The sequence below is a fragment of the Cynocephalus volans genome, chromosome 7 (assembly GCF_027409185.1).
Source record: "Cynocephalus volans isolate mCynVol1 chromosome 7, mCynVol1.pri, whole genome shotgun sequence".
Classification (NCBI taxonomy): domain Eukaryota; kingdom Metazoa; phylum Chordata; class Mammalia; order Dermoptera; family Cynocephalidae; genus Cynocephalus; species Cynocephalus volans.
In genome coordinates this window covers 124733802-124877980 of record NC_084466.1, presented here as the reverse complement: position 1 = coordinate 124877980, position 144179 = coordinate 124733802, and the positions used below count along the sequence as shown (strand labels likewise).

General features: G+C 38.8%; 1 protein-coding gene and 4 pseudogenes across 2 annotated transcripts; 3 read left to right on the top strand and 2 right to left on the bottom strand.

Annotated features, from left to right (window-relative positions):
- LOC134381763 (cytochrome P450 2C9-like) overlaps positions 1–8340 on the top strand; it is a 15619-nt pseudogene extending 7279 nt beyond the window's left edge.
- Positions 8341–39893: 31553 nt separating this feature from the next.
- On the bottom strand, positions 39894–73964 carry LOC134382672 (cytochrome P450 2C20-like). 2 transcript variants are annotated; one of them, XM_063103404.1, is made up of 9 exons: positions 73797–73964; positions 72457–72619; positions 72139–72288; positions 70787–70947; positions 69081–69257; positions 51570–51711; positions 48362–48549; positions 42174–42315; positions 39894–40075 (listed from the first exon to the last, which is right to left on the bottom strand). In XM_063103404.1, exons 1-9 carry the CDS (start codon positions 73962–73964, stop codon positions 39894–39896), a joined length of 1473 nt encoding a protein of 490 aa, XP_062959474.1. The 2 variants fall into 2 exon arrangements, with proteins under 2 accessions (XP_062959474.1, XP_062959475.1); XM_063103405.1 differs by lacking the exon at positions 69081–69257.
- Positions 73965–103521: 29557 nt separating this feature from the next.
- On the top strand, positions 103522–104267 carry LOC134382683 (large ribosomal subunit protein uL30-like; annotated as a pseudogene).
- Positions 104268–105176: 909 nt separating this feature from the next.
- LOC134381558 (dnaJ homolog subfamily B member 1-like) lies at positions 105177–106197 on the top strand (annotated as a pseudogene).
- A 951-nt stretch (positions 106198–107148) lies between these two features.
- On the bottom strand, positions 107149–141296 carry LOC134381762 (cytochrome P450 2C18-like; annotated as a pseudogene).
- Positions 141297–144179: the final 2883 nt, after the last annotated feature.

Sequence of the window (144179 nt, the reverse complement as noted above, 5' to 3'; positions counted from 1 at the left end):
TTCCATTGTGTATATATGCCACATTTTCCATATCCAGTCACCTGTCAATGGATGTTTAGGTTGGTTCCATATTTTGTCTATTGTAAATAGAGCTGCAATGAACATGCAAGTGCAGGTATCCCTTCAACATGAAAATTTCTATTCCTTTGGATACATGCCTAGTAGTGGGATTGCTGGATCATATGGCAGTTCTCTCTGTAATTGTTGGAGGAACCTCCATTCTGTTTTCCATAATGGTTGTACTAATTTACAGTCCCACCAACAGTGTAAAAGAGTTTCCCTTTCCCCACTTCCTTGCCAGTATTTGTTGTTCTTGTTCTTTTTAATAAAGGCCATTCCAAATGGGGTGAGATGATATTTCAATGTGGTTTTCATTTGCAAATCTGTAATACCTAGTGATGTTGAGCATTTTTTCATATACCAGTGGGCCATTTGTATGTCTTCCTTTGAAAAGTATCTATTCCTCACCTTTGCCCATTTTTAATTGGATTATTTATTTTTTCTGTATTGTTGTTTGAGTTCTTTATATATTCTGGATATTAATCCCTTGTCGGAAGTATAGTTTGCAAATGTTTTCTCCCATTCCACAGGCTGTCTTTCTGCTCTGTTGATTTTTTTTTTACTTTCCTAAAGATTTTTAATTTGGTATAGTCTCATTTGTTTATTTTTTCTTTTGTTGCTTGTGCTTTTGGGGGTCTTATTCATAAAGTCTTAGCCCAGTCCAACTTCCTGGAGTGTTTCCACTGTGTTTTTTTAAGTAATTTTATGGTTTCAGGTCTTATATTTAAGCCTTTAATCCATTATGAGTGATTTTGGTATATGGTGAGAGGCTCAGGTCCAGTTTCATTCTTCTACACATAGAACTCCAATTTTCCCAGGACCGTTTATTGAATAGGCAATATTTAACAAATTTCCCCAATGTAGGTTCTTGCTGCCTTTATCAAAGATCAGTTGGCTGTGAGTCTGTGTGTTGATTCCTGGGTTTTCTATTCTCTTCCACTGATCTGATTGTCTGTTTTTATGCCAGTATGATGCTATTTTGGTTATTATGGCTTTGTAATATAATTTGAATTGGGTAGTGTTGTGCCTCCATCTTTTTTTATTTTTTCTCAAGGTTGCTTTGGCTATTCAGGGTCTTTTGAAGTTCTATATGAATGTTAGAATTGCTTTTTCTATTTCTGTGAAGAATGACATTGGTATTTTGATGGGAATTTCAGTGAATCTGTAGATTGCTTTGGGTAGAATAGACATTTTCATAATGTTAATTTTTCCCATCCAAGAGCACGGTATGTCTTTCCATCTATTTGTGTCCTCTTTAATTTCTTTCAGTAGTGATTTATAGTTCTCATTGTAACGATCTTTCACCTCCTTGGTTAAATTGATTCCTTGGTATTTTATTTTTTTGGTGACTATTGTAAATGAGTTCATTTTCTTGATTTCTTTTTCTGCTAGTTTGTTACTGGAATATAAGAATGCTACTGATTTGGGGGTGTTAATTTTGTACCCAGCGATATAACTGAAATTGTTGATCAGTTCTAAGAGTTTTTTAGTAGAGTTTATAGGTTTTTACATGTATAAGATCATGTCATCTGCAAACAGGGGTAGTTTGATTTCTTATTTTGTTGTTTTTGTTTGGTTTGTTTGTTTTAGAGTATCCATCACTGTGTCAAACAAATACTGCTATAATTTCTTAGCATTACTTGAACAGATGACTTGGGTTTTGATTTTATATCTCCACCTAATTAAAGCTTTAAGTTGTAATATCAAAAAATAAATAAACAAAATGAAAGAGAAGTCACATGATTATGTTAATATGTATAGAAAAAGCATCTGACAAAACCCAGCACACATACACATACATACTTTGTTTGTTCTCAACAAGCTAAGAATAGAAGAGAAAATTTTGTGATTGGATAAATAACATTTACAAAAAAAACAAAAGCTGACCTCTTCATCAATGGTGAAAAACTTGACACCTTTTGGATGAGATCAAGAGCAAGGCAAGATGTCCCCTCTCACCACTCCTATTCAACACTGTACTGGAAATTCTCACTAATATAATAACAAGAAAAGGAAATAAAATGTACACTGATTGGGAAGGAAGAAATAAAAGTGTTGCTGTTTGCAGATTACGTGATTGTCTATGTAGAAAATCCCAAGAAGAAACAAAAGCAAAACAAAAAACCAAAGCACAAACAAAACAACAAAAGACTCCTGGAACTAACAAGCAGTTATAGTAAGGTTGCAGGATAGAAAGTTAACATATAGAAGTTCAATTACTATTCTAGCAATACTTATGTATAAGTCTGAAAACAAGTAAAATATCATTTGAGGAAAACTAAAACTCTGATGAAATGAAAATAAACTTGTACATCCATACAATGGAATATTATCTAGTGTTAAAAAGAAATGAGCTATCAAGCCATGAAAAGACATGGAGGAATCTTGTGGATATTACTAAGTAAAAGACACTGATCGTGAGGAAAATGGAGTCAGTATAGTCAGGCCCCCTTGCCTCAGATCTGGCTGGATATGATTCAGCACATTCATTTTAAACAAGTTATATAAGAGTGCTGTAACTGTGCATGCACACCCATATACTCCTTGGTTCATTGCCTTTGCTTTGTACCTTTGGTATAAGAGACAATGGCTGTGAACCACTGCCAGGCAGAGCTTGTGTCAGAATAAAGCTTGTCCATTATCATCTGCCAGAATCTTTCTTCAACTACCCGACTCATGACCTGCATAGGATGGGGCAGAGGGGTCTGTGATCCCACCTAACACAGATCTAAAAAGGCTTCATATTGTATGATTCCAACTGTATGACTTCGTAGAAAAGGCAAGACAATGGGGACACTAAAAAGATATTTGTTGCCAGGGCTTGGGGGAAGGGAGGAATGAATTGTCAGAGCATACATGATTTTTAGGGCAGTGAAACTATTCTGTGTAATACTACGGGGCGGACACTTGTCATTATATATTAGTCAAAATCTATAGAATGTACAACACAAAATGTTAATCCTCTGTAAACTTAAACATTGATTGATGAGGTGGCAATGTTGGTTCATCACATGTAACTAATGAACCACACTGGTGAGAGTTGTTGATTTTGGAAGAGGCTGTGTGGGTGTGAGGAGAGGTTATGTAGGAACTATGTACTTTCCAATTAGTTTTGCTGTGAACCTCAAACTGTTCTAAAAATGAATTATATTAATGATAAAAAAAAAAAAAACCTGTTCAAAGTCACAACTCTAGCCAAGCTGAAATATGCATTACTCTGTAACTGTGGAGGGCTTAATGCTGTTACCTTCCTGATCATCTGAACCAAGATGGGAATTCTATGGGATGGGATGTGAGATGTCACTGAACTGAAAGTTCTGAGAAAGTTGGAAAACCAGGATTCTAAAACAACTGAGGCATTGGTAACACTATATCTCACCAAGTCTCCAACTCCTCATTCTTAAAAAACAAAGCCAAATTTAGACTAGTTGATCTCAGAGATCTCCTCCCTATTTAAATTATTTACAGTTCTCTCATTCTGTTAAAATAAAAGTCCAAGCAAGACTCTCAGTTCAGCAGAAGGGACGAGGAGCAGAGCAGGGACATCTATCTCTCAAGGAATGAAATGATCACTCTAAAGAGAACAGCAGAGCGTATTTTATCCAAAATAAGATGGTACATTTTCTTTAGAATTTAGAGCTATGTGTGTCAGTCAGCAATTACTGTTTCCCTTTGCCCTGAACAAAAGTTCACCAAGACCTGGACTCACTCAAGTTCTAAAGGTTATAAAACCAAACTTTACTGACTCTCATTTTAGTCAAGTAGTGCTGTAATTATTAACTAAATTAATACTTACTTTGAAAGTTGCTGATTATTTTGAAAGTTGCCTGAGATATTAGATTATAGCACATAATCAATAAATGTTGGTGAACCCAGTTGAACTGAATGTGTTCCCTGGAGGGGAGGGTACAAGAGGAGTGGACATGGGTTCTTTCCTCAGCTCTATAACCTGCAATCTGTGTGCTGTTGGCCAAGGCACTGAATCTCCGAGGCCCAGCTTCCTCATCCATAAAATGGGAATCATTTTACCTTAGACAAAGGTAAGTCAGAAACTCAAAAGTGATATGATGGATGTGAAAATTCTGTGTAAATTGTCAGAATCCCTGTAAAAACGACCAATAAAAAAGACATGGTGTAACTGGGTCTTGACATAACATAATTCTTTTACTAAAAGAGGTTAATAATATTTGTACTAATCAACTTACAACAAAATGAAATTCTTACTAAAAACATCTTTGAACAAGCATTGCCATTAGTCATCTTGTGATGTATATCATTCAAGTCGTATTTAGACACTCATGACCACTAAATGTCATCGCCAGCTCAGGTCTGCACGTTATGGTGGTTCTGTGCTATGGGTTCATTAAATAATTTCCCTACCTCCCCTCCTCTGTTGAATCCACAACTGTTGTTCTGTCTATAACTTCCCTTCCTTTATGTGCATTATCACTTTCTATTATTTCTGACAATGACAGATCAAGAACACAGAAGCAGTTATGTTTTGAGGCAACTGGGAGGTAGAAGATGACAGTTTCTCAAACCTTTCTTATGAAATTCGTTGAGACTGGCTCTTCTCACAGATGCACCGAGCAAGTGTCATCTCCACGGTGATGAAGATGAAGGACCATATCTTTTGTTTCTTCCCTTGAGTACATCTGGTCCTGTTATATTTGGAGTGAAATAAGGGGCTTCTATTAAATATGGAGCATGTTGCTTTATGAACTGAGTCAATGGGGGGCATATTTAGAGTAACTAGTGTTTGGGGATTAGTTTGGTTTTGCTAAAATTGTTCTCGAGGCAGCGGTGGTGTAAGCCATAGTGCACCACAATGGGCAGCCGAAGATCTTGGTTCAAATCCCAGTTCTTTCACCTGTGATCTGTGTGACTCTGACAGGTCTCCCTTCCCACATTTGGAAAATAAAAACAATAATCTCTGCCATCCAATATTTTTATTTTGAATTTAATGGTGAAATGATGTAAATTTATAAGCTAATAACTTGATATGTGTCTGGTCACTTTAGATGTATAGTTATGTTAGCTATTTCATGTTTAGGCAGCTACAGTGTTAGTAGAATATATTAAATATTTGTAAAGCTTTCAGTATAGAGGACAAAGTCTCCTAGTGTGTGATATAACATTATAGCATGCATTTTTTATTTATGAGGCATAGAATATAATAATAATCTGTATTAGCCTCAAAGTCATAAATTCCCAACTGGGAATTAATCTGAGAAACACCAATGCCTGGACTCTAGACAAGTACAATTAAACCAGAATCTCCAGGGTAAGCACTGGAAAAGAAGAAAACAAGATGTTAAAACATGCTATTTTTATCTCTCATTGGACCAAAGCCCACTGAACAGAGTATAAGTATATCTAGCTTATTGATCACTTTATTCATCAAAGAGACACATACTGATTTAGCAGGAGGTGGTATAAAAAGCTTTGGATTGCAAGATCACAGTTGTCTTGTAAGAAGAGAAGGCATCAGTGGGTCCAATGGTGGTCCTGGTGCTCTGTCTCTCCTGTTTGCTTCTCCTTTCACTCTGGAGACAGAGTTCTGGGAGAGGGAAGCTTCTGCCTGGCCCCACTCCTCTCCCAATTATTTAAAATATCCTGTAGATAGATGTTAACAACATCAGCAAATCCTTAAGAAATGTAAGTATGCTTTATGCTCCTTCAGTGCTTTGCAAAGAATAAGTATATTGACCCCTGTTTTTAAATAAACATATTTTTGGAGGCACGGTATGTGACAATAGATCATTGTAGTACAGAGTTGCAGATAGGAGGAATGCCTGATTCTTTTTTAGATCAATTGTACAATATGCTGGAGTTAACTAAAAATTTAGTACTGTACATTTCAATATCATTAAGGGAGTAAATATCTAATGTTCTCATCACAAAAAAGTTAAATATTAAACACAATGGATGTGTTGATTAGCTTAATTTTATGTTAAAAATCAACACACTTTGTACCTCATAAATATCTACTATAATTTTTCAATACCGTATATAATAAAAATAAATAATTGATCTTCAGAAAGCAAAGTATTCCCTGTAAACATTCATGCTTCTGTTGCCTATTTCAGCCTGTCTTCGTCAGAAATAGTTGAAGGAAGTAATGAATTTTGTGAGTAGAGAAACATTTAGGCTCTTGTATGGTAGAATTAAAATAATAAATTGGCAAACATTAGGAATGCTGCTTCCCTTCTTTGTTTTATAGCCATTTTCCATGATTTCCTGATGAAGGTAAATGGTAAGGGAAGTGTGTGTTTGTGATTAGAGATTTCATTAAAAAGACATCTGTTATAATTGCCTGTGTTTCATTAAGAATAGCCATGAAAATTGAACTTCCCTGAAGAGTCAATTTATTTTCTCTGATATCAAGGAAACAACTATGGGCTCAGGAGCAGCTTAACTGAATGATTTGTTGGTATCAGGATTCTTTTGGTTTCTGCTGTCTGTGTCCAAAATTGCTTGATGATGTTAGAAATTGTTCTTCCAGGAGAAACAGCATGTTCAGGCACTGCCGGTGTGGTGCTCACTCTTTCTGTGCTTGCAATACGAGCAGGTCCCAAAAGGGCTAGGCATTAAAATCACATAGGGTGACTTTATACATATAGATTTCTAGTGTTTATCACAGGGCTACTGAGTCAGGATCCTTACAGAAAAAGCTTTACAGGGGATTCTGAAGCAATCAGCTGGCTAGTGGTCTCGAGGTGAGCACACAGGGCTGATTAATTGCTCAAGCATCAGAGATCAAATTCGGAGAGGATCAAATTTGGGTCTTCTGTGCATTAGCTGTGGGGCACTAAAAAATGAATTTGAAATTCTCTAACCTAAACTTTTTGTTTTATGACAAGATACAAATACCTACTGAATGTGTTGATGTGAGGATTAATTATAACCTGTCTATCAATAGACTGGGCATTGCATGGCACATCGTAGGTCATCAGTAAGTAGCAACTATAACAATCATAATCATATTTATGAATAAAATTCAGAAACATTTGAAGCTGTGTGTAGCTTCAAAAGTCTATGGCCCTGTGCTCACTGTGTATTTTGGCCTGAAGCCTGTCGTGGTGTTGCATGGATATGAAGCAGTGAAGGAAGCCCTGATTAATATGGAAGAGAAGTTTTCTGGAAGAAAAATTTTCCCAGTGATAGACAAATGTAATAAAGGATATGGTGGGTATGTGCGTGCCTGTGTCAGCATTAGAAATTGGGTAAGAGGACTGAAAACAAAAATGTGAAGAAATCCTCAGGCAGAGCTAGGCCCAGCCATGTGGCTTCCAAGTGTCAGTTCACTCTTCCTTGTAGAGGATTCATAAAGCAAATGTACTTCACAGGGCCTGGTTTTCCAAAGCCTTGCAGTTTCAAATGTTGACCTTGCAAAGGACAAGAAATTTTCCTCAGGCTATAAAGTCTCTGGTGTAAGATAAAGATTTGTAACACAGCAAGGTTGCTGGCTCAAAGATAGACCGGTTACTGATTGATATGTAAAGTTACTGGGAAGCTGCTGGAGGGAGAAAGAATGTTTGCAGAGGTCAAGTTTTTGTTGGTGGATCACTTAATTGTCTAAGAAAATGTCATTTGACTTGTTTTTGCTGAATATTACCATCTTCTATTGTTAAACTTGTTAAACAGTACTTAGCAAAAACCCCACCTATGTCTCTTCCTGTAACTTCTTAGTCTGGAGAATAAATGCAGGAAGAAAACCCCAATTCGGGGTTAATTTCCCAAGGAAGAAATGCCTCTCACTTGAGGGTTAAAGGTAAGTTAACCACTTTGGGGCTTCTTTTTTTTTTTTTTTTTTTTTTTTTCCGGTGACCGGCGCTCAGCCAGGGAGTGCACCAATCATCCTTATATAGGATCTGAACCCGCGGCGGCGGGAGCGTCGCCGCGCTGCTAGCGCAGCACGCTACCGAGTGCGCCACGGGCTCAGCCCAACCACTTTGGGGCTTCTCACTGCTCAGAAGAGATGGGCTTTGAGTAATCCTTTGTGGCTCTGTCACCCAGTGGAAGTGGGGTGACAAATCCATGGGGGGCAAAGCAACACTTCCTTGTCTGGGATCTTCCTCCTACTTTCTGTTCCGTGTCTGTTAGGAATCATTTTCAGCAATGGAAAGAGATGGAAGGAGACTCGGCACTTTTCGCTCATGGCCCTGCAGAATTTTGGGAATGGGGAAGGGAAGCATTGAGGACCGTGTTCAAGAGGAAGACTGCCGCCTTGTGGAGGAGCTGAGAAAAACCAATGGTGGGTGCCTCTTTACTCTGTAGCACTTACCTAAACAGACTGCTCTGTCCTATAATGACATTTCAGGGACAAACACTTCAGGGACAGCTAGATCTTTCATTACAGTAGTGGCTGTCAGCCCTTCTGTGGAGGAGGGATGGTTTGAAGCAGAGAGCCAAGAGAGCTTTTGCATATATGTGCTGTGTGTGTGCAGGTAAGACTGTGCATACAGTGTGTGTAAAAGGCCATTTGATCCTATTTTCTCCTGAACTTTATTTCTTTGTTTTCAAATTAGAAATCATGAAAATAGGTTTTGAGTGCATTTTCTGAGAAACATAAAGAGAGAAACCCCAGGGGTTTCAAGATGACAGTGGCTGCGGCGGTTGGCGCGGAGTAGCTGAGGTGGAAAAGGTGGCCACTAGGCCTCAGGCAGCTGGGAAACTTGTGGACCTTCCTCTCGCCATCTCTTAAGGGAGGACCACTGCTGCTGGCCGGTCGTGGGGGCTGACCACCACTTTGCCCCCGGCAGGAGAGGCTGCCTCATTTACAGGCAACAGCTTTGAAGTGTGGAGCAGGAAAAGAACCCTTTCTTAGCTGCAAAAGCAAGTCTCGAAACAGGGAACACGGCACCAGGGCTGCTGTGGATGCAGACAGGATACTGGAGGCCGGGGCCGTGCTGAAGGCGGCCAGCTGCCCTATTCAGGATTCGAGGTTTCAGGCCGGCATTAAAGAAGATTCCTGGGAGCACCCGAGCCGCAACGTGACTGAACAGCCCGAGGCGGCAACGGCCGAGAACGGGAAAGGCGGCAAACCAGAGGCAGAGAGTGAGCACCCGACCTGGCACAACCCTGTGAGTGACCCCTGAACCAGCCCTGTTTGGGGGGCTGACGCCCACCCGGCTCCCACCTGCATCACCAGGCCACTCACCACCCTGGGGCTGCCTCAATTTTCCCAGGTCCTGGCAGCTCCGCCCGGCTCGGCCACCACAGAGCCTTCGCACTTGCTTGGCCTGGCGCGGGGCCTTCCGGAGCCTGTGGGCTGGCCTCCCCTCCCACTCCCACCGTGGTTCTCTGGTGGGTTGGTGGTGTGGGGCATCCCCGGCCAGTGTCAGGAGGGCAAGGAAGTATGGGCAGGCCGACTGTGATTCCACCACACCCTGGACTCCGGCCCCTGGTAAACTTCCTGTTACTGGGAGGCAGATACCATCTCTGCGGCCACGAGTTCAGAAAAAAGCCTAACCAATATCTGGTTGGGAATAGTGTGGTAGGAGAGTTCCCAGGTCCGCTTGAACCTGCTGGAGAGCTGGCTGCAGGCGGGCGCAAGACTTGGTTAATACCGGGGGGATACAAAGGTGATCAAGTCCTGAGAAAGATCTACACAGTGCTACAAAGGCACTCAGAGCGACCACTCATCTGTGCCTAGCAGAAACCTGGTAGACTTCCTGGGCGAGGTGGTGCCGAGCAGGGTCTTGAAGGCCCAGCCGATAGAGGTGGGTTGCAGAAGACATGCCCCAGCCCAGCAAAGTGCACACAGAGTGGGGAGATGTGTGGCCAGGGAGGCAGAAACTCGACAGAAACCACACACCCTGTGGGGTCACCACTTCACGATACAACAGCCTGGGCCAGAGCACACGGAACAGGGAGAAGTACTGCACAGGAAGTGAAAGCTCAACAGCAATCACACACCCTGTGGTACGTGACCCATCAGCCCAGCACAGTCCAAGCTGACCAGAAAGGTGGCTCCCCGGAGAAGACCAAGACCTGAGGCAACCACACACACAAGGCACTAGAGGCCAACTGAGCAGCCACGGAGGTAGCCATATGAAATTGGCAACCACAGCAACATCCTAGTTAGTCATTAGTCTCAAACCGGTGGACTGTGAAACCCCCTGCCACAAAGAATAAACAACAGAAAAAAGATACCAGAAATACAAAAAATCAAGAAAGTACACCACCAAAAGTTAATAAATCTCAAACTCTAGATCCTATAGAACAAGAAGCCCTTGAAATGACTGACAAGGAATTTCGAGTGATAATTCTAAGGAAACTGAATGAGATACAATAAAACACAGCTAGACATCATGATGAAATGAGGAAAAGTATACAGGATCTGAAAGAGGAAATGTACAAAGAAATCAATGTCCTGAAAAAAAATGTAGCAGAACTTGCTGAACTGAAGAAGTTATTCAGCAAAATAAAAAACACAACGGAGAGTTAAACCAGCAGGCTTGTCGAAGTTGAAGAGAGAAGCTCTGAACTTGAAGATGGGCTGTTTGAAATAACACAAGCAGAAAAAAAGAAAGAAAAAAGAATCAAACACGTGGAAGAAAATCTGAGAGAGATATCAGACAACCTTAAGCGCTCAAATATCCGAGTCAAGGGTATTCCAGAAGGGGAGGAAAATGGAGATTCCATTGAAAACATATTCAAAAAAATAGTGGCAGAAAACTTCCCAGGTATAGGAAAAATCACAGATCTTCAGATCCAGGAAGCTCAACAATCTCCAAACATATTCAACCCAAAAAGGCCTTCTCCAAGACATGTTATAGTCAAATTAGCAAAACTCAGAGACAAAGACAGAATCTTAAAAGCTGCAAGAGAGAAGCGTCAAATCACCTATAAGGGAGCCCCAATCAGGCTAACATAAGACTTTTCATCACAAACCCTAAAAGCTAGAAAGGAATGGGATGATATTTTCAAAATACTAAATGACAAAGATTGCCAGCCAAGAATACTTTACCCTGCAAGGCTATCCTTCCAAAATGAAGGGCAAATAGTATATTTCTCAGACAAACAAAAACTGCGGGAGTTCACTACCACACGACCACCTTTACAACAAATCCTCAAGGGAGTACTGGGTTTGGATCCTGAAAAATAACTACCACTGCCATAAAAACCCAAGAAAAATCAATACCCACTTGTATGATAAAAATGGCATTCATGAAGAGAAAACAAGCAAAAAAAAAACGCTATCTACAACCTAAGGAACCAACAAACACAGAAACCAAACAGTAAATCAGAAAGCAAGGAACAAAAGACACCTAAGACAACCAAACAACCAATAAAATGCTACGAATAAATCAACACCTTTCAATAACAACTCTTAATGTAAAAGGCTTAAATTCCCCAATCAAAAGACACAGACTGGCTGACTGGATCAAAAAGGAGGACCCAACTATATGCTGCCTACAAGAGACCCACCTCACGCGTAAAGATTCACACAGACTAAGAATGAAAGGATGGAAAAAGGTTTACCATGCAAACAAAAAAGAAAAACGAGCTGGAGTAGCTATTCTTATATCTGACAAAATAGACTTTAAACTAAAAACCATAAAAAGAGACAATGAGGGACACTACTTAATGATAAAAGGACTGATCCATCAAGAAGACATAACAATCATAAATATGTATGCACCCAATGTTGGAGCAGCCAGATTTATAAAACAAACTCTATTAGAACTAAAGAAGGAAATAGACACTATTGCCATAATAGGAGGGGACCTGAACACCCCACTGTCAATATTAGGCAGATCATCTAGGCAAAGAATCAGTAGAGAAACACAAGATCTAAACAAGACTCTAGACCAATTGGAATTGGCAGATATCTACAGAACATTCAACCCAACAACCTCAGAATATTAATTCTACTTATCAGCACATGGATCATTCTCCAGGATAGATCACATACTAGGTCACAAATCAAATCTCAATAAATTCAAAAAAATTGGAATTATCCCCCATGTATCTTCTCAGACCACAATGGATTAAAACTAGAAATTAATAACAAACGAAACTCTGGAAACTATACAAACACATGGACATAACACAGCATTCTACTTAATGACATATGGGTCCAAGAAGAAATTAAGAAGGAAATCAAAAAATTTATTGAAACCAATGAAAACAATGATACATCATACCAAAACCTGTGGGATACTGTAAAAGCAGTATTGAGGGGGAAATTTATTGCATTAAATGCTCACTTCAGAAGAATGGAAAGATGGCAAGTGAACAACCTAACACTTCACCTTAAAGAACTAGAAAAACAAGAACAATCCAAACCTAAAGTTAGCAGACGGAAAGAAATCATTAAGATCAGAGCAGAACTGAATGAAATTGACAACCAAAAAACAATTCAAAAGATCAATGAATCAAAAAGTTGGTTTTTTGAAAAGATAAATAAAATTGACAAACCATCAGCATGGCTAACAAAAAAAAGAAGAGAGAAGACTCAAATAACAAAAATTGGAAATAAAAAAGGTGATATTACAATTGATTCATCTGAAGTACAAGGAATCATTCGAGACTACTATAAACAACTATACGCCAATAAATTTGAAAATCTGGAGGAAATGGATAAATTTCTGGACACACAAAATCAACACACAAATATCAGTAGCATTTCTTTTCTCCAATAGTGAACATGCAGAACGAGAAATCAAGAAAGCCTGCCCATTTACAATAGCCACTAAAAAAATAAAATACTTAGGAATTGAGTTAACCAAGGAGGTGAAAAGTCTCTATCATGAGAAGTACAAACCACTGCTGAGAGAAATTAGAGAGGATACAAGAAGATGGAAAGATATCCCATGCTCTTGGATTGGAAGAATCAACACTGTGAAAATGTCCATATAACCCAAAGTGATATACAAATTCAATGCAATCCCCATCAAAATTCCAAGGACATTTTTCTCAGAAATGGAAAAAACTATCCAGTCATTTATATGGAACAATAAAAGACCACGCATAGCCAAACCAATGCTGAGCAAAAGAAATAAAGCTGGAGGCATAACACTACCTGACTTTAAGCTACACTACAAAGCTATAATAACCAAAACATTATGGTACTGGCATACAAACAGACACACTGACCAATGGAATAGAATAGAGAATCCAGAAATCAACCCACACACTTACTGCCATCCGATCTTTGACAAAGGCACCAAGCCTATTCACTGGGGAAGGGACTGCCTCTTCAGCAAATGGTGCTGGGATAACTGGATATCCATATGCAGGAGAATGAAAATAGATCCATACCTCTCACCATATACTAAAATCAACTCAAAATGGATTAAGGATTTAAATATACACCCTGAAACAATAAAACTTCTTAAAGAAAACATAGGAGAAACACTTCAGGAAATAGGACTGGACACAGACTTCATGAACACGACTCCAAAAGCATGGGCAACCAAAGGAAAAATAAACAAATGGGATTATATCAAACTAAAAAGCTTCTGCACAGCAAAAGAAACAATTAACAGAGTTAAAAGACAACCAACAGAGTGGGAGAAAATATTTGCAAAATATACATCTGACAAAGGATTAATATCCAGAATATACTAGGAACTCAAACAACTTTACAAGAAGAAAACAAGCAACCCAATTAAAAAATGGGCAAAAGAGCTAAGCAGGCATTTCTCCAAGGAAGATATACAAATGGCCAACAGACATATGAAAAAATGCTCAACATCACTCAGCATCTGGGAAATGCAAATCAAAACCACACTGAGATACCACCTAACCACAGTTAGGGTGGCTAAAATCCAAAAGACTCTGAACAATAAATGCTGGTGAGGTTGCGGAGAAAAAGGGACTCTCATACATTGTTGGTGGGACTGCAAAATGGTGCAGCCTCTATGGAAAATGGAATGGAGATTACTCAAACAACTGCAGATAGATCTACCATACGACCCAGCTATCCCACTGTTGGGAATATACCCAGAGGAATGGAAATCATCAAGTCGAAGGTATACCTGTTCCCCAATGTTCATCGCAGCACTCTTTACAATAGCCAAGAGTTGGAACCAGCCCAAGTATCCATCATCAGATGAGTGGATATGGAAAATGTGGTACATCTACACAATGGAATACTACTCAGCTATAAAAACGAATGAAATACTGCCATTTGCAACAACATGGATGGACCTTGAGAGAATTATATTAAGTGAAATAAGTCAGGTACAGAAAGAGAAATACCACATGTTCTCACTTATGGGTGGGAGCTAAAAATTAATATATAAATTCACACACACACACACACACACACACACACACACACACACACACACAAAACCAGAGGGGGGAAGAAGATATAACAACCACAATTACTTGAAGTTGATACGACAAACAAACAGAAAGGACATTGTTGGGGGGGTGGGAGAAGGGAGGGAGGTTTTGGTGATGGGGAGCAATAATCAGCCACAATGTATATCGACAAAATAAAACTTAAAAAAAATAATAATAATAAAATTTTAAAAAATAAAATAAATAAAATTTCAAAAAAAAATTTAGAGTCAGAAGTTCAACAATTAGAAAAACAAATATTTTTAGAGGAAAAGCTCCAGGTCTTAACAACCAAACTGCAAGAATTACAAACAAAACGTAAGAATACAACATGTCAAACTAAAGCGACTGGCTATTGCCCTCCATTAAACAACAAGTTAGCCCCCACCACAGAAAGAGCTCCCATTCATGTAGATCAAAGTCTTTTTGACCAATTTGAGGCCTTCCCAGTATCCAAATCTGTGAATAACATGGGACAAATTACCCACAAACATGACAGGTTAGGATTTAATGTTATCAAAGAGCTAAAAGGCGCCATTTCCCAATATGGGCCCACAGCGCCTTATACCCTTGCTATATTAGAATCTGTGGCTGAAAGCTGGCTCACTCCTATAGATTGGAACACCCTTGTCAGAGCCACACTCTCGGGGCTGATTACTTACTCTGGAAGTCCGAATTTTTTGAAAACTGCAAAGACATTGCTAGAAAAAACCTTCAGGCTGATAAAGATTGGGGTCTTGATATGTTGACCAGCTCCGGTGACTATTCTAGTATTGAGGAACAAAAAAACTATGACCCAGGTCTATTTTCCCAAATTCAAACAGCCGCTTTAAAGGCTTGGAGAAGGCTCCCAGCTAAGGGGGATTCAAGCGCTTCGCTTACAGTAGTAAAACAAGGGCCTGAAGAGCCTTTTTTGGATTTTGTTAACCGGACAATGATAACAGCAGATAGGTTGTTAGGCAATGCGGATGCGAATCTTGATTATATAAAACAATTGGCTTTTGAAAACGCTAATCCTGCATGCCAGGCGGCCATTAGGCCCCGCAAAAATAAAACTGACCTTCAAGGATATATTCGTCTTTGCTCGGACATTGGCTCCTCTTATCAACAAGGTCTAGCCATGGCCGCAGCCCTCAGTGGACAAACAGTAAAGGATTTTTTAGCTAATAAAAGCCAAAATAATAAAGGTTGCTTTAAATGTGGCAAGCCTGGCCATTTTGCTAAAAACTGTCAGGAATACCAGACAAAAGCCGTAGTCACCAAGCCTCCTGGACTTTGCCCACGATGTAAAAGAGGAAAACATTGGGCAAATGAATGTAGATCCAAACTGATGCTCAGGGAAATCCCTTACCACCCCCTCAGGGAAACGGGAAAAGGAGCCAGCCCTAGGCCCTGAACCAAAGTGGGGCTATCAAGTTTGTCCCAGCCAACAACAATCCATTTCAAACCTCACTAGAGCAACCCCAGAGAGTGCTGGACAAGACCTCTGTTCCACATCCCACACAGTATTAACTTCTGAAATGGGACCTCAAATTTTAAATACAGGGGTCTTTGGTCCATTGCCCCCTGCTACTTTTGGACTTGTCCTTGGTCGCGGCTGTTCAATATTCAAAGGGCTACAGATTTTTCCCTTAGTAATTGATAATGATTTTACTGGAGAAATTAAGCTTCTGGCCAAAGCAACTACTGACATTGTCATGATTCCACAAGGAGAAAGAGTAGCCCAGCTTATCCTACTTCCTCTAGTTAAAACAAATAATAAAGCCCATAATATTGTGAGAGGTGCAGGCAATTTTGGATCCTCAGATGCTTACTGGGTCCAACAGATTTCCCGTCAAAATCCCTCTCTCACCTTATGGTTGGATGGTAAACAATTCACTGGCCTAATAGATACTGGGGCTGATGTTACAATCATTAGACAAGAGGACTGGCCCGCCACTTGGCCCCTTTGTGATACCTTAACCAATCTTAAGGGAATTGGACAAAGCCGCAATCCTAAACAGAGTTCTAAATTTCTTACATGGACAGATAAGGAAAATAATTCAGGTCTTACTCAACCGTATGTCATCCCTTACTTGCCTGTCAATCTTTGGGGCAGGGATCTGCTCTCACAAATGAAAATAATAATGTGCAGCCCTAATGAAATAGTTACAGCACAAATGCTGGCTCAAGGATATAGTCCAGGCAAAGGTTTAGGAAAACAGGAACAAGGTATTTTACACCCCATTCAGGCAACAGGCCAACTTAATAAACAGGGCTTTGGAAATTTTTGATTTCGGCCATTGACAAGCCTGTACCCCAAAGGCATGCTGACCCCATAACTTGGAAGTCAAGCGAGCCCATTTGGGTTGATCAGTGGCCATTAACCTCGGAGAAATTATGTGTCGCCCAACAGTTAGTACAGGAACAGTTACTGGCAGGACACATTGTTGAGAGTAACTCCCCCTGGAATACTCCTATATTTGTTATTAGAAAAAAACCTGGAAAATGGAGACTGCTTCAGGACCTAAGAGCTGTTCATGCCACAATGGTGGTTATGGGCACCTTACAGCCTGGCTTACCATCCCCCGTCGCAATCCCCTTAGGTTATTTTAAAATTGTTATAGATCTCAAAGATTGCTTTTTCACAATTCCCCTACATGCTAGTGACCAAAAACGTTTTGCTTTTAGTCTCCCCTCCATAAATTTTAAGGAACCCATGAAATGATACCAATGGTGGGTCCTGCCCCAGGGAATGGCCAATAGTACTACCTTATGCCAAAAATTTGTGGCTGCAGTCATCCAACCAATCAGAGATCTGTGGAAAGATATGTACATTATACACTATATGGATGACATTTTACTTGCTGGCGATTCAAAAGACAGGGTTTTACAATGTTTTATCGAGCTTGAAAAGCAGCTAGCTTTAGCAGGATTACAAATCGCTCCAGAAAAGATACAGTTTCATGATCCCTACACTTTTTTGGGTTTTCATATGATGGGACGCAAAATTACTAACCAGAAGGCTTCCATCCGCACAGATCAATTACAAACACTTAATGATTTTCAAAAATTTTTAGGCAATATAAATTGGCTCCGTCCATATTTAAAACTTACTACTGGAGACCTGAAGCCCTTATTTGATATTTTAAAAGGAAATCCTGAAACTAAATCTTCCAGATCTCTCTCTCCAGAAGCACTGACTACATTACAAAAAGTAGAAAATGCTATTGCAGCTCAATTTGTCTCTTACTTGGATTATACCCAACCCTTAACGTTTATTATATTCAATATGGCTCTTGTCCCTACTGGGCTATTTTGGCAGAACAACCCTATTATGTGGGTTCATTTACCTTCATCACCAAAAAAACCCTTGCTTTCTTACTTTGATGCTGTTGCAGATTTAATTATATTAGGTCGAGAAAATAGTAGAAAGTACTTTGGGCTTGAACCACACAAATTAATCCAGCCCTACACCCAACAACAGGCCCACTGGCTTTTACAAAATTCTGATACTTGGGTAGTGGCTTGTGCCTCTTATGAAGGCACAATAGACAATCATTATCCATCCAATAAACTTATTCAGTTTTGTAACTTACACACTTTTGTTTTTCCCCGAGTTACTCGTAACTCACCGGTAACTAATGCCCTTTTGGTTTTTACTGATGGTTCACCCACAGGGACTGCAGCTTATACCATTAATAATCACACAGTCCGCTTTCCTACTTGTTATACTTCTGCCCAACTTGTGGAGTTACAAGCTGTTATTCAGGTTTTTTGAACCTTCCCAAATCAAGCCCTCAATCTTTATACTGATAGTGCCTATTTAGCCAATTCTATCCCCCTTTTAGAAACAGTTCCCCAAATCAGACATACCTCCACTGCCACTGAGCTTTTTTTGCAATGCCAAAAACTGATTCAACAAAGACGTTTGCCCTTTTTTATAGGTCATGTTAGAGCACATTCCGACCTCCCAGGCCCTCTCGCCATGGGAAACAAATTGGCTGATGCGGCCACTAAAACAGTGGCCACCATTACCGCTGATCCTGTTACACAGGCACAAACTACTCACTCCCTTCATCATATTAATGCTCACACACTTAGGTTAATGTTTCAGATCACTAGAGAACAAGCTAGACAGATAGTTAAACAGTGTCCTTCCTGTGTTACACTCTTGCCTGTTCCCCATTTGGGAGTTAATCCTCGAGGACTTGTCCCAAATATGCTTTGGAAAATGGATGTTACTCATTTATCAGAATTTGGTAATCTCAAATATGTTCACGTGTTCATCGACAAATACAGTGGGTTTTTGCTCACCACTTTACAGACAGAAGCAACCAAACATGTTATTGCTCATTTGCTACATTGTTTTTCAATCCTGGGAATCCCAAAACAGATTAAAATGGACAATGGCCCCGGTTATACCTCCAAGGCTTTCCAAGATTTTTGTGCTAGATTACAAATTCAACATATTACAGGCATTCCCTATAACCCTCAAGGCCAAGGAATTGTCGAAAGAGCCCACTTATCTCTAAAAACTTGCCGTGAAAAAATAAAAAAGGGGGAATGGTACCCCACAAGAGGCTCCCCCAGGAATTTACTAAGTCATGCCCTTTTCATCCTTAATTTTTTAAATCTTGATGTCAATGGCAAATCAGCAGCTGACCGTTTTTGGCATTCCGAGTCCCAATCACAATTTGCCTTGGTCAAATGGAAGGACCCCCTAGATAACTCCTGGAATGGCCCAGATCCACTTTTGATCTGGGGTAGAGGTTCAGTCTGTGTTTTTTCTCACACTCATAACTCGGTCAGATGGCTTCCAGAACGGCTTGTTAAACAAGTTGATCATAACCTCTCAGCCAGGGATTCAGTAGATCCCTGAGAATGACTTTTTCTTTTCTTTTCCACAGGGGTCATGGCAACCAGCATTTTCTTCCTGATTCTTAGTTTGTCTGATCAACTGCCCAAGGTCCAGTCTGGCTTTGGAGATCCTGGACTCGCTTGCCAATTGGTGAACAAACAGTATGGAAAACCATGTGATTGCAAGGTGGGACCATTTCTAGTCCTCCTACATCATACATATCTGTTGTAGATTGTGACACCCATTCAGCTTATTTGTCCTCATCATCTCCCGCTTATAGTTGTGTTGAAAAACCTAAGTTCATAGCCAGCAGTGCCTTAAGCCTTGTCCTTGCAGCACGTTTGCTGAATCTATGCATAGCACTTGTTATTCTTCATACCAATTGTGCACTTCTGGAAACCAAACATACTTCACAGCCACCCTGATTAAAAATTATGTGGGGACTTTTGGAGGGGATCTTGCAGGTCCTCCTTCTGCTGTTGGGCTTGCCTCAAATAAGTATGCCCAAGCCTCTTGTACAGGTTCAGTAGGTCAACCTGTTTGTTGGTCCACCACTCCCCTCGTTCACATATCTGATGGAGGAGGCCCTCAAGACCAAACTAGAATTCTAAAAGTGGAAACAAAAATTCAAGAAATGCATGACATTTTGTTTCCTCAACTTACCTATCACCCCCTGGCCCTGCCCAAGAACAGGGGTGATTTAGGGCTTGATCCTCAGACCTCCAACATTCTTTATGCAACTCATAAGTTGCTTAATGCCACCAATCCTGATCTTGCTCAAAATTGTTGGCTCTGTCTAATAGTAAGACAGCCTGTCCCTGTTGCTTTTCCCGCTTTGTCTTTTAATTATTCTGATGGTCATCAGTGTTCATTAACTTTCCCTTTGCAGGTACAACCTTTACAGTTTTATAATGCTACTTGTTTCATTTCCCCCTCAGTTAATAATAGTTTTGAGGTCGACGTTGGGTTTGCTACATTTGCAAATTGTCAGTCGTTTATCAACATTTCTACTTCCTTGTGTTCCCATAACAGTTCAGTCTTTGTGGTAGCAATAAAGCTTATACCCAATTACCCACTAACTGGACAGGGTTATGTGTTTGGCTCTCCTTCTGCCTGATGTAGATGTTATATCTGGGAGCGAACCCGTCCCTGTCCCTACTTTTGAGCATATAGCTGGAAGACCTAAAAGGGCTGTACAGTTTATTCCTTTACTTGCTGGTTTGGGAATTTCTGTAGCAGTTGCTACTGGAACTGCCGGTCTCACCCATTCTCTATCTCAATATACAAAATTGTCTACCCAGCTGATTTCGGATGTACAAGCCCTTTCCCAAACTATACAGGACCTCCAAGACCAATTAGATTCCCTGGCAGAAGTAGTCTTACAAAACAGAAGAGGTCTCAATTTACTAACTGCAGAACAAGGAGGTGTTTGTTTAGCCCTACAGGAAAGATGCTGCTTCTACCAACAAATCCGGGATAGTTCGAGACCGTATCAAACAACTGCAAGACGACTTAGAAAAGAGAAGAAAACAACTGGCAGAAAACCCCCTTTGGACTGGGCTTAATGGATTCCTGCCTTATCTCTTACCCTTTTTAGGGCCTCTTGTGGGCTTGCTTCTTTTGCTTTCTTTGGGGCCCTTTTTACTTTATAAAGTCACAGCCCTTGTTAAACAACAAATTGAGGCTATTCAGGCAAGGCCTATACAGGTCCATTATCAACGCCTTGAGATGCAAGAACAAAGTGGTGCCTATATACCACCACATTCACCTTATCAAATGCTGCCTCTGTGAGCTGAACTGGATAGCCAAAGACGGGTAAGAGGGTAAGTCCCCTGCACCACCCTAAACAAAAGGCTGCCATTAATGGCAGCCCATTTCTATGATGGGTACCGTGCTCGGGATGGTTTACCCCAACCTAAGACAGGCACAGTTCCCGAGAGGTTCTCTTGGCTTGAAAAAATAAAAAAAGGGGAACTGTCCGGAGCCAAAGAGCCCGGTCATAGCCTGCCCAGGGTCATGAAGCCCTGCCAATAGCCCTCTGACACTAAAGATATAAATGCTGTGACCTTTCCTCCTTTTTTCTCCTTCTTACTGCTTGCACAGCCCTAGGCGTAGATCACCGCTGCTTTGCTTTAGATAGCTGAGAAATGTTCCATTTCCTGGAAAGGTTTGCCCTGTGATTTCTCCCAGAATACATCTGCATACTTCCTTGTCTGCTGATTCCCTCCTGCTGTCTACATAAGCTGTGACCTTCTGGCTAATAAACAAGACTTGATCAGAATACTGTCTTGTCTCCATTTCTCGGGTCTCTTGTCCCATCCAATGCCCACTCCCCCCTCCAGGGTCTGCGTTGAATATCCCGCGGGTCGGGACATTATGTCTCTGAATTTTCTTCCTTTTTAACTTATTTTTTCTTCATCAACCCATGATAATAGTATAATTTATGGCGTACAGTATATTTGTGTGCATTTACACTGTGTGCAATGTTCATATCAGGGTGTTCAGCATGTCCATTACCTCAAACATTTCTCACCTCTTTGTGTGTGGAACATTCAACATCCTCAAAACTAGCTACTTGAAGTTATGCTGTAATCTCCCTTTATTGTTATAGAACACTAGATGTTATTCTTCCTCTCTCTCTACAATTTTGTATCCTTTGACCACCTTCTCACCACACCTCCTTCCTCTCCCCTTACCAGTCTCTAGCAGCCACTATTCTACTCTCTACTTCTATGAGATCAACTTTTTCAGCTTCCAGATGTGAGTGAGAACATGTGGTATTTGTCTTTCTGTGCCTGTTTTATTTCACCTAAAATAATTTTCTACAAGCTCATCCATGTTGCTCTAAATGGCAGAATTTCATTCTTTTCTATGGCTGAGTAGTATTCCATTGTGTATATTTACCATATTTTCTTTATCCAGTCATCCATTGATGAAGATTAACTTTGTTTCCAACTCTTTGCTATTGTGATATAGAGCCACAATAAACTTGGGAGTGCAGTTATCATTTCAACACCATTCCTTTGGATATATGCCCAGTACTGTGATTGCTGGATCATATGGCATTAATCTCCGTAGTTCTTTGAGAAACCTCCATACTGTTTTCCATGATGGCTGTACTAATTTACATTCCCAAAATATACAAGAGTTCTGTTTTCTCCACATCTTCTACAACATCTGTTATTTTTTGTCTTTTTCATAACAGCAGTTCTAACTGGGGTGAGATGACATCTCATTGTGGTTTTGATCTGCACTTCTCTGATGATTGGTGATGTTGAGCATTTTTATCACATACCTGTTGACCATTTGTATGTCTTTTTTTGAGAAATTTTTATTCAGCTCTTCTGCCTATTTTTAATTCAGTTTATTTATTTATTACTATTGAGTTATTAGAGTACTTTGTATATTCTGGGTATTAATCCTCTTTCAACTGTGTAGTTTGCAAATATTTTCTTCCATTCTTCAGGCTGTCTTTTCACTCTGTTCATTGTTTCTTTTGCTATGCAGACATTTCTAGTATGACATAATCCTGTTTGTTATTATTTGCTTTTGTTCCCTGTGTTTTGGAAGTCTTATGTATAAAATCTTTGCCCAGTCCTATGTCCTGAAGTGTTTCCCCTGTGTTTTTTTCTAAAAGTTTTATAGTTTCAGGTACTACATTTAAGTCTTTAATCCATTTTGAATAAGAGTATAGTTTCATTCTTCTGCATATGAATATCCATTTCTTTTAGCACCATTTATTTAAAAGATCATCCCTTCCCCAATGTATGTTCTTCACTCCTTTGTTGAAAATAAGTTGGCTGTAGGTACAAGGGTGTATTTCTACATTCTCTGTCCTGTTGCATTGGTTTACATGTCTATTTTTGTGCCAGTACCATGCAGTTCTGATTACTATAGCTTTGTAGTATATTTTGAAGTCAAGGAGTATGAAGCCCCCAGCTTTGTTCTTTTTGCTCGGGATTGCTTTAGCTATTCTGGGTCTCTTGTTCTTCCATATAAATTTTTGAATTATTTCTTCTATATCTGCAAAGTGTGTAATTGGTAGTTTGATGGGGATTGCATTGATTCTGTAGATCACTTTGGGTAGTAAGTTCATTTTGACAATATTGATTCTTCCAATCCATGTGATCAAGATATCTTTCCATTTTTTGTGTGTTTCTTTTTTAATTTCTTTGCTCAGTGTTTTATATGTTTTTAGAGATCTTTCACCTCTTGGGTTAAATTTGTTCCTAGGTATTTTATTTTTGTTGTTATTGCTATTGTAAATGGTATGGCTTTCTTGACTTCTTTTTCTGCAGGCTTGTTGGTATACAGAAATGCAACTGATTTTTGCATTTTGATATTGAACTCTGCAACTTTACTGAATTTATTTATCAGGTCGAGTGGTCTGGGGGTAGAGTCTTTAGGTTTCTCTCTATATGAAATCATGTTACCTGCAAACAGGGACAATTTAACTTTCTCCTTTCCAATTAGATGCCCTTTATTTCTTTCTCTTGCCTAATTGCTCTGGCTAGGACATCCAGTACTATGTGCAATAAAAGTGGTGAGAGTGGGCATCCTTGTTGTATTGGTCCATTTCTGTTGCTTATAACAAAATACTTGGAACTTGATAATTTGTAAGAAAATGAAATTTGTTGCTTACATTTCAGAGGCTGGGAAGTCCAAAGTCATGGGAATACATCTGCTGAGGATCTTCTCTGGTGAAGGCTTGACAGCAATGCAGAGGTCTCACATGGCAGAAAATGGTGGAGCACAGAGAGAGAGAGAGAGAGATACCCTCACATCCTCTCCTTTTAAAGCCCTCAGAACCACACCCATGAACTAGGGCACATTCCTTACAGTCTAATCACCTCTGAAAGGCTCTATCTTCCAATTATGGTAATAGGACTTCCCACCTTCAACAGTTACAGCAAGGATTAAGCTTCAATGATTTGGGGGAGAGCACTCAATCTACTGCACTTGTCTCCTTTCAGTTCATAGGGAAAAAGGTGAAATATTTTTAATAAGATGTTTGCTGTGGGCTTTTCATACATATCCTTTATTGTATTAAGATACTTTCCTTTTATACCTAATTTGTTGAGAGTTTTTGCCATGAAGGGTGTTGAATTTTATGTAATGCTTTTTCTGAATCTATTGAGATCATATATTTTCTTTCATTCTATTTGTGTAATGTATTATGTTTATTGATTTGCATAGGATGAACCATCCTTGCTTCCCTGGAATAAATCCCACTTGATCATGGTATATAATCTTTTGACATGATGTTGGATTCAATTTGCAAGTATTTTATTGAGGATTTTTGCATCTATGTTTATTATGGATATTGATCTGTAGTTTTATTTTCTTGGTTGTGTTCATACCTAGTTTTGGTATCAGGGTAATGCTGGTCTCATAATATGAGTTTGGAAGAATTTCACCCATTTCAATTCTTCAAAATAATCTAAGAAGTATTGATATTTTTTCTTTTTTAAATGTTTGGTGGAATTCAGCAGCAAAGCCATCTGATCTTGGGGTTTTTCTTTGTTTGGAGACTTTTTATTACTGATTCAATCCCATTACTAGTTATTGGTCTAGTTATGTTTTCCATTTCTTCTTGGTCCAGTCTGGGTAGGTCATATGTGTGCAGAAATTTATCCATTTCCTCTTGGTTTTTATATTTATTGGCATATAGTTGTTCATAATAGTCTTTAATGATCTTTTGTATTTCAGTGGTATCACTTGTAATGTCTTCTTTTTCATTTCTGATTTCATTTATTTGGGTCTTTTTTTTCTTGGCTAGTCTGGCTAATGGTTTGTCACTTTTGTTTATCCTTTCAGAAAAACAAATTTCCATTTGATTCATCTTTAGCATTGTACATTTAGTCTCAATTTCATTTATTTCTTCTCTGATTTCTATTATTTATTTTCTTCTGCTTATTTTGGGTTTAGATTGTTCTTGTTTTTTCTGTTCCTTGAGGTGCATTGTTAGATTGTTTCTTTGAAATCTTTCCTTTTTATGTAGGAATTTATTGCTGTAAACTTTTCTCTTAATACTGCTGTGGCTGTATCTCATAAGTTTTGGTATGTTGTGTTTCTGCTCTCTTTTGTTTCAATAAAGTTTTTTAATTTTCTTTTTAATCTCTTTGACCCATTGGCCATTTGCAAGCATGTTGTTTAATTTCCATTATTTGTGTAGTTTCAAAAGTTTTTCTTGTTATTGATTTCTAATTTTATTCCATTATGGTCAGAAAAGATGCTTGATATGATTTCCATTTTTTTTTAACTTGATGCAAGACTAGTTTTGTGGCCCAGCATATGGACAGTTCCAAAGAATGTTCCATGTGCTGATACAAAGAATGTTTGTTCTGCAACTGTTGGGTGTAACGTTCTGTAAATGTCTGTTAGATTTGTTTGGTCTATAGAGCCATTTAAATCTGATATTTCTTTGTTGATATTGTGTCTTGATGATCTGACCAATGCTGAGAGTGGGGTGGTAAGGTCCCCAACTATTGTTGTGTGGGTGTCTGTCTCTCCCTTTAGATCTGGTAATATTTGCTCTATATATCAGATTACTCCAGTGCTGGGTGAATATATACTTATAATCCTCTTTCTATATCAATCTTTTTATCATTATGTAATGCCTTTCCTCATTTCTTTGTACAGATTTCAATTTAAAGTCTGCATTATCTGATACAAGTATAGCTCCTCCTGCTCACTTTTGTTTTTCCATTTGCATGGAATATATTTTTTCATCCCTTCATTTTCAGTCTATGTGTGTCTTTGTAAGTAAGGTGTGTTTCTTGTAGGCAGCATACATATTGCTCATTTTTTTTAATCCACTCAGACAGTCTATGTCTTTTAATGGGGACATATTTAATCTCTTACATTCAAGGTTATAATTGGTACATGAGGTCTTCCTCCTGTCATTTTGTTAGTTGTTTTCTCATTATTTTGTGTATAATTCCTTTCCTTCTCTCTTATTTTTTACCCTTGTGGATTGGTGGTTTTCTGTACTGATGAGGTTTGATTCCTTTCTCTTTATAATTTGTGTATCAATAGAACCAGTAAGTTTTATATTTTCAGGCATTTTTATGATGGCTGTTACTGTTCTTCTCCTTCTATATATGGGACTCACATAAGCATTTCTCATAAGGCTGGACTGATGGTGATGAATTACCTTAGTTTTTGTTTTTTGGAGGAAGAATTTGTTTCTCCTTCAACCACAAGGGATAGCTTTGTTGAGCATAAAATTCTTTGCTGGCATTTTTTTCTTTCACTACTTTGAACATATCAGCCCATTCTCTTTTGGCCTGTAGGGTTTCTGATGAGAAGTCTGCTGTTAGACTAATGGGGATTCTCTTGTAAGTTGCTGGGTGCCTTTCTCTTGCTGTTTTTAGAATTCTTCCTTTAACTTTTGATGGTTTGACTACAATGTGTCTTAGACAGGGCCTTTTTTGGCTTAATCTATTTGTGGACCTTTGAGCTGTCTGAATTTGGTTGTTCATATCTCTCCTGAGGTTAGGGGAGTTTTCCACTATTATTTCATTAAACACATTTTCAAAAAAATTTATTTTCTTTTCCTTTTAGAATGCACATAATTCAAATATTCATTTGTTTGATCACATCCATAAATCCTGTCGGCTTTGTTCATTTTTCAAAGTTCTTTTTTCATTCTTCTCCATATGGATGTCCAATTTTCCCAGTACCATTTATTGAAAAGGCAGTTTTTCCTTCAATGTATGTTCTTGGTGCCTTTGTCAAATATCAGTTGGCTGTAAGAATGTGGGTTGATTTCTGACCCACGCATCTCACTATATACCGAAATCAACTCAAAATGAATTAAAGACTTAAATAAAAGACATGAAACTATAAACCTACTGACAGAAACATAGAAGAAACACTACAGGAAGTAGGACTGTGCACTGACTTTATGAATAAGACCCCCAAAGCACAAGCAACAAAAGAAAAAATAAACAGATGAGATTATATCAAACTAAAAGGTTTTGACTTCTTGTCAAGATGACAGAATAGACAGTCCCCAGTGACACTCTCTCCCAAATCCACTAATTTAAAACAACAGCCAAACTGGGGCCGCTAGAGCTCAGGGGAAGAGGAGGAGAGACCTACGGAGTTCATGAAGGCAGGAGAAGCCACGATGAGAGAAAGAAAAAACTGTTCCGACCATTTAAAATCCTGGCTGTGTCCAGACTGGAGCTGCTGAGCTCACAGAGCAGGAGCTGGCAAAATCCACAGCTGTGCCCTTCACATGAAGTTGCTTGGAGACAGAAGGGGAGAAGAGGGCCTTGCTGGCCCCCAGGCCAGCAACACCTCTAACAGGGTTCCCATGGACCCACATAGGACTGAGGAGCCACAACAACTAAAAATATGGAGCCACTCAGAGGCCGGCGAGTCATTGCAAGGGACCAGCACATGACCCGTCCTATCAGAAATGTTTGCAGCACCAGCAGTGGGGGAGATGGGACCACCAGGAGAACACTGGGACACAGCAAGGACTGCACCCCAATCAGCACTGGACCACTCAGTGGAGACTGGTCAGGAATACAGAACTGCAGGGGGGTGCAGTTTCATGAAAAGACTCAGGCCCAGACCAGAGTTTCTACACAACCCAAGTATACCAGATCTCACTAAACCCAGAAGAACCTATAAGGTCAACCATTAAAAGCTCAGCTTCGCAAAAAGCCTTCCCCAAGGAATCATCAGCAAAGCAGCAATTTAGCTCAACCATGGAGCTCAAGCACTGGTCCCCACAGGAAATTCCCTCACTTTAAAAGTAAGCAAAGGACAACAAATTAGTTCCAGTGCAGAGTTTAATGGTAGGAATAGTAAATCGTCCAACACAGAACTGAAAGAAAAAACAGAGTACTCACTGGGACCTGCCCAGGTCCTGAGGTATGGATTTTGGGACCAGACCCTCCACCCACAACCAGGCACACCGCCAGTGTCACACGGCCCACGCAGGGTCCAAGGATATGGAGCCAGGGACCAGATCCTCTGCCCACAACCAGGCACACTGCTAGCACCACAGGGTCTGCCCAGGGTCCTGAGGTATGGAGCCAGGAGCTACCGGCAACTAGGTAAGGAGCATGCCAAAAACATTACCTTCATGTGGGTGGCCCACCACAGCCTCCACAATAACCATGGCTGTCACAAAAGCAGCTAGATGCCACAACCACTGTGCAGATGGTCTGCCAGCCACTGGAGTGCATTGACACAAGGAGAGTCACCAGCAGAGATCAAAGAAAAGAAGAGATGTCTCTCTCCACAAAGCCAATTTCAGAGAGACAGAAGAAGTATCTGCTCTACAATAATATTGGGGGTATTGGGAGAGGCTGGGTGGGGATCTGGGGAATAATTGCAATTTGAGGTGGTGGGCATGCTGATAGTATAGATCTGATCATTACATCTTGGGTACAGGTGCTGACAGCTCTATGCCCCATGAATATGCATAATCAATAAAGTTTTTTTTAAGTTTCTTTTATATTTTTTTCTTTTTTTCTTGTCTTCCTAGGATATTTCAAAATGGTTGGCTTCAAGATCAGAAATTTTTTCTTCTGCCTGAATTAGTCTGTTGTTGAGACTTTTGGATGTGTTTATTATCTCATTTAATGTATTCATCAATTCCAAGATTCATGTTTGTTTTTTTATATATCTATCTCTTTGTCAAATTTCTTACTCACATCATGAATTGATTCTCTGATTTCACTGAAGTTTTTGCTTGTGCTCTCTTGTATCTCAATGAATTTCCTTAAGATTATTAATCTGGCCGAGCTTGTGGCGCACTTGGGAGGGTGCCGCGCTGGGAGCACAGCGACGCTCCCGCCGCAGGTTCGGATCCTATATAGGAATGGCCGGTGCGCTCACTGGCTGAGTGCCGGTCACAAAAAAAAAAGAAAAAAATTATTAATCTGAATTCCTTTTGCAGCAAGTTGGAAATTTCTAATTCCTTTGGGATCAGTTGTTGGTGCATTACTTTGTTTCTTTGGTGGTGTCATGTTTCCTTGTTTTTCCATGTTTCTTATTTTCCTGCATCTTTATCTGAGTATCTGCTGGAAAAGTCACCTCTTTGAGTATGGTAGAGGACCTGCGTGGGGCAGGACTTTAATTTGCAAATATGTCTTTGGGTTTTGATTGGGTAGTGTGAGGCCACTAGGTGGCACTGCAGAAATGGGGTACTGCCAGCTGCCTCTCAGGTAGTGGGCAAGGCCACAGAGCAGGCCAGCTGATAGGAGGCCCTGCCAGCCACTTCTTAGACAGTGGGGGATGCCCCTAGATGGCGCTACAGAGGAGGCCTCACCAGCTGCTTCTTGAGTGGTGGATGAGGCCACTAGGTAGGACTGTTGAGGGCAAGACCACCCGGCTGCTTCTCTGAGAGCATGCTATATGCACTTTACTTCCACTGACCTGAAGGTGTGTTCATCAGGGTGATCTGTTTTTATGGATTTAAAGCTTGGGTACACAGGACTCAGCCCACTGGTGGGGGGAATGGTTGAGAACGGAGATATCTGCCTATCTGATCTCTGGCTGGTGATGTGGGGGTGCATCAGCTTTGCAGGCCTGGGGTTGGTTTCCGAGATATGCAGGAGTAAGGTCTCAGCCACCCTTGAGTCCAGGACTGGCTCTAGGGAAGGGTGTGCTCTCACAAAGTCTCTGGTTTGAAGATGGTGCCTTACTGCATGGGCTTGGGTAATGAGGGTGGATGTTGGGAGGGCACTGTATGTGCTCCTGTTCTGGAATAATGCAGTGCATGTATTTTAGGTAGCTCCCCACACTTGACTCTGGGCTTTCAGGGGCTATGGAATCCACCAGCCATAGGAACTACAGGCCTCTGTGGTGAGGATGGGGGTTGGTGTGGGCTCCCTGCCTACCTTTTCCCTTGGCAAGAGAAAATTCCTCCTGTGGTGGTGGAGACCTGGTGGCTGAGGCTGTGTGCTTCTCTCTCCTCTCTATGCTGCCATTCTGGTCTTTTGTGCTCCACAGGGATCTCACTAATCTTCTGCTGCATTCCTGCACTCTCTTACAGACACTTCCATTTAGCTGTCTATTGGTTGTTTATTTAGTTGTCTGCTGGTTGTTCTGGTCCTTTTTCTGTGAGAAGAACGTGCCCTGGGCACCTCTAGTCTACCATCTTACCGCCTACCCCTGCTGCTCATTTGTTAAAAAAGTATTGGTGAAGTTATAACAGACAATGAATATCTGCTACTTTTCCTGACTTCTGTATCATTTGTAAATAGTTGGAATGAAAATGCTTTAGTTAAATTGTCAAATTCTGTCGCATATGGTGGTAATTTGTCAGACGGTTGGATCTGTCATGACATATATGGATCTCTATCATCCCTTTAGGACCAATGGATAATCATTGTTGCAAACTACTCGAGGATTCCTAATGCCACAGTACAGCTACTGTATGCTGATTTTACTGTTCATTGGTGCATATAAAGGAAAACTATTACCTAAGTTTACCCCACTTCAACTTAACATTGTCACCTTTAGAGTGGATACAAACAAACCACTTGTTGCTGTGGTGAGACTACTAAATGCCTGTTTTACTGACCAAAAGAACAAGTTTATTTGTAATCTTGGTTTTGAAAATGATAATCAAGGCAGTTCTTGTGTAACTCCCATCATATTGAAGAATAGGTAATTGCAGCAAATCAGACTACATGCCAGAATGATTCTTACAAAGATACTGCATGCCTATGTGTTCCACCACGATATATTTTTGTCTGTGGTTAGGGACCAAATCCCACTATAAAATGGGGAAGATAACACCTTGACTCTTGGTCGCTAGCAAGTCAATGCACTCTGAATACTCATATTACTATGAATCTATCCATATCCTTAATAATATCCTCTCCTGGTCAGGAGTTTTACATTTTTCTTAGCTTAAGAAAGATACCCCTAGAGGATCCAGAAACATAGTATGTCCCATTTTGCTCAATCTATTAGTATTTTTCTCCCCTGGAGCAGAGAATAGAGAACTATGATTATGATCACTAATCTTCTCAAACCCTGGGTAACCTAGCTGATTCAACTTCTAAAACGATTGCCACTCATCAATAATCTTTAAATTCATTAGCAGAAATTGTATTAGATAACAGAATTATTCTCAATTGTCTGTTGACAGAACAGGTTGGTGTTTGTATGATAAGTAACACATCATGTTTTACTTGTATTAATAACACTGGAGTAGTTGAAACTGAGCTTGATAAAACTAAAGTTCAGGCACATTGGATATAACAAGTGCTATCTATGAAAAAGCCATCCTTTGACTTTTTTACTTCATTACCAAAAGTGATAAGTTCCTGGATCAGATTTCTATTACAAGTTGGTATTGTTTTATTATCATTCCTGATAATTTTGTTGATCTATAAATATTTGTCTCAGTGCTTACTATGAGTGCTAACACTGCCCACTTGCCTGATTTTGGCCCAGATTCCTCTAGCCTGTTCTGAACTTAAAAAAAAAAAAAAGCTATGGTACCTGGAACTATAAGCTTTACTGTGAGCCCATGAAATGGCTCATAATTTTCCACCTTTGTGGGCCATGAAGGACCCAGGGCATAAGTCCTCACTTCACCCTGGACTCACTTGACAGGATGGAACCTATGACAAAATAAGTAAACATGGGTGCAGAAGGGGCCTATGGTGATCACAAATATTCTCTCCTGGGAGAAACACTTTGATCAAAAGGGAGAAATGTGAGCTTAGCAATGATCTTGGCTTGACATCAGTGGCTCCATCTTGGGCTACTGACTTCATGTTGAACGGCTAATGAACTTTGAGACCCACTAAAGAACTGTGAAAACCAAGTTCCATTGCAAATATCTGTGCTCTCAACAATACACAATACAAAAAAATTGATCATAATCTCTAAGGAACCCCACATGTGCAACTGGGCAATGTCCACAGGCTGCGGGGTCCCACACACCCCTCCCATCCTGGGTCCAGCTTCCCCACAGTGAGCCATCAGACCCCTTACACTGGCACAGATGGAGGCACATCCCACAGAAAGTCTTCTACTTCCTGGCACTCAGGACCACAGCGATGGGAGGTGGCACATCAACATTCCCAGGTCACTAGCTTTTCATGCCCACTAGCAGGAGACATGACTGAGCTGGTCACTGGTGCCCAGACAGCAAAAAGGCAGAGCAGCACCATGAAGGGTGTGTCCTGTTTACATCCATGTTCTTCCTGGGTCTGTTCATCTCCAGGACCTCTGCAGCCTCATGTCCACTTGGTTCCTAGTTTGAATGTGAGCTCTGCAGAGGCCACAGCCCCATCAGTAAGATATCAGCTCTGGAGGTTCAACTGTCCCTGTGCCTGGCTCATCACTGAGCCTCTAGGTCTCCAAGACCCTGTACCTGGAACCTACATGGGTTCAGGGGAGGAGAGGGACAGGAATAGTAAGGTGCAGGCTTAAGGTGGTGGGACCCATATGTGGGAGGTCTCTGAGAGCTGTATGAGATTATAGGGAAACTTTGAAGGAACACAATTGCCATTTGTCAATTTTATTCATCGGGATAAGGTTCTCCTGATACTATAAAAAGAAAAAAACAACTAGATGGAGATGAATTGAATGTTCCGGCTGATATGAGTGTGAAAGTTGTCAGAATCAAACTGGAGTTTGTGTCATAGCCTAACAAAAATAAATAAAGCTGGTAGGCTGAGAAGGAAGGGCCTTCACACACACATGCACATGATATTACAAAGACTCTCTTAAGTGCTCAGACATGCCTGTAAACTTTTCAAACTGCAGCTTACTACATGAGTCACAAGAACAGCAAGTCAGATGTACAAGAACCTTTCCAGAAGAAAGGAGGAGCAGGGCAGAGACACTATGTGTTTGGGAATAAACTTATTGCTCTAAAAAGAGCGACTGAAGTTATTTTATCCAGTGTTAAGCTAGCATGCGTCTTTCAGATTTTAATGCTATGTGAGCCAAGCAGGAAGTTAATGCTTTTGTTTGTCCTGGGCAAAATATTCACTGAGACCTGGACTAACTCAAGTTCCAAAGGTTACAAAATGAATTTATTCTGACCCCGATTTTAAATACCTGGTGCTGCAATCATTAACTCAATGTTTATCTTGAAAGTACTGATTAGGTTAAATCTCAAAATACTGAATCACAGTACACACCCAGTAAATGTTGTTGATCCCAAGAAACAAAACTTTTCACACAGAAGAAAGTGCAGAAGAGTCAAATGATATGTGTTGCTGTCTCAGCTCCACCACCTGTGCTCCATGTGTACATGGCCAAGATACTGAAATCTTAAGCCCAGTTGCTTCATCCCTAAAATGGGAATAATTTTACCTTAGGCAACTGTAATTGAGAGAATCAAAAGAAATAGGATGGATGTTAAAATTTGGTATAAGTTGTCAGTCTCCCTGTAATATGAGGGACTAGCGTTTTGTAACAGGGGTCTTAAAAACAACAAAAGTTCCCTCAATAAAATACCGTAAAAATAAATGCACCAATGAATTTAAAACAAATATGATATCTTTGCAGAAAACTTTTTTGTACAAGTATTGCCAATAGAGATACAGTAATGTATGTGACTCCAGTGATGTATACATCCTCATGACCACTAAGTGTTGTTTCCTGTTCAGATCTGCATACTGTGGTCCTTCTGGGCTGTGAGTGTGTTGAATGAAGTTTCTACTTCCCATTCACCAACGAAGTACACATTTGCTGTTCTTTCTGTAATCTCCCTTCTTTGCTGTGTATTACTTTATTCCATTACATCTGACAGTGGTAGGCTGAAAAGGCAGCAGTAGCAGCTGACTCTTAACTTTCTGGGGTCCAATTAATTTGAGAATCTGGTTAAAACTATGGATCCTTTCAGAATAATGCACCAAAATGAGTGTTCAGTATTTTGCACATATTTTGAGTGCTTTCCTTAATCCTATGGAGGCTCTCCATTAATCCCAAGTTAAGGAGGGCCCTAAGGTCTGGTATTTCGAATACCAGTAGCTATTTTTCAATAGTATATTTACAAATTACATTGTTCATTGGGCCTTACTCTAGTATTCAGAGTCTAGCTTTTTCTTAGGAGGTGAGGAATAACACCTTTATTGAGTATAATTCACAGACTATATCCTTCATACATAAGAGGTACAATTCAATAGTTTTGGTAATTTCACAGTTGTGCACCACCAACGCAACCAATTTCAGAACATTTTTTATCACGCCAAAAAGTAAACCCATTGCTTTAGCAACTATACTACATGCATCATTTATTTCTGCCTTCTCTAACTTAGCATAATGTTTTCAAGGTTCATTGATGTCATAGCATGTGTCAGTGTCTCATTAATTTATGTGCTTGAATAATATCCCAGAGAGTATAGATCACATTTTATATTTCCATTCATCAGGTGATAGACATTTTGGTTGTTTTAATCAATTGACTGTCATAAATAATGCTGCTATAGACATTTGTCTTCAACTTTTTGCATATATTTATGTTTTTATTTTTCTTGGGTATATACCTGGGACTAAATTTCTGGGCCATATGGTAACTCTATATTGAGCCTTTGGAAGAGCTGTGGCTGAATGAAAGACCTAAATGTAAAAGATAAAAATATAAAACCCTTAGAAGAAAACCTAGGCATGAAATTGGCTGCACCATTTTATATTCTTACTGCAGGTATGAGGGTTCCAATTTCACCATGTCCTTGCCAATGCCTCTTATCTGTTTCTTTGATTCTAACCATTCTAGTGGGTGTGAAGTGGTCTATCATTGTGGTTTTGATTAGCATTTCCCAGCTGACTAATGATGTTGAGTATATTTTCATGTGCTTATTTGCTATTTGTATATCTCTTTGGAGAATTGTCCATTCACATTCTTTTCTCAGTTTTAAATTGGGTTAGTATAATTTTTAAAATCATCAAGACTGAAAAGTTCTTATATATTCTGGATATAAATTCCTTATCAGATATGATTAGAAGATATTTTTTCCCATTTCATAGATTGTCTTTTCACTTTCTTGACAGTGTCTTTTGAAATACAAAAGCTTTTAATTTTATGAAATCCAATTTGTTTATTTTCTGGTTGCTTGTGATTTTGGTGTTATATCTCAGAAATGATGACCTAATCCAAGATCACAAAGATTAGACGTAAGTTTTTTTTTTAAGAGTTTTATAATTTAATCCCTCACATTTAGGCTTATGATCCATTTTGAGCCAATTTTTGTTTATAGTGTGACATATGCATCCACCTTCAATCTTCGGATGTGGATATCCAGTTGTCCCAGCAGCATTTGTTTAAAAAAAACTATTCCTTCCCTATTTAGGGTGTTAATACATTTGTTAAAAATCAATTGACCTTAAATGTGAGGGTTTACTTTTAAATTTTCAGTTATATTTCATTGATCTATAGATCTTTTTCTACATGCTAATACCACACATTCTTGATTACCATAGCTCTGCTATAAGTTTTAAAACTGGGAAGTGTGTGTCCTCCAATTTTATTCTTTTCCAAGATTGTTTTTGTTCTTAAAAACCTTGGTCATTTAAATTTCCATAGGAATTTTAGGATAGCCTTATCAATTTCTGCAAAGAAGCTAACAGGGATTTTGATATGGATTGCATTGAATCTGTAGGTCAATTTGGGGAGTAATGCCGTGTTAACAATATTAAATATTCTATTAGATAAACATGGAATGTCTTCCCATTTATCCCATTTATTTAGGTATTCTATAACTTCAACAATGTTTTGTATAAGCTAGCTTAAATTTTGGTCGGCTATATGTATGTAAACACTGATTCTTCAACTGCACTGTAGCATATGGAAGTATTAGTATTGGTCTGTAAGTTCTCTGCTCTTCTTTGGCCTTTGAGTAATTTCAAGTTGACAAATTTAGAAAACTGTGAAGTTCATGTTATCATTGTGGCTGGTTACTTTGCCTAGCACCTACAGCTGTTGAGAACAATAAGTTTGTTTTAGTGGGGTTGATTATGCAATATTAGGTGTGCCACAGGTCACTTGAAGGTTATAAGAAACTTAAAAAATTAATACTGGCCTAGAGGACTGGATAGAACAAAAGTATTTTTTTGGTATGTTGATGAGTCCCTGTAGTGAATATTTCAAACTGTCCCATGTTATTGTCTTCATAGCTGGCAACATGTGTCTTCCAAATTGGTTCTGTTGCTTTAATAATTTTGTGGCTACTTCTAGGTGTTTACATTTCCAAATAAATGTGGAAAGTGTCAGTCTGTCAATTTCCCAAAACGTTCTGCTGGGATTTTTATCAGGGTGACATAAATAAATAGATCAATTCAGAAAGAATTGATGTCTTGACGTGTAGAATCTTTCAATTCATGGATATGGATATGCTCCCAGTTTATTTGGGCTTTATTTATTTTCTCAGTTATGTTTTTGTTTTTTTTTTTTCAGTGAAGTGGCTTCATTAGGTATTTTCCTAAAATAAATGATATTTTTTCCCACCTTTCTTTTTTCTTTTCTTCTTCTTTTTTTTGTTTGTTTGTTTGTTTGTTTTTGGCAGCTGTCCAGTAAGGGAATCCAAGCTCTTGACCCTTTAGCTGTTTGAGAAACTTCCGCACTGTTTTCCATAACGGCTGTACTACTTTACAGTCCCACCAACAGTGTAGTAGGGTTCCCCTTTCTCCACATCCTCACCAGCATTTGTTATTTTGGTCTTTTTGATACTGGCCAGTCTAATTGGAGTGAAATGATTTGCATTTCCCTGATGATTAGTGATGCTGAGCATTTTTTCATGTATTTGTTGGCCATTTGTGTGTCTTCTTTTGAAAAATGTCTACTCAACGCCTTTGCACATATTTTAATCGGATTCTTTTTTTTTTTTTTTTTTTTACTGTGATGTTGTCTGAGTTCCTTATATATTCTGGATATTAATCTTTTGTCAGATGTATAGTTTGCAAATATTTTCTCCCAGTCCATAGGTTTCTTTCCACTTTATTGATTGTTACCTTTGCTGTGCAGAAGCTTTTTAGTTTGATATGATCCCTTTTTTTGTTTTTGTTTCTTGTGCTTTTATGGTCTTATTCATAAAGTCTTTGCACAGTCCTACTTTCTGGAGCATTTCCCCTATATTTTATTTTAGTAGTTTTATGTTTAATACTTATACTTGGACCACAGCTTCCAGCAAGATGGCAGAATAGACAGTCCCCAGTGTCACTATCTCCCATAGTCAACCAAGTTACAACTATTAAAAAGCAACAACAATCAAGCTGGGTGGGGCTACTAGAGACAGGGGAAGAGGTGGAGAGACCTATGGAGTTCATGAAGGGGGACGAAGCTGTGATGAGAGAAAGGACAGACCACTCTGACCATTTCAAGCCCCAGCCATTTCAAGCCTGGCCCTGGTGAGCACATGGAGCAAGAGCTGGCAAAAGCCACAGCTGTGCCCTTTGTATGAAGTTGCTTGGAGGCCACAGGAGAGAAGAGGGCCTTGGTGGACCCCAGGCCAGCTAAACCATTAACAGCTTTCCCGTGGACACACACAGGAGCAAGGGGCCACAGACAACTGGAAAAAGGAGTCACTCAGAGGCCAGTGAGTCATCACAAGGGACCAGCACATGGCCCATCCCATGGGAAGTGTTTAGAGTGCCGGCAGTGGGGGACGCAGGCCCACCAGGGAAACATTGAGGCACAGCATGGACAGCTGATCTGCCCTGAAATCAGCATAGTCCCACTCAGAGGAGACTGGTCAGGAATATAGAACTGCGGTGGGGGGGGCAGTTTGCTGAAAAGACTCAGGCCCAGACCAGAGTTTCCACAAAACCCAGATGTACCAGACCTCACATGACCCAGAAGTGCTTATAAGGTCAACAATTAAAACTTGAGCTTCACAAAAAGCCTTCCCCAGAGAATCAGCAATAAAGCAGCAATTTGGCTCAACCACAGGGCCCAATTGCTGCTTCCCACAGGAAGTTCCCCCATTTTTAAGTAAGCAAAGAAGTTAGTTCCAGTGCAGAGTTTAATTGGTGGGGGTAGCTAATAGTCCAACACAGAACTGAAAGAAAAAACAAAAACCCACAGATCACACACAAAATTTTGATATTAATCCATAAAGATCTAACTCTACCAAAGAACACCTATAAAATCTAGAAGGACCAGAAGCCACCTGGGGTCCCAAGCCAGGGAAGGGTGAGGGCCATGGGCCTTAGCCATACCCCCCAACATCCACATCCAGCCCAGTGACAACCACCAGGCCACTGCCAGAAGTGCCCTGGGTTCCCAAGCCAGGGTAGTGGGGGTCCGAGGGCCTCATCAATGCTGCCACTACATCCACACCTGTTATTTTGCTTTTTTTTATTATTAGCATATTTACTTTTAGAAATGTAATTTTTCTTAATGCCCATTACCTGACATATCATATTCCAACCCCTCTCCCTCCCTCCACCCCCTCTCTAGACTTTGTGTTCAATTTTTATGTTTATGCTTTGCCTAAAATTGCTCTAAGAAATATAGTCCACACATTTTTTTTAAAACTCCTGAAATTTAAATATGACACCAAATATGGAAAATAAAACACTCAGGATATAGATCAAATATAACTTTGACAAAATTTATGATTTATATAGATGTATATAGACTTATATATTAAATTTATCATACATATAGATGTCATATTAAGTAGAATAGAAAAGGTAAAAATTTTGAAGACCAGTCCAGATGTTTTGAGTGTCAATAATAACACCTACAGATAGAAGAAATCAGAGAGAAGGAATCTAGTCCCACAAAAAAAAAAATCAAGAAAATTTCCAGATTAAAGGGGCTCAGCATGATGGATGAGGCATTTCATGGTGAAAGTTTTAATACTAGGTGGACAGAGAAGATATTTAGGATTTCATGGGGAAGAATAGGCTTCACACAAAAGATCGATATTAGAAGGGAATGCAGTTTTTCAAAAGGAACACAGTAAACTAGAATCCATTATATAAATCCCTTAAAAATTCCAAGAGAAATTCTTTACAATCTAGAAACCTATGCCTAGCCAACTTTTAACTAAATAACAAGCAAAGTATCAGAAAAATTATAAGCTTCAGTAAGATAGGACAGTTCTCATTTAGAAGCTATTTTAAGTGTGCAAGATGCCTGTTTGCCACACCTTTGTCAATGCTTACATTAATACATTTTCATTTTCCAATTAAGAAGTTTCAAAACATATGTATTATAGTTTTAATTGGTACTTTTAAAACTATTTCATGTTTAATAACCATTTATATTTCCCATTTGTTCCTCTCTGGGCTTATCATTATGAAGACCAGCATGGATTCTTGAGATACTTCTTTTGTTTCTTACCTACATGATGCACAAAAGAAAAGGCTGAAAACTAATCCAGCAATTAATAATGCTTTATATTCAGAGCATGCAGGGGAAACATGGCTCTGAATTGTGATTTGAATTTGTGATCATTTTTCTGTGTTTTATATGACAATATATTAATACTTCCACACTAGATAAGTATTAGCATATGTGGTGATCAATACAAGTGTTAGAGAGTAGAGGAATTAGCAGATATATTTGTGCAGTGAAATACAAAACACTCTTCTTGGTGGAGGTTGGATGTTCACTAGATCTTGAGGGAATGGGGAAATGTGAGAAGAGAGGTCGGAAGGGCATCCCTGATAGTGGGAAGGAGGTGGACGATGCCTCAGAAGAGGGGAGCTGCAGACCACAGCACAGCAGCGGCAGGCGGCCTGCCTTTCTTCACACAGGAATGAAGCAGACCTGGTACGAGGGTGGCAAACACATTAACCCACTGACATCTGCAGTGATATTGAGGTCCTTTGGGTCAACCAGAGATTTCAGGTTAAAGTTCTGTAAAATGGTGGTCAGGAACAAAAACAGCTCCATGCGGGCCAGGCCTTCTCCCAAACAAATTCGTTTTCCTGAAAATAACAAGCACAGAGGGTCGTAACTCCATGTGTGTAACTGTGACTCTGACAAACACTGTGTTTGTGACAGACACAAATGGAATACTCAGTAACTGTTTGATGAAGGATTCAATGGATTGGATGGATGGCTAGAAGGATGGTGGAATAGAATGATGGATGGAAGGATGGACACACTTGCTAGCTGCCTAACATCTGAGCTTAGCAGGCACTCTTCATTCAACAAATATTTATTGAGTATCATCTCGATGCCCTTCATTAAGTATTCCCACATTATAACTGCTCTTTTGACATTTCAAGTTTCCATCTATATTTTTCTTTTTTTTTTTATTTTTTTATTTTTGTCATTATACAATGTGGTTGATTATTGTGGCCCATTACCAAAACCTCCCTCCCTCCTCCCCAACAACCTCCTATCTGCTCGCTTGTCCTATCAACTTCAAGGAATTGTGGTTGTTGTGTCTTCTTCCCTCCCCCCCTAGTTTGTGTATTTATTTATTTATTTTTAGCTCCCACCAATAAGTGAGAACATGTGATATTTCTCTTTCTGTGCCTGACTCGTTTCACTTAATATAATTCTTTCTAGGTCCATCCATGTCGTTCCAAATGGCAGTATTTCATTCTTTTTAAAGTTTCCATCTATATTTTTCAGGAAACACACCCACATTCTTGTGTTTCCTGTTCCCTGTCTAATGTTCCATGATCTTTCCTCCATTCCTCATACCCTGTACTTTCAGCTCTGGCTGTGCACAGTCTTCATCAATCTCCAATATACCATACAATTTCAAGTTTTACATCATAGAGTTCCTTTTGATTAAGATGCACTTTTCTTATACTACATTCAGGACCTAAGTCCGCTTTATACTCTTTGTGATCCCCTCAAGCAGTAAAACCTTGCCTTCTCTGGATTTCCTCAACATTATATTCATGCTTCCATTGAAGCATGGCTCACCTGAAATCATAATTCTCTACCCATTTATTTTTCTATTGTGCTAAAATGTGAATTATTGAAGGGAAATATCTGTCCTTGTCATCTTGGTATCTACAGTACCATTTACAAAGCAGACATCAAAAGGGTATAAAGAAAATTATGATTTGTAATATGAATATGCTAATAATAAAAATTAAAACAATTAAACTAATTATGTACATGGTGGGGGGGAGCCACAGAGATTCCATGGACAGAGACTCAGCACAAACACTGCAAGAGCTGAGATCCAGTATCCAAGATATATGATCATGACTGAAGGAAAAGCAGGCTTTTCCAGAATTATTGCAGAGGATTCTTCCACATTCCCAATATTTCTCTGACCCTGTCATTATTCGGAAGAGGTTCTGACATCCTTGATCTAGAGAAAATGTCCTGCTCCTGTGTTTCATTGCCTCTTTAGAACTGTCCTGCCTCCTCTTTTTCCATTCTCTCTGTCCCCTTTGAGGCAGCCCAAATGTCATTTCTGCTATTAGAATGTTTCTTACTCCACCTTATGCCTTACTGTGGGGTATGAGAGAGCAGGAAGCAGGCAGCTTCTTCCCAGCCCCTTGCCCACCAGCAGCCTGTGCGTTCCCCTCTCACAGCACCAGTCCTACTGGATTGCAATGGTCTATTTACTCATCTGCTTCCCTATGTGTGAAGCCCTTTGGTGCCTATTCTGTGCTTGTGGATACTTGTAGCCCCAGAGCTCAGTCTGAAGATGGGGGCAGGGGGCAGTGAGGGACACCACATAGAAGACACTCAAAGTTGTGGAGTCAGGAACGTTTCTCATGGTAGATGTGGGGAGTCTAAATGAGATTCACCTTCTAAGAGGAGCTCTTAGATAGCTCAGTAATGTATCTACAGTCAAAATTTAATCAACCTATACTATAGCTTTCTCACTTTGGAAGAACTGGGTCAACTTCCCGAATCCCCTGTAATATTGCCCAACAATGAGGATGTATGATGAGCAGGGAAAGCATGTGGGTGGGTATTGGGAATGGTGCTTCTGATCAGGTACAAACAGCAGTTCTACCAGCCCAGAGGAGGCACCCTGTAAGTTCCAAGTGATGTCAAAAAGTGATCTTGCCTCCTGATGCACAAATGATAGTGAATTTCTGTTACCTGCTGAGAAAGGCATGAAGTAGTCACTTTTCTTAAAGTTGCCGTTCTCATCCAGAAAGTGTCCAGGGTCAAATGTCTTTGGGTTTGGGAATTCTTTGTCATCGTGTAGCACCGAGGTCAGTGATGTTAATACAGTCATGCCCTGGAGTAAACAGACAAAGATAAACTGAGTTATAAGAATTCATGGAGCTGGAAGAAAGAATTATTATCACTTACTTGAGTCTCTTTTAACTGTAGATGAAGAAACTCAGTTCCAAAGAATGGTGACATTTCCTATCAGAGAGACCAATTCATCAACAGGCATGAGTTTAGGCCAGTGGCAATGCTCTTGCTAATGTGGCCTCCAATAACATTTGAGTATAGAGATACTTGGGTGCCAAACCTTCTAAATCTGTTCTTATCAAGTTTGGACATTGTTGTCTGTCCTTACTGCTCTATTTCATCACTTCAGTTTTCACACATCTCATATGTAGATTATGGTTTTAAGTGGAAGTCTCTGTTGGCAATTGAAAAGTTCAGAGTATCTGTTTACAGGGCTGTTTTTGTATTGTTGTTTTTTTGTTTTATTTATTTTTTATTTTTTTATGCTGGCCCTTGTATGCTTTTTTTTTTTTTTAATTTATTTTATTTATTGAATCAAAATTGATTATACTTATTTTGGTGGTTGAACATTGAGATATGTTGATCAAATCAATATTACTAGCATATGTATTGTTACAAATCGTAATTATTCTTTATGCCCCTTGTCCAATCTCTCCCCTTCCCCTGTTCCCACCCCCTCCCCCCTCTAATTACCCTAGACTTCTTCTCTCCTTCTGAAAGAATAATGGTTACTCTGTTAATTTGTTGCCTAGATGATCTGTCTAATGCTGAGAGATGTGATCAGGTCCCCCAATATTATCATAGGGCAGATGCTGCTTCTGTCACTCTGAAATGGGCTTTGTGGAAAGAGACATCCTCTTCTTTTCTTTGACTCTGCTGGTGACTCTCCTTGTGTGAATGCACTCCGGTGATTGGTGGACCATTTGCGTGGTGCTTGTGGTGTCTAGTCGCTTTCGTGGCAGCCATGGTTATTGTGGAGGCTGCAGTGGGCCACCTACATGGAGGTGCTGTTTCCGGTATGCTCCTTGGCACTGGCGGTATGCCTGGTTGTGGTGTGTGTCTGGTCCCCTTCTCCATGTCGCTGGTCCCTGGGCAGGCCCCAAGTCACTGGTGCCATGTGCCAGGTTGTGGGAGATGTGTCCAGTCCCCTTCTCCATGCCTTGGGTCACCAGGTGAGACCCAAGGAGCTGGCTTGGTGTGCCTGGTTGAGGGACGGTGCTCTGGTCCCCTTCTCCATTCCCCGGGTCTCTGAGTGGGCCCTGAAGCACTGGTGTGGCATGCCTGGTTGTGGGAGGAGGGTCCAGTCCCCATCTCCATGCCCCAGGTGGGCCCCGAGACACTGGCATGGTGTGCCTGGTTGAGGGAGGGCAGCTCGGTCCCCTTATCCATGCCCCAGGTCCCTGGGTGGGCCCTGAGGTGCTGGTACAGTGTGCCTGGTTGTGAGAGAGAGGCCTGGTCCCCTTCTCCATGCCTTGTGTCCCTGGGCAGGCCCTGAGGCACTGGCGAGTTGTGCCTGGCTGTGGGAGAGAGGTCCAGTCCCCTTCTCCATGCCCTGGGTGCCCAGGTGGGCCCCGAGGCACTGTCCTGGTGTGCCTGATTGTGGGAGAGAGGTCCAGTCCCCTTCTCCATTTCCTGGGTCCCTGGGTGTACTCCAAGGTGCTGGCATGGTGTGCCTGGTTGTGGGAGAGAGGTCCAGTCCCCTTCTCCTTGCCTCAGGTCATTGGGCAGGCCCTGAGGTGCTGGCACAATGTGCCTGGTTGTGGGAAAGAGGTCCAGTCCCCTTCTCCATGCTTCAGGACCCTGGGCGGGCCCCAAGGCGCTGGCATGGTGTGCCTGGTTGTGGGAAAGAGGTCCGGTCCCCTTCTTCATGCTTCGGGACCCTGGGCGGGCCCCGAGGCGCTGGCATGGTGTGCCTGGTTGTGGGAGAAAGGTCTGGTCACCAGCTCCATACCTCGGGTCCCCAGGCAGGCTCCAAAGTGTGGGCATGGTGTGCCTGGTTGTGGGAGAGAGGTCCGGTCCCCTTCTCCATGCCTTGGGTCCCTAGGCAGGCCTCAAGATGCGGGCATGGTGTGTCTGGTTGTGGGAGAGAGGTCTGGTCTCCTTCTCCTTGCCTTGGGTCACTGGGCAGGCCCCGAGGTGCTGGTGTGGTGTGCCTGGTTGCGGGAGGAGGGTCCAGTCCCCTTCTCCATGCCTCGGGTCCCCATGCTGGTCCTGAGGCACTGGCACAGTTTGCCTGGAAGTGGGAGTGGGGTCCGGTCCCCGGATCCAAGCCTCTGGTTCCCAGGAAGGCCCCAATGTGCTGGTGGTGTGCCTGTGCCAGAACTAATTTTTTGTCCTTTGCTTCTAACATGGGGAAACTTCCTGCAGGAACCAGTACTTGAGCTGTGTACTTGTTTAAATTGCTACTTTGCTGCTGTTTCCCTAGAGAAGGCTTTTTGTGCAGCTCAGGGTTTAATGGTTGATCTTATACGTACTTCCAGCTCTCCAGAGACCCTCTGCACCTGGATTGTGTAGAATCTCTGATCTGGGCCTGAGTTTTTTTCATCAAACTGCACCCCATGCAATTCTGCATTCCTGACCAGTCTCCTCTGAGTGGTTCTGTGCTGACTGCGGAGCAGGTTGTCTGTCCTTGCTGTGTCCCAGTGCTCTCCTGGTGTTCCCATCTCGCCCACTGCCCACAGTCCAAACACTTTCCATGAGACCAGCCCAGTGCCATCCTTTGCGATGACTTACTGGCCTCTGAGTTGCTCCTTTTTCAGCTGTTCTTGCTCCTCGCTCCTGCGTGGGTCCATTGGAACCCTATTAGTGGTCTTGCTGTCCTGGGGGCCACCAAAGCCCTTTTCTCCCCTTCCGCCTCCAAGTAACTCCATCTGAAGGGCTCTGCTGCAGCTTCTGCCGGTTTCTGCTCCATGCGCTCAGCAGCTCGAGCCTTAAAGCAGCCGTGGCCCAAAACGCTCAGAGCAGCTTTTTCTTTCTCTCATTGTAGTTTCTCCCGCCTTCATGAACTCCGTAGGTCTCTCCTCCTCTTCCCCTGAGCTCCAGCGGCCCCAGTTTGGCTGATGTTACATTTTTATAGTTGTAAATTGGTTGATTTGTGGGAGAGAGTGACGCTGGGAACCGTTTATTCTGATATCTTGACTAGAATCTTTTTACCTGATCTCCCTCCTATGCTCTTAAACAAGTAATACATAAATTTTTTTCTTTAAGATGCAAAAGCAGGTATATTTTAAACAAAGGTTATTCAAACAATTGGAAATCCATAAAGGAGAAAAATGAAGCATGACCATTACTCAACACCATAAATAAAAATTAACTAAAAATGGATCACTGATCTAAACGTAAGAGCTAGGGCTGGCTGGTTAGCTCAGTTGGTTAGATCATGGCGTCATAACACCAAAGTCAGGGGTTCAGATCCCCGTACCGGCCAGCCACCAAAAGATAAATGTAAGACCCAAACCAATAAAACTTTAAAAAAAAAGAAAAAAAAAAGATAAGAGTAGATCTTAGGGATCTTGTATTGGCAATATTCTTTAGGTAGGACCCAAAAGCATAAATCAACCTCACATCATTGCAGAAGTTCTACTGGACTTATACCTGGCAATAACAAACAGCCTGTGTGCAAATCCAGCCTGCCACCAGGTTTGGTATAACCCACAAGCTAAGGATGTTTAATTTTTTTAAAAAAAGAAGAAGAAGAAGAAGAAGAAGGAAAGCAAATTTCTTGAAACATAGAAATAATATGAAAATTTAAATTACAGTTTCCATAAAAATTGGGACATAGCCATCCTCATTTGTTTACACACTATGACTGCTTCTATGCTACAATGACAGAGTTCACTAAGGCAACAGAAACCCCATGGCCTGCCTGCAAAGTCTAAAATATTTACTATCTGGCTCATTGAAGAAAAAGTTTGCCAATTTTTTAGACCATTATCTCCACCTAGATCAGTGCTTCAGTTCATGGTAGAAAAAAATCATTTATTTGATTAGTAAGAGGGTAGAATCAGTCATGCAGTGCTGCATATTTCTATAATGGGCTGTCCCATGCAGAAGAGAATCATTAGGTCATTCCTTTGGGGCTCTAGGCTCTTCAGGCTCAGACACTGAGCCACCAGATACTGGGAGAGCTGCCATGCAGAGGGGTGAATAGGTGAGCTCAGCAGCTGTAATGCTCCCCTGAAGCAGGAACCAAACTAATGCAGTGGATGGGGCAGAGTGGCAATCCCTGCCTGATTCTTTAGTCTATTTCCTATTTAGTTACTAAAAGGAGAAAGAAGTTTCATTAATATCACCCTCAGACCTCAACACTAACGGGAAAAAAAGGCTTCTCCTGGTTTTGTCCTTTGGTGAAAACAGAGTAGAATAAAGTCCTAACCCTTACACCAAATCTGTGATCAACAAAACAAGCCCCATTACCTCTTGGTAAAGTAATCAATTCTCTCTTCTCCATTGGATGACATTAGTAATTGCAACCTTCCCAATTTCACTACTTTTTCCCCATGAAAATACAATGTTTAGTCGGATCATTTTTAATTTTAATAATAATATGTCCTAGCTTCAAGTGGAATAGAGAAGCTTGAAGCATAGCAACTAGAATGTCTGGATAAGTACAGAACCAAGTGTTAGAAGGCATTGTAAAGCTGCTGAGACAAAACTTGGTTTCAAGATTCCAGAGATGAGAGAACCTCAGAGAGATAAGCTGACACCTATAATCAATTTTTGACTGTGTTGATATCATGTCCAATGCTGAATCGGGGCAGGAGGTATTATATCATTATTACTGCCCATGGAAAAGGAATAAACTCTTTCTGGAAGAAGATAAACATATGAAACTCTGCATTGTTTCATATATAATATCTGATATTTAATGAAAAGTTATGCATTTCAAAGATGCAACTAAGTATCCACAACAGAAGAGTGGGGGAAGGGGAGGCAATGGAAACAGACCCACGTAAGAGAACATTTCTCACCTAACATTATGAGGCCAGCATTACCTTGGCATCAGAAATCTGACGAGAAAATTTTGAAGGAGAAAAATCACAGACCAAACTCTCTTATAAATATAAATAAAGAAGCCCTGAACAATATGGAGCAAATTAAATCCAGCTGTGTGTATACTTACAATACGTATATTTATTTAGGAAATTGAGCCCAATATATACAGTCATCCAATAGATGCAGGGAATCAATCTGATAAAATTAGACACCTTCATGACAAAAATTTGGGTAAAAATAAGAGAAGAGGGTAAACTTCCATTACCTGATAAGGCTCATCTGTCAAAATGTACTTAAAATATCGTTCTCAATAGTTAGATTTTTTTATTAATTTATTTATTTTAAAAAATAAACTAAAAAAATTAACAATAGTGAGATATTAAACCTTCATTCCTTCCTGCAGATCAAGAAGAAAACAAAGACACCCACTATCACCAATTCTATTCAAGGCTATCCTGGAAATTTTGCCAGTGCAATAGTGCGCTAAAGAGAAATTAAGGACACAAGAACTGGAAAATAATAAATAAAACAAATGTTGGCTCAGACAGTAGGAGAATGTACATAGAAATTCCAAAGGAATCTACGGACAACTCATTATCAATGAGAGTAAATTTAGCAAGGTTGCTAGATATAAGTTCATCAGAATAATAAAACCAATTATATTTCCATATTCCAGGTACAAAAAGTGGAAAAGACATTTTATAAATTTATAGCACCAAGAAAAATACTAATTATCTAGGAACAACCTAACAAAATTTGAAGCCCTTTCATTGAAAACACCACATTACATCCCAGTGTTTTGGGAAATTGACAAAATGATACTTTTAATATTTATTTGTAAACATAAAAACCTAACAATAGCCAAAACAATCTTGAAAAAGCAGAACAAATTTGGAAGACTTACACTGCCAAATACGAAGACCTGTTATGAAGCTTTATATCCCCAAATGTAAACAGCACCAAGTCCATTAAGCTGTCACACATGTAAATTTTGCTCTCCTTTCATCTCCTATCAGTAGAGGACTGGAACCATACTGTGAATCTGGGAACTTCAAGAGCACTGAGGTGCAATGTGGAAGAAACAATCCTACCTTTGGGATGAGGTAGTTTCTGAATTTAATGTCACATGTCACCACATGGGGCAGGACATTAGGGGTGAGGTCAATGTATCTCTGGATCTCATGTATCACGGCATCAGTGTAGGGCATGTGGTTCCTGTCCTGCATGCAGGGTCTCCGGTGTCTGCCAATCACACGTTCAATCTCTTCCTGGACTTTAGCTGATAAAACACAAGTAAGAAATAATGGAAAAGGAGAAAAATGGAACATTTGTGGTATTAATTCAGGTTTACAAGAAGCATTCTGAAGGTGTCCCAACAGCATTATAAACATAAATTATAGGGCCAGATTTTGATAATACAATGATAATATAATTATTTTTGTGCCCTAAGTCTGTACGTACATATATAAGCATATACGTTAAGTAATAGAAATAGAAATGATAAAATGTTAGAAAATATAAAGTTTGCATATACTTAAATAAAGAAATTACTGTCTTGCAGAAGAAAAACACAAATCAAATATTAATTTCATATCAAAACAATATATGGTGCTTATAAAATTAAATTCGAGGCTGGCTGGTTAGCTCTGTTGGTTAGAGCATGGTGCTGATAATACCAATATCCAGAGTTCAATCCCTGTACCAGCCAGCCACCAAAAAAAGAAAAAAAAAGTGAAAAAAGAATTATATTCTACTGTAGTATCTATGTGTATGTTTGTATGTGTTTAAGGTTTGTGTGTGCAGTTTACAGTGGTACTGTGTTCATTCTCCAACTTCCCAAATGTGGCCACTTTGATCATTCTAGTAGCTTCTTTTGAAGTTAGATTCATATTTCTAAATAACAATCATCTGTTTCTATTTCTCACTTATCCATTTTTTATTTTTTTTTTTACCAGTAAGAGGATCACAGCCCTCAGCACGGTGTTGTCCGCACCACGCTCAGCCAGTGAGCGCACCAGCCATCCCTATATAGAATCCGAACCCGCAGCCTCAGTGCTACCAGCACCGCACTCTCCCGAGTGAACCACGGGGCCGGCCCTCGCTTATCAATTTTTGACAATATTTAATGATGTCCTGGTATGCGAGATGAGTATTCTAATCTCCATCGCCATCCCATACTTGGACTCACACCCACAAACAGATACACACACACAGAGGTTTCCTCACTCCATTTCCAGAATATATTTAGCCCACAATTTTTGCTATTCCAATATTTATCATTTACATCATTCTGACTACATAAATATGGATCCCTAGTAAGACAGCCATAATTTCAGATTTGGTACTTTCTTGGACTAAACCATGTCTCTTTGTTTCAATTCATAATTTTATATTTCCCAAGTTAAAATTATTTCCAAGTGTTCACATAGATGTTTGAAACTCCTAGTAACAATTTCCTAATTACTGAGAAACCTCATAAAATCCATCACTTCTCTTCTGTTCTTGGGGTCTGCCCTCACACCTGCATTGTCCACCTGGTCCTTTCTGCGGTGGGTGTTTTCTAGGCCTGGTGTCCAGCAGCCTCCCTGACATTCTCATTCTCCTACGTGAGGCCTGCTGATCCCTGGAGCCCATGACTTCCTCTGACTTGGTTTCAGACATTTGGATGGAGCACATCCTCCAGTATTCTTCTGAAAAAGGAAAACTAGGAGGTAATGTTTTTGGCAAATGTGCAGGTCTGAAGATACCCTTTGTCTATGAATAAATGAGCTAATAGTTACTCTTAAGAATTCTGATGCTGATATATATTTTAATCGTTTATATATGATCTGGTAGCTCACTGAAAGTTTTTATGAATTTCTTTTTAATTCCTGGTGTTCCAAAATTTTATAACCCTGTATCTTGGGTAGGATATTTTTATTTCATTCACTGTGCTGAATAGTTGGAGAGAAGTTTCTATTTAGATTTTTTTTTAAACGCAAAGGTCTTTTCTCTAGATCTGTTCACTCTCTAGAGGATGTATCTGGTTGCTGTATTTCAGGAAGCAAGTTGGAGGAAAGAGCTAAGAGTTTCTGAATTCAAGGACTAGATTCTTCCCAAACCTTCTTTTCCAGCCCCACACCTCACTCTTTTCTCTGTCACTGCCCCTGTCCCTGAGTATAGGGATTCTTAGGCTCAGTTTCTCTAGAAAGTGAGGCTCCTTTTTCCTTGAGGGGAAATCATTTACCTGATAAAAGGAGGCGTGCAGGGAACATGGGAAGGGAGAGCCTCCTTTTACAGCCTCATTTTCTACCTTCTCTGACACTTGCTACTTCCAAATAGGGAGGCTTATGGAATTGTAGGGACACAGACTGGTTTTCTTCCTTGATAAATCTTCCTATTCTTACAATTAGGTTACAACTTCATCCTCTCTGCTGAGTTAATTATCACCCTTCAATCTGCTCTCTGTGCTTCAGAAACTTGCTGAAGACTTCTTGGCTGTTTCCTGCACTCTTGTCCTCCTACTTTCAAAGGACTAATCCTCATTTGTAATTCGGTTATTGCCATTTCAGTGAGATCCTGACATGGGACAGGGGAAAATAGTATATTTTTTTAGCTGCTGAATAACTAGAAATCTTTAAAGGTAAATTTCTAAAGTAAAACTGTTTGTTTTAAATTATAGATAAAATTATAGACAGCAAATCACCACCACCACCACCCCCCAAAAAATTCTTATTTTGACAAACACCAGTCTTGGAAAACAGACTTCTGGAATATTAAAATTCCTTTAAGTATATCTTCTGCCTAAACAGAAACACCTTTCTTATGAACTAAATTTTAGATTACTTCCCAGGCTGGAGATTGTCTTAGGTGGCATCACTGAATTTCTACGATTGCCACTTTTGCTTCAATAAGGACAGTTTCCATTTTTCCCACCCCAGCATTAGAAAACTGAATTTTCAGATGAGGAAAGGTATTTGCAATATACCTACTGTTCAAAGTGTCCTTTTCATAACAAAACCAATATGCAATCCCAGGCCAATTGATGCTGCCACAAATCACCTCCCATGAAATCCAGGCGCAGCACCAGAGTTTTATTGCTTTTCCTACTGCCATGCTGTCTTCACTTCTCTCAGTCACCCTCCCGTATTCTGTAAAGATGTCCTACTTTAGTCATATCATTAAATCTGGACCAATTATAGTTGCTGGCACAGAAGCTAAATAGTGAGGTTTCTCTAAAAGAAACAGGATGGAGGACACTACCAGCGTCTTCCCAACATCTTTGCTGAAATTCACTCTGCTCATCACCTGTGGTCATACCTGTGACCTCCGGGTACTTCAGTAGGAGCAAGAGTCCATATCTCATGGTGGTGCTTGTTGTCTCCGTCCCAGCTGCAAACAAATCAGTTGCAATGCCTAGCAATTCTTCCATGGTAAATTCAGAGTGTTGATTGTGCTTTTCCTAGGAATGATTTGATCCAATTATCTGACTAATTATTTGCAAACACAGTTAGTTCCAGAGAATCCCAAATAACTCACATTGTTATAAAATTAGCTAAAACAAAAACTAGACAGTGCAGTATTAGAAAAACTACTGTTTGGTATGGAAGAGACTGTACATCAGTTAACCTGAACTTTATTTCCTACCCCTTCATTCCTTGTTTTCCTAAAAATTCCATTCATGAGACTCTTTGAAGCTAGGAGAGCCATACAGCACATTACTTTCCCAAAAATATATAAGCAGAAGCCTATTGGTGCCTCTTCTTCTATTTTCCCATTCTCACTTAAAACACAGTTATGAATAAGGAGTTATGATAGACATCATCTTGGAACATGAAGATTTAAACATCAAAATGAAGGACTACTCTCTAAATGTGGTGTAGTAAAGTAGAAGGCACTGGACTGTCTCATGCTTCTTAACTATTGTATTATCCCTAGACTGACCCACCATGAAATCCTTACATTTGAAAATAAATAAACCCACTATTTGTTTAAGCCATTATTAACTTGATTTTTATCTTATTTGTAAACAAACACAATCTAAATTAGTAGACATAGGTAAATTAGGGCTATATCATAAAATATGTTATAAACCTCAGTTAAGAGTTTGCAAATTTCTTCTTCTGTCAAAAATTTACATGGACTCCTCCCCCATGGCCCCACCAGGGCCCTGAGATCTGGAGCTGGGGGAAGCCAGACTTAGCCGCAACCAGGCAAGGAGCACACCAAAAACACCATTTTCACACAGGTAGCCCTCCATAGCCACTGCCATTGCCATGGCTGCCGCAAAAGTGGCTAGTCTGTATAGCAGCAGTCATAGCCATCGTGCAGATGGCACGCCAGACTCTCAACTGCACTGACACAAGGAGAGGAACCAGCAGAGACCACAAAAAAAAAGAAAAGAAAAGGTCTTCTCTCCCCACAAAGCACACTCCAGAGTAATAGGAGAAGTATCTGATTTATGGTAACAGGGGAGGACTTGATCACACCTGTCTCAGTACTGGACAGATCATCTAGGCAACAAACCAATTAATATATCAGATGGAGAGGACAAATCTATGATTATTAGAGGGGTGAGCGGGAGGGGAGGGAGAAGGGAAAAGATTGGAGGATAAGGGACATAAAGAGTAAGTGTGATTTGTAACAATGAATATGCCAATAAAAAATAAAATAAAATAAAATTTATATAAACTCAATATTGCCTGCAAACTCATTAAGTTCAAATTGTGCAAAAGCTAGTATGACAGAAAAATCTAGAATGAATTATAGGAAAAGAGATTGCGTTCACAAAGACAAGACGGGGCCACCATTACTGTAGTCCAGATGGGAAAAAACAGGCAACTTGGTCTAGAGAACAAGTGCAGGAATGAATAGGAATATACAAGTTGAAGAGACACTACAGCCATGAAGACAGAGATTTTTCAGGCACTAATTGCCCATAAGGGATAAAGGAAATTGTAGGGGTAATGCAGGTGCCAAGGCTGAGCAACTACTTGAATGGAGTTTCCATGAATTGAAATTTGAGCAAGAGAAAGCAATTGACAATGATAAATAAGTTTGGTTTAGAACTGAAAAGATGGTATGACACAGAAGTGACAACAAGGTGGCAATTTTGAATATAAACTATAGAGGATAATTAATATACAAAAAAAAAATTCTAACCAGTCCCTAGGCCAGCATTAAATTAATAATGCTTTTATAATCTACAGGTGACCTATGGCATGCCTAATATCATTTAATCAGCACCATGAAAATTAACTAAACCCTCTTGACACATTCACTTGCAAGACAAATACAGTCATCTCCCATAGTAATATCAGCTTCACATGGTTTTCAAAGCTCATCAAGTTCAAATTACTCTTAAGTCAGAAGAGAAGTAGTGTACTCATAAACCAATAATAATATTTCCATCTGTTGAAGTGAATTTGGAGATTTAGTGGTTACATGCACATAACCTATCATAATTTAAAAAGACTACCTACAATAATGTTGAAAGATATCAGAGAAAACTTGAATAAATGGAAAGACATTCCACATCACAAATAAAAATACTAATGTTGTTATGATGACTTTATGAGAGTAACGTTACAAAGATGGTAAATTGGGAAGCTCAGCAATCGTTTCCTCCACAAAAACAACCAGTGACCTTGCACAATCTGTATGAAGAAATTATGTGGGGACTCTGGAGTCTAGTCAAACACTTGCAACATCTGAGGAATATTTGATGATAAAAGTGGTAAATTTTAGTAAATTAGACATCTTGCATAGAGGCTAACATTCCTCATAACTTAGCTCTGTGGTGGGTAGTTTGGGGGACAGTGTAGTGTGTTGCTGAGCAGCTGGCCAGTGCTAGGCTGGGCATTAGAAACCTTTTCCTTCAAAAATCAGCATTGTGTCTTTTGACTGCTGATGGACTGGCACAGAGGCTGGCCATTGTCTTAACCTCCATAGGCTAAAGTAACTTCCACAGTGTCAATGGATTTGTGGATTTAAAGAGAGAGAAAGACTTCTGTTCTTTTCTTATCAGATCCGGGAACATAAGGAAATTTCTGTCAGGTCACTGACTGACTACAAAGATAACAGAAAAGAGATTCAAGTGATCATACATAACAAGAGATATAGTCTTTGCAAAAATAGTTTGGAAAAGTCACTAAATAAATGGATGACTGGAGCCTTCATCAAGTAACAGCAGCAATTGTTGAAAGTGAAAAAAATCTCATTTGCAGAGTTGACACATTACAATATATTAAATTTCAATTTCTTAATAAAAACTTACTCAGAATACTGAAAAACAAGTAATATGACCCATTAATAACTAGGAAAAAAAAGAATTTCACAGAAACTAGCTCTGAGGAAGCCTAGAAATTGGATTTAAGGGATAAAACCTTTAAGTTAAATGTCTTTGATATCCTCAGAGAGTTGAAGGAAACCATGTATAAAGAACTAAAGAAAATTGAGAGAACAATGTATTAAAAAGTCAAGAATACCAATAATGAGAAATAAATTATTAAAAGAAACAAAATAAAAATTTTGGAGCTAGAAATACAATAGCTGAAAGGAAAAAAAATTCACCAAAGGGGTTAATAGCAGACTGGAGCAAGCAGAAGAAATAAATAGCAAACATGAAGATAGGACAACAGAAACTACCCAGTCTCAATAGCAGAAAGAAAAAAAATGAACAAAGCTTATGGGACCTATGAAATTCCACCAGGTGTACCAACATACACATTATGGAAGTTCTAAAGAGAGTAGAAAGAGAAAAAAGGCAGAAAAAATATCTGAAGAAATAATGCTGAAAGTTTTCCAAATTTGATGAAAGACATGAATGCATACTTCCAGGAAGCTTAATAAACTCCAAAAAGGATAAAACCAGAAACTTGTACCGAAGCATATTTTAACAAAACTGCTGAAAATCAAAGACAAACAGAGAATGTTGAAAGCACCAAGAGAGAAGAGACTCATTACGTACAAAGGATCCTCAATAAGAGTAACAGCTGATTTTCCATCAGAAATCATGGAGACCAGAAATCAGTGCTGAAAAAAAAAAACAACTGAGAACTACAAATTCTATATCTGGAGTCCTGACATCATCAAGATGGTGGAATATGGAAAATGTGGTACATCTACACAATGGAATACTACTCAGCTATAAAAACAAATGAAATACTGCCATTTGCAACAACATGGATGGACCTTGAGAGAATTATATTAAGTGAAACAAGTCAGGCACAGAAAGAGAAATACCACATGTTCTCACTTATTGGTGGGAGCTAAAAATTAATATATAAATTCACACACACACACACACACACACACACACACACACACACACACACACACACAAACCGGGAGGGGGGGAAGAAGATATAACAACCACAACTACTTGAAGTTGATACGACAAACAAACAGAAAGGACATTGTTGCGGGGGAGGGGGGAGGGAGAAGGGAGGGAGGTTTTGGTGATGGGGAGCAATAATCAGCCACAATGTATATCGACAAAATAAAACTCAAATAAATAAATAAATAAATAATAAAATAAATAAATAATAAAATAAAATATATATCCACTGGGGAAAAAAAAAAAAAAAAAGATGGTGGAATAGATAGTCCCCAGCATCACTCTCTGCCAAAACTGATCAATTTACAACTATTAAAAAGTATAGACTGCCAATCTGGGACCATTAAAGCTCAGGGGAAGAGTAAAAGAGATCTGAGGGATTTGTCAAGGTGAGAGAAGCCACAGCAAGTGAAAGAAGGAACTACTCCAACTATTTCAAGTCCCAGCTACTTAAGAGATAGCTCTGGTGAAGGGCTGGGAAGAAATTGTAGAACACGAAGCAGAAGCTGACAAAAGCCACTGTTGTGCCTTTTGCATGAAGTTGCTTGGAGTCTATATGGGATGGGAGGGCCTCAGAGCGCACCATAACAGCCCCCATGCCAGCAAGACCGCTGACAGGGTTTCCATACACCCACATAGCAAGGGCCAGAGCCAACCAAGGAAAAAAACCATGCAGAGGCCAATGAGTCATCATGAGGGACCAGCACATGGCCCTCCCCACAGGAAGCATTTGGAGTGTGGTGGGAGGCTGGCCAGCCAGGAGAACTTTGGGGCAGAGCATGGGCAGCTGATCTACCATCTGATCAACAGAGGCCCACTGAGTGGAGACTGATAAGAATGGTAGAACTACAGGGGACAGTTGGCTGGAAAGACTCAGTCCCAGGCCAAATTTCTAAACAGCCCAGATGTATCTGACCTCACAAGACCCAGAAGTGATTACAAGGACAACAATTAATATCCAATCTGCACAAAAAAACCTTCCCCAGAGGAGCAGCAGCAAAGCAGCAATTTAGTGTGATCACAGAGCTCAAGTCCATCCCCACAGGAAATTACCCCAATTTTGGAATTACCCAAAACCACAGGCCAGAGACAAAGCTCTGATATTAACCAGTAAAAGTCTAACACTACCAAAGAACACCTGTAAAACCTAGAAGAGGTAGCAGTCTCCTCACATGCCTAGGCATCAATGGAAAGACACAAAGATTGAGAAAGAACAGAGAAATATAGTCCCATCAAAGGAAACAAACCAAGCACCAGCACTGGACCTGGAGGAACAGTGGATATATGAAATGTGTGACATAGAATTCAGAATAATCCTCTTAAGGGTATTCAGGAAGTCACGAGAAAATACAGATAGAAAATTAAATGATGTCTGGAAAACAATTCAGGAGTAAAATGAGAAACTTGACAAAGAAATTGAATCAACTTTAAAAAACAAATAGGAATTCAAGAAATAAAATATATGTTATGTGAACTGAAAAACTCAATAGAAAGCTCCAACAGCAGACTTAGTCAAACTGAGGAAAGAATCAATGAGCTCAAAATTTTAAAAACACATGAAATTATTCAATCAGAGGAGAAAAAAAAGAGAAGAATAAGAAAAAATAAAACAGAAATACAGCAAATATGGAACTTCCTTAAGTAAAATAACCTCCACATAATTAGCTTATCCAAAGGAGAGGAAAAAGGAAGAGACACAGAAAGCATATTGAAGAATATAATATTTGAAAAATTCCCAAGTATGGAGAAAGATGACAGCATCCAGGTACAGGAAGCTCAAAGGTTGCCAATCAAAATCAATCCAAGGAGGATTCAAGGATGGTTCAACACATGCAAATCAATAAATGTGAAATACTACATCAAAGAAATTAAGGACAAAAACCATATGCTCATCTCAATAGTTGCAGAAAAAGCATTTGACAAAATTCAACATCCCTTCATGATAAAGGCTCTCATAAATAAGGTATAGAAGGAAAGTATCTCAACACAATAAAAGCCAGTATGACAAACCCACTGCCAACATCATTTTGAATGATGCCCACTCTCAACACTCCTTTTCAACATAGTGTTGGAAGTACTAGCTAGAGAAATCAGGCAAGGGAAATAAATAAAGGGCATCCAAATAGGAAATGATGAAGTCAAATTGGATCTGTTCTCAGATGACATGTTTGTACATATCTATAGAAAAACCTAAAAACTCTACCAAAAAAAATCTAGAGCTGATAAAGAAATTCAGTAAAGTTGCAGGGTACAAAACCAGTACACATAAATCAGTATCATTTTTATACACCAATAAAAAACTAGCAGAAAAAGAAATCGAGAAAGCAAGCCCATTTACAATAGCAACCAAAAGAATAAAATATCTAGGAATAAATTTAACCAAGGAGGTGAAAGATCTCTACAATGAGAACTACAAATCACTGCTGAAAGAAATTATAGAGGACACAAAAAGATGGCAAGACATCCCAAGCTCATGGATTGGAAGAACTAACATTGTGAATATGTCCATACTATCCAAAGTGATCTACAGATTCAATGCAATCCCCATCAAAATACCAATTATATTCTTTACAGAAATAAAAAAAACAATCATAACATTCATATGCAAAAACAAAAGATCCCATATATCCAAGCAATCCTGAGCAAAAAAAATAAAGCCAGAGGCATTGCACTACCTAACTTCTAATCATACTGCAAAGTTATAGCAACCAAAACAGCATGGTACTGGCATTGAAACAGAAACACAGATCAATGGAACAGAATAGAGAAGCCTGAAACCAATCCACATACTTACAGCCAACTTATCTTTCACAAAGGCATCAAGAATATGCATTGCAGAAAAGAGTGCCTCTTGAGCAGTGGTGCAGAGAAAACTGGATATCCATATGTAGAAGAATGAAACTGGACCTGTACCTCTTGTCATATACCAAAATCAACTCAAAGTGTATTAAAGACTTTTAAAAAATACGTGAAACTATAAAACTCCTAAGAGAAAACATAGGGGAAACATTTCAGGATGTAGGACTAGGCGAGCACTTTCCCCAAAAGCATAGAAAACAAAAGAAAAAAAATAGGACTTTGTCAAACTAAAAAGCTTCTGCACAGTAAAGGAAACAATCAACAGAGTGAAAAGACAATCTATGGAAAGGGAGAAAATATTTGCAAAGTGTGCATCCAACAAGGCATTAATATCCAGAATATACAAGGAACTCAAACAACTTAACAGAAAAAAATAATAATCCTATTTAAAAATGGGCAAATGAGATGAATAGACATTTCTCAAGAAGACATACACATGGTCAACAGGGATATGAAAAAATGCTCGGCATCACCAATCATCTGGGAAACGCAAATCAAAACCACACTGAGATATCATCTCACCCCAGTTAGACTGGCTATCATCAAAAACACAGAGAATAACAAATGCTGGTGAGGAGGTGGAGGAACAGGAAACTTCTACCCTGTTGGTGGGACTGTAAGTTAGTAAAGCCATTATGGAAAACAGGATGGATGTTTCTCAAACAACTACAGATCGAATCACCATAAAATCCAGCAATCCCTCTACTGGGTATATACCCAAAGAAATAGAAATCATAATGTCAAAGGGAGTGCATACCTGCACTCCCATGTTTATTGCACCTTCATTTACAATAGCCAAGGCATAGAATCAACCTAAATGTCCATTGATGGATGACTGGGTAAGGAAAATGTGATATGTATACACAATGGAATACTACTAAGCCCCCAAAAAAGAATGAAATTCTGCCATTTGCAGCAACATGGATGAGCTTTCAGAAAGTTATGTTAAGTGGAAAAGCCAGGCACAAAAATAGAAATACCACATGTCCTCATTCCTAAGTGGGAGGAAGGGAGACAGGGAGGGAGGGACGGAGGGAGGGATGGAGGGAGGGAGGAAAGGAAGAAAGAAAATCATAATAATACATTGCACTTTCAGAAGGAGAGAACAGAACTGTGGCTCCTAGAGGTGTGAAAGGGGGAGGGAGAGGGGAGGTTAGCAAGCAATTGGTTAATGGATACAAGGAATGATTAAGTTTTGTAGGGATGAACATGCTAATTATCCTCATTTGGGCATCACATATTGTACATAGGTATTAATATTCAACTCTATACACCACATATATGTATAATCATGTTCCAATAAATAAATACATAAATAACAATTTTTTTAAAAGATACACTTCGTGTTGACTAGAATGGCTTTAATATACACAAAAATTACAAAATTACAATATTGACAATAACATGGCAAAGTAAGAACCCTCATACTTTGCTTATGGGAATGTAAAATGGAAAGGTTAGCTGTTTCTCAAAAACATAAGCATGAAATTACCATATGACCCAGAAATTCCACTCCTAGTACTATACCCAAGAAAAATGAAAACACTTCCATGAAGAAACCTGTACACAAATGTTCACAGCAGCATTATTTATGAGTCAAAAGGTAGAAATAATACAAATGTCCATCAGTGAATGAATGATAAACAAATTGTGGTACATGTGCATGTTAAATGGAAAATTATTCAGCCATAAAAAGAACAGAATACTGGTTACATGCTACAAAATTAGGTGAGCCTCCAAAACATTAGGTTAAATGAAAGAAGTCACAAACACAAGGTCACATGAGTCCTTTTACATGATATATCCATAATAGGCAAATCCATAGAGACAGAATTCAGACTTCATTTTACTACACAATGGGCTTGGGGAAAGGGTAGTGATCATTTATTGCATATGCTATGCTTTTGTGAAGTAATGAAAAACTTTTTACATTAGAGAGAGCTGGTGGTTGCACAACATTGTGAATACTCTACCACTGAACTGTACACTTCAAAATGGTTAATTGTGTAGTATGTGAATTTTACCTCGATTTTTGAAATGGTATCACTCCCTGAATGGATCTACAAATTAAATGCAAGTTCATTTTAGGTTATACTGAATTCAGATTTCTCTTCCATCCACCCACTCTTTCCCACTACACACTTATACACCACTCAACCCATCTGAAAATCCCTCCCCTGATCCTCACTGCAAATGTTTTATGATCTATTTCAATTATCTGACACACAGGAAGACCGCCTATGTTGTCATTCTTTTCCATTTGCCCTTACACTGTGTGCATTGATCACGTCTATTGTCATATTGTAGCAATATATTTTGCATTTTCTAACTTGTTTGTAACTATTTCCATTTCACCTACAGTGTGCATTCAATTAATCTTTAAGTAAATTATTTTTATCTAAAGAATAGAATTGAGGATTGTGGGAAGATGTCAGATTAGAGAAACCTACAACATGTTTCTCTTACAGAAGAAGACCAGAACAGGACCTTAACTACCAACACTACACTTGCCTGTGACATCATCAGTACCCAGGACCATCACCCACCTTCCCACTGTGAGTTTTACCCCATCCCATGAGGCTGTTGCCTGCAGTGTGGCTCCAGCTGCTGATGTTGCCAGAAGCCACCCAAACCAGTGCTACAGCTCTGACCAGGCCAGACATGCACAGGATCCCTTCCCACACTGTTACACCAGTCAGACTGACTGCCTGCAGTTCCCCTGCTGCAGCTGCCTGCAGTGCAGCAGCCTTTGCTAGTGGCTGTCTACACCCCCACATGAGCCAGACCAACCACATGTGGGACTCCCACCCAAGCAACCCCAACAGCCATCTAGCTTCTTGCAGGTCCCCCTGCCACATTTGTATGCAGTGTGGCTGCTGCTGCCATAGCCATCACACTAGCAGGACAGCTGGGGCTAAGGGAGTGAGCAAGGAAGTGGCGACCCCAGCACTGATGATCTTGCCTTGAATTAACCCTGCAGCTGCCAAAGCTCCAGAGGGAGTGAGTGAGACAGCTGCAAACGCCAGAGCCACTGCTCCTGCAGTGAATTAACACTTTAGCCTCCAGAGCCACTGAGGGAGTGAATAAGGAAGCAGCAGACCCTAGCACTGCTGCTTCTGCAGCAAATTGACCCTACAGCTGCCAGGGCCACTGCAGATGAGAGTGGGACAGTTGCAGCCATCACTGCTGCTGTTGTCACCACAAGGTAACTCTGCTGCCACCTAGGACAACACCAAGGACACCACAGATGAGAGTGAGGCAGTTCCAACCATTGGCAATGCTGCTGCCCTCACAAGGTAACCCCACTGCCACTGCAGACACAGCAAACTCAAGGTAGGCAGTTACAGCTGTCAGTCCTGTTTCCACCCTCACTTCCACTGTGGACACTGTAAATGCAAGGGAGGCAATTACAGCCACCAGTGTGGCTGCTGCATCTGTGAGTTATCCCAGCTGCTACTTCAGTCACTGTAACTGCACAGGCAGCTGCAGAGGTCACTACAGCCAAATGTGCAGCTATTGCAACCACCACTGCTGCAGTCACTGCCACCAAAAGCACTATCAGATAGCCACCATCATTGTTCAAGCAGCCTGCCACTGCTGCCATGCAGGCAAACCACCAAAGCCATTGCCACAACCACCACTACTACAAGGGTGTCCTGCTACTGCAGCAGCAGCCATAGCAGCCACTGCAGCTATGCAGGCAGACAGACAACCACATTCTGAACTGACACAGAAGGCCACCAGTGGAGTCCAGGGAAAGAGATTTCTAAAAGAAGCCACTGCTCTTTCAGATGACTAAACATCAATGTAAAGATACTAAAAATATGAAAAAACAAGAAAACGTGAGTCCACCAAAGAAATATAATGACTCTCAAGAGCCAGACCGCATAGAACAGGAAAAACTTGAAATGACTAAAAAGGAATTCTGAGTAAAAATCTTAAGGAAAGTCAATGAGATACAAGAAGACACAGTTATATGACACAATGAGCTGAGCAAAACTATCCAGGATATGAAGGAGGAAATCTACAAAGAGAATAATACTTTTTAAAAGAATGTATCAGAATTTAACAAAAAGAATTTCTGTTCTTGAAGATAATCTCTTAGAAATAACTCAGGCAGAAAAAACAATTTTTAAAAAATGAAGACAGTCTAAGAGAGATAGCAGATAACCTTAAGTATACAAACATCCAAATCATGGGTATCCCTGAAGGGGGGGAGGAAGGAAAAGGCATTGAGAATATATTCAAGGAAATAATAGCAGAAAACTTTGCAGGTATAGGGACAGACATGGACCTTCAGATTCAAAAGGCTCAAAGATCCCCAAACAATTTCAATACAAAAAGTCCTTTCTAGACATATCATACTCAAATTGTCCAAAGTCAAAGACAAAGAGAGAATCCTAAAACAGTAAGAGAAAAGCATCAAGTCACATACAAAGAAGTCCCCATCAGACTAACAGCAGATTCCTCAGCAGAAACTCTACAAGCAAGAAGAAAATTGGATGATATATTTAAAATACTAAAAGAAAAAAACTGTCAGCCAAGAATACCATATCCAGTTAAGCTATCATTCAGAAATGAATAAAAAATTGTGTATTTTCCAGACAATCAAAAATTATGGGAGTTCACCACCACATTTCCAGCCCTACAAGAACTCCTCAAGGGAGTCCTACATCTGGAATCCACAAAATGATAATCATTCCATGAATACAGAAAAGAACAAAACCCACTAACAGAACAAAAATGCAAATGAGAGACAGAATGAAACTGTATCTTACCACCTCAAGAACCAAAAATGCCAAAGAAAAACAATAAAAGGGGAAGAAAGAAACATGAGATCTTCAAAATATCCAAATGAAAATTGGCAAAATGCCAGAGGTGACACAATACTTTTCAGTAACAACCCTAAATGTAAATGCATCAAATTCCCCATTCAAATTACACAGACTGGCTGATTGTTTTAAAAAGCTAGACTCTACTATGTACTGCTTATAAGAGATGCACCTCACCAGCAAAGACACACACAGACTAAGAGTGAGAGATGGAAAAAGATATACCACACTAATGGAAATCAAAAATGAGCAGGAGTAGCTATTATTATATTGGATAAAAGAGACTTTATACTGAAAACTGTAAAAAGAGACAAAGAAGTCCACTATATAATGATAAAAAGACCTACCCAGTAAGAAGACATGCCAATCATAAATATATATATATGCACCCAACACTGGAGCACTCAGATACATAAAGCAAACTTAGGGACTTAAGTAAAGAGACAGACCCCAATACAATGATAGTAGGGGAACTAAACACCCCTCTCTCAAGTTTGTACAGATCATCTAGGCAACAAATCAATAGAGAAACAAAGGATTTAAGCCACACTTTAGACTAATAAGACTTGGCAGATATCTACAGAACATTTCACCTAACAACTACAGAATATACATACTTCTCACCAGTTCATGGAACATTCTCCAGGATAGAACACATGCTAGATCATAACTCAAGACTCAAAAAATTTGAAAAAATTGAAATCATTTCAAGTATCTTTTCAGACCACAATGGACTAAAACTGGAAATCAACAACAAGCAAAACTCTGTAAACTATACAAACACATGGAAATTAAACAACATGCTCCTGAATAACATGTGGGTCCAGAAGAAATTAAACAGGAAATCAAAAAATTTCTCAAAACTAATGAAAATAATGAAACTTCATAAACATCATGGTACTGGCATAAAAACAGATACATGGATCAATGGAGTAGAATAGAGAACCCAGAAATCAACCCATACACCTATGGTCACCTGATCTTTGACAAAGTCACCAAGCCTACACACTGGGGAAGAGACTGCCTCTTCAGCAAATGGCGCTGGGAAAACTGGATACTCACATGTAGAAGAATGAAACTAGACCAATACCTCTCACCATATGCCAAAATCAACTCAAAATGGATTAAAGAATTTAATATACATCCTGAAACAATAAAACTCCTTAAAGAATACATAGAGGAAACACTCCAGGAAGTAGGAGTGGGTACAGACTTCATGAACATGACCACAAAAGCACAGGCAACCAAAGGAAAAATAAACAAATGAGATTATATCAAACTATGAAGCTTCTACACAGCAAACAAAATAATCAACATAGTGAAAAGACAACCAAGAGAATGGGAGAAAATATTTGCAAAATATACATTTGAAAAAGGATTACTATCCAGAACATACAAGGAACTCAAATGACTTTACAGCAAAAAAAAAAAAAAACAAATAACCCAATTAAAAAATGGGCAAAGGAGCTGAACAGGCATTTCTCAAAGGAAGATATACGAATGGCCAACAGACATATAAAAAAATGCTCAACATCGCTCAGCATTTGGGAAATGCAAATCAAAATCACTTTGAGATACCATCTTACTCCACTTAGGATGGCTAATATCCAAAAGACTCAGAATGATAAATGCTGACGAGGTTGTGGAGAAAAAGGAACTCTCATACACTATTGGCAGGACTGCAAGATGGTGCAGTCTCTATGGAAAATGACATGGAGGTTCCTCAAACAATTACATATAGATCTACCATATGACACAGCTGTTCCACTGCTGGGAATATACCAGAGGAATGGAAACCATCATGCTGAAGGGATACTTGTACTCCGATGTTTATTGCAGCACTATTTACAACAGCCAAGAGTTGGAACCAGCCCAATGTCCATCACCACATTAGTGGATAAGGAAAATGTGGTATATTTTCACAATGGAATACTACTCTGCTATAAAAAAGAATGTGAGACTGCCATTTGCAACAACATGGATGGACTTAGAGAAAATTATATTAGGTGAAACAAGTCAGGCACAGAAAGAGAAATACCACATGTTCTCACTTATTTGTGGGAGCTAAAAATAAATAAATAAATAAACAAACAAACAAACAAACAAAGAGTGGGGAGAAGACAACAATCACAACAATTCCTTGAACTTGTTAAGACAAGTGAACAGATATGATGCAGTGCGGGGGAGAGAGTGGGTAAAGAGGAATGGGTAAAGGGATACAAAAATCAACTACAATGTACACTAAGAAGTTAAAATAAAAATAAATTAATTAATTAAATAAAATTTAAAAAACATGTGGGATGCTGCAAAAGCAGTTCTAAGAGGGAAGTTTGTTGCATTAAATGCTTACATCAAAAGAATAGAAAGTTTTCAAATTAACAACCTAACACTACACTTCAAAAAATTAGAAAAACAAGAACAATCCAATCCCAAATATAGGAGACGGAAAGAATAATTAAGATCAGAGCAGAACTAAATGAAATAGAAACCTAGAAGGATCAATCAAACAAAAGGTTGGTTTTTCAAGAAGATAAATAAAATAGACAAACCATTAGCTAGTCTAACTAAAAAAAGAAAAGAGAAGACCCAAATAACAAAAATTAGAGATGAAAAAGAAGACATACCAACCAAAACCACAAAAATACAAAGAATCACTAGAGACTATTATGAACAACTATATGCCAACATATTTGAAAACCTGGAGGAAATGGATAAATTTCTGGACACATAAAAACTACCAAGACTAAATAAGAACAAACAGAAAACCTGAACAGACCAATAACAAGCAAAGAGATTGAAGCAGTCAGTAATCAGCAGTCTTCCAACAAAGAAAAGCCCAGGACCATATGGTCTTACTGCTGAATTCTACCAAACATTCAAAGAAGAATTAATACTAAATCTTTTCAAACTATTCCAAAAAACTGAAACAGAGATCATTCTCCCAGACTCATTCTATGAAGCTGGTATCACCCTGATAAAAAAGCCAGACAAAAATTCAACAAAAAAAAAGAAAACTACAAGCCAATATCCTTGATAAACATAGATGCAAAAATCCTCAACAAAATATTAGCAAACAGAATACAGCAACACATCAAAAAAAGTATACACAGTGATCAAGTGGGATTCATCCCAGGGATGTCAGGATGGTTCAACATATGTAAGTCAATAAATGCAATACACCACATCAGCAAAATCAAGGACAAAAATCATGTGATTGTCTCAATAGATGTAGAAAAAGGATTTGACCAAATTCAACATCGCTTCCTGACAAAGAATATCAGCAAATTAGGTATAGAAGGAAAGTATCTCAACATAATAAAAGCCATATATGATAAATCTTCTGCCAATATCATCCCGAATGGGGAAAAGTTGAAAGCTTTTCCCTTGAGAATGGGAATGAGACAAGAAGACCCACTCTCACTACTCTTATTCAAAACAGTACTGGAAGTATGAGCCAGAGCAATCAGGCAAGACAAAGAAATAAAGGGCATCCAGATTGGAAAAGAGGAAGTCAAATTGTCCCAGTTTACAGATGACATGATCCTACACATAGAACAGCCTAAAATCTCTATAAAAAAAAACTCCTAGAGTTGATAAACGACTTGAGTAAAGTTGCAGGATACAAAATCAACATGCAAAAATCAGTAGTGTTTTTATACTCCAACAATGAACTAGCAGAAAAAGAAATCAAGGAAGCAAGCCCATTTACAATAGTCACACAAACACACACACACACACACACACACACACACACACACACACACAAACCTAGGAATCAATTTAACCAAAGAGGTGAAAGATCTCTACAACAAATCTACAAATCACTGTTGAAAGAAATTAAAGAGGAAACGAAAAGATGGAAAGATGTTCCTTGCTCTTGGATTGGAAGAATTAATATTGTGAAAATGTCCATACTTCCCAAAGCAACCTACAGATTCATAGCAATCCCCATCAAAGTACCAATGACATTCTTCACAGAAAAAGAAAAAATAATCCTAACGTTCATATGGCACAACATACAACCCCAAATATCCAAAGCAATCTTGAGCAAAACTAATATAGCTGGAGGCATAACACGACATGATTTCAAACTGTACTGCAAAGTTATAGTAACCAAAACAGCATTGTACTGGCATAAAAACAGACACTTGCACCAATGGAACAAAATAGAGAACCCAGTAATCAACCCAGAAATCTACAGCCAACTGATCTTCAACAAACGCAATAAGAATATACAATGGGGAAAAGACTGCCTCTTCAATAAATGGTGCTTGGAAAACTGGACACCCATATACAGAAGAATGAAACTAGACCTGTTTCTCTCACCATATACCAAAATCAACTCAAAATGGATTAAAGACTTAAATATACGACCTAAAACCATAAATCTCCTATAAGAAAATGCAGGGGAAACACTTTGGGAAATAGGACTGGGAAAAGACTATATGAATATGACCTGCAAAGCACAGACAACAGAAGGAAAAAATAAACAAATGAGATTATATCTAACTATGAAGCTTCTGCATAGTAACAGAAACAGAAGCAATTAACAGAATAAAAAGACAACCTACAGAGTGGGAGAAAATATTTGCAAACTATGCATCTGACAAAGGATTAATATCCAGAAAATACAAGAAACTCAAACAACTTAACAGTAAAAAAACAAATAACCCAATTAAAAAAATGGGCAAAGGAACTGAATAGGCATCTTTCAAAGGAGGATATACAAATGGCCAACAGACACATGAAAAAATGCTCAACATCACTGAGCATCAGGGCAATGCAAATCAAAACACATCAAGATACCATCTCACCCCTGTTAGACTGGCTATCATCAAAAAGACAAAGAACAACAAATGCTGGTGAAGTTGTGGAGAAAAGAGAACCCTTCTACACAGTTGGTGGAACTGTAAAATAGTGCAGCTATTATGGAAAATGGTATGGAGACTCCTTAACCAACTTCAGATAGATCTGCCATATGATCCAGCAATTCCACTGCTGGGAATATCCCAATGGAATGGAAAACATCATGTCGAAGAGATACCTGCACTCCCATGTTTAGTGCAGCTCTATTTACAATAGCCAAGAGTTGGAACCAACCTAAATGTCCATCATCAGATGACTGGATAAGGAAAATGTGGCATATATATACAATGGAATATTACTCTGCCATAAAAAAAAGAATGAAATATTGCCATTCGCAGCAACATGGATGAACTTAGAGAAAATCATACTAAGTGAAATAAACCAGGCACAGAAAGAGAAATATCATATGTTCTCACGCATAAGTGGGAGCTAAAATAATAAACATATAAATAAAAGAAAGAAAGAAAGATACAACATTCACAATAATACATCAAACTTTCAAAAGGACAACTGAGGTTACCAGAAGCGGGAAGGAAAAGGGGAGAGAGGAATGTGTAAATGGCCATGAAAAGCAATATAGTGTATATTATTGAATATAATAATTATTCTCATGTAAGCACACATATTGCACACAAGTATTGATGCTCAACTCTGCACCCCACAGATATGTACAATTAACTTTGTTACAATAATTTAAAAAGTTTTAAAAAAAGGTTAATGAAAAAAAGAATAGAGTCAATGTATTCTAATTATTTAACAATTTAATTTCATATTTTTCATGATGCTTAGTGCAGAGTCACGCATAAAATAGGCATTGAAAATGCTTGTCAAGGATTATTGGCCTGACCATTTAAACATCCCTACTAAATATAGAACTATTATGGAACCACAAAATGCACAAGCAATCAAATAACTTAGGTACTGTTTACATTTTACCTGCTCCATTTTGATCAGGAAGAAATCAATGAAGTCCTGAGGGTTGTTAGTGTCCAGTGATTCTTGGTGTTCTTTTGCTTTCTCCAAAATATAATTTTTTATATGATTAGTATTTTTGATGACTTTGTTAAAAAGCCCCGGGAAACAATGAATGAGAAGAGGGAAATTATTGCAGAGCTAAAAAAGAAATAAATAATTTTATAAATACATAATCAATAAAGACACATACACCATATACAAGTCCATGGATAGAAATAATTGCTATAAATATGAATAATATATGGTGTCAATCTTCAGAAAGAAATTTTTATTGTACATGTACATGTTGAACATTCTCAATATGAAAATTCAAAATCTGAAATGCTACAAAATCAAAAACTTTTTGAGTGACAACACAATGCCACAAGTGGAAAATTTCCCATCTGACCTCATGTGACAGTTGACAGTCAAAACTTTTTTTCATACACAAAATCATTGAAAATATTGTCCGTAATTAACTTCAGCCCATGTTTATGGGATGTATATGAAACATAACTTAATTTTGTGTTTAGATTTGGGTCCCATCTCCAAGATATTTTATTATGCATATGCAAATATTCCAAAATCTGAAAAACATCAAAATCTGAAAATTTTTTGGTCCCAAGATTTCAGATGGGGGATATTAAATCTGTATAGTAATTTTCTAAGTTCACAGAAAGATATAAGGGGGAAAATTCCAACAGAGGATCAAACATGATAATCATTTCCTAGACTCAGACATCATTTTTATAATATAAAATCCTCTTTGTACCAATTCTCTTATTTTTTACATCAATTCTTCCATATAACCTTGAAATGTAAGAGGGCATGAATTACTGTAATTTACATTTTGTACATTATAACAGAGGTTAAAGGAGTTTAGGCAACCTGATTTACAGCATAAAGTGAGTTCCTGCTGTTTTTATTTCTATCTAGCAGCCTCAGAAATGGAATTAGTATTTTAGAAATGGGAGAAGCTCAAAGATACTTTGAAACGCAACTGTGCACCAGAGCAATTAAGTGATTTTTTATGACCAGACAGTTATTATTGAGGCAGAGCAAAAGGCATTCCAATTCAGCACAGGGTAAAAGTGATGTTTGTTTATGGCTCATACACCATAAAATCAAACTTTTTGTCATTCCCTACTCAGTTACCTTGTGCACTAGGATCTCAGATGAAGCATCAAACACTCCTACCCTACTCAGTGTTTCCCGGAAGTTTCTATGGTCCCAAATAGTCTCCCTCCTTGAAGGAGATATTCTCTTCCTAAATCAGGATTTTTCTGCCAAGTAATAAGACAAAGAGGTATCCAAGAGTTGACTGGAGGACAAGGCTTCAGGATATTTTGGATAATGGAAGTCTTCAAAAAGGGCCTAGATGTCCACTGAGTGAATGGTATCCTTTGGGCAGTCACCAAAGTGCTTTATAGAAATGGCTTTGGTGTTTGGTAGAAAAAAGCACTGGTTGGGGAGCTAGCTGGCTTGAAAGCCACCCCTATATTTGTGCATTTCTTTTCCTGTGTGTAAATAAAGGACTGGGCCATCACTTCCAGATGTGCACTACATGACGCTCAGGCAGGACTGTGGTGTGCAAACATTCACTTCACAGTGTGGGGCGTATAGAATCCTGGACTTGTCAGAAAAAAGAGCACTAGTTGTCTCTCAGGAAGACAGGGTCTTTGTCTCACCTGTGCGCATGGGGAGTTCAACATCCTGAGGTTTTCATTGAATTTTTCCATCAAGGTAAGAAAATTCTGATCTTTATAATCAAAACGATTCCGGAAAATAATGGAGCAGATCACATTACAGGGAGCACAGCCCAGGATAAAAGTGGGATCACACGGTGAAGCTAAAAAATTGGAAAAATATTTAAAGATGCATGTAAAGCACTTTGTCTTTTTAACAGGTAAAGGTAATTTCGAAATTTTAAACAATATCTTACCTAAATTTCCCCTAACAGCAAAAAAAGAACTCAGTGTGCATAAAATCAGCACATCACTTTCACCTTAAAACTGAGCTGACCATTACAACCTACCTAATTAAATAACAGTATTTCTAATATTCAATTCGCATCCACTCTCTTCATTTACACCCTTTTTACCCACGGTGTTTGCTATTTTGGAAGGAAAAATAAGTCTTTTTTAAAAACCTAATATTCAAGTTTTTAAAGCAGAATCTCATCTGTCTGCAAAGCCTGTAGACCATAAATCACTGAGATAGAAAGGGAGTGAACAGATGGGGACCTGGAACTTTATACACCCAAAGAATGTGAAAGAATAGTGTGTTGAACTAGTAGGGAAGAACTAAAGAGAGATACATTGTGGATGAATTCATGAATTTGAAGGAACAAATATGAAAAGCAGAATGTGTCCATGTTTTGTGAGAAGAAAAACTAGTGTAAATGAACAGTAAGTATGAAATGGATTAGTTTATCTAAGAAAAAAAATGAGAACTTTTTATTTCAAATATGCATGACAGGTAAGGCAAACAAAAAAGTAAGTTATTATCTTTTATTTCTTATTTCAACACTTAAATAAACTAATTTGCTTCCTTAGTAAGTATGTGCCTATTATCTCCAATCATACTCCAAATTTAATTTATTAGGGCAAAGTCACCCTCTTGAGGATTCTGGGATATGGGATACTGTTTCTTACAGCCTTCAAAACAATAGTACATTTAACAAATTTTAAAATTTGGCCATCAGTTAGGGCAAGTCCATCATTTTACAGGTAAAGAAATTAAACTGTAGAAACCTATATTCGTGATTTCTGACTTGAATACAAAGAAACAAAGTTTGGAAGAAAATAGGAATAAATGAACTTTTACACCTACATCATATGCACAATTATGCCTATACACACACATAGCATAGATACACAAAAACTCCCTCGGCTCTCGCTGCAAACCATCCCTCCTCCACATGAGGGCTGACAGCCACTGCCTATAATGAAAGATCTGGCTGTCCCTGAAGTGCTTCCAAGGACATCACCAGAGAGAGAGCAGTCTGTTAACGTCAGCACTAGAGCAAAGAGGCACCCACCGTTGGTTTTTCTCAATTCCTCCACAAGGCACTGGGCTTCCTCTTGAATGCGGTCCTCAATGCTCCTGTTATTCTTGCCAAAACTCCGCAGGGTCGTGACAGAGAAGCGGCGTATCTCTTTCCATCTCTTTCCATTGCTGAAAACGATTCCTTACAGAAGAAGAGCAGAAACTAGAAGGGAGATCCCAGGCAAAGAATAGAGAGTTGACACTTCACAGCCAGTTGGATGTGTCAAACTCTGTCTGAAGAGCTCTACAAGTCTGTTTTCCATCCTCCCTCCCTCATTACTAATGCTGACACAGGCACATGAACACATACCATGCCCTTCAGTAATTCTTCCAACCACTGGTGAAAGGCCTCTTCCAGAAAACTCCTCTCCCATATCAATCAGGGCTTCCTTCACTGCTTTATATCCATAAAGCACCAGGACGGGCTTCATGCCAAAATACATAGTGAACACAGGACCATAGATTTTTGAGAACTGAGAAAGGAGATGCATATAATAGCAAAAGAAGTCAATATTTTATCTCTATATTGTGCCTGAACCAGATTAACATTATTATTGTATTTTGTTATATTTTTAATCTGTCACACAGCCCCAATTATTTCTCAATTTTATTCATAAATGTGACAATGATTGTTATAGCCGACACTTATGGATGGCCTACGTTGTGCCAAGCAATGCCCAGGCAATTGGTACACAGGTTACAATTAATCCTCACACCAACACATTCTCCAGGTTTATTTCCCCTATTTTACAAAGAAACTTAGATCAGGGAATTTGCTATTTACTTTTAGTGTCCCACAGCTAAGACACAGAACACCCAAATTTGATCCTCTGCTTATTCAACCTTTGATGCTTGAGCAATTTTATCAGACACTGTGCCCACCTTGAATTCAATATCTGGCTGATGGCTTCAGGATCTCCCGTAAAGCCCTTCCCATGGTGATTCTGACTCAGTATCCCTGTGATGAACACTAGAAATTTGTACTTATAAAGTCACTCCAGGTGATTCTAATTCCCAGCCCACTCAGGGACCTGCTGGTATTACTAGCACAGAAGGAGTGAGCCCCACACAGGCAGCACCAGGACGTGCAGCATCTCCTGGAAGAACAATTTCTAACATCCTCCAACATTCTTAGCCTCAGACGGCAGCTTTGTGCAGAATTGAAAAGAATTCTAATACCATCAATTCATTCACTTATGCTGGTTCTGAACCGATGGCTATTTCCTTGACATCAGGCATAAATTGGTTCTTCAGAGTTCAATGTTTGTGCTATTCTGAATAAAACTCATGGCAAATATAGTAGATAACTTCTTGAATGAAATCTGTAATCACAAACATTTCCCTTATTTACGTTCAGCAAAAAAAACATACCAAATGGCTCTAAAACAAACAAGGGATTAGCACTCTCAAATATTGCCTCTTTATTATTTGTTTTTAACATACGAGGATATAAATGTTTCTCTACTCACAAAATGCATTACTTTATTATACGTTATACTACTCTAACAATGATAGACTGGAAAAGTCAACAAGAAACATCAAAGTATTTTGCTTTATGATGATCTATTATAGTAATGTGCCCCCTAATAAAAATAGGGGTTTATTTACTCACCGTTTGCAAGCCACTGAAGGAGCATAAAACATACTTACATGACTGAAGGATTTCCTGATGTCCTTAACATCTAACTGCAGGGTATTTCCAATAATTGGGAGAGGAGTAGGGCCAGGTGGGAGCTTCCCTCTCACAGAGCTCTGTCTCCAGAGTGAAAGCAGAAGCAAACAGGAGAGACAGAGCACCAGGACCACAACTGGATCCATTGACGCCTCCTCTTATTACTAAGACAACTGTGGCTTGCAATCCAAAGCTTTTATATCACTCCCTCCTAACTCAGAATTTGACTCTTTGAACCTTAAAATAGCCAATCACCTAGATCCAATTATACTCTCTTCTGAGTGGACTTTGGCCCACTGGTAAATATAAAAATAAAATGTTCTTTAGTCTTGTTCCCTTTTTTCCAGTGCCCACCTAGAAATTCTTGTTTAATACACTGTATAAGAACCCAAGTATTGGTTATTAAAAATTAAAGATAAAACAAGTGATTCCAATGTGAAGGCATGTTTGAGAAACGCTACAGTAAATTATTCGATGCAAGAAAATTACTCAAAATTCCAGATTCTTAGATAAATGAGCAGATGGGAATTTGTGACTTTGCGAGAAATCAGTGTATTCTATGCAATGTATATTTAAAATGCTATATAAAACATTAGGAGACTTTGTCCTCAATAATGGGAGCTTTTCAAATATTTAATATACTCTACTAACATTCCAGCTACCTAAATACAAAGTAACTAATATAACTCATGCATCTTAAATAACAAACATATACCAAGTTAGTAGCTAATAAATTTACATGCCTTTCACTATTAAATCCAAAATTAAAATGCTTGAAGGTGGAGATGATTATTTTTTATTTTGCAAATGGGAAAAGGGAATCTCTAAGAGAACAGGAGACCTGTCAGAGTTGCACAGCTCACAGATGGCATAATGGGGATTTGAACTGAGATCTTCTGATGCCCACTGTGGTACACTATGGCTTACACAAGGCTACTGCAAAAACAATTTTAGCAAAATGAAACAAACCCCCAAACATTAGTTAATCTAAATGTACTCCCTACTGTCTCAGTTTATAAAGCCGCAAGCTTCACATTAACAAAAGCCCTTTATTTGACTCCAAGAAAAGCAGGGCCAGAGGTGCTCAAGAGAAGAAATAAAGGACAGGGTTTCTCCTCTCTCCATCACTGCAGAGGTGAAACTTGCTAAGTGTAACTAAGGGAAGAGCAAATCTCAGTGAATTTAGTGGGGCAGCCTTGAGAAACTATGGTGTCTCCCACTTCCCAGTCACCTCCAGACACAGTTGTTTCTGTTGTTCTTAGTCTGTCATTATCAGAAGTAATACAGCGTAATTAATGCACAGCAAGGAAGGGAAATTAAAGACAGAACAATGGTTGGGGATTCAATTGAGCATGGGAGGTAAGGAAATCATTAAATGGATCCACAGTACAAAACTACCGCAATGTGCAGACATGAACAGGAGATGACATGTAGTGGTCATGAGGATCTAAATGCAACTGGAATGATAAATATATTACAAGATAACTAATGACAATGCTTATGCAAAGGCATGTTCTGTAAAGATTATCACACTTGTTCTAAATTGATCAGTGCAGTTATTTCTAACCTCTTATAGTAAAAAAAATTGAGTTACGTGAAAACCCGGTTACACAATGCTTATTAGTCATGTTAACAGAGAATATGATCATTTACAAAGAATTTTCACACCAGGCCGAGCCTGTGGCGCACTCGGAAGAGTGCGGCCCTGGGAGCGCAGCGACACTCCCACCGCGGGTGCGGATCCTATATAGGAATGGCCGGTGCGCTCACTGGCTGAGTGCCGGTCACGAAAAAGACAAAAAAAAAAAAATTTTCACACCCATCATATCCCTTTTGATTCTCTCAATCTACCTTTATCTGAAGTAAAATTATTCCCATTTTGTGAATGAGAAAGCCTTGGCCAAGGACACCCAGACTGCAGGTAAGAGGGATGAGGCTAGAACCCATGTCCCCTGCCTCACCCTTCCCTCCAAGAAAAACATTCAGTTCAGCCAGTTTCACCAGCATTTACTGATTGTGTGCTATGATTCAATATTTCAGGATTAAGTCTAATCAATCACTCTCAAAATAACTATTAACTTAGTTACTAATTACAACATCAGTTGACAAAAATAAGTGTCAGAAATGTTTGGTTTTATAACCTTTAGAACTTGGGCGAGTCCAGGTCTTGGTAAACCTTTATCCAGGGCAAAGAAAAGCAGTAATTGCTGACTGACTCACATAGCTCTAAACTCTAAAGGAACCACACCACCTAATTTTGGATAAAATAAGCTCAGTTGTTCTCTCTAGAGCAATGATTTCATTCCTTGAGAGAGAGGTGTCTCTGTTCTACTTCTCCTCCCTTCTGTTGAGCTGAGGCTCCTGCCTAGACATTTCTTTTTATAGGACATACCATAGAAATTTAAAATTAGAATGGATCTCTGAGATCAATTAGTCTAAATTTTGTTTTATATTTTAGGAGTGAGCAATTGAAGACTCAAAGTGTCACCAGTGCATCAGTACAAGACCTTGTCTTAGAATCCTGGTTTTCCATCTCCCAATTCAGTGACATCTCACATCCCATCCCATAGAATTCCCATCTTGGTCCAAATGTTCAGAAGGGTATCAGCTTTAAGCTCTCCACAGTCAAAGAATAATACAAATCTCAGTTTGGCTAGAGTTGTAGATTTAAGTAAGTTCATTTATCACTGAGCTGGCAGCAGGTATCAGGGGGCATGGCCGAGGCCTGAGGCCCCCCATTGCCCCATCTTGGGAGAGCCAGGGTGCTTCCTGCAGCAGGTCAGTTGTCGCTGCCAGGTTGGCTATGCTTGTCAGAGGGGTACGGCCAAGGTCCTCATCCCCCACCCTCAGGATTGGTTGTGGGTGTCAGGGGGCACTGCTGAGGCCCCCAGTCCTTCCCCCTTTCTGGCTTGGTATCCCAGGGGACTTCCAGTCCTTCTATGTGTGACAGGTGTTCTTTGGTAAAATGAGACCTTTACTAGTTAATAAGAAACTTTGTATCTAGTCTGTGGGTATTTTGTTTTTTCTTTCAGTTCTGTGTTGGATTATTTATTATTCCCACCATTTAATCTCTGTGCTAGAACTAATTTGTTGTCCTTTGCTTCCTTCTAAAATGGGGGAACTTCCTGTGGGGACCAGTACTTGAGCTGTGTGGTTGAGCTAGATTGCTGCTTTGCTGCTCATTCCCTAGGGAAGGCTTTTTGTGCAGCTCAGGTTTTAATGGTTGACTTTATAGGTACATCCAGCTCTCCAGAGTTCTGAAACTCTGGCCTGGGCCTGAGTCTTTTCATAAAACTGCGCCCCATGCAATTCTATATTCCTGACCAGTCTCCTCTGAGTGACCCTTTGCTGATGGGGTGCAGATCAGCTATCCTTGCTGTGCCCCAGGGTTCTCCTGGTGGGCCCATCTCCCCCACTGCCCATGCTGCAAATACGTCCCATGCGATGGGCTATGCACTGGTCCCTTGCAATGACTCACCAGCCTCTGAGTGGCTCCTTTTTTTCAATTGCTGTAGCTCCTCAGTCCTATGTGGGTCTACGGGAACCCTATTAGTAGTCTTACTGGCCTGGGAGCCACCAAGGCCCTCTTCTCCCCTGCTGCCTCCAAGCAACTTCATGCAGAGGTCCCAGCTGTGGCTTTTGACAGGTCCTACTTCATGCATTCAGCAGCTCCAGCCTGGACATGGCCAGGGCTCAAAATGGTCTGAGTGGTTTTTTTCTTTCTCTCATCATGGCTTCTCTTGCCTTCATGCACTCCGTAGGTCTCTCCTCCTCTTCCCCTGAGCTCTAGCAGCCCCAGCTTGGCTGTTCTTGCTTTGTGGGAGAGAGCGAGCTGGGGACCATCTATTCAGCCATCTTCACTGGAAGTCCTCGTTCAAAATATTTTTAAATTTTTTTTGAGATTTCTTCTTTGACCCATTTGTTAATTAGAAGTGTGTTGTTGGGGCCAGCCCCATGGCTCACTCCAGTGAGTGCAGCACTGGTGGCACCAAGGTCGCAGGTTCAGATACTGTATAGGGATGGCTGGTGCGCTCACTGGCTGAGCATGGTGCGAACCACACCGAGCCAAGCATTGTGATCCCCTTACCGGTCAAAAAAAAAAAAAAGAAATGTGTTGTTGAATCTCTAAGTATTTGGGGATATTTCTGCTCTTTATCTACTATTTGTTTCTAGTTAAATTCCATTATAGTCTGACAGCAGACATTGTATGATTCATATTTTTTTTTAATTTGTTAAGAGATGTTTTATGGCCTAGAATGTGATTTATATTAGTGAATGTTTTATGTGAACATGAGAAGAATGTTCTTTGCTTTCTTTGAGTTAAGTATTCTGCAAATGTCCGTTAGATCCAGTTGATTTGACGGTGCTGTTCAGTTCAACTGTGTCCTTACTGATTTTCTGTCTGCTGCATCTCTGTATTTCTGATAGAGGGATGTTGAATTCTCCAACTGTAATAGTGGATTCATCTATTTCTTCTTGCAGTTCTACTAATTTTTGCCTCATGCATCTTGACATCCTCTTGTTTGGTGCATATACTTCTTATGTCTTCTTGGAGAATTGAACTCTTTATGATTATGTAATAATCCTCTTAATCTCTAATAATTTTCCTTGCTCTGAAGATTGCTTTGTCTGAAATCAATACAGCTACTTAGCATTCTTTTGGTTAATGTTATTGCTATATATCTTTCTCCAATCCTTTACTTTCAATCTTTATGTTTCTTTGTATTTCAAGTGAGTTTCTTATAGACAACATACAAATAGCTGGGTCTTATTTGTCTGTCTACTCTAACAGTCTCTGCCTTTTCATTGGTATATTTATTGATGTTTAAAGTGATTTGATATAGTTGGATTAATATCTACCACATATTATTTGCTGTTTTCTACTTGTGACCCTGTTCTTCTTTTCTACATTTTTTAACTCTTTTTCTATCATCTATGGTTTTAATTTACATGATTCCAGTTTCTTGTCTTCCTTATTTTTTTGTGGGGGGGAAGAGGGGAGACTGGTTGGTGCAGAGATCTGAACACTTGACCTTGGTGTTATAACACTGCACACTAACCAACTGAGCTAACCAGCCAACCCCCTTAACATATTTTTTTATATGATTTCTTTAGAAGTTTCCCTGGAGTTTGACATACATATTCACAATTAATTCAAGTCTACTTTCAAATAACACTATAGTGCTTCATGGGTAGTGCACCTACCTGCAAACAAAAATTCCTAGTTTCTCCCTCCAATTCTTTGCATCATTACTGTCATTCATTTCACTTATTTCATAAGCTATAATTACCAAATATATGGTTCCTATTATTTTTTACAAACTATTATCTGTTAGATAAATTAAGAATAAGAAATATAAAAGTTCTACGTCACTTCAATTATTTCTTCCCTGACACTCTTCCTTTCTCTATGTAGACCAGTATTTGATCTATATCATTTTCTTTTTTCTGAAGAACTTCATTTAACATTTATAGCAAGGCAGAAACTAAAGACAATTTTTTTCAATTTTCTTTGTGTGAGAGTTCTTATTTCTCCTTCACTTATGAAGAAAAACTTTATGGATACAGACAGCAGTCGGGGGGAAGGAGATTAATACTTTAATTGTTTTGCTCCACTCTTTTCTTCTTTACATGGATTATGAGGAGAAATCTAATGTGATTCTTATTCTTGTACCTCAACAAGTAAGGTGTTTTCTTCCCTTGGCTTCTTTCAAGTTTTTGCTTTTTGGGGTTTTTTTTGGGGGGGGGTCTTCATTTTCTGCATTTCAATATGATATGCCCAGGTGTAGAGTTTGAGGAATTTAACCTTCTAGGTGTTCTCTGAGATTCATGAATCTTGGTTTCATTTCAGACATTAATTTTGAGAAATTCTCAGTCATTATTTCTTCAAATATTTCTTCTGTAGAGATGTTTGTTTGCAAATAAGTTTTTTCATTGAACCATCATATAAATACAGAAAAGGTACATGTTTTAAGTGTACAGTTCAGTGCATTAATATAAAGTGAACATATCTGTATAATGTAGATAAGGGTCATGAAAAAGAGTTTTACTAGGACAATGACCACACCCTCCCCTAATGTATCCACTACCTTGTCCCAGGATAATTTTGTTAGTTTGCAAACTATGAAAATAAAATCATCCATTTTATTTATTTGTTTATTTATTTACTTGTTTAATTATCTGTATTTATTTATTGTCCAGGTTGGGTTTTTTTACTTAATATATGTTTTTGACATTCACTTGTGTTATTGCAAATAACAGTAAAGTTATGCTTTTCTTGTAGTGTTTCATGTTATAGCTATTTCACAACTTATTTTTCCTTTCTATTGCTATGGACATTTGGATTGCTTTTAATGTGGGGCTGTGCTGTTATGTGCATTCCTATACCTGTCTTTTTGGTATCCCAATGTATTGCATTCGTTTAGTATGTACCTATAAGTGGAATTGCTGAATATGCATGTTGTTAACTTTAAATGAATTCTACCAAAGAATTGTCCAAATGGTTGAAATTATTGAAAATTTCACTAGGTGAATGGCACTTGATTCATTTTCTTGTCAATGCATAGTGTAATCTGTCTTTTATATTTTTAATTTTAACCATTCTGGTAGATTATGTAATAATATCTCATTGAAGTTTTAACTTGATTTTCTATACAAATCAATGATGCTTTGCACTTTTTCAGATGCCCACAAATGGCTTATTTTTTATTTAACAATCACAGGTGTATAGAAAAGATGCTAGTATGTGCAAAGAATTGTTTTACTTTGAACCATTTGAATGTAAATTGTTGACCTAATTCCAAGGACCAAAAAATTTCTTTATGTATGAGCATTTGCTAAAAACAAGGTAATTCTCTTACAGTAACACCATCAAAATCAAGAAATTAATGTTGATGCATTGGGACTTTCTAATCCTCATTCCCTTTGCTGTTCATCAATAATTCCCAAAAATGCCCTTTATATCCCATTCAGAATTCACTTAAAAATCCAGAATCACATGTCCCAATTAATTGTTATGTCTCTTTAGTCAACTTCAGTCTGGAACAGTTCTTCACTCATTACTTGCCTTCCATGACATTTCCATTCTTTAATAGTATAGGTCTAATATTATAAGATGCTGCTTATTTTGAGCTTGTCTTATGTTTCCTAAAGATTAAATTCAGTGTATGAATTTCTGGCAGAAATATCACAGAATTCCACTTCTTTCATTTTGGGGTGACAAACAATTTTAATCTATTTTATTACAAATGATGTTAACTTCATTACTAGGCCAGTATCATGCTGTTTTGGTTGCTATAGCTTGGTAAGTAGAGTAGATAGTGCATGGCAGTCTTCCCCACTGTAAAATTATTCTCCTCAGCTTTGTAATTTAGAGTATGTGATGGGTAGATTCTTTGAAATTCTGCAACTGTCTATTCCTGATCAAAATTTCAAGGTATTAATTTATTTATATCAGTAAGAAATCATGGATTAAGTTGTATTTAGTGCTAAAAACTAACTTTTTAAAAAATTGATACATAATTGATTACACATATTTGTGGATTTCAGAGTTGACTATCAATACTTGTGTACAATATGTGATGATCAATCAGAATAATTAGCATATTCATAATTATGATCCATAACCATTCTTTGTGTCCATTAACCACATTCTCATTGATCCCTGTCTCCCTCCACATTTCCCACCTCTAGTAACCACAGTTCTGTTCTCTCTTTCTGAAAGCTCAACATATTGTTGTCATTCTTGTTTCTTTTTCTTCCTCTCTTTCTTTCCATCATTCTTTCTCTCTTTCACATTTCTTTCTTATTTTTAGCTTCCGCTATTGAGTGAGAACATGCAGTATTTCTCTTGTGCCTGGCTTATCTCACTTAACAAAATTTTCTCCAAGCTCATCCAAGTTGCAGCAAATGGCAGAATTCATTCTTTTTATGGCTGCATAGTATTCCATTGTGTGTATATACCACATTTTCCTTATCTAGTCATCCATCGATGAACACTTAGGTTGGTTCCATATTTGGGGCATCATAAATAGAGCTGCAATGAACACAGGAGTGCAGGTATCCCTTCAATATGATGATTTCATTCTTTGGGGTATATGACCAGCAGTGGGATTGCTGCATCCTAATACTAGTTCTATCTGTAGTTGAGAAGCCTTCATCCGTTTTCCATAATGGGCTTTACTAATTTACAGTCCCACCAACAGGATAGAAGGGCTCCCCTTTCTCTGTAACCTCACCATTTGTCATTCTCTGTCTTTTTGACAATAGCAGGTGTAACTGTGCTGAGATCACATCACAATGTGGTTTCGATTTGCGTTTCCCTGATGATTAGTGATGTTGAGCATTTTTTCATGTGTCTGTTGGCTATTTGCATGTTTTCCTTTAAGAAATGTCTATTCAGCTCCTTTGCCCATTTTTTAATCAGATTTTTTTTTTACTGTTAAGTGGTTTGGGTTCCTTGTATATCCTTGATATAAATTTCTTGCCAGATGCATAGTTTGCAAATATTCTCTCCAAATCTGTAGGTTGTCTTTTCACTCTGTTGATTGTTTCCTTTGCTATGAAGAAGATTTTTAGCTTGATATAATCCCATTTGTTTATTTTTTCTTTTGTTGCATGTACTTTTGGTGTCTTATTCATAAAGTCTTTGCCCAGTTCTCCATCCTATGTTTCCTTCTAGGAGTTTTATAGTTTCAGGTCTTGTAACTAAGTCTTTAATCCATTGTGAGTTGATTTAGGTACAGGTCTAAGTTCACTCACCTACACATTGATATACAGTTTTCCCATCATCATTTATTGAAGAGGCAGTCTTTTCCATGGTGTATATTCTTAGTGACATTGTCAAAGATAAGTTAGCTGTAAGTATGTGGGTTGACTTCTGGATTCTCGATTCTGTTCCATTATTCTGAATGTCTGCTTTTATGCCAATACCATGCTGTTCTGGTTACCATAGCTTTGTAGCATAGAGTCAAGTAGTGTAATTCTTCTGGCTTTATTTTTTCTTGCTCAAGATTGCTTTAGCTATTTAGGGCCTTTCATTGCTCCATATGAATGTTAGGATTGTTTTTTTCTATTTCTGTGAAGACATTCATTGGTATTTTTATGTGGATTGTATTGAATCCAGAGATCACTTTGGGTAGTATGGACATTTTCACTATGTTAATTCTTGCAATCCATGAACATGGAATGTCTTTCCATCTTACTGTGTCCTCTTTAATTACTTTCAGCAGTGATTAGTAGTTCTATTCATAGATATCTTTTACCTCTATGGTTAGATTTACTCCTACCTTTTTTTTTTTCCTTTGGTAGTTATTGTAAATGGACTTGCTTTCTTGATTTCTTTTTCTGCTAACTCGTTGTTGAAGCATAAAAGCACTACTGATTTTTGTGTATTGATTTTGTACCCTGAATCTTTACTGAACCTGTCAGCTCTAAAAGTAAATTTTTGGTAGAGTATTTAGATTTTTCTGTATATTAGATCATGTCAGCTACAAACAGGGACAAAGTGACTTCTTGTTTTCCAATTCAAATGGATTTTACTTATTTCTCTTGCCTGATTGTTCTGGCTAGTAATTCCAATACAATGTGAAAAAGAAATGGTGACAGTGGGCATCCTTGCCTTGTTCCTATTCTTAAAGCGAAAGCTTTCCGCTTTTTTCCATTCAGGATGATATTGGTGGTAGGTTAGTAATATATGGCTTGTATCATGTTGAGATACATTCCTTCCATACATAGTATGTTGAGAGTCCTTGTCATGAAGAGATGTTGAATTTTGTCAAAAGCTTTTTTCATATATTGAGATTATTATATGGTTTTTGTCTTTGATTTTGTTTACGAGGCATATCACATTGATTTATTTTTGAATTTGAACCACCTTTGCATCTCTGGGATGAATCCCACTTGATCATGATGTTTTATATTGTTTTCTATGTGCTGCTGTATTCTGTCTGCTCATATTTTCTTGTGGATTTTTACATCTATGTTCATCAAGGATATTCGTTGTATTTTCATTTTTTGTTTCATCTTTTTCTGGTTTTAGTACCAGAATAATGCTGGTTCATAGAATGAGTTTGGGAGAATGTACTCAGTTTTCAATCTTTTGGCATAGTTTTTGAAAAACTGGTGTTAACTCCTCTTTAAAGGTTTGGTAGAATTCAGCAGTGACACTTTCCAGTACTGGGATTTTCTTTGTTGGAAGACTGCTGATTACTGCTTCGATCTCATTGCTTTTTATTGGTCTGTTCAGATTTTCTACTATTTCCTTATTAAGCCTTGGGCACTTGTATATATCCAGAAATTTATCCATTTCCTCCAGGTTTTCAAATTTCTTGGCACATACTTGTTCATAATAGTCTCTAAAGATTCTTTGTATTACTGTGGTATCACTTGTAATGTCTCCTTTTTCATTTCTGATTTTTGTTATTTTGAACCTTCTCTCCTTTTTTTAGTCTGGCTAATCATTTGTCTGTTTATCTTCTCAAAAAACCAACTTTTAGTCTCACTGTTCTTTTGTATTAGATTTTGGTCTCTATTTCATTTAGTTCTGCTGTAATCTTAATCATTTCTTTCTGTCTATTAATTTTGGGTTTGGATTGCTCCTGTTTTTCTAGTTCTTTATGTGTAGCATTATGTTATTTATTTGAAATCTTTCTATTCTTTTTATATATGCATTTATTGCAATAAAATTCCCTCTTAATACTGCTTTTGCAGTATCTCACAGGTTTGGGTATGACGTGTCTTTATTATCATGGGTTTCAAGAAATTTTTTCATTTCCTGTTTAGTTTCTTCTTTGACCCATAGGTCATTCAGAAGCAATTTTTTTTTTTTTTTTACTCCTGAACTATTTAATTTCCATGTATTTCTATGATTTCTGAACTTCACTTATTACTGATTTCTAGTTTTAACCCAATGTGTCCTGAAAATATATTCTAAATGATTTTAATTTTAAAAAATATGTTCAACTTGATTTGTGACCAAGCATGTGGTCTATCCTGAAGAATATTCCATGTACTAATGAGAAAAATGTATATTCTGTAGTTGGTGGATGAAATGTTCTGTAGATATCTGCAAGTCAAATGGTCTAAATTATACTTTAAATCCTGTTTTCTCCATTGATTTTTTCCCTAGATGATCTGTCAAGTGTTGACAGTGGGGTATTAAGGTCCCTAACTATTATTGTATTGGGATCTATCTCTTTCTTTGGGTCTAATAGTGTTTGCTTTATATATCTGGGTACTCTGATATTGAAGGCATAAATACTTATGATTGTTATGTCTTCTTTCTGGGTAGATTCCTTTTTTATTATCATATAATGCTCTTGTCTCTTTTTACAGTTTTTCTTTTAATGTCTGTTTTATTCGATATAAGAATAGCTAATCCTGCACATTTTTGGTTTACATTGCTGTGGTATATCTTTTTCCATCCCCTTACTATTGTCTCTGTAGTCCTTAAAGGTGATGAGGTTTTCAAGTAGACAACATATAGTTGGGTCTAGTTTTTAATGCATTTGGATGTCTGCCTTTTGAGTGGGGAATTCATCTATTTACATTTAGGATTGTTATTGAAAGGTATTGTCTGACTCCTGGCATTTAATTGATTTTTGCACAGTTGTTTTAAGCATTATTTTGTTTTCTTACACTTTTATTCTTTGTCTTCAAAATTCATTGGTTTTTTGAGGTGGTAAAATATGGTTTCTTTCTTTTTCTCATTTGTGTGTCTGCTCTACCAGTGGGATTTGTTCTTTCTCATGTATTCATGGTTATCATTTTCTAGATTCAATTGGAAGACTCCTTTGAAGATTTCTTGTAGGGTTGGTAATGTGATGGTGAACACCTGCAAATTTTGCTTGTCTGGGAAATACACTATTTCTCCTTCATTTCTCAATGATAGCCTTCCTGGGCATAGTCTTCTTGGCTAGCAGTTTGTTTGGGTTTTTTTTCTTTTAGTACTTTGACTATATCATCCCATTCTCTTCTGGCCTGTAGTATTTCTGCTAAGTCTGCTGTTAGTCTGACAGGGACACCCTTATAGGGTATTGACACTTTTTTCTTGTTGATTTTAGAATTCTCTCTTTGTCTTTAACTTTGACTTTTGACACTTTGTCTAAAATGTGTCTTCAAGAGGACCACTTTGTATTGAATCTGTTTGGGGATCTTCGAGCCTCTTGGATTTGGAATTCGGTATCTCTCCCTATTCCTGGGATGTTTTCCACTATTATTCCATCGAGTAGGTTTTCAATGCTTTTTCCTTTCTTATCCCCTTCAGAAGCACCCATGATTTGAAAATTTGTGCACTTGAGGTTGTGATAGCTCTTGCAGGTTTTTCATTTTTTAAATTCTCTCTCTCTCTCTCTCTCTCTCTCTCTCACACACACACACACACACACACACACACACACACACACAGACACACAGACACACACAGGGTTATTCCTAAAAGACTGTCTTTGAGATTAGAACTATTTTCTTTCCACTTACTCTAGGCTGCTGCTTAAGCTCTTGGTTATAGTTTTTATTTCATTCAATAAGTACTTCATTTCCAGGAATTCTGCTATGTTAATTTTTAAGTACTTATCTTTTTGTAAATTTCTCCTTTTTTATTTTATTGTTATACAATGTAAACATTTTTTGTGGCCCTATAATAATTTCTCCTGAACCCCCCCTCACCCCCCCCTTTCCCACCTCTGGTGGTCTCAGTTCCAATCTCTTCTTTTGAAAGTTCAAGGAATTGTTGTGATTGATGTACCTTTCATTATTTCTTTCTGTGTTTATATTTATTTTGTTTCATCTCCCACTTATGAGTGAGAATATGTGGTATTTCTCTTTTTGTGCCTGGCTTATTTCACATAACATAATTTTCTCTGAGTTGCTGCAAATGGCAGAATTTCATTCCTTTTTATACCTGAGTATTATTCCATTTTGTATATATGAAACATCTCCTTATCCTATCCATAGGTGGAAATTTACATTGGTTCCAACTCTTGACTATTATAAATAGAGCTGCAAAAAACATGAGCGTACAGGTATCCCTTTGACGTGATGATTTCCATTCCTTTGGGTATACACCCAGCAGAGGAATTGATGGGTAGTATGGGAGTTCTATCGGTACTTGTTTGAGAAACCTCCATAAAGTTTTCCACAATGGCTACACTAATTTACAGTGCCACCAACAGTGTAGGAGGCACTTTCCCTTTCTCCACATACCCCCCAGCATTTGCTATTCTCCATCTTCTAGACATTGGCCAGTCTAACTGGGGTGAGATGATATCTCAGTGGGGTTTTGATTTGCATTTCCCTGATGCTTAGTGAGGTTGAGCATTTTTTCATGTGCCTGTTGGCCAATTGTATATGGTCATTTGAGAAATGCCTATTCAGCTCCTTTGTCCATTTTTAAATTGGGTTACTTGTTTTTTAACTGCAAAGTTGTTTGAGTTCTTTGTATACTCTGGATATTAATCCCTTGTCTGATGCATAATTTGTGAATATTATCTCTAATTCTGTAGGTTTTCTTTTTGCTCTGTTAACTGTTTCTTTTGTTGTGCAGAAGCTTTTTGATTTGATATAATTCAATTTGTTTATTTTTTCTTTAGTCACCTGTGCTTTGAGGGTCATATTCATAATGTCTTTGCCAGGGTTTCCCTATTCCTAAAGAAAAATCAATCAGCTTTTCTCCACTCAGGAAGATATTAGTGGTGGGCTTGTCATATATGGCTTTTATTGTGTTGCAATACTTTCCTTCTATACCTAATTTGCTGACAGTCTTTATCATGAAGTATGTTGAATTTTGCCATATGCTTTTTCTGCATCTGTTGAGATAATATGGTATTTTTCCATGCTATTGTTGATGTGGTGTATCACACTTATTAAATTGTTCATGTTGAACCATCCTTGCATCCCTGGGATGAAACTCACTTGATCGTGGTGTAAAATTTTTTGAAATGTGGGTGTATGCTGATTGCCAATATTTTGATGAGGGTTGTTGAGTCTATGTTCATCAGAGATATTGGCCTGTAGTTTTTTTTTGTTGTATCTTTGTCTGGTTTTGGTATCAAGGCGATTCTGGCCTCATAGAATGAGTTTGGGAGAATGGCCTCTGTTTCAGTTTTTCAGAATAATTTGAAGAGAATTGATATTACTTCCTCTTTAAATGTCTGCTAGAATTCATCAGCAAAGCCATCCTGTCCCGGACTTTTCTTTGTTGGGAGGCTGCTGGTGACTGCTTCAATCTTGTTGCTTGTTATTGGTCTGCTCAAGTTTTCTATTTCTTCTTGGTTCAGTCTTAGCGGTTTGTGTGTGTCCAAAAATTTATCCTTTTCCTCCATGTTTTCAAATTCATTGGTGTATAGTTGTTTAAATTCATCTCTACTATTCATTGTTTTTCTGTGGTATTGGATGCAAAATCTCCTTTTTCATTTCTGATTTTTGTTATTAGGGTCTTCTTTCTTATTTTTTTAGTTAGACTAGCTAATGGTTTATCTATTTTATCTTCTCAAAAAAACAACCTTTTGTTTCATTAATCTTTTGTATCAAATTTTGGGTCTCTATTTCATTTAGTTATGATCTGATCTAAATTATCTCTTTCTATCTACTAATTTGGGGATGGGGATTGGATTGTTCTTGTTTTTCTAGTTATTTCAGGTATAGCATTAGGTTATTTATTTGAAATTTTTCTATTCTTTTGATATAAGCATTTATTGCAATAAAATTCCCTGTTAGTACTGCTTTCACAGTATCCCACAATTCTTAGTATAATGTGTCCTTATTTTCACTAGTTTCAAGAATTTCTTTTATTTCCTGTTTACTTACTTCTTCAACCCATAGGTCATTCAGGAGCATGTTGTTTAATTTCCATAGATTTGTATAGTTTCTTGAATTCCACTTGCTATTTATTTCCAGTTTTAATCCATTGTGGTCTGAAATAATACTTGAAAGGAATTCAATTTTTTTTAATTTGCTGAGACTTCATTTGTGACCTAACATATGCTCTGTCCTGGAAAATGCTCTATGTGCTGATGAGAAGAATGCATATTCTGTAGCTGTTGAATAAAATTTACTATAGATATCTGCCAAGTCCAGTTGGTCTAAAGTGTATTTAAATCCTGTGCTTCTCTGTTGATTTTTTGCTTAGATTATCTGTCCAGTGCTAAGAGAGGGGTGTTCTGATCCCCTACTATTATTGTCTTGGTGTCTCTTTCTTTAAGCCTAATATTTTTTGCTTTATATATCTGCATACTCTGATGTCGAGTGCATTTATATTTATGATTGTTATGTCTTCTTGATGGGCAAGTCACTTTATCATAATATAGTGGTCTTCTTTGTCTCTTTTTATGGTTTTTGGTTTAAAGTATATTTTATCTGATATAAGAATAGATACTCCTGCTTGGTTTTGGTTTCCATCTGCATGGTACATATTAGTCTGTGTATGTTCTTTCAGGTGGGGTAAGTCTCTTAAAGACAGCATAAGTTGAGCCTAGCTTTTTAACACAATCATTCAGTCTGTGTCTTTTGAGTGGGGAGTTTAATCCATTTACATATAGAGTTGTTATTGGAAGGTTTTGTCTTACATCTGGCATTTTATCAATTTTCTTTTGGATGTTTTAAATATCATTTGTTCCATTCTTCCCCTTTTATTGTTTGTGTTTGATGTCTGTTGGTTGTTTGAGATGATAAGATTTAGTTTCTTTCTCTGTTTCATTTGCTTTGTGTATTTGTGGTAGTGATTATCATTTTTTGGATTTCAAATGCAGGATTCCCTTGAGGATTTCTTTTAGGGATGGCCCTGTGGTGGTGAACTCCTGAAGATTTCATTTTTCTGAAAAATACACTATTTTTCCCTCATTTCTGAAGGATAGCCTTGCTGCGTATAGAATTATTGGCTGGCAGGTTTTTTGGTTTTTTGGTTTTTTCTTTTAGTATTTTGAATATATCTTCCCATTTTCTTCTGGCCTGCAGAGTTTCTGTTGATAAGTCTTCTGTTAGTCTGATAGGGACTCCCTTATAGGTGACATAGCTTTTCTCTTGCCTCTTTTAAGATTCTCTCTTTGTCTTTGAGCTTGGCCAGTTTCACTATAATATGTCTTGGAGAGGATCTTTTTTGGTTGAATCTGTTTGGAGACCTTTGAGCCTCCTGATTCTGAAGGTCAATGTTTCTCTCTATACCTGGGAAGTTTTATGTTATTATCTCCTTGAATAGTTTTGTAAACCCTTTTCCTTTCACCTCTCCTTCTGGAATACCCATGATTTGAATGTTTGCGTGCTTAAGGTTGCCTGCTAGCTCTTTTAGATTTTCTTCAGTTTTGTTTTGCTTGGTTTTTTCCTTTTCTGGTGGTCCATTTGGGTTATTTTGAAAATACTGTCTTCCATATCAGAAATTATTTCTTCTGCTTGTTGTAGCCTGCTACTTAAGCTCTCATTTGTGTTTTTTATTTTGCAGAATGAATCTTTCATTTCCACGAGTTCTGCTACATTCATTTTTAAGGTATTAATCTCTTTGTAAATTTCCTCCTTCATGTCCTGGATTTTTTTGCTCTTTCATTATGTTGTCTAACTGAGTCTTCTCATATTTCATTGAGTTTTCTTAAGATTGTAGCTCAGAATTCTTTTTCGGTCATTTCAAGGGTTTCCTTCTCTATAGGATTTGGTATTTGAGAATTACTGTACTATTTCTGTGGTTGTGTATTTTCTTGGATTTTCATATTTCTAGCATCTCTACATTGATGTCTGGTCATCTAGTAGAGCAGTTACTTCTATTACTCTGGCTAGGACTTGAGGAGAGAGACTTCCTCTTCTTTTCATGGTCAACACTGGTGACTCTCTTTGTGTCAGTTCAGTTGAGTTGGCAGTGGGCAGCCAGCATGGTGGCTGTGGCTTCTACTGTGGTGGTGATCTGCTTTTGTCGCAGCTGTGCCTATGGTGGATCACCTGCATGCAAGTGGTGCAAGTGGTGTTTTCAGCATGCTCCTGCATTCTTCTGGGTTGGGGGTGCTGTCCTCAGCTCCTGCCTAGGACCTTGTGCATGCTCCTGCCTTCTGCCAAGCAGTGGGGGCTGACTGCAGCTCTCTTTGTAAATTTCCCCTTCATATCCTGGATTTTTTTTTTTTCATTTCATTGTGTCACCTGACTTCATCTTCTTGTATCTCACCAAGTTTTCCTTGTAATTTTTGCTGGGAATTTTATTTCAGACATTTCAAAGGCTTCGTGAGGTTTGTGGTTTGGTATTTATGAATTACCATATTCCTTCAGTGGTGTCATATTTTCTTGTTTTTTCATATTTCTAGTATCCCTATGTTGATGTCTGGTCATCTGATGGAGCAGTTGCTTATTCTATTACTCTGGAGTGGACTTTGAGGAGAAACTTCCTCCTGTAGATTTGTTTAATATTGACCATTGAGTGGGGTGGTTTACTTCTGGTTCCATGTAGACTCATGAGTACAGGCTCCATGTGGTTATTTCTGCCATATTCATCACTGGAGTTGTCTGTGAATGCCTCTGTGGCCTAGGTTCTGGGGAAATCAGTGGAACCTTGTGAAAGTGAGTGAGACTATGTTGGGTCATCTAGGTCATGGGTGAGATCTCAAGTTCTTGGTAAAAGTGCCTGCATGCCCTGTCACTCGTTGGCTGAGATGTGTGACTGTGGGCTGATTTGTTGTCTCATGACCCTGAAAAGTGCACTGGGATATATTGAGGCTCCTCAGTTTGAATGGGTGATCATGGCTAAGGGTTTCTTCTCCCTTTTTTCTGCAGGCAGAGGCTCCTCCTGCATCCTTACTTCTCCAGATTGGGGGTTGTTTTGGTGATGCCTGGGCATTTTTTCTACTCTCCTTCCTCTTTCCTACTGTCTAGCAAAACACAGGAACACCTGGATCTGGGTGAGGTGGAGCTGGTAGCACCTGGGCTGGGTGTAGTTGGTGGCAGCAGCAATGGCTGCAGTGGGGAACTGGACCAACTGCTGAATGGGGAGATGGCAGTTGCAACCACAGCACTCTGGGGTTGGGCAATGGCAGGCACAGTCTGTGGCTGCAGGCAAGATGCAGGAGCCATGCATCAGGGAGCTGTGGCTGTGGCTATGGGCAGCAAGGGACATGCTATCAGGGGTACTGGTGGGTGTAGCTGCAGCTGCAGCAGCAGACAAAAAGGGCTGCACAGTGGGGGGTGAGGGGTGCTGGCAGCTGCAGCTTCAGGTAATGGGGTCATGCAGTGGAGGTTCACCGGGAACTGCAGCTATGGGTGGGAACTGAAGGCCATATGCAGCAGGAGGTGCTGATGGCTGCAGCTACAGGTGGACATTTGTGGCTGCATGGCTAAGATTTCTGGCAGCTTCAGCAGGCAGTAGAATGAATTATTGTGCCCACTAATGTTATTTATTTGTGTTCTGTAATTGTCTCCTAATGGCTGAATTCTATGTCCTGTTCCATGACCCAACCAATCCTCGAGAAAATTCTTATTTTTCGACACAGGAACTATTCTAGCGCATCTTGAACTTTCCCTTCTCTAGCTTTTCAATTAACCATTTCTCTAAGGATCCCATGTTCTTCTTTTTTGAAAACATGGTTTAGAGTCAAGATCTATAAATTAGGTGTGCTCATTGCTATGAGGATGTAACGGGTCTCAGGCCTTCTTAGAGAACAGAACTAAGGAATATATGAATTGTAGATATAATAGACATATTGAGGAGAGAGGCAATGAAATGACTTTATCAAATAGAAAGAAATGGACTGTCTTGGGTTAGTAGCTGTCAGGGTAAGTCATGACTTGCAGCAAAAAATGGGAATTTATGGTGAAAATACCCTTTGGCCTGCAAATGAAGACCTGGAGACCTAGATAAAGGGAACCAAAGACCTAGAAGAAATGTTGGAAAGAGCCATTTCTTCTTCTCAGAGGCAGATTCTGTCTCTAGAACCAATCACTTGATGATTGGTTGAGAGATTTAGTGGTTGAACAAATCTCATCATCTGCCAGAAGAGGTTGCAGACATGAGACAAAGAATGGTCCAACTGTGATTAAATTCCACCTTCCAGTTATAAATCCTAAGGCAGTCGATGAACCTAACGGAGGGAGCGTTTGCTCCTTGATCTCTGTGCACAGGATGCTGATTCCCCAGAGACAGGAGAATACCTCGCTCTTCTCCTCAAATGCTCCCTTTGACTTCCAGGTTGTCCTCCAACTTCGTTTCCCAATTTGAAGTTTCTCCCAGGTCCAAAAGGGCTGGGCTTAAAATAAAAATGTGGGAGGCTCTGCCATTCCACAAGATCCAAATTGAGTCCCTGCTCTTCTTAGAACCATTCTCTGGAAGGCCCAGGGTCCCAGGGGTAGGTTCTAAGGATGAAAGATCGTTGTGAGGAAACTTGCACCTAGGTGTGATCCTGCTGGGCTCCTCACCCTTCAGTGTCTGGAGGATTTGCAGGCATACTGAGGTCAGAGAATTGCAATCAGGATGAACCATCTGCCCAGTCAGGCTCCCAGTGACTCATTGTGGTAGGAGCCATGGGCCTTAATAGTAATACAGTGGGGAAGCTAATCATTCTGGTCATAGGGGAGGAGCATGATCACGCTCACTTTCCCATGACAACATGTTGCTTTGCCTCACATGGATTTGTCACCTCTCCTCCCCTGGATGATGGAGCTGCAAAAGGATTACTCAAAGCCCATCTCTTCTGAGCAGTGGGAGACCCCAAAGGGGTTAATTTCCTGGAACCCTCAAGAGAGGCATTCTTTATTTGGGGAAATTAACCACAAACGGGGGTTCTCACCCCACATTTATTCTCCAGACCAGGAAATTACAGAAAAAGAACATAGGTGGGGTTATGGTTTAACAATAGAGGCTGGCAACATCAGTGAAACAAGGAAAGTGACATTCCATAATGCAGTTTGCAAAAGGTTAAGTCAATCCACCAACAAAAGCTTGATCTTAGCAAACACTGTTTTTCCCTACAGCAATTTCTCCAGCATTTTTACATATCAATCAAGTAACTTGTCTGTCCTTGAGCCAGCAACCTTGCTGTGCCACAATTCCTTATCTTACAACATAGACTTTAGCCTGAAAGTTTCCTGTCTTTTCCAAGGTTAACATTTCTATATGTACTTTTAACAAATTAGGCTAAACCTGAAACTGCTGGACTTTGGAGGCCCTGTGAAATATATTTGCTTTATAAGCATTGGTATATTCCTCAATAACACTGTTTCAAACTGGAGAAATTACTCAAAAGAAAACAGTTCATGAAAGTCACTGGGGACTTTCAAATGGGCAGATTCTGTGGGGGATTCCTGTGAAAAGGAACTGCAAGGAATGAGGTCTCTGAGTGCACAGCTTTCCAGTTAACACATGCTGCATGAGTGGTTTCTTTGCTGCTGCTGCTGTTGTTGTTGTTGTTGTTTTGTTTTGTTTGTTGTTTGTTTTTATTTTATGTCACAATATACATTGTAGTTGATTTTCATGCCCCTTTACCCGTTCCTCTCCACCCCTTTTCCCCGCCAACATCAAATCTGTTCACTTGAATTAAATAGTTCAAGGAATATTTGTGTTTATCCTGTCTTCTTCCCCCCAACACACACCCTTGCTTTGTTTGTGTTTATTTATTTATTTACTTATTTTTAGCTCCCACAAATAAGTGAGAACATGTGATATTTCTCTTTCTGTGCCTGACTTGTTTCACTTAATATAGTTTTCTCTAAGTCCATCCATGTTGTTGCAAATGGTAGTATTTCATCCTTTTTTATAGCAGAGCAGTATTCCGTTGTGTAGATATACCACAGTTTCCTTATCCAGTCATCAGAAGATGGACATTTGGGCTGGTTCCAATTCTTGGCTATTGTAAATAGAGTTGCAATAAACATTGGAGTACAGGTACCCCTTTGGCATGATGATTTCCATTCCTCTGGGTATATTCTCAACAATGGAATAGCTGGGTCATATGGTAGATCTATCTGTAATTGTTTGAGGAACCTCCATACCATTTTCCATAAAAGCTACACCATTTTGCAGTCCCACCAACAATGTATGAGAGTTCCTTTTTCTCCACAACCTCGCCAGCATTTATCATTCTCAGTCTTTTGGGCATTAGCCATCCTAACTGGAGTGAGATGGTATCTCAAAGTGGTCTTGATTTGCATTTCCCAGATACTGAGTGAGGTTGAGCATTTTTTCATGTGTCTGTTGGTCATTCATATATCTTCCTTTGTGAAATGCCTATTCAGCTCCTTTACCCATTTTTTAATAGGGTTAATTGGTTTTTTGCTGTTAAGTTGTTTGAGTTCCTTATATATTCTGGATATTAATCCTTTGTCACATGTATATTATGCAAATATTTTCTCCCACTCTATCAGTTGTCTTTTAAATCTGTTGATTGTTTCTTTTGCTGTGCAGAAGCTTTTTAGTTTGATATAACCCCATTTGTTTTTGTTTTTGTTTTCCTTTGGTTGCCTATGCTTTGGGGGTCCTATTCACTTAGTCTGTACCCACTCCTACTTCCTGGAGTGCTTCCCCTATGTTTTCTTGAAGGACTTTTATTGTTTCAGGATGTATATTTAATTCTTTAACCCATTTTGAATTGATTTTCTATATGGTGAAAGGTATGGGTCTAGTTTCATTCTCCTACATATGAGTATACAATTTTCCAAGCACCACTTGTTGAAAAGGCAGTCTCTTCCCCAGTATGTAGATTTGCTGCCTTTGTCAAAGGTCAGATGGCTGTAGGCATATGGATTGATTTCTGGGTTCTCTATTCTATTCCATTGATCCATGTGTCTATTTTTATGCCAGTACCATGCTGATTTGGTTATTATGGCCTTGTAATATAGTCTAAAGTTGGGTAGTGTTATGCCTCCAGCTTTATTTCATTTTTTTTTGCTCAGGATTGCTTTGGCTATGCATGGTCTTTTGTTATTCCATATAAATGTCTGGATAGCTTTTCCATCTCAGAGAAAACTGTCATTGGAAATTTAGTGGGGATTGCATTGAATCTGTAGATCACTTTGGGTAATATGGGCATTTTCACAATGTTAATTCTTCCAATCCAAGAGCAAGGGATATCTTTCCATCTTCCTGTGTACTCTTTAATTTCTCTCAATAGTGGTTTGTAGTTCTCTTCATAGAGATTTTTCACATCCTTGATCAGCTTTATTCCTAAGCATGTTATTTTTTTTTTTTTTGGTAGCTATTGTAAATGGGCTAGCTTTATTGATTTCTTTATCTGCATGTTCACTGTTGGAGTATAGAAATGCTACTGATTTATGTGTGTGGATTTTGTATTCTGCAACTTTGCTGAAATCATTTATCAACTCTAGGAGTTCTTTTAGAGCCTTTAGGCTGTTCAATATATAGGTTCATATCATCTGCAAACAGGCACAGCTTGACTACATCCTTTCCAATCTGCATGCCCTTTATTTCCTTCTCTTCTCTGATTGCTCTGGCTAGTACTTCCAACACTATGTTGAATAGGAGTGGTGAAAGTGGGCATCCTTGTCTAGTTCACGTTTTTAAGGCAAAAGCTTTCAGCTTTTCCCCATTCAGGATGATATTGGCAGTGGGCTTACTGTATATGGCTTGAATTATGTTGAGATAATTTCCATCTATGCCTAACTTGTAGAGAGAGAGTCTTTATCACAAAAGAATGTGAATTTTGTCAAATATTTTTTCAGCATCTATAGAGATGATCATATGGTTTTTGCCTTTGCTTTTATTGATGTGTATCACATTTATTGATTTGCATATGTTGAAACAACCTTGCATTCCTGGGATGAATCCCATTTGATCATGGTGTATAATTTTGTGTATGTGTTGCTGTATTCTGTTAGCTAGTATTTTATTGAGGATATTTGCATCTATATTCATCAAAGGTATTGGCCTGTAGTTTTCTATTTTTGATGCATCTTTGTCTGGTTTTGGTATCAGGGTGATGTTTGCCTCATAGAATGAGTTTGGGAGAATGGCCTCTGTTTCAATCTTTTGGAACAGTTTGGAGAGAATTGGTATCAGTTCCTCTTTGGAATTTCACTAGAACCCTGTGGTGAATCCATCCTGTCCTGGGCTTTTCATTGTTGGGAGCCTTCTCATAACAGCTTCAATCTCTTTTATTGTTATCAGTCTGTTCACATTTTCTATATCTTCTTGGCTCAGTTTTGGTAGTTTGTATGCATCCAGAAATTTATCCATTTCCTCCAGATTTTCAAATTTTTTGGCATATAATTGTTTACAGTATTCTCTAATGGTTCCTTGTATTTCTGAGATGTCAGTTGTAATATCACCTTTTTCATTTCTAATTTTTGTTATTTGAGTCTTCTTAGTTAATCTTGCTAAAGATTTGCCAATTTTATTTATCTTTTTAAAAAAAACCTTTTTGTTTCATTGATCTTTTGTATTGTTTTGGGGGTTTCTATCTCATTTAATTCTGCTCTAATCTTAATTATTTCTTTCCATCTACTAACTTTAGGTTTGGATTGTTCTTATTTTTCTTGTTCTTTAAGGTGAAGTGTTAGGTTGCTTATTTGCCATCTTTCCATTCTTCTGAAGTAAGCATTTAATGTGATAAATTTCCCCCTTAATACTTCTTTTGCAATATCACAGAGGTTTTGGTATGATGTGTTATTATTTTCATTAGTGTCAAGAAATTTTTTGATTTCCTGTTTAATTTCTTCTTGGACCCATACGTCATTAAGTAGAATGTTGTTTAATTTCCATGTGTTTGTATAGTTTCCAGAGTTTCATTTGCTATTGATTTTTTTTTTTTTTTTTTTTTTTGTCTTTTTCATGACCAGTACTCAGCCAGTGAGCACACTGGCCCTTCCTATATAGGATCCGAACCCGCGGCGGGAGCATCGCTGCGCTCCCAGCACCGCACTCTCCCGAGTGCACCACGGGGTTGGCCCTTGATTTCTAATTTTAATCCATTGTGATTGGGAAAAATACATGGAACAATTCCAATTTTTTTGAATTTGTTGAAACTTGCTTTGTGACCTAATGTTTGGTCTATCCTGGAGAATGTTCCATGTGCTGACAAGAAGAATGAATATTCTGAGGTTGTTGGATGGAATGTTCTGTAGATATCTGCCAAGTCCAATTGGTCTAAAGTATTGTTTAGATCTTGTGTTTCTCTATTGATTTTTTTGCCTACATGGTCTGTCCAATGACGAGAGTGGGGTGTCCAGGTCCCCCGCTATTATGGTGTTAGCATCTATCTCTTTCTTTAGATCTAATAGTGTTCGCTATGTAAATTTGGCTGCTCTGAAATTGGGTGCATATATATTTATGATTGTTATGTCTTCTTGGTGGATAGATCCTTATATCATCATATAGTGGCCTTCTTTACCTCTTTTTATGGTTTTTGCTTTAAAGTCTATTTTATCTGATATAAGAATAACTACTCCAGCTCATTTCTCATTTCTATTTGCATGTTATATCTTTTTCCATCCTTTCACTCTTAGTCTATGTGTGTCTTTACAGGTCAAATGAGTCTCTTGAAGACAGTGTATTGTTGGGTCCATCTTTCACTCAGTCTGTGTCTTTTGAATGGGGCATTTAATCCCTTTAAATTTAGAGTTATTATTGAAAGGTATTGATTTACTCCTAGCATTTTACTAATTTTTGTTTAGATGTCTTAAGTACCTTTTGTTCCTTTCTTTCTAATTTTCTGTTTGTCTTCTGTATTTGTTGGTGTCTTGGGGTGATAGATAAACTTTTTTTTCTCCTTTGTTAGCATTTTTGTTTGGCTGGTAGGTATTGTTCTTTCTTGAGTATTCATGGCACTGATGGTTGTTTTAGTGGTATCAAACCCAGTACTTCCTTGAAAATTCCTTGTAGGGCTGGTCATGTGGTAGTGAACTCCTGCAGTTTTTGTTTGTCTGAGAAATATACTATTTGTCCTCCATTTTGGAAGGATAGCCTTGCTGGGTAAAGTATTCTTGGCTGGCAATTTTTGTCCTTTAGTGTTTTGAATATATCATCCCATTCTTTTCTGGCTTTTAGGGTTTCTGATGAAAAGTCTGATGTTATTCTGATTGGGGCTCCCTTATAGGTGATTTGCTGCTTCTCTCTTGCAGCTTTTAAGATTCTCTCTTTGTCTTTGAGTTTTGCCGGTTTGATTATCCCATGTCTAGGAGAGGATCTTTTTGGGTTGAATGTGTTTGGGGATCTTTGGGCTTCCTGAATCTGGAAATCTGTGACTTTCCCTATACCTGGGAGGTTTTCTGCTATTGTTTCATTGAATATGATTTCAATGCCATTTCCTTTTTCCTCCCCTTCTGGAATACCCCTGATTCAGATATTTGAGCACTTAAGGTTGTTTGTAGTGTCTCTTAGGTTTTCTTCACCTTTTTTGATTCTTTTTTTTTTTTTTTTCTGTTCTGTCTGTTAATTCAAACAGTCTGTCTTCAAGGTCAGAAATTCCCTCTTCTGCTTGTTCAATTCTGCTGGCTAAACTCTCTGTTGTGTTTTTTATTTTGTTGAATGAATATTTCAGCTCCACAAGCTCAGCTACATTCTTTTTCAAGGCATTGATTTTTTTGTACATTTCTTCTTTCAGATCCATTATATTTTTTCTCATTTCATTGTATTGTCTAACTGGGTTTTTGTGTATCTTATTTAGTTTCCTTAGAACTGTTACTCTAAATTCCTTGTCTGTCATTTCAAAGACTTCCTGTTCTATAGGATCTAGTGCTTGAGAGTTATTATTTTCCTTTGGTGGCAACGTGCTTTCTTGATTTTTTGTATTTCTGGTATCTTTCCTTTGGTGTTTTGTCATTGTGGCCAGGGGTATCACAGTCCACTCATTTCACACTGATGTCTGGCTTGGATCCTGAAAGGACTGCCATTCCTGGTAAGCATGAACTTGCCTGGGCTAGGGTTCCCACTGTGCCTGCCTGTTCTGGGACAGCTGGCTCGGGGTCTGGGGACCCCAAGCCTCTTAAGACACTCCCGACTGTGGGGACCAGCCTGGGCAGGAAGTCCCGCCCTGCCTGCTTTCTCCAGCTCAGCTGGCTTGGGGCGTGTGGGCCCAGAAGCTCTAAAGTCTCTCTACACAGTGGGGAGCAACCTGAACTGGAGACCCACAGCACACAGTTCCTGCCTGTTCCAGCACACATCTCGGGTCTTCTGTCATTGCTCCTTAATAGTTTCAAATTAGTCATTCTATGGGTGAGAGCAACACCAGGAACAGACTACTCCACCATCTTGACTGGAACTCTTGCATGAGTGGTTTCACTTGTGCTCTTTATATCATGATTGTATTACAGTTTTCAAAATAACTTTACTAAATAAACATCATTTTATTTATTCACATACTATTGTGAATAGTATGTTTAATTGTAGTAAGATGTACATAACATGAAATTTACTATTTCAACTCTTCTTAATGTATGATTTGGTGGCATTAAGTTTATTCACATTATGCCACTACTGCCACCATCCCTAGAACTCTACATCTTGCAAAACAGAACTCTGCATAATTAAACAATAACTCTCTATTCTCCACTTCCTTCTGTCCCTGACAACCACTGATATAATAACCCATGGAGACTTTCTTTCTCTATGAAATTTCCTATTCTATGTACCTCATGTAAGTGAAATCACACATATTTCCTTTAGTGACTGGCTTATTTCACTTTGCATAATGTCTTCAAGTTTCAACCATGTTGTATTTGTGTCAGAATTTGCTTTCTTTTTAAGGCTGAAACATATTCTATTGAATGTATAATCTACATTTTGTTTACCCATTTATTCTTTAATGGACACTTGACAGACTTTCTCCTTTCAGTTTTTGTGAATAATGCTGCTATGAATATGAATGTATAAAAATACCTCTTTGATACCCTGCTTTCATTTACTTTGGATATAAATACCCACAACTAGTACTGCTGTGTCAAATGGTAATTCTATTTTAATTTGGGGGAAAGCTACTATACTATTTCTCATAGTGGCTGCATCATTTAACATTTCCACCATCAATGTACAATCTTTCCAATTTCTTCACATTCTCACCAACATTTATTATATTCTGTGTGTGGAGGGGGGAACCATCCTCACGGGTGACATTGGTATCTCATTCTGGTTTTGATTTATATTACCCCAATGGTTAGTAAAGTTCTGCATTTTTTCATGTGCCTACTGGCCTCCTATATCTTCTGTGGGGAAATGTTTATTCAAGTGCTTTGGCCATTTTTTTAAGCAATTGGTTATTGTTTTGTGGTTGTTTTTGAGTTGCAGGCATTTTTTAATATATATTCTAGATATCAACCCTTAACAGATTTGTGATTTGCAAATATTTTCTGCCATTCTGTTGGATCTTTTTTCACTTTGCTGATAGTGTTCTTTGATGCACAAAGTTAATTTTGATTAAGTCCAATTTATCTGGTTTTTTGTTGTTGTTGCCTGTACTTTGGGGGTCATATTCAAGCAATGGTTGCCAAATCCAATGTTATGAAGATTTTCTATAGAAATGAATTTTAGTTCAAGTCAATCCACTCTTGCTAGATACAGTATTTTCTATAAGCCAGCCAGGCACCAGATTTATTTGAACTATCAAAATGTTCTCCCCTCTTTTAAAGTTTTTTGTACCACTGTGGTAAGAGAAAGCAGAAGATATTTCAGGGACTCAATAAATGTCAGCTAATTTAAAAAATAAATTCATGCTAGACGTTTAGGGGTGGAGAGGTTTGTGGAGTAGCAGTAGTGCTTAGAGAATAATTTACAGCATTGGATGCTTATATTAGAAAAGAAGACATAAAATCAATAATTTTGCACTATGCACAAAACAAAGAGAGACTGAGAACTAACTGAGAAAATAATTGTGTTTTTCTTTAGAATATGCATAGAAAAAAATGGCTATGAAGGTCATATACAAATCATTTTAGTCTGTTTTATAAGACAATATATTAATAACTCAGCACTAGACCTCAGAAGATAAGAGAAGTCCCCAATGACAGACAGCAAGAGTATGGGGCTGTGTCATATGGATGACCCACCTCTGCCACTGACACTGTCTCTGTATGGGTGGTATGCAACAGCCACTCAACAGCCACTCCACAGCCACTACCACCACAAAAGAAGCCTGCCACTACTGCCACTTCAAGGGTGACCTGCCACTACAGCAGCATCCACTGCCTTCACAGCAGCTACTTGACTGCATTGACACAAGGAGAGTCACCAGTGGGGCTTAAGGAAAGAGTTGGGTGGGTGCACACCCATGACCCAGTGGCCCAATCCATGGGGGGAATTATACTGCCCCCTGTGGTAGCACACTCAGGCTGGTAGGTATGAGAGCAGACCACACAACTGCCTTGATCTGGGAGAAACACACACAGATCCCCAAGAGAGTGCATAAACCCTGAATAGCCATAAAGAGTAAGAAAGAAAATTCCCAATCACCACCAACTTGACCGCCAACCAGGGGAAGCAAGTACTCAGGAGGAGACTCTGCCTGTAGGAAAGAGGAAAGAGAAAAAAACCCAGAATCACCAGTTCAAACTGAGGAGCTCCATATACCCCATTGCATGCATCAGGTCCATGGGATTCTAGCCAGGGTGCAAACAAGCCTTCCCAGGATCACTCGCCCCAGCCAAAGAGTAACAGGGCACTCAGGTGCTTCTCCCAAGAACTTGAGAGCTTGCCAATGTCCTCAACAACCCAACATAGTGTCATTAACCTCAGCAAGGAATCACTAAGTGCCCTACTCTCTATGCCACAGAGACACTTACATGCAATTTCAACATTGAATATGGCCAAAGTATCCACACAGAGACTACATCACTGCCTCCATCTGAAACTAATACTAAAACACCCTACTCAATGGTCAATACAAAACATATCTACAGGAGGAATTTTCTCCCCTCAAAGTCCACTCCAGAATAATGGAAGATGCAACTGCTCTACCAGATAAGTGGACATCAATGTAGAGAAACCAGAAATATGAAAAACAAGAAAATATGACACCACCAAAGAAAGACAGTAATGCTCAAGTACCAGACCCCATAGAGCAGGAAACTCTTGAAATGACAGAAAAGTTATTCTGAGCAACAATCTTAAGGAAACACAATGAGATACAAGAAGACTTAGACAACATGACAAAATGAGAAAAAGTGTCCAGAATATGAAGGAGGAAACTTACAAAGAGATTAATTACTTTAAAAAGAATGTAGCACAATTCCTGTAACTGAAGGGTTTATTCAACAAAATTAAAAAACACAACTGAGATCTCAAGCAGCAAACTAGAGCCAGCAAAAGAAATATTTCTGATCCCAAAGACAGTCCTTTCTAAATCACTCAGGTGAATAAAATAAGAAAAAAGACTCAAAAAAAAATGAGAAAAATCTAAGGGAGTTAGCAGACAACCTTCAGCACACAAACATCTGAATCATAGGTGTTCTGGAAGGAGAGGAGAAAGAAAAAGCCATCAAAAGGGTATGCAAATAAATAATAGCTGAAAACTTCCAAGGTACAGGGAGAGACACAGACTTTCAGATCCAGAAGGCTCAAAGATCCCCAAATATATTCAATTCAAAAAGGTCCTCTCTGAGACACATTATAGTCAAACTGTCAAAACTCAAGATAAACAGAAAATCCTAAAAACAGCAAAAGTGTCAAGTCACATAAAGGAATCCCAATCAGACTAACAGCAGAATTCTCAACAGAAACTCTGAAGGCCAGAAGAGAATGGGACGATATGATAAAAACACCAAAAGAAAAAACTGCCGACTTCCTCTTTTCCAGCTGGGACCATGGAGGGTTCCAAGGAGAAGAAAAAGGAGGTTCCTGCTATGCCAGAAACCCTTAAGAAAAATCAAAGGAATTTCACAGAGCTGAAGGTCAAGCACCTGAGGAAGAAGTTTGCCCTAAAGATGCTTTGAAAGGCAGGGAGGAAGCTTATCTATGAAAAAACTAAGCAATATCCCAATAATATAGGCAGATGTACAGAACTGAGATTCATATGGCTAGGGTGGCAAGAAAAGCCAGCAACTTCTATGTACCTGCAGAACCCAAACTGTCATTTTTTTCATCAGGATCAGAGGTATCAATGGTATGAGCCCAAAGGTCCGAAAGGTGTTGCAACTTCTTCACCTTCGCCAGATCTTCAATAGCACCTTTGTTAAGCTCAACAAGCCTTCAATTAGCATGCTGAGGATTGTGGAACCATATATTGCTTGGGAGTACCCAAACCTGAAGTCAGTAAATGAACTAATCTACAAGTGTGGTTATGGCAAAATCAATAAGAAGCAAATTGCCTTGACAGATAACACCTTAATTGCTTGACTTCTTGGTGAATATGGCATCACCTGCATGGAGGATCTGATTTATGAGATCATACTGTTGGAAAGTGCTTCAAAGAAGCGAATAACTTCCTGTGGGCTTCAAATTATCTTCTCCATGGGGTGGGATGAAGAAGAAGACCACTCATTTTGTGGAAGGTGGAGATGCTGGCAACAGGGAAGACCAGATCAATAGGCTTATTAGAAGGATGAACTAAGGTGTCTGCCATGACTGTTTTTACAATCTGCTTGGTTAAATGAAATGACTGCTTTCAAAAAACAAAAACAACAAACACTGAAGACAAACAGTAAAAGGGGAAGAAAGGAACAAAAGATATTTACAGCATCCAAACAAAAACAGGTAAAATGCCAGGAGTAAGAAAATACCTTTCAATAACAACCCTAAATATAAATGGATTAAATTTCCCACTCAAAAGACAAAGACTGATTGGATTAAAAAGCTATACCCAACTATATACTGTCTTCAAGAGACTCACCTCACCTGTAAAGACACACATACATTAATAGTGCAGGGATGGAAACAGGTATACCATGCAAATGGAAACCAAAAAATGAGCAGATGTAGCTGTTCTTATATTGGATAAAATAGACTTTAAACCAAAAACCATAAAAAGAGACAAAGAAGGCCATTATATAATGATGAAGGGATCTATCCAATAAGAAGGCATAACAATCATAAATATATATGAATCCAACACTGGAGCACCCATATGTGTGTGTGTGTGTGTGTGTGTGTGTGTGTGTGTGTGTATACATATACATATATATAAAGGAAACACTATTAGACCTAAAGAAAGAGATAGACCCCAAGACAATAGTTGGGAACATAAACACTCATCTCTCAGCACTGTGCAGATCCTCTAGGCAACAAGTCAACAGAGAAACACAGGATTTAAACTACACTTTAGGCCAATTGGACTGGCACATACCTACAGAACAATTCATTCGCAACTACAGAATACACATTCTTCTCACCAGCACATGAAACATTCTCCAAAATAGACCACATATTAAGTCATAAATCAAGTCTCAAGACATTTTTTAAAATTTGAAATCCTGGAGCCAGGGGTCAGTGACAGCTGGGCAGTGGGCCACAGGCAGTGGCCATGGGCAATGACTATTACCAGACATCAGGCCAGGCCCATGGTGCATTGGATGAGAAGATCAAGCGGACTTACTGCTGCCAGGCACTGCACCACCACCTGGATAAGAACAAGGAGCCCAGCACCAAGGAGAAGTTCACAGAGACTGCCGAGGCCTGTGACTTGCTCAGCAACCTGTGCCAGCACGAGATCTTCCTCCACTGCATGGAGGAAGGCTAAAGGGTGGTGGTCTCAGTGGCAGCGGCAGCAGTGGTGCTAATGATACCTCTTTCACCTACACATTCCATGGAGACCCTTACGCCATATTTTCTAAGTTGTTTGGTGGAAGAAATTCCTCAAACGCTTTTTTGGGGGGCAGTGGAACAGGAAGGAAGGCATGGACATCAGTGATGGGTTCTCTGGCTTTTCCATGGGTGTGGGCAGCTTTGCCAGCATGAACTTTGGACACTCCCGCTCTACCCAAGAGCCCACCCAAAAGAAGCAAGATGTCCCTGTCACCTATAACTTTAGGGTCTCCCTTGAAGACATAGATCTACAGCAGCTGTACCAAGAAGATGAAAATCTCCCACAAGTGGCTGAACCCAGACAGAAAGTGCATTCAAAATGAAGGCAAAAGCTTGACCATCAAAGTAAAGAGGGAGTGCAAAGAAGCGACCAATATCACCTTCTCCAAGATCATACCTCCAACAACATTCTAGATGACATCATCTTTGCTTTAAAGGAAAAACCACACAGTTTCCTTAAGAGGGATGGCTCTGGTGTCATTTAGTCTGCCAGTATCAGCTTTCAGGAGGCTCTGTGTGGCTGTACAGTGAACATCTCCACTCTGGATGGCAGGACCATACCTGTCATATTCAAAGATGTCATCAGGCCTGGCGTGTGGTGAAAAGTTCACGGAGAAGGCCTCCCCCTCACCAAAATTCCCGAGAAACGTGGGAAACTCATGAATGACTTTGAAGTGGTGTTCCCTGAAAGAATTCCCCAGACATCAAGAATCATACTTCAGCGGGTTCTTCCTATATAACCACCTGTTTCCCAAGAATGACCAGGGACCCTTCCAGAGCTCAAGGATTGCCAGACCATTCCACCATTTATGGACCATGGGAGAGTGGGGGACCCAGGGAATGCTTTCATATTGCTGAATGTTTTCAAGAGAATATATTATAATCTTTCAAATTTGTGCACTAGACGTAAGTAGTTATTTGAGCAATAGGGCAGCAGGAGCCAGCTTTTCTTGCCACCCTAGCCATATGAATCTCAGTTCTGTACATCTGCCTATATTATTGGGATATTGCTTAGGTTTTTTTTGGATGATTATGCTATAGCACATATTTTCTTAAAATATATAAAACAATACAGTAAATAGTGAGTAACATTAACAATTACAGGTGATAATTTTAAAATAGTTATTAGTTAACAGGGAAATCACAATTGATGAGGGTTGCACTGAAGATGCCTAGGCACTTGATACCATAGATAAACATCATTCCTTTTGGAAATTGTAGGCACAGGCCTTGGAGGAAATCCCCAGACATGTCAGTGAGGCTGACCTTATAAATATTGACCAATTAAGTGAAAGCACATGCCAGTTGTTTTATGCCCAATAGGGTGTCCACTTGACAAGTATTCTCAGTGAAATGTTCTGGAATAGGTAATCAACAATTACGCTATAGGAAAAACATTGCTCTTTAACAATTTGGAAAAAATGAGATTCAAAACCTTCTACCTTCGTAACACATTGATTTGAAAACAAACAAAATTTGGTACAGAATAGAATTAAATGACCTCTTATACCCACACTGTATGCACAGTCATTGTGTACAAACGCAACAACATAGTTAACAAAAAAGCTGCCTCGGCTCTCATCCCTCCTCCACATGAGGGCTGACAACACCACCAGTGATGAAAGATCTGGCTGCTCCTGAAATGTTTCCAAAGGACGTGATTAGAGAGAGAGCAGTCTGCTAAGGCAGCACTACAGTGCGAGGAGGCGCCCACTACTGGTTTCTCTCGGCTCCTCCACAAGGCAGCAGAGCAGGTTCCTCTTGAACACAGTCCCCAGTGCTCCTCTTCCCCATCCCACAATTCTGTAGCATCATGAATGGGAAGCACTGGAAATCTCCTTCCATTTCTTCCCATTACTGAAAAGGATTCCTACCAGAATGGGAAACAGAAATTAGGAGGGAAAACCCAGGCAAGAAAGAGGAAGTCAACATGTGGCAGCCACGTGGATGGGCTGACTCTGACTGAGGAGCTCTTCAGTTCTGTTTCCATATTTCCCATCCTTACTACCATTGTCCACACACACACACACACACACATGCACATGCACACTTATGAAGTCCTTTATTAGTTTTTTCAGTCACTGGGAAACTGCTAGAAACACTTTTAGAAACTTCTAAGAAACACTTCTCCCAGATCAATCAAGGCATCCTTCACCACTTCATATCCACGCAACATCACAGTGGGCTTCATGCCAAAATACACAGTGAACACAGGGCCATAGACTATTGAGAGCTGAGAAATGTAAAGGAGATTCAATTAGTAGCAAAAGACATCAGTATTTGCTCTCTATACTGTGCGTGATTCAGACTGCCTCTGGTTGTACCCACTCTCTCTCTCTCTCTCTCTGTGTTAATAAAACAAGCAGATCTCAAACTGGGCTAAGCAGTAGAATCATCTGCGGTGATTTTTTAAAATATAGATTTCTAGGGGCTGGCAAGTTGGCTTAGTTGGTTAGAGCGTGGTGTAATAACACCAAGGCCAAGGGTTTCGATCCCTGTACCGGCCAGACGCCAAAAAGAAAAAGAAGTAGATTTATTGTGTTCATACAGAGCTACTGAGCTTTGCAGGTGGTCCCGAAGCAGTCCTCTCCAGCAGCTGGGTATTAGTCCAAATGTGGGCATTGGAGACTGATAAACTGCTCAGGCATCAGAGATTGACTAAGTGGCATTCAAATTTGGGTCTTCTATTTATTTATCATCATATTTATCATCATATTGTTATTTTATTCTGTCAGATATAGCTTTAAGTATTTCTGGATTTTACATGTAAACATGATGGTGATTGTTATAGCTGCCACGTATAAAGCACTTCAAATGTGCCAGGCAATGTCTCAGGCAATTTGTATGCAGATTGTTATACCTAATCACATCAACACTTTGAGCTAGGTTTATTTACTCCATTTCACAGATAAAAGATAGTTGAGTTTCAAAGAATTTCAAATCCATTTCCAGTGTCCCATGACTAATAACTAGACCCAAATTTGAATGCTAGTTGGTCAATCTCTGATGCCTGAGCAGTTTATCAGTCTCCAATGCCCACATTTGGACTAATACCCAGCTGCTGGAGAGGACTGCTTCGGGACCACCTGCAAAGCTCAGTAGCTCTGTATGAACACAATAAATCTACTTTTTTTTTTGGTGGCTGGCCGGTACAGGGATCGAAACCCTTGACCTTTGTGTTATTACACCACGCTCTAACCAACTAAGCTAACTTGCCAGCCCCTAGAAATCTATATTTTAAAAAATCACCACAGATGATTTTACTGCCCAGCCCAGTTTGAGATCTGCTTGTTTTATTAACACAGAGAGAGAGAGAGAGAGTGGCTACAACCAGAGGCAGTGCCAGGACATGCAGCACCTCACAGAAGAACATTCTCTTCCATTCCACCCACTCGTAGGTCACAGACAGCAGCTATGTGCAAATATCAAAAGGATTCTGCTACCACCCTCACCCTAATTAACTCTTTGCTTCACTCACATGTTTATCATGAACCCATGGATATTTCCTTGACAGCAGGCATAATTTGTGTTTGTTTGTTTGTTTGTTTGTTTGTTTGTTTGTTTGTTTGTTTGTTTGTTTGGAGAAGTTTAATCATCATTGCTAATTAAGCAAAATATACACCATATACAGTAGATGACTTCTTAAATAAAATCTCTAATCACAAAACACTTCTGTTACCATTTACATTCAGGTAAATGATCACAATAAATTACTGTGTGACAAAGAAGACCAGCAGCCCTTTGCCGTTTTGATTCTACCTTACAACTTCAATATTTCCCTACTGGCACAGTGCATTATTTCACTCCACTACTTCTGACAATGACACACCAAAATTAGTAATGCACAGGGAGTATTTACAACAACAGATTATAATAATTTGCCTCCACTGATGTATTTTATTGAACAGTAGGGGTGAATTTACTTACCATTTTCAAGCCACTAGAGGCATGAAGTCTATTTACATTGGTTAAGGATTTGCTGAGGCCCTTAACATCTATGTGTAGGATATTTCTAAAAATTGGGAAAGGAGTGAAACCAGGCAGGAGCTTCCCCTTCCCAGAGCTCTGTCCCCAGAGTGAAAGGAGAAGCAAACAGGAGAGACTGAGCTCCAGGACCACAACTGGATCCGTTGACACCTTCTCTTCTCACTAAGACAACTGTGCGCTTGCAATCCACAGCTTTTATAACACTCGCTGCTATCTCAGTATGTGCCTCTCTGACATATAAAGTAACCAATAGGCTAGATCCACTTTAACCTCTCTTCTGAGAAGACTTTGGCCCACTGAAAAGAGATTAAAAATGAAATTTTCTTTACTCTTGCTCTTCTTTCTGATGCCTCAACCTAGAGAATTTGGCTTAACTAGTCCGGGCAGAAGCCCAAGCACTGTTTTGTTTTTTAAACACCCCAAGTTTTTCCAATATGAAGCCAGAATTGAGAACTCATGCATCTTAAATAACCAAACATGTACCAAATAAATATATACACCTTTTATTATTAAACTCCCTAAAAAACACTGGAAGGCAGACATTATTATTTATTTTTTAAGTGGGGAGAGACTTGGGAGAACAGACCTGTCAGTGTCACACAGCTCACACGTGGCAGAAATGGGATTTGAACTGAGATCTTCTGCTGCCCGTCGTGTGTGTGCACTATGGCTTACACCACAGCTGCCTCCAGAACAATTTTAGCAAAACAAAACCAAACCTCTGAAGCATTAGCTACTCCGAATGTACACCACCCTTGACTGTTCACAAAATAACAGGGCCATACATTCTCAAGAGAAGAAATAAAAGGTAGGGTTTCTCTTCTCTTCACCACTGCAGAAATGAAACTTGCTCAGTGTCACTTGCTCAGGGTCCAAGGCGACTCCCTGGGCTCATTTCCCTTCCTTTCCCCCAAACAGATGGTAACTGTCTTTGCTGTGCTGCCTGAAGTTGGGGGAGGGGTGACACCTGTAATGTAAAACTGTCTTTCCTACCCTCTGCAACGTGTCTTAGTGATCTCTCACCTGGTTTCCTTAGTGTCTTAGTGATCTCTCACCTGGTTTCCTTAGCTCTTGTGAAGGTATTTTCTTGTGTGGATGCTTGTTCAAATTGGTATTTCTGATGGGGGGCAACCACGGGAGAGTTCTATTCAGCCCCCTCCCTGAGAGAAGAGCCAATCCCAGAGAATTTAGTGGGGAGGGCTTGAGAAACCAAGGCTTCTGCCACCTCCCAGTCACCTCCAGCTGTTTCGGTTGCTTTTTTGGCCTGTCATTGTCAGAAATAATGGGATAAAGCAATGTACAGCAAGAAAGGGAGATTATAAACAGAATGACAGGCACGTGCTTCAGTGGTGGATGGGAGGACAGACTGCTTCTGTCTTATTTCACTTAGCATAATGTCCTTAGGTTCATCCATGTTGCCACAATGGCAGTTTCTCATTCTTTTTTAAGGCTGAATAATATTCCATTTTATATTTATGTATAATAAATTATATATATATGTATATGTATATAATCAATTTCTTTATCCATTTATCTGTCAATGGACACAGGTTGTTTCCATATCTTGGCTATTGTGAATAATGCTGGATTAGCGCAGTTATTTCTAACTGCAGTCAGAAAAAAGATAAGTTTTGTCAAGACCCCAGATACATTATGTTTTACTGTTCATTTGTACAGAGATTCTGACAATTTGCAGAGAATTTTCATACCCATCACATCCCTTTTGATTCTCTCAGTTACCTTTGCCTAAGGTAAAATTATTACCACTTTAGGGATGAGGAATCTGGGCCTTGGAGATTTAGTACATTTGCCAGGGACACACAGACTGCAGGTGATAGAGCTGGAACCCGTATCTCCTGCCCCTTGTACCCTCCCCTCCAAGCAAAACATTCAATTCAATCCAGGTCACCAACATTTACTGATGGTGTGCTATGACTGAATGTTTCAGGATTTAGCCTAATCAGTGACTTTTAAATAAATATTAATTGAGTCAATAATTACAACACAGGTTGGTTAAAATGGGTATCAGAAAAGATTGGTTTTGTAAACTGGAACTGGAATGAGTCAAGTTTTGCTGCTTGACTCACATAGCTCTGTACTCTAAAAGAACTACACTAACTTATTTTGGATAAAATGAACTCTCTATAAAGCAATCCTTTTATTTGAGAGATGGGTATCTCTGCTCTGTTTCTCCTTTCTTCTGCTAATGCTCCTGCCTAGACCTTTTTCTTTATAAAATGAAAGAATCATAGATAATTAGAGACAGAAGGGACCTCAGAGATCCACTAGCTAAATTTTTACTTTATTCTTAGAAGCCATGAACTGGTGAATCAGTGGGGTCACCAACACATCAGTACAAGACCTTGTTTTAGAATCCAGGTTTCAATTCCCAGATCAAAGATTCTCACACTGAGGGGATTTCCCATTGCTGCCCAAAGGGATGGTCAGGAGGGCATCTGGGTGAAACTTTCCACAGTCACAAAGTAATGCAAACCTCAGCTAGGGTAGAATTGTGAATTTAGAACTGTTTTAAATTAAACCTTTCACTGGAGCATAATATACATAGAGAACATTGCACACATCCTAAATGTATAGCTTAATGAGTAATCACAGGATTTTGAACTGGATTCTGAACTGAACATAAAGGTGGTGAAATATATTTATTTATTTATAAAATTAATTTATATATAAAATTTTTACCATAAATGTATAGAAGAGTTTGAGATACATTCAAAGACTTTATTTTGAACATTAGAAAGTAAATGCTGAACCGAATTTCCAAACCTGAAATATTTTAGTATAAACATATTAGTATGTCCACTGACAGAGGAATGGATAAAGAAATTGATTTTATATATATGTGTGTGTGTATATATATATAATGAAGTATTATTCAGACTTAAAAAAGAATGAGACACTGCCATTTGTGGCAACATGGATGAACCTAAGGACATTATGCTAAGTGAAATAAGACAGAAACAGTCTGTTCTTCCATTCACCACTGAATGGGAGTAAACATGTCTGTGAAGTCAACATACAGGTCAAGAAAAATAACTTTGCCAGGACCCTAAAAATCCTCCCTTATGTCTCCTTCTCCTTACTACATTGTCCCCTCCCTAAATATACCCAGTATCATGCCAAGGCTAATTTTGCCTGTTTGTAAACTTAACATAAATTGGATCATGCGTTATGTATTATTTAGTATCTAGTTTTTTAACTTAATATTGTGTTTATGAGATTCATTCATGTTGTTGCAAATAGCAATAGGTAATTTATACTTTATTGTGTTTTATTTTATGACTCTTTCACAATTTTTTTTTCATTGTATTATTATGGATGTTTGACTTGATTCTAGATTGAGGCTATTGTGAATAGTGCTTTTATTATCTTCATACATTGTTATCCCAATATAAGTATTTCTTGCTGTACACCTATGAGCGTAATTGCTGGGTATGCATGTGCTCGGTTTTAGTAACTACTGCCAAAGAATTTTACAAATGGTGTAATAAATTTATAATTTTGCTATGAGGGTGTCAGTTGCTTCACTTTCTTAGTATATTCAGTCTTTTTTCATTTTAATCATTATGATGCGTATAAGTAACATCTCATTGTAGCTTTAATTTGTGTTTCCACAAGGTTTCATGATTCTGAGAACTTTTTCAAATGTCCATTGGCAATATCAAATCTTCTCTTGTGAAGGGCTTATGTAGTTTATATATGAGCTCATTTTTGATTTCATATCTATAATGCATATATACATACACACAAAAGCATATATATTATAATTTTATTTAATTAATTTGTTTATATATAACATTTTAACCATAAATGTATAGAAAAGTTTGAGGTCCATTCAAAGACTTTATTTTGAGCATTAGAAAGTAAATGCTGAAAATTAAAACCACATTGAGATATCATCATCTCACCAATTAGACTGGCCATTATCAAAGTGACCAAGAATAACAAATCCTGGTGAAGATGCAGGGCAAGGGAAATATTTCTACACTGTTGATGGGAGTGTAAATTAGTACAGCCATTATGGAAAACAGTATGGAGGTTTCTCAAAGAACTGCAGATAGAACTACCATATGATCCAGTAATCCCACTCCTGGGGATATATCCAAAGGAATGGAAAACATGATGTTGAAGGGATACCTGCACTCCCATGTTCATCACAGCTCTATTTACAATAGCTAAAATATGGAACCAACCTAAGAGTCCATCAACAAATGACATCGACAATGACATTTTCCTGGATAAGGAAAATATAGTACATATACACAATGGAATACTACATAGCCATAAAAAAAATTAAATTCTGGCATTTGTCGCAACATGGATGAGCCTGCAGAAAATTATGTTAAGTAAAATGGACCAGACACAGAAAGAGAAATACCACATGTCCTCACTCATAACTGGGTGCTAAGAAAGAAGGAAAGAAAGAAAGAAAAGATCACAACAATATGTTGAACTTCCAGAAGGAGAGAACAAACCTAAGGATACTAGATATTGGGGAGCGGTAAGGGAGATTTGGGAGGGATTTGTCAGGTAAGGAGAATAAAAAATAATTATAATTTGTAATAATAAATATGCTAATAAAAAATAATTATAATTTGTAATAATAAATATGCTAATAAAAAAATGAACTTTAGAATAAAAATAACTCTGCCAAATACAAAAAAAGTAAATGCTGACCTGAAGGCCCAAACCTGAAATATTTTAGTATGTATTTCCTAAAAACACAGCAATTCTCCTGTATAACCATAATCCAGCCTTCCAAATCAGGAAATTAATATTGATTCATTAGGACCATCTTGTCCTCATTCTTATTAGTGTTTTACCAGTAAGTCATTTGTATTCAGTTCAGAATCCAGTTCAAAATCCTGAACCACATTTTGTAACTAATTGTCATGTTTTCTTAGGCAAGTACAGACTAGAATAGTTCTTCAGTCTTTCCTTAACCTCCCTGTCTTTGTCACTTTTGAAGAGTATAGGCTGGGAGTTTGTAAAATGTCTCTCAATTTGAGATTGTCTAATGTTTCCTCATAATTAGATTCTAATTATGCAGATTTGGCAGGAATATCCCAGAAGATGCTTTGAATTCTCATTGTGTCCCATTAGGCGACAATTTCAATCTATCCCATTGTAGGTGATGAAAAATGAAACTACTACATTATACCATACACAAAAATCACTTCCAAATACACTATAGACCAAATATAAAAAGCAAAATTATGGAGCTTTCAAAAATATAAAAGAATATCTTAATTACCTTGAGAAAAGGAAAAGTGGGGGGGTGGAATTTGATTGTATTAAAATTAAAAGTGTGTGTGTGTGTGTGTGTGTGTATACTAGGGTAAATGTGTAATTATTTTTATAGAAACATTTTTCCTAGCAGCCAAAAACTAGAAATAACCCACATGTGTGTCAATGTAACATACAAAAATAAATTTTTTCAGAATCATACAATGAAATACTATGTGGCAATAAAAATTAATGAATTTGAGATACATGAAACAACTTGGAAGAATTCTAAAAACACAACGTTGGCACTCGGGAGAGTGCGGCGCTGGGAGTAAAAACACAACGTTGGGGTAAAAAGCCAGACACAAACAAATACAATATGAATTATTCTATTTATCCATAAAGTTGGTTATGGGCTGAATTGTGCCCGTCAAAATTCATATGTTGAAGTCCCAACCCCCAGTCCCTCAGAACATAAACATCATTTTTATCATGTCTTTATTATTGCTCATGACGCAACTCTCCACTACTTTATCAGATCCATAATTGTCATCCCAGAATTCAGATTTAACCTCCAGTTGCCTTCTGTTAATGATGTGCACTGCTCTACACACCTTTCATGCTGACTCACATGGACCCAGTCAATCTCTGTCCTTGCTGTTCTTCTGAGCCCCTGACCCACCATTCCTTGGACCATCTTTGTCCTCAGGCCAGTCTCCATCAATGCATCCCTCAGTCCCACATTCAAAGTTAACATTGCCTCAGATGATTTCACTGATGAATTCCTTCCAGATTCCAATTAATCTAAGCTAATCAGGTTTGTTACCTCTTCTATCACAGCTCACTTAAATTTGACAGCATGTTGCTTATATTATTGTGTGTGAGAGTGTGTGTGTGTGTGTGTGTGTGTGTGTTCTGTCTAGCCTCAAAGTACAAGTTTGTACATAGCAGCAATCACAACTTCTAAATATTTTACATACGGGGTTTTTTTAATGCTTAAAAAGTGTGAAAATCATGCATGGTTCTTAGCTATTTAATGTATCTTTCAGATGTAACATTTGTGGTACACCTCAGTATCCCTGGGAGTAACAATTAGCCAGTGAATGACATAGATAGTGATAATCAAGCAGCAACCCTGTGGGTCACCCTATACCTGTTCCATTTTGATTAGGAAACTGCCAATGAGACTTTGAGAGTAGTTGAGGCACAGAGGTGCTCCTTTACATTCTCCAAAACAGAGTTTTGGTGGCATTAATATTTCTTAAGTAACTTCTGAAGACGTCCTAGAAGGTGATGGATCAAAAAAGAGAAAGATTTGGGAGCTTGTAGAGCTGAAAAATGAAAGAATGATCTAATAATTCACACAGCAGTGTTTAGAGGCATCTACTACGTGTCTGGCACTTTGTCAAGCACAGGGGAAAGATGAAAATATATATACATGTATGCACACACACACATATATATATATCCCTGCCACTGAAAAAATGTATAATCATGTATAGAAAATAATGCTTTATTTTGAGAATATTTAGAATTTTAAGGAGTTAATATTCATTTTTTATATTTACACTCCACTTTACTGTTTGAAAAGCATTTCAGTACCATGATCCAGTTCATTTTCTCACTGTAAGCGCCCAAGGAAATGCAGACACATATTATGTCAATTTCTACTTTTTGGTGGAGGAAATGACAGTCAAAAAGGTCAGTGTACAAGTCTAAGATTACAGTTAGTGTAAGTACCAGAACTTGGCGTCAGTGTGTCTCTAGGATAAGAGACTGTCTCTAAAGAAAAACACCTGAAAGTAACCTAAAGGATGAACTGATCCAATCATTTTATTTTATAAGGAAGAAACTGTAGACCAGAGGTCAATGTACACTCTCAATAGTAAGTTTAATAATCATTACTTACGTGAAGCTTATAAGATAGATTGCCCCTACATAACTTTGTGTGCTGTCTCATTATAACATGAAGGTCCCACTGCAATGCCCTGACCTGCTCTTCTACGTTATTCTTTCCTGGCACCATCTAGTATTCCAGAATTGTCCTATCTCAGGACCTCAATCCTATGTTGATGCTCTTAGCTTTATCAAGAGTTACCTAAGTAACCTGACCAAGAGATTGCAAAATTATGCATAGAAAAAACCTTTCCCACTGTTAGTGGGAATGTAGAAGATGTAGCCATTGTGAAAAACAATATATATATATATATATATATATATATATGAGAATATTATTCAGCCTTTAAAAAGAAGGAAATTCTGTCATTTGCAGCAATGTGGATGAACCTAGAAAACATGACACTAAGTGAGATAAATCAAACACAGAAAAATACTACATAGTCTCACTTACATGTGGAATCTCGGGGGAAAAAACCCAAATATATAGAAACAGAGTAGAAAGGTAGTTACTAAAGGCTGGGGAGTTGGGGAGGGGAGGATACTGCAGCCAAAGGGTACAAAGTTTCAGTTATGTAGGATAAATAAGCTTAGAGATCTAAAGTACACCATGAGAACTATAATTAATAATATTGTATACTGGGCCAGAGAGGCCCTAGTCCTGCAGAGAACATGTGCTCCGTGGTGCCAGCGCGCAACTGAGCACGTAGGCCTCACTGCTGGATCCCATCCCCAGTCCGGCTGAGTGTGCACCAACCAGAGAGGTGCCCCACAGAGAGGCCCAAATCCCGTGGAGACCACGTGACCTGTGGCACCAGTGCGCAACCTAGCAGGAAGGCCTCACCACCGCCGGGCCCCATCCCCATCCTGACCAAGTGCACACCAACCAGAGAGGGGGCTCCCCAGAGAGGCCCAAGGCCTGAGGTGACCACATGCCTGAGGTGCCAGTGGGCAACCAAGCAGACACTGAGGCAGCCGTGCCAAATTGGCAGCCTCAGCAGCATCCTAGCCAGACAATAGTGTCAAGCCAGTGAACCATGAAATCCCTTGCCATGATGACTAAACAGCAAAGGAAAGATACCAGAAATATGAAAAATCAAGAAAGTACACCACCAAAGAGTAATAACTCTCAAGCTCTAGATCCTATAGAACAAGAAGCCCTTGAAATGTCTGACAAGGAATTTCGAGTGATAATTCTAAGGAAACGAAATGAGATATAAGAAAACTCAGCTAAACAACATGATGAAATGAGGAAAAGTATATAGGACCTGAAAGAAGAAATATACAAGGAAATCCATGCCCTGTAAAAGAATGAAAACAACCTTAAATGCTCAAATATCCAAGTCATGGGTATTCCAGAAGGGGAGGAAAAAGGAGATTGAATTGAAAACATAGTCAACAAAATAGTGGCAGAAAACTTCCCAGGTATAGGAAAAGACACAGATCTTCAGATTCAGGAAACTCAAAGATCCCCAAATGTATTCAACCCAAAAATATCTTCTCCACGACGTGTTATAGTCAGATTGGCAAAACTCAAAGACAAAGAGAGAATCTTAAAAGCTGCAAGAGAGAAGCATCAAATCACCTATAAGGGAGCCCCAATCAGATTAACATCAGACTTTTCATCACAAACCCTAAAAGCTAGAAAGGAATGGGATGATATATTCAAAATACTAAAAGACAGAGATTGTCAGCCAAGAATACTCTACCCTGCAAGGCTATCCTTCTGAAATGCAGGGCAAATAGTATATTTCTCAGACAAACAAAAACTGCGGGAGTTCACCACCACACGACCACCCTTACAAGAAATTCTCAAGGGAGTCCTGGGTTTGGTTCCTGAACAATAACTACCACTGCCATAAAAACTCAAGAAAAATCAAAACCTACTAGTAAAATAAAAATATCAACAACAAAGAGAAAAAAGAAAGTTTATCTGCAACCCAAGAAACCAACAAATACAGAAGACAAACAGTAAATCACAAAGAAAGGAACAAAAGACACTTAAGACATCCAAACAAAAATCAATGAAATGCTAGGAGCAAATCAACACTTTTCAATAACAACTCTTAATGTAAAAGGATTAAATTCTCCAATCAGAAGACACAGGCTGACTGACAGGATTAAAAAGGAGGACCCAACTATATGCTGCCTACAAGAGGCCCACCTCACCTATAAAGACTCACATAGACTAAGAGGGAAAGGATGGAAAAAGATTTACCATGCAAACAGAAATGTAAATCAAGCTGGAGTAGCTATTCTTATATCTGATAAAATAGACTTTAAACTAAAAACTATCAAAAGAGATAATGAGGGCCACTACATAATGATAAAAGGAATGATGCATCAAGAAGACATAACAATCATAAATATATATGCACCCAATGATGGAGCAGCCAGATTTATAAACAAACTCTATTAGACCTAAAGAAGGAAACAGACCCTAATACCATAATAGCAGGGGACCTGAACACCCCACTGTCAATATTAGACAGATCATGTAGGCAAAGAATCAGTAGAGAAACACAATATCTAAACAAGACTCTAGACCAATTGGAATTGGCAGATATATACAGAACATTCCATCCAACAACCTCAGAATATTCATTCTTCTCATTGGCACATGGAACATTCTCCAGGATAGACCACCTGTTAGGTCACAAATCAAGTCTCAACTAATTCAAAAAAATTGGAATTGTTCCATGTATTTTTCCCAATCACAATGGATTAAAATTAGAAATCAATAACAAATGAAATTATGGAAACTATACAAATGCATGGAAATTAAACAGCATTCTACTTAATGACATATGGGTCCAAGAAGAAATCAAACAGGAAATCAAAAAATTTATTAAAACTAATGAAAACAATGATACATCATACCAAAACCTGTGGGATACTGCAAAAGCAGTACTAAGGGGGAAAAATATTGCATTAAATGCTTACTTCAGAAGAATGGAAAGATGGCAAGTGAACAACCTAACACTTCACCTTTAAGAACTAGAAAAACAAGAACAATCCAAACCCAAAGTTAGCAGATGGAAAGAAATCATTAAGATCAGAGCAGAACATAATGAAATTGAAATCCAAAAAATGATGCAAAAGATCAACGAATCAAAAAGTTGGTTTTTTGAAAAGATAAATAAAATTGACAAACCATTAGCATGGCTAACAAAAAAAAGAAGAGAGAAGACTCAAATAACAAAAATTAGAAATGAAAAAGGCGATATTACAACTGATTCATCTGAAATACAAGGAGTCATTCGAGACTACTATAAACAACAATATGCCAACAAATTTGAAAATCTGGAGGAAATGGATAAATTTCTTGACACACATAAACTACCAAAACTAAGCCAAGAAGATGTAGAAAATCTGAACAGACCAATAACAATAAAAGAGATTGAAGCTGTTATCAGAAGGCTCCCAACAAAGATAAGCCCAGGACCAGGTGGATTCACAGCAGAATTCTACCAAACATTCAAAGAGGAATTGACACCTCTTCTCTACAAACTATTCCAAAAGATTGAAACAGAGGCAATTCTCCCAAACTCATTCTATGAAGCAAACATCATCCTGATACCAAAACCAGATAAAGATACAACTAAAAAAGAAAACTACAGGCCAATATCCTTGATGAATATAGGAACAAAAATCCTCAATAAAATACTAGCTAACAGAATACAGAAACACATACACAAAATTATACACTGTGATCAAATGGGATTCATCCCAGGGATGCAAGGTTGTTTCAACATATGCAAATCAATAAATGTGATACACCACATCAATAAAAGCAAAGACAAAAACCATACGATCATCTCTATAGATGCTGAAAATCATTTGACAAAATTCAACATTGTTTTGTGATAAAGACTCTCTCTCTACAAGTTAGGCATAGACGGAAATTATCTCAACATAATTCAAGCCATATACAGTAAGCCCACTGCCAATATCATCCTGAGTGGGGAAAAGCTGAAAGCTTTTGCCTTAAAAACAGGAACTAGACAAGAATGCCCACTCTCATCACTCCTATTCAACATACTAGCCAGAGTAATCAGAGAAGAGAAGGAAATAAACGGCATCCAGATTGGAAAAGATGAAGTCAAACTGTCCCTGTCTGCAGATGATATGATCCTATATATTGAACAGCCTAAAGCCTCTACAAAAATACTCTTGGAGTTGATAAATGATTTCAGCAAAGTTGCAGGATACAAAATCAATGCACAGAAATCAGTAGAATTTCTATTTTCCAATAGTGAACATGCAGAAAGGGCAATCAAGAAAACCTGCCCATTTACAATAGCCACCAAGAAAATAAAATACTTAGGAATAGAATTAACCAAGGATGTGAAAAATCTCTACAATAAGAACTACAAACCACTGCTGAGAGAAATTAAAGCGGGTATAAGAAGGTTGAAAGACATCCCATGCTCTTGGATTGGAAGAATCAACACTGTGAAAATGTCCATACTACCCAAAGTGATATACATATTCAATGCAATCCCCATAAAAATTCCAATGACATTTTTCTCAGACATGGTAAAAACTAGCCAGACATTTATATGGAATAACAAAAGACCATGCATAGCCAAAGCAATTCTGAGCCAAAAAAATAATAAAGCTGGAGGCGTAACACTACCTGACTTTAAACTATACACGAAGCTATAATAACCAAAACAGAATGGTACTGGCATAAAAACAGACACACGGATCAATGGAATAGAATAGAGAATCTATAAATCAACCCCCACACCTATAGCCATCTGATCTTTGACAAAGGCACCAAGCCTATACACTGGGGAAAAGACTGCCTCTGCATCAAATGGTGCTGGGATAACTGGAAATCCATATGCAGGAGACTAAAACTAGATCCATACCTCTCACCATATACTAAAATCAACTCAAAATGGATTAAAGCATTAAATATACACCCTGAAACAATAAAACTTCTTAAAGAAAACTTAGGAGAAACACTTCAGGAAGTAGGACTGGGCACAGACTTCATGAATATGACCCCAAAAGCACAAGCAACCAAAGGAAAAATAAATAAATGGGATTATATCAAACTAAAAAGCTTCTGCACAGCAAAGAAACAAGTAACAGAGTTAAAAGACAACCAACAGATTGGGAGGAAATATTTGCTAAATATACATCTGACAAAGGATTAATATCCAGAATATACAAGGAGGAACTGAAACAACTTTAAAACAAATAAACAAGTAACCCAATTGAAAAATGGGCAAAAGAACTAAACAGGCATTTCTCAAAGGAAGATAAACAAATGGCTAACAGACACACAAAAAAATGCTCAACATCACTCAGCATTTGGGAAATGGAAATCAAAACCACACTGAGATACCATCCCACCCCAGTTAGGATGGCTAAAATCCAAAAGACTCTGAATGATAAATGCTGGCGAGGTTGCAGGGAGAAAGGAACTCTCATACATTGTTGGCAGGACTGCAAAATGGTGCCACCTCTATGCAAAACGGTATGGAGGTTCCTCAAACAATTGCAGATAGATCTACCATATGACCCAGCTATTCCACTGCTGGGAATATACCCAGAGGAATGGAAATCATCAAGTCGAAGGTATACCTGTTCCCCAATGTTCATTGCAGCACTCTTTACAATAGCCAAGAGTTGGAACCAGCCCAAATGTCCATCATCGGATGAGTGGATACAGAAACTGTGGTATATCTACACAATGGAATACTACTCTGCTATAAAAAAGAATGAAATACTGCCATTTGCAACAACATGGATGGACCTAGAGAGAATTATATTAAGTGAAATGAGTCAGGCACAGAAAGAGAAATATCACATGTTCTCACTTATTTGTGGGAGCTAAAAATAAATAAATAAATACAAAAAAAACGGGTGGGGGAGGGAAGAAGACACAACAATTAAATTCCTTGAAGTTGATATGACAAGCAAACAGAAAGGACATTGTTGGGAGGGAGGGGGGGAAAGGAGGAGGGAGGGCCTTTGTCCCTGACAAAGTCTTTAAGTATTTTCAAGCTGGCTAAAAACACATGGTAGGCAAGCAGATTTTCCCCATGCACATGCTTCTTTTTGCTTCCTGTGGTCAGTAAGGCCAGGATTCCATAAAGGAAAGGTGATATTTTCCTCCTGTTAGTAACAGAACCAATGGAAGAGGGAAGGTTTCAGAAATGGGCCACAGTAGTCAACCACATTGTATATTGACAAAATAAAATAAAATTTAAAAAATAATATAATAATAATATCGTATACTGGAAATTGGCTAAAAGAGTAAATTTTTAGATACACACACACAAAAAAAAAAAAAACTATGTGAGATAATATGTTAATTTGCTTGCCCTTAGTAATGATTTCACTATGTACATGTATATCAAAACATCATGCTGTATACCTTAAATGTATACAGTAAAATATATATATATAATGGAATAATTTTAATTTTTCTCTTGCTTTCACAGATACAGAAAGAAGCGAATTGTTGTTCTTTCCTTTTTCAGTAGAAACAACAAAATAAATATAATTGAACTTGTTGGGAAAACATAAGGAAAACGGTCAGGGCCCCTGGATGTTCAGAGTCTTGCCGAGCATCTGAGGTGGGCATGCATGTGCTCAGGAGTGTTCCTTGTTATTGTCTAATGTGATTGCGCATGTGCATCCGGGTTTGGGGGGGGTTATGGACTTGAGTAAAAAGGACTACAGGCGCAGATGTGCAAAGCTTCTAGAAAACGCTCCGAGAAGCCATATTGGGTTGACTGCTTCTAGCTCTGAGTATAAAGCCTACTATTTCTTCACGCACAGCTCCAAGGACCTTTTCCTATTACCTAGCTCGTAGACCTGAGTGTGAAGGGTTTGTGACCCAGTCTGGACACTGGGCTCAAGGAGTCTGTGAGACCTAGCTCTAGCTAGACAGAACTCTTGCCAGGTAAAGTCAAAAGACTGCATGAAATCCAGTTTAGAACCCTGAGGTCAGTTATAATGAGGAAATTATGCCACCTTGTGGTCTTTTAGTATATTGCCACATATAACCATTTTCAGTATACAGTTCTAAATTTTGAGATTTCCAGCTTGCATGTTGAAAGGGCTCCCTGGTTTCACGTCACTTACTTGAGAAAAAGAAAAGTGTTGTCTATTAAATAAAATGGTTATAACCAATCAATAAAATGTTTGTATTTACTTCACCACTACTATCAATAACAGGAAATCATTTGAGTTAGCTAACTCCTGAATAAGGACCCTTCCCAATTGAAACGTTATAATTCTAGTTTGGGATAGATTATTTACATTGGTAAGAAAGACACTCTGGAGTCACTAACAAAATTTTCCTCCTTTGTTGTCAAGTGGAAAATGAAAAGGCTGAGGGGCACTTCAGAAGCCAAGCTGATCAGTGAAGCTATTCAGTGGGCCCTGGTCCAAACCCAGCCCTAAATCCAAATAAGATCCATGCAGGCACAGTAATTACAGAAGGTTATTAGTGCTGGGATGAAAAAACAGTGAGTGCAGAGTACTGCCTTAGCTGACAACCTAAACAGAAAGTTAACTGGTTAGCAGCTGCAAGGCAATTTCCTTAAAAGCAAGAAGAGCTAAGAACAGATTCACAGAGAACAAAGTGAACAAAAACCAGCAGTAATTGATAACAGTGGGAATCTGGCAAGGGATAGCACAATCTTTCTTACATCATTCCGCAAAATACATAAAAATAGAAGCAGCTATTAGAAAATAGTTCAATAATGTATGCTATTATTTAATATACTTTAATTTTTAAAGAAAAACCACATTGGATTGTTAACTTGAACTCTCACACAGAGTTATCCTTAACAAATGACCTTGTAACAATTTATATTAAAAGATTTAGACTGGCCAATTAGCACAGTTGGTTACAACGTGGTGTTATAACACTAAGGTCAAGTATTTGGATCCCCTTCACAGTCAGCCACCCAAAATTTAAAAAAAGAAATAAATAAATTTTTAATAAAGATGTAGCATAAGTAAAGTGCTTGCAATCGTGCACATAGTAGTCCTATACATAGTAGCACTATATATGCATGAAAACTATCACCATCATTAGACAATCACCACAGTTTTTTCTGGTTCTCTACAAGCTGGCCTCTGACAAAAAAATTCAGAAGTAAGATTACACCCTACAAAAAACAGCAAAACAAAACCATTGCTCTTTGGATGAACATGACAGCATATGATTCGATGTGTCCTGACAAAGGCTTTAAGTATTTGAAAGCTGGCTAAAAACACATGGCACGCAAGCAGATTCTCCCCATGCACAAGCTTCTTGTTGCTTCTTGTGGTCAGTAACGCCAGGATTCCATAAAGGGAAGGAGGTATTTTCCTCCTGTTGCTAACAGAACCAATGGTGCCCATCCGTGGATACACAACTCTCTCTGCAGAAGTGCACAGTGGTCAGGAGAGACAGAGTAACAGCAAAAGATACCAAAGGATCAATCTTTGTCTTTTCACTTCCTTTCCGGCAGTTCCCAATCCAGCTTCACTTCTATTCAGCAGGGAATTGGGATGGCTGCAGAATGTTCAGAAGGAACCAAGCTAAAAAGGCATATTATATAAGAACCCACAGAGAGCTTTCATTTTAGGAAAACATATAAACACACATGTATGTTCACATAGAAAGTGTGGAAAGATGTTTACCCCGAAATCTTTAACAGTATTCACTGGGTGGTAAATTTATGAGTAATTTTTCCTTTCTTTTTCTTTTTAAGTATCATGTTTCAACAATTTCTACACAGAACATGTTTTAGTTTAGACAAGAAGAAAACAAAACAGCAAAGTTATTTGGAAGGAATGATTTGATTTTTGAAAGACTGGAGTGTTTCTGCATACGCACATACCAGTCTTGTCTTAAATATTTTATTCTTATTTGTCATTAGAAATAATCTTTATCAAGATTAATAATGTACCCCAGCAGGAGAGGCTGCCTCATTTACAGGCAACAGCTTTGAAGTGTGGAGCAGGAAAAGAACTGTTTCTTAGCTGCAAAAGCGAGTCTCGAAACAGGGATCACGGCGCCAGGGCTGCTGTGGATGCAGCCAGGACCCCGGAGGCCAGGGCCGCGCTGAAGGCGGCCAGCTGCCCTATTCAGGATTCGAGGTTTCAGACCGGCATTAAAGAAGATTCCTGGGAGCGCCCGAGCGGCGCCGCGACTGAACAGCCCTAGGCGGCAGCGTCCGAGAACTGGGAAAGGCGGCAAACCAGAGACAGAGAGCGAGCACCCGACCTGGCACAGCACTGTGAGTGATCCCTGGCACAGCTCTGTTCAGGGGGTGGATGCCCACGCGGCTCCCGCCTGCACCACCAGGCCACTCACCGCCCGGTGCTGCCTCCATTGTCCCAGGTGCGGGCAGCTCCGCCCAGCTCGGCCATCACTGAGCCCTCCCAGGAGCTTGGCCTGGCGCGCCGGGCTTTCCGGAGCCTGCGGACTGGCCTCCGCGCCCACTCCCTCCGCGGTTCTCTGGCGGGGCTGGTGGCGGGGGGTGTCCCGAGCCAGTTTCGGGAGGGCAAGGAAGTACGGGCGGGCCGACTGTCACTCCACCATACCCTGGACACCGGCCCCAGGTAAACGCCCTGTTACTGGGAGGCAGATACCATCTCTGTGGCCACCAGTTTGGAAAAAAGCCTAACGAATTTCTGGTTGGGAATAGTGTGGTAGGAGAGTTCCCAGGTCCGCTTGAACCTGCCGGAGACCAGGCTGCAGGTGGGCGCTAGACTCGGTCTATACTGGGGGGATACAAAGGTGAACAAGACCCGAGAAAGATCTACATAGTGCTACAAAGGCACCCAGAGAGACCGGTCGTCTGTGCCCAGCAGAAACCTGGTAGACTTCCTGGGCGAGTCGGTGCCTAGCAGGGTCTTGAAGGCCCAGCTGATAGACGAGGGGTGCAGAAGACACACCCCAGCCCAGCACAGTGCGCACAGAGTGGGGAGACATGCGGCCAGGGAGGCAGAGACTCGACTGAAACCACACACCCGGTGGGGTCGCCACTGCACGATCTAACAGCCTGGGCCAGAGCACATGGAACAGGGAGAAGTCCTGCACAGGAAGTGAAAGCTCAACAGAGATCACACACCCTGTGGTACGTGAACCACCAGCCCAGCAGAGTCCAAGCTGACCAGAAAGGTGGCTCCCCGGAGAAGCCCAAGACCCGAGGCAACCACACACACAAGGCACTAGAGGCCAACTGAGCAGTCGCGGAGGGAGCCATACGAAATTGGCAACCACAGCAACATTCTAGTTAGTCATTAGTCTCAAACCGGTGGACTGTGAAACCCCCGGCCACAATGAATAAACATCAAAAAAAAGATACCAGAAATACAAAAAATCAAGAAAGTACACCACCAAAAGTTAATAAATCTCAAACTCTAGATCCTATAGAACAAGAAGCCCTTGAAATGACTGACAAGGAATTTCGAGTGATAATTCTAAGGAAACTGAATGAGATACAAGAAAACTCAGCTGGACATCATGATGAACTGAGGAAAAGTATACAGGATCTGAAAGAGGAAATGTACAAGGAAATCAATGTCCTGAAAAAAAATGTAGCAGTACTTGCTGAACTGAAGAAGTTATTCAATGAAATAAAAAACACAACGGAGAGTTTAACCAGCAAGCTTGTCGAAGTTGAAGAGAGAACCTCTGAACTTGAAGATGGGCTGTTTGAAATAACACAAGCAGACAAAAAGAAAGAAAAAAGAAACAAGGACATGGAAGAAAATCTGAGAGAGATATCAGACAACCATAAGCGATCAAATATCCGAATCATGGGGATTCCAGAAGGGGAGGAAAATGGAGATTCCATTGAAAACATATTCAACAAAATAGTGGCAGAAAACTTCCCAGGTATAGGAAAAATCACAGATCTTCAGATCCAGGAAGCTCAACGATCTCCAAATGTATTCAACCCAAAAAGACCTTCTCCAAGACATGTCATAGTCAAATTGGCAAAACTCAGAGATAAAGACAGAATCTTAAAAGCTGCAAGAGAGAAGCGTCAAATCACCTATAAGGGAGCCCCAATCAGGTTAACATCAGACTTTTCATCACAAACCCTAAAAGCTAGAAAGGAATGGGATGATATTTTCAAAATACTAAACGACAAAGATTGCCAGCCAAGCATACTTTACCCTGCAAGGCTACCCTTCCGAAATGAAGGGCAAATAGTATATTTCTCAGACAAACAAAAACTGCGGGAGTTCATTACCACACGACCACCCTTACAAGAAATCCTCAAGGGAGTACTGGGTTTGGTTCCTGAAAAATAACTACCACTGCCATAAAAACCCAAGAAAAATCAATACCCACTAGTATAATAAAAATGGCATTCAAGAAGAGAAAACAAGCAAACAAAAACGCTATCTACAACCTAAGGAACCAACAAACACAGAAACCAAACAGTAAATCAGAAAGCAAGGAAAAAAAGACACCTAAGACAACTAAACAACCAACAAAATGCTAGGAATAAATCAACACCTTTCAATAACAACTCTTAAAGTAAAAGGCTTAAATTCCCCAATCAAAAGACACAGACTGGCTGACTGGATCAAAAAGCAGGACCCAACTATAGGCTGCCTACAAGAGACCCACCTCACCCATAAAGATTCACACAGACTAAGAGTGAAAGGATGGAAAAAGATTTACCATGCAAACAAAAAAGAAAAACGAGCTTGAGTAGCTATTCTTATATCTGACAAAATAGACTTTAAACTAAAAACCATAAAAAGAGACAATGAGGGACACTACTTAATGACAAAAGGACTGATCCATCAAGAAGACATAAGAATCATAAATACGTACGCACCCAATGTTGGAGCAGCCAGATTTATAAAACAAACTCTATTAGACCTAAAGAAGGAAACAGACACTAATACCATAATAGCAGGGGACCTGAACACCCCACTGTCAATATTAGACAGATCATGTAGGCAAAGAATCAGTAGAGAAACACAAGATCTAAACAAGACTCTAGACCAATTGGAATTGGCAGATATCTACAGAACATTCCACCCAACAACCTCAGAATATTCATTCTTCTCAGCAGCACATGGATCATTCTCCAGGATAGATCACATATTAGGTCACAAATCAAGTCTCAATAAGTTCAAAAAAATTGGAATTATCCCATGTATCTTCTCAACCACAATGGATTAAAACTAGAAATTAATAACAAACGAAACTCTGGAAACTATACAAACACATGGAAATTAAACAGCATTCTACTTAATGACATATGGGTCCAAGAAGAAATCAAGCAGGAAATCAACAAATTTATTGAAACTAATGAAAACAATGATACATCATACCAAAACCTGTGGGATACTGCAAAAGCAGTATTGAGGGGAAAATTTATTGCATTAAACACTCACTTCAGAAGAATGGAAAGATGGCAAGTGAACAACCTAACACTTCACCTAAAAGAAATAGAAAAACAAGAAAAACCTAAACCTAAAGTTAGCAGATGGAAAGAAATCATTAAGATCAGAGCAGAACTGAATGAAATTGAAAACCAAAAAACAATTCAAAAGATCAACGAATCAAAAAGTTGGTTTTTTGAAAAGATAAATAAAATTGACAAACCATTAGCATGGCTAACAAAAAAAAGAAGAGAGAAGACTCAAATAACAAAAATTAGAAATGAAAAAGGCGATATTACAACTGATTCATCTGAAATACAAGGAGTCATTCGAGACTACTATAAACAACTATACGCCAACAAATTTGAAAATCTGGATTAAATGGATAAATTTCTGGACACACACAAGCTCCCAAAACTGAACCGTGAAGACGTAGAAAATTTGAACAGACCAATAACAATAAAGGAGATTGAAGCTGTTATCAGAAGGCTCCCAACAAAGAAAAGCCCAGGACCAGATGGATTCACAGCAGAATTTTACCAAACATTCAAAGAGGAATTGACACCGATTCTTTACAAACTATTCCAAAAGATTGAAACGGACGCAAATCTCCCAAACTCATTCTATGAAGCAAACATCATCCTGATACCAAAACCAGGTAAAGATATAACCAAAATAGAAAACTGCAGGCCGACATCCTTGATGAATATAGATGCAAAAATCCTCACTAAAATACTAGCAAACAGAATACAGCAACACATACGTAAAATTATTCACCACGATCAAGTGGGATTCATCCCAGGGATGCAAGGTTGGTTCAACATACACAAATCAATAAATGTGATACACCATATTAATAAACTCAAACACAAGGACCATATGATCATCTCTATAGATGCTGAAAAAGCATTTGATAAAGTTCAGCACTCATTCATGACAAAGACCCTCTATAAGTTAGGTATAGAGGGAAAGTATCTCAACATAATTAAAGCCATATATGCCAAACCCACTGCCAATATCATCCTGAATGGGGAAAAGCTGAAAACTTTTTCTTTAAGAACAGGATCGAGACAAGGATGCCCACTCTCACCACTCCTATTCAACATAGTGTTGGAAGTATTAGCCAGAGCAATCAGAGAAGAGAAGGAAATAAAGGGCATCCAGATTGGAAAAGATGAAGTTAAACTGTCCCTGTTTGCAGATGACATGATCCTATATATCGAACAGCCTAAAACCTCTACAAAAAAACTGTTGGAATTGATAAATGATTTCAGCACAGTAGCAGGATACAAAATCAACACACAAAAATCAGTAGCATTTCTTTTCTCCAATAGTGAACATGCAGAACGAGAAATCAAGAAAGCCTGCCCATTTACAATAGCCACCAAAAAAATAAAATACTTAGGAATTGAGTTAACCAAGGAGGTGAAAAATCTCTATAATGAGAACTACAAACCACTGCTGAGAGAAATTAGAGAGGATACAAGAAGATGGAAAGATATCCCATGCTCTTGGATTGGAAGAATCAACATAGTGAAAATGTCCATACTACCCAAAGTGATATACAAATTCAATGCAATCCCTATCAAAATTCCAAAGACATTTTTCTCAGAAATGGAAAAAACTATCCAGACATTTATATGGAACAATAAAAGACCATGCATAGGCAAAGCAATGCTGAGCAAAAAAAATAAAGCTGGAGGCATAACACTACCTGACTTTAAGCTATGCTACAAAGCTATGATAACCAAAACAGTAAGGTACTGGCATAAAAACAGACACACTGACCAATGGAATAGAATAGAGAATCCAGAAATCAACCCACACACTTACTGCCATCTGATCTTTGACAAAGGCACCAAGCCTATTCACTGGGGAAGGGACTGCCTCTTCAGCAAATGGTGCTGGGATAACTGGATATCCATATGCAGGAGAATGAAACTAGATCCATACCTCTCGCCGTATACTAAAATCAACTCAAAATGGATTAAGGATTTAAATATACACCCTGAAACAATAAAACTTCTTAAAGAAAACATAGGAGAAACACTTCAGGAAATAGGACTGGGCACAGACTTCATGAATACGACCCCAAAAGCATGGGCAACCAAAGGAAAAATAAACAAATAGGATTATATCAAACTAAAAAGCTTCTGCACAGCAAAAGAAACAATTAAAAGAGTTAAAAGACAACCAACAGAGTGGGAGAAAATATTTGCAAAATATATATCTGACAAAGGATTAATATCCAGAATATATAAGGAACTCAAACAACTGTACAAGAAGAAAACAAGCAACCCGATTAAAAAATGGGCAAAAGAGCTAAGTAGGCATTTCTCTAAGGAAGATATACAAATGGCCAACAGACATATGAAAAAATGCTCAACATCACTCAGCATCCGGGAAATGCAAATCAAAACCACACTGAGATACCATCTAACCCCAGTTAGGATGGCTAAAATCCAAAAGACTATGAACGATAAATGCTGGCGAGGCTGCGGAGAAAAAGGAACTCTCATACATTGTTGGTGGGACTGCAAAATGGTGCAGCCTCTATGGAAAATGGTATGGAGGTTCCTCAAACAATTGCAGATACATCTACCATACGACCCAGCTATCCCACTGTTGGGAATATACCCAGAGGAATGGAAATCATCCAGTTGAAGGTATACCTGTTTCCCAATGTTTATCGCAGCACTCTTTACAATAGCCAAGAGTTGGAACCAGCCCAAATGCCCATCATCGGATGAGTGGATACGGAAAATGTGGTACATCTACACAATGGAATACTACTCAGCTATAAAAACGAATGAAATACTGCCATTTGCAACAACATGGATGGACCTTGAGAGAATTATATTAAGTGAAACAAGTCAGGCACAGAAAGAGAAATACCACATGTTCTCACTTATTGGTGGGAGCTAAAAATTAATATATAAATTCACACACACACACACACACACACACACACACATACACAAACCGGGGGGGTGGGGAAGAAAATATAACAACCACAATTATTTGAAGTTGATACGACAAGCAAACAGAAAGGACATTGTTGGGGGGGCGGACGGAGAAGGGAGGGAGGTTTTGGTGATGGGGAGCAATAATCAGCCACAATGTATATTGACAAAATAAAATTTTTTTTAAAAAAAGATTAATAATATAATCATAATGCAAAGCATAAACCCCAACTATGCCTGGAAAGGGTAAGTACAGGTAAACACGTGGTCAGACTAGATCAGAAAAAATATAAGAAAAGGCTATTTCAGGTACTTGAAACAACTTTCCTTTTAGAAATGGCCTTAAATATCATCATCATTTAGGTGTCACTGGGGTGTTCTGATAAAAATTGAGTGTACAGTTTAGTCAGTTTTGACAAACACAGATAGCTGAGTAACCCACAGCCTATCGAGATATAGAACAATTCCATCCCCCTGGAAGTTCCCTCATACCCCCTCCTGGTCAATCCTCATTCCCAGAAGCAACCATTGCTCTTAATTCTAGTACCATAGATTAGTTTGATTTCTTCTAGAACTTCATAGAAATAAACGCTTTTGAATGATGAAATGGGCTCTTTGCAAATACCAGACTCAGTTATTAGCCAACGCAAGCAAGCCAACAGTACATAAGCTAATTTTGCAGTTAGCATGACTCCTCCCAGCCCCTCCCACATTTTCCCACCCAGGTTTTTCCCACCTGAGTTGATACAAAGTGGAGGGGTTATCTTAAATGGCGTCGGTCCTGCTCTCGGAAAAAGGACATTACTTCCTTCCCCACTGGTTTTAAGGGGATTTTTTTAATGAAATCTTTGCTTAAGGGTCAATATTTGGTCCCCAATTTATGTGTTCCCAATCTTCTAGTGGGATTTGATCATACTGGGAACGGAGAACCAGTAATTTGACTTCTTGCATGCGGGACCGAATCAAATTGAGGAGTTTGTTGAAAAGGCATGGTCCCAAGGTTATTAGCAAGAGGAGAATTATTGGTGGTCCCATAGGCTAGAAATTAAGTTGTTAGCCATGGAGAAAAGTTAAACCAGGATTCAAACAAGTTAGAAAACTGTTCTTGTTCTAAGTGCCATTGTCTGATGCATTCTCGTAACCTTTTCATGGAGTCTTCAATGACTCCAGTATGATCTGTATATACACAGCACTTTTCCTTTAATGCCAGAGTCCCCCTTGTAGAAGAGGAGGTCAAGTCCTCTACGGTTGTGGAGGACTACCTTGGAAAGGGAAGACAAGGAAGTTTGGAGGAGGGTTATAGAATTTTCGAGCTCATAATCATTAGTTTTCATATAAGGCCCTTGATTTTGCACACCACCAAGCATAAGTTTGAGCTTTCATCCCCATGGGCAGAGTCTGTCTTTGGTGATTTCACTCAGATTCAGAGACCTAACAGTTTAGTTTACAGGCCTAGCCTTATTGTCTCATTCCCCCCTGAGAGATTTTATCCTCCTTATTCTTAAGGTAAAAGGGGCTGGAGGTCTCTTTCTTCTGAAACTACTTCCTGTGGACCATGGGCATAGTCCCTGCCTGCATTTTGGAGGTATAAAATCTCTCATTGGCTGATCTAGTGATTTATAGGGACTTAGTTCCTCTCAGGAAAAGTTGGGTTGGAATCCTTCGGTTATCACCATCTTGACGTGGAACTGTAGCCAGGAAGATACAAGCTTTACAAACAGATTAAAAACATAGGGCTAGAATCAGATAACTGGTGCGTTAGTGTTTCTTTCTGAAAAATAATTTTTCTCCAAGTTTTTCAAATTTACCAAAGGTATCTATGACAAGACTAATTTATTTGCAAAATAAGTTTAGTTTTTGGCCAGATTATTTGCATAAAGTACAGCAAGAGTAATGGCTTAACATGTAAGTTTTTTTTTTTTTTTTTTTGAGTTGTCTTTGCTGGGACATTCATAAGGAATATCAGATTAGACCTTCAAATGCCACTCGGGTCTTAGGAAGCCAAGCCAAGGATTTGACTTACTCTCTGATTACCTGTGTGAGTTGGGTGAATTCCTCTCTTCTGGAAGTCTCCAAAATATCAAGGTTCTAGCCTGTCAGAAAGTTACATTCTTTACTTACTGGAAGACCAGGAACCTTGTAATTATGTAGACAAGGTATCAGGCCAGTCTCTCCAAGGGGCTTTTCATTGGCTCCATAAAAGGGTCAACCTTAATTCCTTAAGGCAATCTGGTCATGTCTGAAGGTATGATATTCCAGTCAAAGCCTTGGTAAAATAACCAGTGTTTCCAATTGTGTCCTGTTACAAAAAGAACAGATCCTTATTGAACTTATGCAAATAACTGTATTTGCCATAAAACAACTTGTGAATAGTTTTTTTTTAATCTTGGAGGGATCAAGTAGAGAGAAAGGTGTTTTAATTTTTGTTCATAAACATATACTTTAGCAAGCTGTTATACCTTAAAAGATTTTCTTAGATCTAGAAAGCAAAACATTAAGAGAATCAGCAGTGTTTCAAAATACAGAAATTTTAAAAAACTAGAATTCCTTCTAATTAGTCTACCAATTAACTTTTGTTGTTTTGACCTTTGTGAACAATTCACAAACCCATCAGTTTCTTTATTATAATTTCGGTACTTCAGTTTAAAGCTATGAACTCAAAGTTTGTCGGAAACTGTACCTATCAGAGTTTTTCATGAAATATTTGAAGACATAACATTTTAAAATTATAATTAAACCAAGATTATGACTGGTAGCATTTATATCAAGACAAAGATATTTAGGAACCTTACAAGATTTTGGAGCACATATCCATAACACCTTCAGTACTGACAATGCTTTCCCATATAGTCTAATTTATTAAAAAAGCCAATTAGTTTTGATACATCTTTTATATATTCTTTGAGAGGCTCCAGGGCCAATGGAATTCCTCAAAGTTATTTTAAACTTTCAGAATTTAGTGTTGGAAAGCTGTGTTAAATAACAAAAACATTAAAACACTTAGTTGAATAAGGTCACAAATTATTACAAAAAATAAAACCAAAGTGACAGAAGGCTTCAAAGGCAGAGAGCACAAGAACTTAACATGATAAAACATGAAGTAAGCTCCCTAGACCAGTTATCTAAAAGACAAAGAAAACCATTTACAATTTTGTATTATGAGCAATCACATGTTTTTTAGAAAATCTGGTTGTTTCACCACAGGAGAGCAAGTTTTAACCCTGTATTAGAATACGTTTGACATTAATTTTTAGAAAAACTCACACGTAATTTGTTTTTAAATCCAGTTAATTTTTTTCACTGTAAAACCCTTTTAACAAACTTATTTACCTAAACCATTATCAAGACTTACTCAGGCCTTTCGGCCGGAACCGCCATCTTCCAGTAATTCGCCAAAATGACGAACACAAAGGGAAAGAGGAGAGGCACCCGATATATGTTTTCCAGGCCTTTTAGAAAACATGGAGTTGTTCCTTTGGCCAGTGTTGATCAAGGGCCTTGACTAGGGAGAAAAAGGTCAACCATGAAAAAGCGAAACCACAGCCTGCACCATACAAGGAGGAGGGGAATCTATTTATACTATGTTTTGGAACTCTGTTGGGAGTCTCCAAGACTGCCCCTAGCTCCCATGATCCACTAGGAAGACTCAAAGGACTCAGCATGTAGTCATACTCAACAGCCAAGATTTACTATAGTGAAAGGTTATGAAGCTAAACCAGCAAACAGAAAAGAGGCAAAGTCTAAGAGATACTAGGCACAAGCTTCCAAGAGTCCTCTCCCAGTAAAGTCTCAGAGGATGCACTGAATTCCAACAATGAGTTGTAACAACATGAGCAAATTGCTGTCTATTAGGAAAACTAATTAGACTCAGCCCAGGTTTTTTATTGAGGACCGGTCATGAAGACACACTCTGCCTAGCATATACCAACATTCTGGACTCTCAGAAGGAAAGCAGGCTCACCACAAACCACACTGCTTGTACAGTGTAGGCCCAGTAAGCTACTCCTAACATTTGGGGAAAGTTTTATGCCAGTGTAGGGAACTGTTTACCAATCAAGTTCCCAGATGCCAGCCAAGGACCAGCCCTGCAAGTAGGCCTTTTTAATGACAAGCAGTGTTAGACCTGCTATGTTTACTCTGTTCTATACAGGAAACCTACATGGAGAAGTTAAAAGAAAAACTGATGGGATTTCCATTTTCGAGTAAGATGTAGGAGGTTGGAGCAGCCCATTGCTCCACAAAAAGCCAGATAAATTACATGTCACTATTTAAAGACACCAGAAAACTGAGGAAAAATTACAACTAGATGAATTTGAATTTCAGAAGAGAATCCCTTTGGAGGTGAGCTGATTAGCACTAGCCATTTTCCCCCAGGAGCATCTGCTAATTTTGGGTACAGACTGAAGATTAGGCTTGGCCCCCAGAGGATCTCTACAAGGAGAAAGAAATAGCCAGCAAGGCTTTTGACAGCTGCTGAGTCTGGTTTGACAGATTAAAAGTTTGACAAACCCCCAAATATGTATCCAATTCTCCCTACAGGACATCTGTTGAATTTTGTGGCTGCAAATGGAAAGATGAGGAGCTAGACTGGTGGTCTCAACAAAGCAGAGTGAAATTTCCCATAATCTCAAAGTACTTAGAAAACAAGGTACTGCTAAAAGAAGACTCCATCGAACACACACAATGCCTCAAACTCAAGGTATTTGCCAGATTTTGAAGCTGTAGGGGAATCTGAGGCTCAAAATCTAATTAGATTAAAACCTTTGGAAGGCAAAATAAAATCATTCACAGTCTTTCAGGACTAAGGAGACAGAGACTCACCAGACTGTAAATCAAAAGCCAAGGAGAGCCATGCCTGTAGAAAAGAAACTAGACGTGAACTGAGTTTTACCAAAATTGCAACCCAGCCCCAACCCAATATACCTTAACCTTATTGGATTGAAGAGATCAGCCCCCATGATTAATATTTCTTAAAAAAACAAAGGGAAATAGATTAAAACATGGGAAATTTCAACTGGCGATATTACAAGGAATTAAATAAGAATTCTAGAACTGAATGATGCAATATCTGAAATTAAGAACTCACTGGATGGATTTTACCAGCAGCCTGGACACAAAAGAAGATAAGATTAATAAACTCAAAGACAGGTCCAAGGAAAATATCAAACTACACACAGAGAGAAAAATAATGGGAAGACTAAATTAAAGAGTAATAGACATAAGGGATACATTCAAAAGTTCTAAAGTTAGAATACCTGAAGGAGAGGAGACAGAGGATAGGGCATTTGGCAAACAGATCTGATGGTAGCCCCCATAAACCCATCTCCTTGTGTTCACATCCTTCTATGATCTCAACCCCTTGTGTTGGACCAGACAGCTCTTTGTTATGAGGGGCTGTCCTGTGCATTGTGAGATGCTGAGCAGCATCCTGAGACTCTACTCACTAGATTACAATAGCAACCTTCAGTGTGACAAGGAAATATGTCTCAGGTCTTGCCAAATGTCCTTTGGAGGGCAAACTCACCCTTGGTTGATATTCACTGATCTATAGTGGCAAAAAGAAGCAGATCAGTGGTTGCTCCTGGGGCCGGAGGTAGCGTGGGGATTGACTGGGCTGTAACACAAGAAAACTTTTGGAAGTAATAAAAAAGATAACCTGGATTGTTTTTGTAGTTATACATATACATCTGTATAAGTTCATGGAAAAAATGGAATTAAAAGGTACTACAGGGGCCCCCTCTGCCCAGAAGCAGGCAAGACAGCAAGACCCAGGGTCCTAGGTAGGAGCCGAGGGCAGCAGCCCCCTCGGCTCAGAAGCAGACAAGTCAATAATGCCCAGGATCCTAAGCTAGAGCCAAAGGCAGCCACCCCCTTTACCCAAAAAGAAGGCCATAGAGCATGCCAAACACCACTTTCATGTGGGTGGCCTACCACAACCATCACTACAGCCACAGCTGCTGCAAACGTGGCTTGATATCACAGCAGTAGCTATAGCCACTGTGCAGGTGGCCCACCAGACACTCAACTGCATTGACACAGGGAGAGTTACCAGTGGAGACCAGAAAAAGAAGAGGACATCTCTCTCCTCAAAACCTGTTGGGAAAATTAAGGTTTAGCATCTTGTTCAGGCTTCAGTGGCATTGGTAGGCCTCTGACCAAAGAATGACCCTGCATAGGCTGTGCCAAACTCTCAGAAACTGTGTGCAGGCTTACAGGATAGGTGCTTGGTAACCATAAGATAAGAAGGAAATTAAGTCCTAGAGTTTCTTGGACCTTGGGAACCTGGCCATTCCCAGGGCCAAAGAACATCCTGAATGCTTGTGAGAAAAGATCCAAGCATTAATAAAATAACCACAGCTGCATGTCTACATGCAGACTAATGTTATTAGTCTTGGCTGGGTGATATAAGCAAGATTTCCCCAAACCACTCTCTGAAGTCTCACCTGTGGAATGGATGCACTGCTCGGGACATTCCCAATTGGGAATACTGCAGATTGCTGTTCACAGGACTTCCCAGCACTTCTTGGATCTGGATGTAGGTATTTCCCCAATTTTGTGATGTAAACACTATTTAATTCCTTTTTCTCTTCATTTTTTAATATGCCTGCATAATCTTGCTTTCTTTGCTTACTTGCTTATTGCTGTATCTTAATAAATATCAAAAACTGGCTTTTTAGTGTGATGAGTGGTTTCTTTTACCAATGAATCCTTTGAACCTAAGTGAAAGTAAAATCTTTCAGCAAAACAAAGCCCATTCCAGAGTAATAGAAGAAGCAACTGCTCTATCAGATAACCAGAAATCAATATAGAGATACTAGAAAAAAATGAAATTTACAAGATCAATACCTTAAAAAAGAATGCAGCAGAATTCATGGAATTGAATCATTCACAGAACAAAATAAAAAACATAACTGATAGCTTAAACAGCAGAATAGAACAAGCAGAAGAAAGAATTTCTGATCTTGCAGATAGTTTCTCTGAAATAACTCAGGCAGACAAAAAAAAGGACAAAAGAATTTTTAAAATGAAGAAAACCTAAGAGAGCTAGCAGACAACTTTAAGCACACAAATATTTGAATCATGGGTGTTCCAGAAGGGGAGGAGAAAGGAAAAGGCATGGAAAACTTATTCAACAAAATAATAGTGGAAAAATTCCCAGGTATAGGGAGAGACATGGACCTTCAAATCCAGAAGGCTCAAAGATCCCCAAACAGATTCAACCCAAAAAAGTCCTTTCCCTGACACATTATAGTCAAACTGGAAAATCTCAAAGACAAAAAGAGAATCTTAAAAGAAGCAAGAGAAAAGTGTCCAGCAACCTATAAGTGAGCCTCTGTCAGACTACCAGCAGACTTCACAACAGACGCTTTACAGGCCAGAAGAGAATGGGATGATATATTAAAAATACTAAAAGAAAAAAACTGCCAGCCACGAATACTATAGCCAGCAAATAAAAGAAAAATAGTGTATTTTCCAAGCAAACAAAAACTGCAAGAGTTCACCACCAACAGACCAGCCCTACAAGAAATCCTCAAGGAAGTCCTGCATCTGGAATCCAAAAAACAATAATCACTGCCATGAATACACAAGAAAGAACAAAACCCAGTAGTAGAACAAAAATACAAATGAGCAAGAGAAAGAAAATTAAATCTTACCACCACAAAAAACCATAATGACAATGTAATAATGCCCCTGCTTCATTTCTGATTTTAGTAATTTCAATCTTCTCTCTTTCTTTCTTGGTCAGTCTAGAAAAAGGTTTGCAAATTTTGTCGAACTTTTTAAAGAATCAGCTTTTGGTTTTGTTGTTTATTGTTTTTAATTCCCTATTTCATATATTTCTGTTGTAATCTTTGTTATTTCCTACTTATATTTGCTTTTGGTTATGTTTGCTCTTCTTTTTCTGTTTTCTTAAGGTGGATGTTTACATTACTGATTTGAGATTTTTCTTATTTTTAATATAGATGTTTACAAGTGTAAATTTCTCTCTAAGCACCACTGCACGAGCTCTGCATCCTATAAATTTTGATACATTGTGCTTTGGTTTTTATCTCAAAATACTGTCTAATTTCCCTGTGATTTTTCTTTTTATCTATTGTTTATTTTTAGGAAAGTGCTGTTTAATTTCCACACATTTGTGAATTTTCTAAATTTCCTTCTGTTATTGTAGTCAGAGGACATGTTTTCTATAATTTTCTACAATCTTACTCTTTATAAATATATTAAGACTTGTTTTGTGGCCAAAAATAAAAATTAAATTAAATTAAAAAGATACTATGGGGCTGGCCATTTAGCTTTGTGGCTAGAGCACAGTGTTATAACACTATGATCAAGGGTTCAGATCCCCATACCAGCCAACTTCCAGGAAAATGAAACAAAAGAAAAGATATCATGAATCTTTCCATGAACTTTTTGAGGACTACTACTGTGTATGAATGTGTGTGTGTGTGTGTACATACAATATATACGTACACACACAGTACTTTATAGACATGTAAAGGCATCTTATCAATATATAAAGTTACAGGTAGCTTATACGTACATAAATTTGTCAAAACCGTATAGTTAAAATGTATACTTATTGAGGGCAGGAAGGAATGGAGGTCCAGCCCCACAGGAAAAACATTATTTCTGTGATGTCAGGAACAGAAGGCTGTTTGGGGAGACTTCTCTTCCTTGAGACCCACAGCAGGACTTCAGGACAGAGCCTGAGGTCCCTGGAAATATCATTGGGTCTTTGGGCCTGAAACTACCCTTGACTCTGGTAGCCAAAGAAAGGAAGGCTTCAATGATATTTCTAACTGCTGAGCATACGAACAAATGTAATGATGAAGAGTTTGACTCAAATGTTAAGAAGAGCCAGCTCTACTTTCTCTGTACATTCTTTACTAATACAACATTGAAAAGACCAAATCCCAAGTATCAGTCATATACAGGAATGTAGCTGTGAGTTTCAGTGGAATTTCAATGTGAGTTTCACTAGCTGGCCCCAACTCAGAGGGCTCTCTACAGAAATTTGATGCTAGAGACCTCTAGGAACTTGGTCTCTGTAGGGTGTCAGGACACCAAACCAGGTGTGATCTTGAAGTGTTACAAGGTGGGGAGCCATGAAGGAAAAAGGGAGAAATGCCACATAATGTCTTTCTGGGAAAACCCAGTCTAAGCCAATACATAGACTTTATAATAATGGTGGATAAGAATTTGATTTAAGCTCCAAATATATCTACAAGAAACAAACCTTCAAAGGAGCCAAGGACAACCCTGCCAATGGATGGCAGAAGCAGGCAGGACCTCAGGAACCAAGGGAAGCCCCCACTACTACTGTAGAAACTGCTGTCATGCAGGTGTTCCAGCATAACCACCACCACAGCCATTGCCATTGCAAGGGTGGCTCACCACCACAGCAGCAGTCACCGCCACCACAGTGGCCACCACTGCTGCGGTGCCACTGCTGCCATGCAGGGGGCACAACAACCACTTGACTGCATTGACTCAAGGACAGTCACCAGCAGAGCCCAGGGAAAGAGGTGAGCGAGCGCAGACCTGTGAACCAGTGGCCCAACCCCCAGGGGGAAATACGCTGCCACACAAAGTAGCATGCCTGGGGGTGGGAGATATGTGCACAGCCCATGCAGCTGCCTTGGTCCCAGGAGAAACAGATATGGTACCCCCAAGAGTGCAGAAATCCAGTATACCTAAATAGAGTAAGGAAGAAAGTTCCCAATCACCACCAATCCATCCCTCAACTGGGGGAAACAAGCGCCCAGGATGAGCTTCTGCCTGTAGGAAAAAGGAAACAGAACCCCCTCTCAGGATCACCTGATCAAACTGAGGAGGTCCAGTATATCCCAGCACACACCATAGTCACAGGATGCTAGCTGGGATGCCAACAAGCCCACCCAGCATCACCTACCACAGCTTAAGAGCAATAAGTCACCCAAGCACTTCTCCCAAGAACTCAAGACCTCACCCGTGTCCTCAAAAAACCAACAAAGAGTCTCTAACCTCAGCAAGCAATCACTAAATGCCCCATTGCCTAGGTCACAGAGGCACTCACACACAACTCCAACACTGTATATGGCTGAAGTACCCACACGGAGACTATACTGTGTCTACCCAGAACCTATACTAAAACACCCTACTCAACAGTCAATATAAAACACACCTACAGGAGAAAGTCTCTCTCCTCAAAGCCTTCTCTGAAGTAATAGAAGAAGCAACTGCTTTACACAATGACCAGAAATTAACACAGAGATACTAGAAATATGAAAAAACAAGAAAACATAACACCAGCGGAGAAATACAATAATTCTCATATACCAGGTCCCAAAAAACAGAAAACCCTTGAAATGTCTGAATAGGAATTCCAGTAACAATCTTAAAGAAATTCAGTGAGATATAAGAATATTCAGTTAGACAACACAATGAAATAAGAAAAACTAGGGCACGAAGGAAGAAATTTGCAAAGAAATAAATACCATAAAAAAGAAAATAGCAAAACTCCTCGAATTGAGAGATTCATTCAATGAAGTAAAAACTACAATTGACAGTGTAAGCAGGAGGCTAGAGCAAGCAGAATAAAGAATTTCTGATCTTGAAGACAGTCTTTTTAACACAGGTGGACAAAAAAAAGCAAAACTAAAAGAGTTAGCAAACAACCATAAGTGCACAAAAATCCAAATCATGAGTGTTCTGTAAGGAGAGGAGAAAGAAAAGGCATGAAAATTTATTCAATGAAATAATAGCAGAAACTTCCCAGGTATAGGGAGAGACACAAACCTTCAGATTAAGGAGGCTCAAAGATCCCCAAACAGATTCAATCCAAAAACATCCTCTCCAAGACACATTATAGTCAAACTGGCAAAGCTCAAAGACAGAGAGAGAATCATAAAAATAGCAAAAGAAAATCATCAAGTCACCTATAAGGGAGTCCCCATCAGACTAACAACAGACTTCTCAACAAAAAACTTTACAGGCCAGAAGAGAATGGGATGATATATTCAAATTACTAAAAGAAAAAAACTGTCAGGCAAAAATAGTATATCCAGCAAGGCTACTTGTAGTGAGTTAGAAATCTTGGTTTTCCTTTGCTCTTAGAATAGGATTTTTAGGTAATTTTTAGGTAATGAATGAATGAGCCAAAAAGTTCTTGAATAGGGGACAAAAGCCCAAAGATAAGGTTTGCAAAAGCCATCTCATCAGTACTAATCACTGTTTAGGGATGGAATTGTGTATTTTGACTGTTTTACGTTGCTGGTTTGATTCCAGCTTGAATGACTATTGACTATTTAACCTACTGATTGTTCTTAAGATATGTTAAGGAAACTGCCTGAATGCTGTTTAAATATGCTAAGGAAATTGCTGTAGGAAGTATGTAGAAAAGAAAATGTTTACTAAGGACAAGCTGTTTCTTGGTGAATTAACCCAGCTTTTTACAACTTGCATTCTGGAATGTCACATTGTTAATTTACTGCTGTTACAAGTTTTCCACTGCCTGTTTTTATGTCCTTCTTTGATGATTGAATCAACTGATTTTTCTTGTGAGACTTCCTTGTCTTGTCAATAAAAAGAAAGGCTGACTTTGGATCGGGTTGCTGCTCCTCTGATGGGTGGCAGTTCCTCCAGGCCTCATTGATGGTACTTTGAGTGAATTCTTTCTTTGTCTTTTTCCTGTCTTGGTTGCAGAGAGGAAAGTGTAACAGCTATCCTTCAGAAATGAGGGAGAAATAGTAAACTTCCCAGACAAACAAAAACTGTGAGAGTACCCCATCATACATACGACCAGCCCTACAAGAAATACGGAAGGTAGTACTGTATCTGGAATCCAACAAATGATAAACACTGCCATGAATACACAAGAAAGAACAAAACCCACTGGTAGAACAAAAATGCAAATGAGAAAGAAAAAGAAACTATACCTTACCACCACAAAATAAACAAACTAAAAAAAAAAAAACAAAGACAATAATAGAGGAAGAAAGGAACAAAAGATTATTAAAATATTCAAACAAAAATTGATAAAATGCCAGGAGTAAAACAATACCTTTCAAATCCATTTAAATGCATTAAATTTTCCACTCTAAAGACAAAGACTGAATGATTGAACTAAAAAAAAAAAAAGCTAGGTCCAACTACATGCTGTCTTCAAGAGACTCATCTCACCTCTAAAGACTCACACAGAATAATAGTGAAGGGATGGGAAAAGATATACCACACAAATGGAAGCCAAAACAAGCAGAAGTAGCTATTCTTATATT

Coding starts and splice junctions, on each gene's coding strand:
- LOC134382672 (XM_063103404.1), bottom strand. CDS start 73,964: ATGGATCCAGTTGTGGTCCTGGTGCTCTGTCTCTCCTGTTTGCTTCTG. Junction 70,948..72,138: donor GGAATTGAGAAAAACCAACG/GTGGGTGCCTCT, acceptor CCAATTTTTTAG/CTTCACCGTGTGATCCCACT. Junction 69,258..70,786: donor TGAACTCCCCATGCGCACAG/GTGAGACAAAGA, acceptor TTTCTTTTTTAG/CTCTGCAATAATTTCCCTCT.